The sequence below is a fragment of the Ptychodera flava genome, chromosome 8 (assembly GCF_041260155.1).
Source record: "Ptychodera flava strain L36383 chromosome 8, AS_Pfla_20210202, whole genome shotgun sequence".
Classification (NCBI taxonomy): domain Eukaryota; kingdom Metazoa; phylum Hemichordata; class Enteropneusta; family Ptychoderidae; genus Ptychodera; species Ptychodera flava.
The window spans coordinates 30,678,999-30,809,017 of record NC_091935.1 but is presented as its reverse complement, the minus strand read 5'-3'; the positions used below and the strand labels follow the sequence as shown (position 1 = coordinate 30,809,017).

At 38.2% G+C, this 130,019-nt stretch overlaps 6 protein-coding genes across 9 annotated transcripts; 3 read left to right on the top strand and 3 right to left on the bottom strand.

The window, feature by feature from the left end:
* Nucleotides 1–999: 999 nt before the first annotated feature.
* LOC139139052 (dapdiamide synthesis protein DdaC-like) lies at nt 1,000–8,726 on the bottom strand. The gene is made up of 4 exons (XM_070707757.1): nt 8,047–8,726; nt 5,482–5,664; nt 4,778–4,910; nt 1,000–3,894 (listed from the first exon to the last, which is right to left on the bottom strand). The coding sequence occupies exons 1-4, from the start codon at nt 8,584–8,586 to the stop codon at nt 3,593–3,595; spliced, it is 1,158 nt and encodes a 385-aa protein (XP_070563858.1). The 5' UTR covers nt 8,587–8,726; the 3' UTR covers nt 1,000–3,592.
* A 2,999-nt stretch (nt 8,727–11,725) lies between these two features.
* On the bottom strand, nt 11,726–20,783 carry LOC139139051 (SERPINE1 mRNA-binding protein 1-like). 2 transcript variants are annotated; one of them, XM_070707755.1, is made up of 5 exons: nt 20,446–20,783; nt 16,557–16,875; nt 15,707–15,883; nt 14,068–14,275; nt 11,726–13,184 (listed from the first exon to the last, which is right to left on the bottom strand). In XM_070707755.1, exons 1-5 carry the CDS (start codon nt 20,666–20,668, stop codon nt 12,876–12,878), a joined length of 1,236 nt encoding a protein of 411 aa, XP_070563856.1. In that variant the 5' UTR covers nt 20,669–20,783; the 3' UTR covers nt 11,726–12,875. The 2 variants fall into 2 exon arrangements, with proteins under 2 accessions (XP_070563856.1, XP_070563857.1); XM_070707756.1 differs by having other exon boundaries at nt 15,707–15,871.
* Nucleotides 20,784–24,910: 4,127 nt separating this feature from the next.
* LOC139139049 (zinc finger protein 367-like) lies at nt 24,911–32,630 on the top strand. Its single transcript, XM_070707753.1, has 4 exons — nt 24,911–26,117; nt 27,257–27,376; nt 29,323–29,470; nt 30,327–32,630. The coding sequence occupies exons 1-4, from the start codon at nt 25,748–25,750 to the stop codon at nt 30,526–30,528; spliced, it is 840 nt and encodes a 279-aa protein (XP_070563854.1). The 5' UTR covers nt 24,911–25,747; the 3' UTR covers nt 30,529–32,630.
* A 2,500-nt stretch (nt 32,631–35,130) lies between these two features.
* Nucleotides 35,131–56,071, top strand: LOC139139048 (galactosylceramide sulfotransferase-like). Of its 2 annotated transcripts, none has more exons than XM_070707752.1 (5): nt 35,131–35,209; nt 49,145–49,257; nt 52,914–54,136; nt 54,904–55,133; nt 55,839–56,071. In XM_070707752.1, the coding sequence occupies exons 1-5, from the start codon at nt 35,171–35,173 to the stop codon at nt 55,914–55,916; spliced, it is 1,683 nt and encodes a 560-aa protein (XP_070563853.1). In that variant the 5' UTR covers nt 35,131–35,170; the 3' UTR covers nt 55,917–56,071. The 2 variants fall into 2 exon arrangements, with proteins under 2 accessions (XP_070563853.1, XP_070563852.1); XM_070707751.1 differs by lacking the exon at nt 35,131–35,209 and adding an exon at nt 47,880–48,032.
* A 1,144-nt stretch (nt 56,072–57,215) lies between these two features.
* On the bottom strand, nt 57,216–86,190 carry LOC139139047 (solute carrier family 4 member 11-like). 2 transcript variants are annotated; one of them, XM_070707749.1, is made up of 17 exons: nt 85,724–86,190; nt 79,849–79,892; nt 76,233–76,440; nt 75,147–75,225; nt 74,495–74,712; nt 73,648–73,760; nt 72,839–73,040; nt 71,557–71,670; nt 71,095–71,227; nt 70,649–70,722; nt 69,744–69,936; nt 65,891–65,997; nt 63,543–63,708; nt 62,755–62,928; nt 61,709–61,904; nt 60,509–60,678; nt 57,216–59,425 (listed from the first exon to the last, which is right to left on the bottom strand). In XM_070707749.1, exons 1-17 carry the CDS (start codon nt 85,833–85,835, stop codon nt 59,362–59,364), a joined length of 2,367 nt encoding a protein of 788 aa, XP_070563850.1. In that variant the 5' UTR covers nt 85,836–86,190; the 3' UTR covers nt 57,216–59,361. The 2 variants fall into 2 exon arrangements, with proteins under 2 accessions (XP_070563850.1, XP_070563851.1); XM_070707750.1 differs by having other exon boundaries at nt 79,849–79,889; nt 85,724–86,007.
* Nucleotides 86,191–91,964: 5,774 nt separating this feature from the next.
* LOC139137946 (uncharacterized) lies at nt 91,965–112,564 on the top strand. The gene is made up of 17 exons (XM_070706187.1): nt 91,965–92,049; nt 96,913–97,096; nt 97,755–97,874; nt 98,726–98,839; nt 99,058–99,174; nt 99,681–99,770; nt 101,293–101,523; nt 103,737–103,946; nt 104,743–104,781; nt 105,832–106,058; nt 107,720–107,921; nt 108,480–108,581; nt 108,993–109,211; nt 109,940–110,149; nt 110,677–110,841; nt 111,382–111,514; nt 111,649–112,564. The coding sequence occupies exons 1-17, from the start codon at nt 92,011–92,013 to the stop codon at nt 111,722–111,724; spliced, it is 2,478 nt and encodes an 825-aa protein (XP_070562288.1). The 5' UTR covers nt 91,965–92,010; the 3' UTR covers nt 111,725–112,564.
* The last annotated feature ends 17,455 nt before the right edge of the window (nt 112,565–130,019 follow it).

Here is a 130,019-nt window from a genome sequence, read left to right as displayed (position 1 = left end):
AGGGAGCAGCTGTCTTTGTAAAATATGATACAGTAATATTTTATATTGAAACATTTATATGACCACAGCCTGAACTGTTTCAGTGTATATCTATAGCTACCACCTTCACTATCTGTGTGCATTTTTGCAAAGAAAATTCTGTACTTGTCAATTCCTACACTAATCTCCACAAATAATTGCTTCTGATTGATAACATGGCAGCTTAGTGCCCTAATTAAGCAAATTTTAACAGGTCATAAGGTAAAATGAGGGCAGTCTTTCACCTTAATGATCTGATCTGAAGCAACAACTCATGGAGGAGATTATGGTGGGCAATAACAGATACGGACTATCTACATTGAAAAGCCATACAGAAATACTGATGGTGAGTAGCTATAGGCACACACTGACACTGTTCCGGCCTGTTATACAAAATATTTTTACACCATATGTATTTAAAGGGACAAAGTCGGCCATTTTCATGAATTTTGTTTGATACGAGATACTGCTCATATTGTTTGACATGTTGAAAGATACTGAATGAATGGGTGACCATGCATATATTCGACCCCGGTTTTAGACACTATACGTGAAACCATCGCGAAAATGAATTAATGGTCATGACCCATTCATTCATTTTTGCGATGGTTTCATTTAATTTGTCTAAAACCAGGATCGAATATATGTATGGTCACCCATTCATTCACTATCTTTCAACATGTCAAACAATATGAGTAGTATCTCGTATAAAACAAAATTCATATAAAATGGCTGACTTTGTGCTTGCGTGACCCTATGATTATTTGGTCCAAAGCTGTCAATGTTGCCTGCCAATCATTATCAAACTCTCTCAGAGTGTGGACCTTAAACATTGTATTAAATAAACACACTTCCAGAACATCAATGTGAATGTGACAATGAACCCTGGCTGAAGGCACAGATATTGGTGATAAAGATGAAATATGTTGCAATTGCAAAATATTGGCCAGTAAAGCAAACAACACATTATTAGAGACCAACTGAATTTTTATGTAAACCATGATTTATTTTTTATCCCAACTAAAAAATAAACAAGGATTTTAAGCTGCAGATCTCACCCAAAAATACAAATTCTGTAATTGTTATCGAATCAAGTATAATTGAGTAGTTGTAAGTTGCATTTGCTGCAATATCACAAGAAAAGCAAAGTGTAATGGACAATCAAGTATGACTTATCTAAGTTTCTATATATGCTTGCCAGAAATCCCTATCCTTTCGTTCCTAAATACATTCCTTCCGAATATTCAATTCTGAGGTTGCTAATTCCAGGATTACTACCTGGAATACATAATGGATAATTTTTTTTTTGCAGTTCCCATGATTATGTCAAATACCACATCATTGTAGTTAAGTCTAGCTAATCATATCTCAGGATAATAGTTTTCAAACCACGATACTTATCGGGTTGTGGAGAAAGCAATGTTCAAGAACACACCTTGGTGGGACCACTACCTCTGGATAAGTAGAACAGATATGTTGCAGACACACTGGTCCACTCAGAGAGTTTTCACTCTGAATTCATGAACCCTATCAGTCCCGTTTCTCATGTCATCGGCCGGTTTAATGTGAACTAATTGGTTCAGCCCTGCTGTCTCTAACACTGCTTTTGGACCATCGGATTAATGATATAGAGATAATGGGTTCACAAGTTTTTGAACAGTATCATAAAAGTCCTGCCTGAGCTAAAGTGAACCAAGAAGAATCTGAAATTCTCTTTACATTTTTCAAAGAAAGATATATTCACATATCTTGATTGCTTCTGGCTAATTAGAAGTAATGGTTACTGAAGAAAAAATACTGTATCTGCAGCTGGCAGTATTTCTTTCCCAACTACTTGTGTTTTTTCAAACTGCTTACATAGTAGCAAATGTTATTACTCATCGTCCCTCCACAACAATGAGACTGCAGCAACTGTCAGGACACGGGCATTATTAGGGTAGGTAAACAGCCGTAGTTAAAAGTAACTAGTTTTCCATAAATCATGGTATCTGAGAAATTACCCTTGATCTTGTACTAAACTTGAACAATGTGTAATATTGTACAGAGGTCTAGAAATTTGTAAAATGTTCACTTTTGTGACAAATTTTTGTCGCCATCACCAATCCTAATCGTCAATGCATAAAACGACCAATGAAGAGGTTTTAAAGTAATTGTCATAAAAACTAGAAACGGCTCTTTCTATCTTTTTTTGGTGATAATTAGTTTTCAATAATTATGTACCTAGTCAGACACTTTTATCATGCTTTGATAAAACGGCAAGCACTGAATTTTTAGAGTTTGAGAATGCTATAGATTCCATAAAGCACAGCAAAGTCTTAAATTCTGCATAGCTCGTTTTACGAGTTTACAAAATATAGTTCACTGGGTAACTGCACTTTGTTCTCAGCGTTGTATATCGGAATACTTGAGAATTATGCAAATAAGCTTTATCAAGTTCTAATCTTGGTGATTTAAGGTAAAAACTAATGTCACTGCTAAAATATTCATTTGGAAGTGGTACTTGATCATCTAAGGTAATACACACATCAGAACAGAAAATTTTAAAGTTATTCTCGAACACTCCGTAATGAAACTTAACATTTTCATTGCCAAGGATGAAAATCACAAGTCATCTTGCAAGTTCTGGACAACAGAAGCAATCTACCTACAGTTTACAGATATTTGAAATTTTAAAATGGCTGTTGTACACTGCATTAGCTTTATGAAAAAAATGTTGAGTTTTTGAATTTCATGAATTTTGAATGACGGTGAAAACCTCATTTACTCTACAGGATTCAACCCTTTCACTACAGTGGTATGAACCAGTCTCATTGTGTGCTATGGCAAAGTTGGACCTCTAGAGAAGGATACATGGGTGTGAGGGTTACATTGGGTTCACACGGGTAGCAGACAAGAAAACTGTTCCTGAGGCACATTGTACCTTTAAGAGTTTGGTACTTTTTAAAGCGCCAGCATTCTGCATCAACTGCAAAAGTTACTTGTGTTGTTGAGATGCGGCAAGTTTGCTGTTTGGAGAGTCGGATCTTGTCAGTGATGGATAGGTGATGTTGCAATGAATTGATGACTTCACCTAAAACCAAATGACCCACAGCTTTAGCTTATTGAAATTGATGACATCTGCCACAGCTTTGCATATTTTATCTTTGACGTGAAAATGCACGAGTGAAGTGTGCGTCTGAACAACTTCTCCTACATGAGTGTTAAAAATGACTTTCAATGGCAATTAATGCGTGTTCTTCCAAATTAATATTGTTAATTTTCAGGGCCAGCACACATTTCCACAATGAATTACATTGATTTTGATATAAGCAACTACCATTAGTATCAGAATCAGAAACAACGCACAAATTTTTGTTTTTCCTAATTTGCACCCTTACACTATCATCAACAGATCAAACGGTGGAGGAACTGCCTGAGATGAAGTGCTTACCCAGTGAACTATGATAATTACGTAACTGCTATCTTTGCGTTACTTGGATGGTACCATAATTTATCTCTACCACCACCTGTAATCTTTTGAGTCTGTGAATGCACAATCTTTGTAACGCACATTCTGTGTGACTCAGCTGCGGATTCAATCACTGGTCATTGCTGCCAGCAGTTTTCGCTTCCCGGTGAAGCCAAGACGCGAGTGCTGAACGAGCATATTGTCGTACACGAGTAGGTCTCTCTCTTGCATCTGAAAACCCACTGACACCTGCCAAATGACATCCCGGATGTGTTGAATGACTTCTGGTTCGATCTCGGTGCCGTCGCCATACGTAGTGTGGTAAGGGTAGCGCTTGTAAGGACGATGTTTATCGCCGGCGTACTTCGGATGCTCTGACAAGTTTGTGGCGTGGTGGCGTGTCACATGGGTGAACCACAGTTCTTCTCCTGAAGGATACATAAAATGGAATCCATTGCATATGAAGTAATAATGAACAGTTTCAATGTCAGTCATGTTGGTGACAGCTTTCAAATCATTTCATACTATTACATGTAAATATCACATAACATCAAGTCAGATGTATGTTGTGTACGTTAAAGAGTTCAATTTTTTACAGAAATAGAGAATCATTTTGTGCACATTTCGCTAGTTAATTGAGCCCTGTTCTGTGCACTGCTTCACTTGAAAAGTAAACCTGACATACATTGTAAAAGTCCATAATCTTTACATGTAACCCTAATCCTGCCAGACAATATCACTTCCCCGTCTGCTCAGTCAGTAAAAAGCGGTATTGAACCAAAACCGTATGTATTTTCACCCAGTTTGCTCTGCTGCTGTGCAGCATGCTCAGGTGGTTTTATCTGATTGGTCGATTGTCACTATTCACAGCAACTTAAGGAGTCTATTTATATTATTCAATTATAACTGTAAGATTCAGCCAACCAATTGGATAACAGTTTCCCAGATATGCTGCACATTAGCCCACTTTGCTTGGTCTACTGTGGCAGCTTTAGTCTGTAAGAGTCATGTTTATGGTATCTTTATTTTCAGGGGCCTTAAAATGTTCAACATGTTGTCAAAATGCACCACATGGAACAGGTTGTGCTTCATTAGTTTTAACCAACTTGAACTGATAGTGAAATGTGAACTCGACAGGATAAGGGTTTTAGTGCCATTTGCCAACTTTTTGCAGAGTCCATTGTTTTCACTGTTCATCCAATAAACCAATGACCACTTTCTATTGTGCATTTGAAAGACAAATGCCATTCATTCTACAGTGGTACAAACGTTGAAGGGGTCCATTCTCCTAGATAGGGGCGCATGACTCACCTGTTGTATGGTGCTTGTGAAAGACGGGCAGTGTGTGCGCGTATGAGATGGCCCCATCATCTTGCCACTCAAATTCATAATTCATTCTAGCCATGTGTTTCTCCACTTCACCTCTGTCCTCTGTGAAGAATGTCTGATGGGAGAACACAGTGGTTTGACAAATGGTTTACAATCTGAATGATACAAAGTATTAAATACTATAAAGGTATCTATCAAGAAAATAAACTTTGTGAAAAAAATTGGAAAATTGCAGAGTGATTTTTAAGTTGCCCATCAATTTTCACCTTTTTTTGGTTATAACTTTCAGTAGTTTTTGATGTTTTCAAACCAAACATGAAGCTGTTGCAAAACTACATTATTGTCAGTTTGGCAATAATTTGCAGAAACAAGAATAAGAGTACCCTTGGGACTCTGCGGGAGTTACCGTGGGGGAGTGATAAGGTTACTATCAGAGGATGGTGAGTTTGAGTCCCGTTTAGTCCAGAGTATTGGACTCACTGTTGGAGGATGGTGAGTTTGTGACTAGTACAATGTTGTGCCCTTGAGCAAGGCACTTTACTTCTCGCTGCTTCAATGGGCAGTGGGTAACGGGTACCTCATCCTGTAATTGGGCAATACGCCTGTTGGATGATGGATCAAACAAAAAAACCCATCAACCAATACTCGTTTATTTCAGAACAGAATTTGTAACATTGGTCACCCACCTCTTGCCAACTTTTATACTGACTCTTCTCTTGGGATGGGAGGTAATTGTTATATTTCACTCCCAATTTTCTGAACTTATCAACAACCTTGGGGTCAAGCTTTGGAAGAATATCTTTCACCCTGGTGAGTCCTGTTTCTCCACCACACCCAGGTGCCGGTGCAATTTGACAGTAGAAAAACAACTGAAAAGTCAAAAAGAAAAAAAGAAGCATTAGTGTTTTGGATTTTACTCTTACTTGAGATATATATGTATCTCTCTCTCAGTACTTGTCCTTGAAGTAATTTTTGTTATTGTTATTTATATATATATATATATATATATATATATATATATATATATATATATATATATATATATATATATATATAAGTATACAGATGTCCTTGGGGGAAATTACAGTGCTCAATGCTAAAGCAGAGCGTTATAATGATAATAATAATAATCCCTGCACACACAACAAAGACTGGCATCACAAATAAGAAATTAGAGTGGTTGCACTTCCAACAGTCATCTGCAGGTGCTCAGTGACTGTCAATGACCTTGGGTAGGAAGTGACAGGGTTGTGACCCCAAATCACACTGAAGGTCAAAAAACAGCAATCTTCCAGAGTTCAATGTCCGTAACAGGTGACAAAGATTACAATGACAATGGTCTGAGAGTTACTGTGTATGATAGTGTTGACTCTTGCAAAGATGTTCCAAATGTGACAATCCATTGACATTAGACTAGCTGTGAAGTAACACAGCATTTGTGTGGCATGCATGTTCAGGTCTATTATCTCATATTGCAAAGGAGCCTTCATTAGTTACAGGGAGGGGGCTGTGGAATTTATGAAACATAAGAAATGTAAAAGGTGGCCCACTTTCAAAGTAGTCATTCTAAAATATGACACCCCTCAATGCATCAATTGTAAATTGTGACCCATGTCGTGCACTGTCAGCCAGATCTCGCCACTTAAAATGTTTCTTTTTCAATGTCACTGTCATCATTTTTACAAACTATACTATCACTGTTTGATATTCCGATAGATTGTAAACTGCTAAATCATGACGAGGATGTGTGATCAGGCTAAGGTTGGACAAACTTAGCTGTTATCTCATTATGATTTCAAACTTACTTGATTTATGCAGCCTGTAGGCTATTTACCCTTATTGTTCAGGCCAAAAGTGTCATATTTACACAAGAAGCCATATTTATTATCCCTATTAAGCTAAAAGCCAGGATTTGTGCAGATTGTTGTTTGTATACCATTACAACAGCAATGTTGCTGATAAAATCCTATTCATAATGTCCCAAGACTTCATATATGATAAACCATATTCTATTAAATTTGTTTTTGAATTTTGGGTTTTATTCTGGTTATGTCAAAGTTCCATAGGAATCTTTCGTAAAATTAACCCCTCTCCCCCACCCACACCAATCGTTGTTTTAAAATTTTACCTCCTCCACGACTGTTTTGTAAAACTTATCCCCCGTGTAAATAATGAAGGCTTCCTAAGGTGAGAGTAAATTTGCAAATACAATCATTGTTTCAGCTTTAAAAATCCTTTGTGCGTGCATCGTGCGCTCACGTGTAGAGGTTGCAAGGTAACGCGACCTTTGACCTGTTCTCCGCCGCCAATGATATTTTCTGCCAAACAAATGAGCTCCACACACGTTGATCATGAAGTGACCATGTTCTCCTATCGTTGATAATGTCAAATTGACAATACAACTATAAATCAATATATTTTATAATACAGGCTTTTTATTGTCGAATTTAAATGTCAGGGCAACCTCAACCCTCCGATTATCAGCCCCATCACAGTGGAAACATGCCTTGGAATATTTATGGCGTCACGCCAAGGTTACAACATGGTAGGCGCGAGCCGGCCTAAACTGGATCTCATCCGCTTTCAGTTTTTTGTTTTGAATGTACATCAATACATGTGCCATGATGTGACCAGTATGCCTAGTCATGGCGGAGGAACTGTGGTCTAGCGATGGATACACGGGTACTATCGCAACATCTACTGATGTTGGGCAAAATGGGATTCAGTGAACTGTGAAGGGTGTTCTTGCCTGCAAACAAGAAGATGTGGGATGAGCCCTCACTCAGCCTCCCTGGTGAGACAAATAATAAGTCGCCCATATTTGCCACGTACACAAGATGTGGAGGGAGGGACTGTGCTCTCATACGATGCAAGTCAACGCAACAACTGTAGTTTCACGGCGAAGGCCCTCTTCTGGGTTTTAAATTACAGTAATTACACTGGCCTTCGCAGTATACATTGCGCCGTTCATAGCTATACGTACGTACGCTTTCATGTTTCAGTTACGAAAAAAAAAACTTTCATGCACAGCAGGTATACTACAGTTGTTTACGTGGCTAAATAGCAGGCTACAGGATATCTCTTGATCCAAACTACATAAATAAACATAGAAATGATACTTGAGTAGCTATATGTACAAATGAAAACGTCAAAAAAACAAAGGTTAGCGAGTTCATGAGCCATGCATATCTCGCGCGCCACACTGTGCAGAGAGTGCTGTTTGGTATCTTTCGCCGTGAATACGTGTTTACCTTGTGAGGATAATCTTTGGAATACGCCATTTCGTTGTGGGGTTGGATCGTAACTTCCGGTAGATCATCACTGGCCGTTAACACACCAGCTGCCACTTTTTGACGAACAGCAAGCCCACCCTCGTACCCCATGGGCGAGTAACCGGTGCTCAGCAAAAATTCTGAAAACCCCTCCCCTCCGTACACGGGCATACCCCTGAACATGATGACTCCATACTCCACCAGCTTGCTTTCGATAATTTCACGTGCAGCCTTGGCCCATTCGGCCGCAGACCCGATGTCTCCATTCTCGGCTTCGTACAGAGCAGGGAAGTTCGGTTTTGGCGGTGCTATGAATTCAGGATACTTGTTGTCTGGATTCAGGCCTCCCGGTACCCACTCACGATCCGCAAGTCGAGCAGCCCAGTCCGGAGGGACATCCAACTTTTCACGCTGAATGAAAGACGGATTCGCTATGGCACTTGCGACCTGTGAATACTGCCTAACATTGCACCGGCAAACAACAACCGATCGGGGCAAAACTCGAATAACTGCGAACATTTCCCCCGTTTTTTTAACTGCACGACGTATGTGTGACGCAGTATGACCGCTAGGATCGATCTTGGACTGTCATGTGAATCGACAACGGCGCAAGTAATGCTACTTGTGCTACTGATAAACAAGATCGAGTCAGAACCAGTTTTCACAGAACCTGATAGGCGGCGCTATAGCTGTTGTTGCATCGAAATCAAAACAATCGGCATTTTGCCAGTTCTGTCACACATGTAAAGGCGGAAGCAATAGTTGAGTCAAGGTCGATGATGACAAATAGCTCGGGTTGTTTGTAAAGAATCAGAATAAAAACACAAACAGAGTGAGAGAGGTCTGCACAAACAAGAGACGGTCATTTCCCGCTGTTGTTTTAAAAAAGGCATTAACACAACCAGTTCTGAATACGCTATTATGCATCCTTACAACTTGGCAAAGGCTTGTTTTTATTGTTTACTGTTTTTTGACTCTTCTACTTCAATCAATGCAAGACCTCTGAAACATTTGCGTGAAAGTCTTGCTCTGAAACAGCGTGAAACTCCTGGCTACTTTGAATTTGCCATGTCGCAATACTGCTATAGTAATATCATGGTAATATATATGTTATCAAGTCCTCCTTTATGTTGAAGCGCAAATCGTCGATTATCAGTCAATCAAAACAATTTAAATAGGGCTAAACTACAACAGATGTACGAACGTACTTCTTCCCTCCAAAAAAGTTAAAACCGAAACACTCCAATGGTGTGATTTAAGGGAATGGGCACAATTAATGGCCGGGGGGGGGGGGCTTGGAACTTCCAGAGTAACCTAAGGGGTGCTCGAACTTGTAACTCAATACAGTCACTCAGATATACCACTATGGTCAGTGGAATGGGACAGAAAACAGTTCTTTCATTAACTTACAGATTTTGTCAGGTTATCCAATCAAATGTCTCTATTTCAATGATTGCCGATCATAATTATGCAATAATTATTACTGCAATCTCCACATAGGTCACAATTATCATTGGGCAAAGTTTGTGCTTGTGAGTACTACACTGACTGTCAAAGTGTAGGCATGAGAAATTACTCTAAAAACAGATGAAAATTGTGGGGATGTGAAAAAAAGACATTCAGACAAATAATCTATCACATATATCTAGTTTTGTATTGATGATAAAATCATAGTTTGCCCTGCGTCTCCAAATTGCATAGCAAATTGATATGTTTTGGTGAAATTCCAGTATCATGTTTGTTGTCAACATATGCACTTCTGATCGGATTATTCTAGTGTAGTGTATTTACCAGTATATCGACTGGAAAACATATCGAAATGCACAGATCTAGATAGTTTGGCATGGAACATTTTTTTCATAGTTTGCCCAATACACACACATCAATGTTTGCATCTTGGAGACCAGGGATATGGTCCAATATTTTGCAGTGCTCATGAACATCAGTCAGGCAAGAAACCTACTGTAAAAGTTATTGGGAATAGCTAAAGCCTACAAAATTTAAATTTTCATCGGACATGTCTTGTTTAAATTTATCACGTTTGTATTGTTGTGATTTTCTGCAGAAACAACACAATTGAATGACTGTAAGAACAGTACAGTGTGCTCAGTGTTGACAAACAGACTGGTCTGTTCATGCTGGAAAAAGTTTCAGTTCATGACAAGAAAACCACAGCAAGTTTTAAGGATATGCCTGCAAGACGATCTGATGGGAACCTGTACCGGAGCGTCTCAGATTGTTGCATGTTCAAAGAGTGAAATTCGTATGTTTACAGGGGAAGGGGGTCTGACCCCCATTCAATTAGTGAACTTCATTTCGCAATTTTATTTTGTGATCACAAGTCCTCTGTACGTTGTGTAAAAATAAACAAAAACTGCACACTAGTACCAAGAAATTTTACAGTAACTGTTTCCAACTCATTCATGTCATGATTTTGTGTGTATTCCCAAACACAATTACCAACAGTAATGTTGTATGCTAAACTTTTCATTCATTCAATTACAAGAATAAAAAGTATCATTTTTGAAATTTGCAAAGTGTCTGCAGACATCAGCATTTGGCACTTTTGAACTTTCTTTTATCGGAAGGGGTTGGGGGGAGGGGTTGTGATCTAAATGAAGGAATTTTGTTTCGTCAACTTATGCGACAATCTGAGACAGTCCCTATACAGACCCTGAGAAATAGCCTCTGCCTGAAAACTTGGGACAGATTTCTGAGTTGTATCAACAGAATTGAATGGGTCCTGATAGTACAGAACTGTATCCAGTGCTGCAGCTGTGAATTCCTGACTGAAGAAGCATGGATGTGTGCACCATAGTTGCTTGTGGTTCAATACACAGCAAGGGTGCCTGTAAGCATTGGAACGAGAGGAAGTTTAGAAATATAAAATGGCTATGAATATGATACACACATTGCAGATTTCAAATCCAGATGTTCCTTACAAAAAAGGCAGAGTTTATTCAATAGACTGGCATCGATATCCTCTTCATCTCTCAAATCATATCATCTGTGTCAAAATTGATCTTCTGTGCATTGTGGGGTAAGATTTCTGAGGTACCCTTTCTAACTACAGCTGCCATACACTCATTAGCTCAATCAGCATACTCAAAGCAATCTCCGATTAACAGTAGATAGCCAATCACAGCACCGCCACTCTGTACAAATGTACCTCAGCTGTTGTAGGAAATGAAAATTCAGTTTCCGAACCTCCTCTTTTTCTAATGCTTGCAGGGGCCCTTCCCCTCATCCCCCGTCCTATATCTAACCACAAGAGACTGGTGTGTAGAGAGGTGACCAGTAGTCTCGTCAGAGCTTAAGTTCCCAAATTTCAGAGTTAAATATACTTGCCGGAATAACATCGAACATTCTGGTAAAACTCTGTTAACTGTTGTACAATGCAAATTACAGATGAAGGTACTGATACAGGCAGAAATTTCAGACCCTGTCACATCTTTGTGATCACAGTAGTGTGTGCAGTAATGCCCTTGAGCCACTGGATACAGATCTGTACATCAGCCCGTGGCAGCCATGTGACTTCTTTGCTGACACAGACCTGTGCGCACAGGGGTGGACATTTTATTTTGCCGCGTATGGTATCCTGCACTCTACCAATCCCACCTTCTTACAGACCACTGAGAAATCAAGCACACAACACATCTTGGTTTTCCAAGAGCTCAAAGGTTTATTTGTAACGGTTGTTCTAGGAATAAACTGAGTTCATGTATCGTCAGTGTTTATTCATATTTATAGGCGTCAGAAACCTGCCAAGTCCTGGAAGGAAGGGAGGGAGCCAACCTCCCTCCTTCAAATCACCCTCATGTGAATAAAGATGTTTAGCATTTTTTTTAAGTTCAACACATTTACTAGCAAAAATACTTGGTCAAAACTATGCCAAAAGACTGCCTCACGACCTGTTCCAAATTGGTATCTGCCTAAAGCTTATACTCCTGTGTTCAAATACAAAATAGTTGCATTACGCATTCCAAATGTTGTATTTTTTTTTAAAGGTATTTTTCTTTAAATATTTGTTCCCTCTGATAATAAACTGGTGTGATTTTGAAGGTTTTAAGTTAAATTGCGTACCACACTTATTTTATCCTACTATGTACGAAGCAAACGAAACAACCTTGCTTTCTTCTCTGGCTTCCAAGCCATGTAGACGGTATTTGTACAGATCTCCATGAAAAAAAAAATTATTCCAATCACTATATGGACAACTGCGAAGATTTAAAGTCCAACAATACAAATAAAATCAAAATTAATTTTACATCTACCATCATCAGACATGCATGGTTGTATATATATATATACTCTTTCACTGGAGGGATTTTTCCGCATGTAGGGTTTCTGGGTTCACAGTGAAATGTACAACATTCCATATAACTTACAGGAATGCAGCAATGAACAAATATTGTATTGTCCCCTTTAAATACACATTTATTGGCAGCCATAATGTAGTCTAAACTGTGGAAATAGTGTCCTACCATGGAAAGAGAACTAGAAATATGCGTAACAACATGTATAATACATAGGAAATAGCAAAGGGAAATTGTAAAAAAAAAAACAAAGAAAACTTGTGTTCTCTTCTCAATAATAAAAAGGAAAAAATATTCTTAGCTGTTTTTCTACTTTTTGTGTTTAAACTCTCAAATTTTCAAGACATTGTTCCAGCATAATTTTCCGTAGTGTCTTTTGACCACAAATGGCAGATACCATATAATTAATGAGGTCCATGTCATGAGTGATTTTCTGGCAGACATTTTGTCCGGTTTATACATTTTTCGCCGAGTGCACAGGTAGCAAAAGTTTTACTTTCCCAACGATGGGAAGTCATTCTCATCATCCATTTTCGGAGCAGATCCTCCTACTGGAGTCTTGCGCGGGTTTCCTCCAAAACCGCCGCCGCTGCCTCTGCCGGAATTTGAGCCGAAGCCGCCACCACGGCCGCCTCCAGCACCACCAGCTCCACCGCCACTTGGGCCTCCACGTCCTCTGCGGCCGCGTCTTCCGCCCCCGCGTCCAGCTGCGCCGCCACGGCTGGGATTATCGGCAAACTTAATTTCGATGTCAACAGTGTGTTTGGCACTACGCTCGCGGATGTAGCGCTCTTCAGAGACCTGTCAAGATGAAAGAGAGCAGAGTGATAACAATGCATTAGTCTTGGGACTGCATAGCTTGTAGCTGTAGGATATGGACAGGGATGAGGGTGGGTAGGCTAGGATTAGAAATATTAAGTCATTGGTGAGTAGATGGCTGGATTCACAGAGCTCATATAAGCATTATTCTATGACAAATTTTAACTTTCAAAATTGAGAGCTAATTAAGACTGAAGCACTGTTGTTTTCTTTCAATGCAGATTTCTTAAACATTCCTTTACACAAATGACTTTCAGATGCAGGCAGAAACCTGTGGGTTGCTGACCAAGCAACTAAGATACACAATGCAATATTCATCAACAGCACAAAGGAAACTGCCAAGTATGAAATGTCTTATGGTTTGTTGGCCAAGCCCACAAGCTTTGTATTTATTGAGGATATCGTTATTTTTGTTCTATCTGTTCTGCCTGTTGGTAGAGGGCTGCAGGCAGTGTTTGACAAGTTTTATCATAATGTTTGAGAATGTTGAACAATCATAGACTTCTCAAACAATACATCTGATATTTTAAGGCACTCAGTCTTTTAAACCCACTGATAGTAAAACTGGATGTAAGTAAATGTGGAACCATATGGCTTTTGGGCCCTCTTTTCTGATTTTGTTGGAAGTCTGTGAGATAAGAATGTCATATACACAGAATAAAGCTTAAAACTCCATTTGTGATAACAGGAGTCACCACTGAAAGTTCTGAAGACACTATTGTACAAAGTTACATATAAATACATATGGACACACAAGAATACGTGCAGTTTTACCAGAACGTTTCTGCATGCAGTTTTTGTTTGTACAGTACTATGGTTTATCCCAATGCCGTGTTTAGTTAACCAAACGACACAGACTACGCACCCTGGCTTCTTCATTTTCGCGGTCCTTCTTCAAAACGTAGGTCTTCTTCCATTGTCCTTGGTCTTCACCTTCGCCAGCTTTGCGTACATTGAACTGGGCTCCACACTTCTCACGTTCCTTTGACATTAAGGCCTTGTACTCATCCAGCGTCATTTCCTTCACTTCTTCGACGGGTTCCGGTTCTTCAACTTCGGCATTTTCAGCACCCCTGCAAGACAAGCGTACAGGACAAGGCTGATAAATATCATAGGTCCATGCGTGGCAAAGCATTTTGAAAGACAATCAATGGCATGGTTTAAATATCATTATCACCATTGAAAACTAATCATTTTTTTATCTATGCCCAATACCTTAAATAACTTTTGCCTTGTGCCAGGGGGGCAAACTACATATTGAAATGCATTATGGGTAAAAATGTGACTTCTCGTCACAGCAAGAGTTTGAGACAGTAATCTCATAAATACTTTTAACAAAAATGTCATGGCAAAAAGTTTTGTTTGCGAAACAAGCCAAGCTCGTTTATCATTTCATCTTTTTTGGCGTATCTTGCATGAAATTCCTGTATAGCCTAAAACTTTGCTTTTGCTAATGTAATCTTATGTTTTACCTGTAGAAATTGGCCATATTTTCTCGGCTGACTCGCAGCGTGTTTGCAAGGTTATATCTGATTGGTCGATTGTCACTATTCACAGCAACTTAGGGAGTTTATTTGTATTATTTCATTATAACGGTAAGATTCTGCCAACCAATTGGATAACAGCTTCGAAATTGCTGCGAGTCGGCCCTATTTTCTGCCTGAGACTTTTATTACTCACTTAGGTGGCAAAACTGTATTTGTGGAAGCAAGAATTGCAGACTACAATATATTGACATACACGGACCTGACTGATGCTACACAATTTGAGCGTGTTTTACGATAATCAATGCCTGCGAACATTTACGTTTTGAATATGCATGAAATTGGTGAAGATATTACACTGAAGGTGCAAGTTTAGACAAGAGGACACCAATGAAGCAAGCAGTACACCTTGGTACATTCTCAGTCTAGGACTCGCATTTGGGGTTTGATATTTCTCATCTAGAGTTGGATGGGTTCAAGTTTGATTTATAGACAGATTTTACAGTTGCACAGTCCTTGTGTTGTACAGTGTGCACATAAAATTCTATAAATTGGTTCAATAACCTGCCTATGCAGATAAAACACACAGGTCACTGTAAACTTTTCCAATAAAGTGTTGTAATGTTCTGAGAAAATTTGCTTAATGAATTTTTTTGGGGGGTAACAATGTATCAGAGAGTAATCTATGTTTTCAAGCATTATGAGAACCCCTACTAAATTACAGTCCTACAGCTGGCGGACTTTGAATGGCTGCAGCTTGGACCTGCAATGTTTAACCCTCTTTCTCCCAAGTTGTATTTATTTCTGTGGTTTGTCTATGGAGCCTGGTAGAAAGAGGATTAAATCTCATCTACACGCTTGAACTGAAATGTGTAACTGTCTGATAAAATGTACGACTTGTAGTACAAGCAGAGCCGCCACAGGCAAATGGCGGGTATATTATACTTTTTACTTGGTGGAATAATGAAACAGTTTATAGCATAATTTTTGAGTAACAGCTCAGGCCGCAAATAAACTCACTTTGTGTCCTTGCCTTCAATATCTTCGTTCTGGGCGGACCATTCAGCGTCTTCGCTTACGTTTGAGGTATTCATATCCATGCTCGTCACGTCCTTCATTTCGTCTTTCACGTTGCCCCAGTTGTGGGGGCCGGAGCCCTCACGCTTGTCCTGCGGTTTCACTGAGCTAGAAGAAGAACTTTATATCCTCAATCAGAATATCCAGTTTAGTGATTGCGGTGGCAGAGAAGTCAAGTGACAGACATGGTACGAGGAACACACATACACATGGAGGGGGAAAAAAGAGAGAGTCAATGATAAGTAGCATGATTAATACAGTGCAAGGGGGTGATGGGCTAAAGACACTATGTTTTGGTCTACAAATGTGTTTCTATAACTGGATTTGTTACAGATTTACAGCTTGACGAACACATGGCGACAGGACACAAACACAGACAGTGTGACGTAGTTTGTATGGCTCTATTACTAGAACTGAAAATGGCAATACTTCGCACGACCAATTAGCATAATACTATGAGAACTGAAAACGACGATAATTACTACTACTGCGCTAATTATTAGTATAACACTAGAGTTTATCTGCAAATTCTACATACGGTGTTTGACTGTTAAAACTGAAAACGACAAAAATTAGTACTACAGTACTTATTATTAATATAAAATTAGAGTTTATCTGTGAACTATACATGGTGTATATAGTGCGGTTGAATGTATGCATGATGCCATACCCAGTAAAATTAATGTGTACTTTCACATTTTTAACCATTTCATTTGATGCCACACAACAGACGTGCAGTTTCTTTTTATCAGTTTACTTGGTGAAATGCCACATTCTTATTTCAAGTACCTACCTCTTATCGCTGCCACTGTGTCGTTCGTATTCACGTTTCCCTCGGTTGTCGCGGCCACCGTAGAAGCCACCTCTGCCGCGCCCTCTTCCACGGAATCCACGCCCTCGCTCCGGTCTATCTCGTGTATCGCGTTCATTCTTGAAATCCTGTGGGGATGCTACTTGGGGTTCGGCGTCGTCGCGGGGTGGTCTTCGTTCTCGGTTGCGTCTTGAATCGGGCCTCCTGTTCTCGTCAGTGTTATTGACAACATTGCGATTACCTTGTCGCCTGTCCTCACGTTGCTGACGGGGCGGCTTGCTTGACTGCTCTCTTACACTTTCTGCAAAAGAAAAACATTTTGAAATGTTTATAAGTGCAGTTTAAACTGGCTTGTTCTATGTTGTTGTGATGATAAGGGTCATATACCCATGAAGTTCTCTCTGCCGGGAATTTGCAAATGTTGTCAACAGCTATTCCTTTGCATTTTTACTACTTTCTGAAATAGCATCCTTGGTTTGAGGAGTGAAACACGTAGAAATTGATGAAAACTGGCCAGCAGCTATGATTCAGTTCCTTGCTCTCATATTTTGTAACTGGCAGGCTAACATTTTCTTTGAAGCAACAGACACCTTATCACACATACAGAATGTTGAAAAATTGTTGGGAATCCATCCATGCACAGTGGTCCCATGCGCTGGCTTAGTATTTGTGTATTTTCCTATATTTGCTGATTAAAATCCAATTGGAAGAAAACTTCAATTTTGACAGAGGACGCCCTACCAGTTACCTGGACAGACAAGAATAGTGTTTGAAAATCCATTTTTATGCGTGGTCAGAAATCAATATAGGTCATGGATGCATTATTCATGAAGTACTGCATTCATTGTGCATTGAAAAGAAACGTGTGTTGGGCTTTTTTCAACAGTAAAGCTCTCATCTGAAATTGATATGCCAGCATAATTTTGTATCTGTAGTTAAAATCTGCGCAGTTCTCAATGGTGTACACATCTGGAAAATACATAGGAGCATCAGGTTGTTAATGACTAGAACAATTATACAAATTGAAAGGGAAATGCAGCAATAACTGAACTATACTGACACAATCACGTGAAGCATGAGGCCATAAGGTTTTGCTGATCTTTATATTGTTATGACAGCCTGAAAATACCATTTTTAATTAAATCCACACAGATTTCATCATTACACGGCTAATTCATATTCTCTATGTCGAACCTTGCATTGGGAAACCATGTGATTGTGCCGACCCAGATGATGAATGGGTTAAAGTAGCCAATATTGGTACCTGGCAGCTGGCTCAGGTTGCAAGGGCAGTGTCAATGTCAAATGTACACTTTGACCTGAAAGTAAACAATACAACTGCACTCTGGTTACATAACATGCTAATCAGGAAAAGTAGATGTGTTTGTGCAACTGTGAACAGTTATGGCAATCAGGTGTCACTGAGGTTATGATGACATCCTGCAGTTTCAAACAAGACTCAATTATCTCACACAAATCTACCACTGCTACTACACAAATGTCTATTGAAATACACAGAACTACCATTTGTGGGTTCACAATGAACCAATTCAAGTAACACTTGACTGAAAGTAGCATTCTTCTCAAATGCCAAGTTCTAACACGGAACAGAAGGTCCCCGGTGAGGACATGACAGGTTCTTGAACAGAACATGTGCATTTGTGATGTACATAACTGTACTTGATGTACTGTTCGTACTCTTTTGGCTAGATGCCCTGAAATATCTCCACACATAGGTACCACCGTCAGTCTTTCCTAGAATATGTTATGACCACTGTGACTGTGACAGGGCAAATCTGAGAATAAAAGGTGCCCTTGTTGCTAATACAGCACACAAGATAGACATTCCAGATCAGGTGAATGCAACAGCTGCAGCTTTGATAAATAATAGATTTGAGTAACAGTATAGAAATGTATTTCCCATTTTATGTACCTGTACAACGATTTAGTAATTTAACACAATTCAAATGTCACAGGTTCAGAAAGAATGTATCCTGTACTATAGGGTACCTTTCACTTTAAACACGTAATTAAACTAAATAATATGCAATCTATTGTTCTTATGACACTGACGCAGATAAACCATTGGCAACAGGTCAAAATCGGCCACTAAACTGTGTCTGTGAATGGCAAAAATATTTCAAATGAGTACCAAAGCTACTTTGCCCACTTCTGGTATTTTGACGTCTCTTGCAAAGGATTATCTAGGCCCCAATAAAGGACTGATGTTTCTCTGTTCCTGGATCATTTGTAATACAGATTAGAGCGCTTGTATGGCTTCTCACATTATCAATATGAACTTTACGGAAATTCTGAGCGCTGTACGCTTTTGTGTAAACTAAGTAGGATACAAATTTCTGCACAGCAGGTGTAAGAACGATTGCTGTCTCATGAAAGCAATGGAAAGACATCGATCTAAGGTCAGACCAGGCATTTTCAAATTTACTTGTGCGGGAGTAGAAGTGTGTGCACTCAACTGTGACTTCTCTCTGTGTATTCACACCTTGGCTGGCACAAAACCCCTCCAAAGAATGGAAGTGAGCACGTCTTTTATCTGTTGGCCTAAGGAAACTTTACTGGCTTTACTACAAGCTAAAACACCATGATTTAGGTTCATGCAACCCACAGAATCCATGAATTTTCACAGCAAATGAACAGATATGATCACAACATGGCTACAACAGTTTGCGGTAGATGATTACAAATGTTTTGAGAATTACTGTGACATTCCTTATGTTCACAAACATGACTGCTTCATACACCAGGGGGTGGAAATTAATATGACTGTGAGTTAAAAATTACTGGTTATTAATCGCAAGAAAAGTCCTGGCATGAGTTGGACATACTTTCAATAATAAGATTCTTGGCTCTGTTTGTGTAATATGATTTTTGTGCTTATTTAGGTAAAGTGACTGGGAATATGAGAGGACAGGCTGCTACATCACCATATGTAAACTGCTTACATGTGCCCTAAGCTTTCTGGATTGTTACAACGCAGCATCACTGTGATTTCCTAGAATGAAAAAGCTGCCAAGAGTAAGTGGTGTATGATATCCTTGCTCTTTTATTGGCACCTGTCTAGGGTACTAGCTGTGAATACGCCGGCGTATTCACAGCTATCTGGGGTACATACTCTCTCGTTAGTTTAAATTATTTTAAACCTACAACAAGCCATTTCACTTCCCAATAAAGGGCTAATGTCACCAAAGAGACAATATTTAGATATGCAATCTCAAAAACAGTGCCAATGTCATTGATGCACCTAAGTATTCATCAAGGTTAAGCAAACGACAATTTTCCTCCTAAATTTCGGGCAAACTCCAAGGTCAGGAGACCGGACATCTCAACTATCTGGACAAGACTCATATTCCAAAGTTTTTTTTCCGGAATGCTAAACTGCAGTTATTGTTGGTGGATGCATTTAAAAACCAGACCCCTACGAGATGGATCATTTTAAAAAAGCGGTGCAACTGGTTAGGTTCAACTCCACTTTGAATCGATCGAAAAGAATGTGAAGGCGTGCTTTGGGTCATCGCCAATGGAAAACGTGTGTAGTTAATGAATGAACGTAGATGACCTAGGACGGGTGACGGCGGGTATCATTCGCCATCAGCCTCGCCAACACAAGTGCTAGCAACATATAAAAATGTTTCAAGTTGGACAATGTGTGTGTTGCCTGGTTATTGATATATTTCTAAACCACTGAATTCACAACAAATGCGATGTACAATGTCACGAAAAATGACAGGCCACACTGACTACGTCATGACGAGGGACCACATGCTTCTCGGCAGTGTGTGCATGTTATGATGGCCTTTGCAGGATTTCAAAGGTTTGAAAAGTTGAAATTAAACGCTAATGCATAAATTACCATCTTTCTTGGCGTTTGCAGTCTGCAGAGGCTCCTTTTTGTTGATCATTTGTTGTTGATTCTGTTTCTGTTTCGCATCACCCTTCGCTTTCTTATCTTGCTTCTTTGATGGTTTCTCGTCTTTTTTCTGCTCCTCTAAATTGAGGATATCATCGGGATCTCCATCCTCATCAAGAAACACTTGATACCTGTTCGTCACTCCTATTCCATAGGAGACTTCCATTCTGTTGCAATCCTTCTATGAGCGAAGGATGGTTCGGATTTAAACACGATGCGCGTTGAAGTCAGTGCTACCTGGAATCCAATATGGCTGGTTTGACGATGGAATGTAATTTGCAATGGAGGTTACCGTGTGAGGGCGCTGTCTGATACAACAGATGGCTTCGTTGTTATACATTGCGCACTAATTAATTTTGTAGCAATTTTTAATAGAAGTGCCCAGTTTTGATATTAAAACGTTAAAATTTATTATCTTATAGGCAAGCTCATAAAAAGCATTCAGTGAAAGTGACAAGAATTAAAAAAAAACATCAAAGTAATCAACAACAAAAAACTTGATGGTCACCGGAAAATGTGAAAGAGAAATTGCGAATATTGTACATACGGGTTAGTATAATCCTGAATTAAAATTAAATTGAATTGAAAGTAATGTACAGCAAATTGAAGGTGAAACTTATAGTGGGCCTATTACTAGTCACACCATACCGCCACTGTTTGGAAATTGAATTGGAATGCATGTCATTTCAAAACAGTGACTGTATGATGTGACTATTAATAGGCCTACCAATGTACAAGCCTCACCTTTAATACGTCATAAATTAATGTCATTTGAATTCACAGAAGCAGGGATTTGTGTCTTACTGTTATGTTGTTGTTTTTGTGGTTTTTTATTTGCTAGTCAACTTTGTTTCTCGCCATTGTTCAGTTAAGTTTTTTGTTTTGTTTATTAATTAAGTTTCAATTATATTATCCATTTTTCTTCTGAAAGCGAAACCACTCAGCTGATAAAAGCAATTTCCATGGCGAGGCTGATCCAGCCTCCGCTTTCTTGGCTCCTTGGCTTGGTGAGCATCTCGAGATTGAATTATTGGCCAGAATTTGGTAATCAACTTAAATCAAAACTGTTGGCATAAAATTCGAAGCCCAAACTAAAAAAGAACTATTATAATGTATCGACAAAAATATTTCCAATTAAAGGTACATGTACGATCGGATACGTTACACGATGGATCGTCAAATAATTCATCAGTGTGTACACTACTCAGATTTGAATAAATCTTTCCGCGGCGCGTATACGTCCGTACCTTACCATGGTCGTACACACGTACATATATCTGTTCGCACTCACAATACATACATACATACATACATACATACATACATACATACATACATACATACATACATACATACATACATACATACATACATACATGAACATTAACAAACATGAACCGACCATTTATATTTGAGCGTTTGAAACATATCCGAGGTTTTATATAAATTGAGCAGTTCCACAATACCCAGGATATCGCTTACATTACGTGCCTTTTATCTAATAGATTTTGATTGATTATTCTACACGTACAAGTCTGTGCGTACATCGGATATGTATGTATGTATGTATGTATGTATGTATGTATGTATGTATGTATGTATGTATGTATGTATGTATGTATGTATGTATGTGTGTGTGTGTGTGTGTGTGTGTGTGTGTGTATGTATGTATGTATGTATGTATGTATGTATGTATGTATGTATGTATGTATGTATGTATGTTGTGTGTGTGTGTGTTGTGTGTGTGTGTATGTATGTATGTATGTATGTATGTATGTATGTATGTATGTATGTATGTATGTATGTATGTATGTATGTATGTATGTATGTATGTATGTATGTATGTATGTATGTATGTATGTATGTATGTATGTATAGTGAGCCATTGTGCGTGCGAACGAATCATCGAGGTTAACGAAAGTTCCTTCGTAATTACATTTTTTCAGTTCAACTTGGAAAATTCGGGCGCTTTTCGCCAGTTTTGTAGGCTAATAGAAATAATAACGGTGATGATGATGCGACGACAATGATGATAATCATTGTCATCGTCATCATCATCATCATCATCATCATCATTACTATAATCTGTCATTAACTTTACAGATTAAACGAATCCACAGGCGCGAGCATTGCCGAAAAAAAATTTCATACATATAATGCAAGATAAATTTTTAACTGGAAATAAGACTATACAACCCTAACGAACGTCAATGGCGCAATCGTAACGGCTATACCAAGAAATATTAGTCCTGCCTTCGAGGATGCATAGCGCCTCACGAAGGTAGGAGATATAGGTGACAGGATTGTGTTTGCTCTGTTTCCTGTAAATATCTGGCATGGCATGTAACAGTGACTGAATGGTGTGTACAATCGTTTCGCCTTTCATTTTCTTGCTACATGTTGTGTTGTGTTAGCCTAACGTGGCAAAAACCCATTAGGCCTAATGCAAATACGAAATGCGCAAAATCCCAGTCCCCCATGGGCTTCCCTTTGTCGCAGACAAGAATTTTCGAGTTCTTGAATGAAAATCAGGGCCAGAGTTTACGCATGCCTAAGCTTACGTCCCGATTGAAGTTATCCAACACAAACGTTTAATTTCTATCCATGTGTGATGATAAAACCTATGATTGTTAACAAAGTAACATATTAATAAAACAATTGACCATTGTTGCAAGGAAGTTTATGACAATTACCATTCAGAAACACCGTGTATAACATTGGCGAAACGATTGTTAGAAAGATATAGTTGTGAGTACGAGGGCTCTTCTGATATATAAAGTCCAACCCAACGATAAAATGTCGAGGCCGCAGGCCGAGACATTTTATCGTAGGGTTGGACTTTATATACCAGAAGAGCCCGAGTACGAGGGTTTTATCCAACTTAAAAACTATCGCCCCTAACTGATATATTTTCGTTTTCAATGTGTTTACGTCAACTGTCCCCTTTGTCAATGTAACATGTTTAGGATATGAATTAAAACTTTTATTTGTGAAATAGCCTTCCAATGTAATGGAACATCCTATAAATGCCCTAGGGCACTTTATATAAATGCCCTGGGGCACAGCAGATTTTGTGTTGCAGCTGGTTTCCGCTGTGTTACCAAATTTGAATATTAAAACGTACCAGATGTCTACAGAATATGACATGTTCACTTTTGATTGGACAGAACTTTACTACGGCGCTGTCATTCTTTTCTCGAATTTGGTGACCAAGGCTTTACGAGTAAATAAAACACCCTGAATTGAGCACTCTGATTGGTCAATCAACAGTAGATAGTTTTTAAGACCAAGTAAAAAAATCATGTTTCCAGTAACATGCCTCCGAATATTAGAGTAGATAGTCTAAGAGAATTATCTTTTATTTTTGATTGTCAGAGACCCATAAAATACGGTAAAATTTAGCGAATTTGCTCGAATTTTTTTGAAAATGTTCTCCCAAAATGTCAAGGGTCGGCCGGGTTACGGAAACACACATTTTTCATTTTGCCTGAGCTCACAGAATTAATAATCAAACAACGGCTATTTTGGTAATCATCGACATGAGCGAGCTTCAAGTTGAAAAAACTTGAATTCTCTCCTCCCCTCCCTCCCCCTCTCTCTCGGCTCTCTCTCTCTCCCTCCCTCCCTCCCCACCCCCCTCTCTCTCTCTCTGTTTGTTCCTCTCTTGTCCCCTTCCACAATGCAACCCAACCACTATCCAACGTCATGAAGGGCCATACGCCATTTTCTGTTTTATTTGCTTTATAATTGACCCTACTATTTCTCAGATAAGTAATTTTGAAGCAGCAAATTCGCTCGCGAAAAATAAGCTTTACGATGTTAATATGCTACATTATTTTTCTCTAATAGTAAGCATTCAGAAATCATGATCACTGTAAAGACGCATTTGAAATCAAATTATTGAAGTTTCCATGAAACAAAAGACGCCCAAAATCTGAATACGTACAAGTAAGTCAGTTTGTAAATTGTACGCCAATACTATAAATTGTCTGGTAATTAGTACTCGGGATGGTCCCCTTAGCCTATTTTGCTGGTACAGGTAGATTTATTGGGCCTGAACACGTTTGATCTTCGAAGATCAAAATTTTTCATCTTGATAACAATTGATTTATTTTGGACAAAATGTCCCTGATATTTTATCCTCCACTTCACTTTACCAATGATACAGCAAAGTGTGGGAATTCGTCGCAGTGTTCACGGTGGAAAGCCTATGTGACCAAGTTTTTCCCCGTGGTTTTGTGGTGATGGAAAATTTGGAAGGACCGATTTCCTTCCTTTGTTGTTACATGTGCAAATTGGTTTGTCTTCAATTTAGGCGCGCTTTTTCAGGCTTTTGTTTATTATAGCGGCGGGTGATGTCGCGCGCGTGCGTGCCTCTGTCGTCAGTGCGCTTCACATAAATTAACAGTATTGATATTCAAATACGCTCAAGTGGGAATCTGTCATCATCATGCATAGCGGAGATTTGCGCACTGATTTCCCGTGGTACGGTATATTCAGGGCAGTAACATTCCAAATAAGGTAATGGCGCGCTCCTGCGAGCCGTCAGAAACGTGACTGGACATGCATTTTGTAAGTGCATTTTCGAATTTGCCCGTTCGACGTCGAGTCAAACCACCGTGGAGGGACCGTGGTCAAACAAAACCTTGAATCTGCTGCAACTGGAGTGTCGACTCGTTTTGCACATAGGTTTGTAGTGTATCTGGCGACCTCTCGTGCAACTTAATACTACGAACATGGATCCATTTTTAGCTCCATGCTGCGAACTAGCTGCAGAGTAAACAAACAATGGACTGCGCTGTTAATGTTGCAATGTCGGACAGTGCACTCGTTTTTCCTGGCTAGTAACGCAACGTGACCTGAGACTACACGACCCCACAGCAGGGACATCTCTCACCAGATCTGTGGTACCGGGGTGCACGGGTGTACGTACCACCGCTGGAAAAAGACTGTGTACAGCTTATGTTCCTGTAGAGACTGACAAACTCGATTACTAGTAAAATATATCTGCTGTGACGAAAGGATAAATGAAAACTACGCAACATTTTTAAAGGGTTGAATAGCACGCACTCATGGAGTAAATCACCTGCATGTAATGCGTCTTTTATGATGTAAATTAAGTTAAAAATTACCATAGTTTAGCATAATTTATGCAATTTTTGGTTCCATGATGCATTGCGAATTAGGCGGGAAATAAAAATTCGTTTCTTTGGCGGGTAGATTGCACTCTCCACCTATCAACAACATGGCTAACAACATAGACATCACGGCAACGATGATTTCTCCACAAAAGAGTATCCCAGACATGTCAAAAAGAACTCCAATCAAGTCAGTGAAGTTCGAAGGACTCGCGACGAGCCCGGGATTGAGTGATTTCGCCATATATCCCTGGCGATGGGCAGAAAGTGCACAACAAATTCAGCTGAGTCCATCTTCGACATGTAGTTCGCCGGGGTTGGACAAAGACGGCTTACGACGCGGACGGCCCCGAGCCGATGTTCTCGCCAACTTAATGCAGGAAGGAGCATCGTCTTGTAGTTCGATCCGGTGCAACATCTGTCATCGGGTATTCCCTCGTGAAAAATCCTTGCAAGCCCACATGAGGACGCATACAGGTAAATGTTACGTGATTTATCTAGCCGAATCCAGAGTTAAAAGGCCAACTTTAGTCGCCAAACCTTCCAATGAACAACTGCTTGAGCAACCGCTTCTCTGACGTTTTGTCACCACAGCGAGCAGTTATGATTGGTGTAAGGGCAAAGATGTATGTGCTCTTCATCATATAAGATACTGTTCATGGAAATTCATTGAATTTAAATTTTGTCATTTCCGGTATTAAACTGACCTTCATCATAGTTTTACCGATACTTGTTTTATCGCCACGCTGAAGCTAGACTGCTAGGCCTGCCTATTTTGTAGCAATCTTTGACCAGTGCATTTTCATTGCGTATTGACGCACTGAAATGGAAAAGAAGAATCGAAAAGCTTCTTGTATTATCTGTTCTCCAAGAATCGCATGAATATTTTTCCCATATGCCCCGATAAGTGATCCAAGAATGTTGTGTATGCACCTCTCTCAGCTCGCAGTCGATCAGCAGCTGCATTCTCTGACGTGACCTGTTCTGTCACCGCGACCTGGCAGCTCATAGTAAATACTTAAAAAGATTCAAGAATATGAAATTTCCCCCCAATTTCACAGCGATTCCTTGAACGAAAACGCATGCGATTTGAAATTTTTGTCGATTTGTCATGTTTTTAAAGGTCTACGAGTATTGTTGTCGTTTTCAGCTTTAAAAGGCGGGAAGACATAGTTGACGTTATTACGTACGGACGCTGTGTGAGTGACAATAGGCAGCACAAAGAAACATTCACACCTGGACAGTCATAGCCATGTTTATATTCTGACTCAACCTGCCGCTGATTCATACTGCCCGCGTTCTCTTCTTGCATCTTAAAATTCTCGTATGACCTTGTTGAACAGGTGGATATATTAGGGCCCTGTCTATTTCACTCGAAATTTTTGTCTGTGGGACTCACAAAAAAACCCTACTGGCTTAAGGTTAATTACATCATCACATGACACATGATAAACAGTGATTTGTTTTCAAATTTTTTGATGAAAAATGTAAAATATGTTCTGATGGCATTGGACTGATAGCAAAACTACAATTTTTATTTAATTTGAAAATTCAAATGTTTTGAAATGTATTTTTAAGTTTAATGTGTATTGATTGAAACTTATGTTCATCTACAGGTGAACGACCATATGTATGTGATTATCCCAACTGTGGCAAGGCGTTTGTTCAAAGCGGTCAGCTGAAAACGCATCAGAGACTTCACACAGGAGAGAAGCCTTTCGTTTGCTCTATTCAAGGTAAATATAAGACGTTTTGCATCCAGTCCATTTTATTTCAACAATATTAGAAATCACTGGGAAAATAATCATGCTTTCATAAATTATATTGAATATGGCTTAGTTGACTGACATAGATTGTGCAATTCCTAGATTTTCTAGAACCTGTTTGAATAGGCTGGCTTGCGTTGCAAAGAGCGTATGATTCATACCAATGGGGGAATAGTGACTTATGTTGAGCATGTGGACTGGCTATGCTGTCTCACAGAGCGCTGTCAGGGGACCACGTGCAGAAAGCTGAAATAATTGCACTGGAAATCACCCCAGTCATTTAAATAAATGTATTGTGTCAGACATTGTTGGTGAGCAGATTTGTGTTTCATGGCAGTTTCGACTGTTAACTGTCTGAGTCAGAGTTTGAACTATTGTATCTGACTCATAATATACTCCTGTACACAACCTGGCCAAGATGACTCTCAAAATCGCCACCTTGAATTGTGATTCAGTCATTCACTTAGCATGTCTGAACAGGTACTCTGCCCTTGTGTGTTTTACGGTGGCTTTTAAAAAATTGTGGTTTTGGGGTCAAAGGCATGTTTACCACTCTATTGTTGTCTACCTATCTTGATTTTTGAAATCCCCTCCCCAGCATTGTTTAGACTTGTTTTGACAGTTGCTATGATACACAAATAATTTTGATAGTTGCTCAAAAAAATCAAGCAAAATACAAAGTCTGTTATCAATCCACCCCAACTCTGCCACTTTGAAATAGTGGCGACCATGATACCCCTGTGAATAATTTACCAAAGGGATAACAGCCGCCAACAAAGGGCCTTTTGTTGGTTTTTCACCATGGAGGGAAATTCAAATAAAGGTAGTAGCATTGAAGCTCATTGAAAAGGGCCCCTGACATGCATGGACCCATGACTCATACTATTGTTCTGCACAAAGGTACAAATCACAGACATTCACACTGATCCAGGCTGTGTTTAGCTTGCTCAACCCACTCTGCTTGCTCTGGCAAACGTGTTCAGACTTGTGCGCGCAAGCTATCTAGTCTTGTCATAAAATTGGTGTTTTCCTTTTGTAAGATGGGAAATTCAAACTACAAGTGCAGACAACTGCTGCTGTAAAATATTTTTTGTTGTAAAAGCAATGTTTTGCTCGCCAAGGAAACACATGCCGCTTGGTTGGTATGCAGCACAAACGTTCACTGTGTTCAACAGTAATCCACCATACCACTGTACGACGCAAACAATAACATCTCTGTGACAATTGAAATTAGTGTCTATGGTTCAATGTACATTGGAATCACTCGGCAAACCTTGCTCCAGGGTCTGTGTCACAATGCTGTTTCAATGCTATTACTCTGTTACATAATGATTCAAGCAAAAGCAACATATTCAATAATATTACAGTGGCACTAAAGATAAAGAACCTTGTGTTTTCCTTGCAGTGTGTTGAATTATTTGCCTGCACAAGCCATTTCTCATTAGGTCAACACTAAATGACAACTTTTACTGATTTGCCTTTTTTTTAAACAGACCACCAGCACCCAATCTCTTTAACCTCTTGCATGCCAAATTCAACTTTTGTTGCCTTTATGACATAGCCAGCAACTTTTTTTCAGCTCTACACAAGTTTCTTTCTGATTTTTCCCAAAATTTTGGTCAAAAATTGCAGCCATTGAAATGCTATGTCCATGTGGTCCAAAATTATCAAAAAATTACAAAAAAATTCATAAAAGTTGGTAAAATGTTACACTGAAATTTTGGGGGGAAAAAAATTACAGCTCTCAAAGGGTTAATTACTACTAGCCTATTCACAATTCCAAAAGATGAAGTCACTATTTGGAATCAGCTCGTCTGAAAGTAATTTACTAATTCATAATGAGGCATCCATATGAACATCTCTCCATCATGTTTCACCCAATGACTCACTCTGTGCTTCTCATCCCATCCCTTCAGGTTGTGAAAGCAGATTCACACACGCCAACAGACACTGCCCAGATCACCCGTTTGCAAGACTCAAGAGAGAGTTCACCGAACCGAGTGTGTCGTCCAGTTTTGGCAAGAATGAAAATGAAAATAAAGACGTTAATGAGTGGCTTATGAGGTAGGTAGATGAGTACAGATCACATGAATCATGGGTCCTGATCAGTCAATCCACTGAGTAAATTGAAAATTTACTTTATCCTAATATATTTATTGTTGTCTTTTAGAGTGTCTCCTCCTTGCATTATCTTCTCAATGGCTACATACTGTTAACTTCAAAAGATTCCATCAAAAGCTGATTTCCTTTCAAAAAATAATTTTGTTGGAATTTTGAAACATTTTTTTTTTCAATCTGAACCAATGCAACTGTATGACAGAATATTTGTTCCTTGGTTCAATGCATCAGATTCTGTTGATTAAGAGGGGAAATTAAGTACAAGAGGGGGAATTCGAAATTTTGATAACTCCGTTTTGCCTTTACTGTTTCTAATGATATTCATTACTTAGAAGTAGAAAATGAGGATTTGGTTGTACCAACTTGTTGTATACATTGTGTGAAATTCTTGTTGACAAATGGGCCTTCCACAAAAAGTAATTCAGCATACTGGTTACAGCAGGTCAAAAAAGATGCAAGGTCAAAAAAGATGCAAAAATTTTACACATTGGCGCGCTGCATTGAACAAATCTAATGTTGTCCACTTTTGTGTAATGTGACTTTATTGCGTACAGTCACAAGCCTTTCATGAGAATGACTATCATGCATGCCCTTTGACCAGGTAAGATCTGAAATTGGAAACTACTTTATTGAACTCTCTTTATCATTTCATTTCAGTGTAAATTTAAAAATTGAGAAAAGTTAAGCAGCTTACAGCTTTATTATCATTTGTCAAAGGTATACTAAGAATACTTCATGACTAGAGTGAACATAACTATCAATATTTTTCGAGATGAATCAACTTCTGTTGTTTCTGCTTCAGGTACACGGAAGCCCAGAAGGAGAGAGCACCGGCGGTGCAGAAACAAAAACAGATCAAGAGAAAACTGGAAAAGGAAGAACAGCAGGAGAGTTTGACAGAACGAAAGAAGGCTCGTCAGGCAGCCAAGCGACGACTACACGAGCAGCGAGAGAAATGGTATGGCGCCCTCGCGCTCATTCAACTGTCAACAGCAAGCCCTTAGCCTATTTATAAGCATTTCTATCCACTTTTTGTTTTAATTTTGTTTTGCTTTTGTACATATTTTTCCCCCTTTGGCTCTCTAAATTATGCAATTTAAAATTATGAAGAATGGCATTGAAAATGTGCTTAATTTAAATAAGAAAAAACAGAAAAGTGTACTTTTTATACTTAAAAATTTTTATGAGTTTCTGAGGAAGCGCAGAAACTTTACAATCTTAATAAAACATGGTTGACTAAAGCTGTATTTTACTTATATTTGCAGCTTTTAATATATATTTATGCTGTTTTAAGAAAGAATTATATCCACACTGCCTACACTGCGATTTTCCTATTCAATATGGCATTTGCAGGGTTTTTGAACTGTTTGATGTTCTTGAGAATTCTTATCCCTATTGAAATGTCCACAGTTAGATTATTTTACATTTTGCTTTTTGAAAAAATTGTAAATCCATTACAAAATTTGTGAAAGTGTATTTTTGTTGAGTTGTTACTTGTGTTCAAAACATTTACCCATTGTCTTGTTTTTTTTCTGCATTTGTCAAAGTTTTGATTCTAAACTTAGTGTCATTTGTTGCCTTGCTGCTTAAGAGTTTAATGCCGCTAATGGTGTGAGCTTTAAAATTCCATTTTTTCAAAACTAATGCTTGTCACTCAAAAGTTGCCCCACAAAAAGTTTGTGTATTTAGGGTTTTTTGTCTTTATTTTGTAAACTGTTAGAAGTAGAAAGTCTTGATATAACTTGTATAGAACCGAAGCTTACAGAAGAAAACTATTTTCAACTTACTAAATGTAGATGTCCTCTACATAAACGTACCAATCATTCATATCCAGGTTTGATCCTTTTAAAAATGATTTTCACAAGTGTACAAGTGTTGTCCCGATTTTCACCTTGAACCAATTCTCAGATAAGTTTACAAGCTTGATTGGTGGAAATATCATTTTACAAGCATCTTTTTTCCCCATAAACAAATAGAGACACAGGGTTAAAATGTGTTTCTTTTGATTCTTCATTTTTGGCACTTTTCATGAACCTGGTATTATTCAGTATAATGTAATGTACCACTTGCCTAGGTAAGGGATTTTCATCACCCCTTCCCCCCCTAAAAATAGAAATCAGCCACAGGGCTGTTTGATAAATCAATCCTTGTCCAGTATTGGACATCTAACATGGATTTACACCAGCAGAAGCATGGAGTTTGCATTTTTTTGGGAGCTTGATTGTCACTGCCAAGGCAATTTTACATAGAACAAATTTCAGTAAATGGACAGTTATAACAGTTCATTTGAAGAAGGTGAACATGCTTCTGTTATTGAGACAGGGTTTCTTGATTTATTGTCGTTAACAAGTACAAAGTTTAAAGTCAAACCTTTCTGTCTCATGACGGCATGGATGTGCAAACTTTTCAGATTCACATCTGACCATTCTGTTTTATTCATATCATGCTAACCAACACTGCCTTGCAAACTCCATTGCCAGTTTGAATTTGGAAAAAAATATATTATATATTAATATACATATACATCTATTTTGACGTTACTCAGCCATAAATTATACAGAACTTTGTTTTTACTGAGTTATTGCACTCTCGTGATCTCTCAGAAGAAAAAAGTTTTTCTTGATAAAACTCATCTTGTGTTTCACTCCAGGCACTTGTTATAACTAGAGCTTTATGACTAGTGTCTTAATTATTTTGGATGTCACTTTCACCCTCGTATCGTAGCATACTAGCTTAGTCGATGGTTGTAAATATTATACATGTAGTCACTTTTATAAAGAATTATGCCTTTTTTTGTTTTGTCCCAAGGACATGATATATGCACTACTTATTTCACTGTCGTGTGTCTAGTCATTAGGACTATATACCACATATTCACTACAAGATATAGGGGTGGGCCAGGGTAGAATGTAGATCTGAGTATGTAATACTTGACAGGACTGTAGCCATGATCAGAGGTCAGCATTTTTTATATGAGCATCAGCACATTTGCAAGTTGCTTCTTTGGAAGGAGTTGCACTTAGATATTGAACTTGAACTGCCAGCGCACTGAAAATGGAATGTGTTTTTGGTGTGAGAAATAAAACATGAAAGAACAGCAGAAATATGTTGAGGTCCTGGTTATCATTTGTGTAATGCAGTAATGGAGTGTTTTTTAGTATGTTTGTTGCTAGCGGTTATGTTTTTGTGAGTTACTGATGAAGGAAGGGAAAGGGGGACAAATTTGTTCAAATTTAGCTTTGCAGTTTTGGATGAAGAGTTCATTGCTCCTTGGATTGGAAAGTGATATAGTGCAAACCTGAAATGATATGTAGAATCACAGTCCCTCAACTTGGAGGGACTGATAGACTTTTTACATTATTTTGCAGTAGCAAAATAATCGCCAACCCCGTCATCTATAATCTTGATTGTATTTTCTTTGTACAAGCTAGCAGTTCAAGCTTTACATAGGAATGCCATGTCACAATTAACTTAGTACGTTGGAGTATGACAGCGCCCCCACGCGGTAACTGTAAACTTCAGGGTCAAATATGATAGAAAGTAACGCAGATCAAGTGCGGGTTGTTTGCAAGTATTAAAGCTGCACTCACATAGCTCACGGCTTTCCTCAATAGATGTCAGTGAAATACGGAAAGGCACCAGTACAATGGCTTTCCCTGTCATTTTAAAGGGCCGCAGCTGTCACTTTAACATTTTGGTTTGTATGTAAACTAAGTTTTTGTTCTACTCAAAATGTGTTTGAACAACAACTATTCAGCTTGTCAACACAGCATCAATATATTTCAAATGCACTGCTATTGTTGGCACTTCAATTCTTGTCAAGAATTCGCTTGTCAACAACAACAATGAAGTTTACACATGTACTGGCTGGGTACAGTGTACAGTGGCTTGGTTCACAAGCTCAACACTGTGTATCTGAACATTCATTGGTTGGAAGAGCAAGAAGTTTTGGTCCCATCAATAAAAGTAAATAGTTGTGCTTCCCTCTGGTTGTGTGGGACCGATGAGCCTGAATTTTGTTTGAACAAAGGTGTATCATTCAATTATGTTGAGGGCGTGCTTTCGCCAGATGAAATTCCTAACACAGCTCTGAAAATGACCTATGCGGGGCACAAACTCTACAATTTACGTTAAATCGGGGAACAAAATTCTGCACATTTTCCCAAAAATGCTGACATGCAAATTTTGAATTAGAGAAACAAATTACCGGACATTAACCGACATTTGAAATTCCAAATGGCCGCCATCAATCCACTTTCAAAAGACCGCTACGATGAAAACTTTACTTACGATTGGGTTCAACAAGTAGGGAAAAAATTAGAGTCCGAATATCTGTCCCCGAGGCGCACTCTACTTTCAATCACTATAGAGAAAAATGTTTTTTTTTCTAACTGAACAACTGTAGGCAGATCACTTCCAAGATGACAATTCCAACCGTACGACGTACAGTCTGTTCGGACGTTAGAGGCCGAGAGTCAGTCCTCTCTCTCTCTCTCTCTCTCTCCTCTCTCTCTCTCTCTCTCTCTCTTCTCTCCTCTCTCTCTCTCTCTCTCTCTCTCTGACATGACATCAAATAATACAGCAGATCAATCAATCTATCAATCAATCAACAAACAAAGGGAAGACTGGACGGGAAGACTTTTCCTATCACAGGGTACCATGTTTACAAAAGCGTGCTATTTCCAATTTGAAAGCCGCAAGTAGGCAACAAGGGAATAATATTGTACATGAAAATTTGCAAACTGGTCTTTTTATGTTGCGTAATTATAGAAAGTTAAATGAGGCCATTAAAGGTATACAGTCACCTGTAATCGAAATATGCCAATATATGTCAAATGGGCGTTCCTTGGTATTCAAAAAGCCCATGTGAGGGCGCTTTTTAAAAAGCGGCCACCCGCTTAAAATCTTTGATTGTTAGATTTTTCTCTTTCCATGGTAACTGTGGCAAAATTTGAACAGGTGACAGTATACCTTTAATTGTCAACATTCATGTGCAAAGGATTCTAATTTTCTTTACTGCTTTGGACAATTCATTTCAAGGACAATTACAATGGCAAATACATATTTATTATGATCAAGGATCTGTGCTAAAGCCTTGTTTACACAGTAGATCTGAAAGTAGGGCCTGAATAAGGAAGACCAGAGGCTTCCTTGTATTTTTACATCAAAATGGAATAATCTTTGGAGGCGAGGGGAACAGGATTACCTGTTTGTCCTGTAGCCCTGTTTGTCGTATACTCTGTGCTGGATGCCTTAGGCTGTCATTATTATACAACTTATTGTTGAGATTCGTACACACTTATGGTTGAAACTAATTACTTAATTGAAAACAAAAATTGAAAGTCGTAGTAACCAATTGTTGTAACTCGTATTGTAAACTATACCAAACATAAACTTTACAACTTTTCGTAAATTCTGGAGACTACATTTCGGTCCACACACTGGCGTCAAAAGTCTACATTTTCTACAAAATGCAAAATCTCGAAATGATAGGTTAAAGACATGCTGGAAGCAAAAACATTTTTCTGTCGATAGGGGGCGAAAAGAGGGCTCCATACTGCGGTACAAAGTGTACACCCTTCCCGCAGAGGTGCCCCCGTTGGATTTCTTCAATGCGTCACTACATCACTGCTTTGATGCTAAATTATGGAAGCGCACGCCGGAATGGATAATCGCAACTCAGCGGTATGTTTTAGCATTTCATTATCGAACTGTAGAATGGTTTAAAATGGCCATTACACTGTCTCGTCATGTCAATATGTTGTAAATGCATCCTAGAATTGATTTAAGCATTTCCGTAATTTACTTTGAATCTATATTGTGTCATATTGATACTGCAGTTTCTCATAAGGCGACTTTTATTCTCATGGAAAGCCGCTGGGGACCCCTCAGCGAAATCTCTTTCCCCAGTGAAAATGCATAGGTAGAAAACAAAACAGTTTCCGTCGAAATACCATCCGGCTACAACATAACTTTTAGCGGCGCCGTCAATTTCAAACGCGACAACAACGACTCAAAGCACATTTTTATGCGGCCACAAAATATCAGTCAGCGTCAACATCGCTAACACTATGCAATTTGACCTCGGATTAAAACCGGTCGCAGAGGTAACAATCTATGAAGCACTTAGATGTGTAACTATAACGTAATCTACGTGTCTTGATGTTAATCCGCACTAGAGCGGAGAGACTAATATGACACTGCGATCCTTTGGCGCTACGTTTCGGAAACAGAATTTTCTTCATCAGTCGCTTAAAATTCATTTTTGATTGGTGAGACGTGTTGAATGGTTGATTGATTTTTATGTGTTAGTATGTTGTTCCACTTACGTTTGTTGTTCAAGTAGGAAAGCTAGAATGTCTACGGTTTGGTCTTGTTGTGTTTGTGTAGGCTCATGTGAATCTGAGTTCGAGCTATTGTAGCTTTTGTGAAGTCCGGCGTTTATAAGAGTACCGTCTATATTTCTGTTCCTTCTGTATGCGATTATTGGTTGTTTTTGGAACCTTTTTTTTAGTGTTTCGTCTTTTTCAAGTTCACTCCAGTTTCCTGTTAGGGCTTACTTGATTTTTGTCGTTTCGATGTATAGGCTATATGTTGTTATGAAGACTGCAGTATTGTTGGTGATGTTATTTTTTTCTTTTTGTTCAAATTGTCTTTTTCCACTTTTATTTTCTGTTTCTCTGATAATGCGTTCTATTCCATTTTTTTGTATTGTCGGTCTTTTAATTTTTCACTATATTGTGTGACTTTCTGTTTGAAATCGGCTTCGTTGTTGCATGTTCAAATGTACCGTAACGTTTCGCATTTGACCAGGCCCTTGCTGCGGGGTGGCATGAGTTTATCTGTAAAAACTGGAATGTATCTGTTGGTTTTGTGTGTGTCTTCAATGTCGAGAATGTTCTCTTTGTTGTAAAGATGACCTTTGTAGATAATTAGGTCTGAATATATGATTTCTTGAGAAGAGCTTTCAAACGAAAATTTGAAAGTAGGATGCATTTTGTTGATGTTTGATATGAATTCATTAAGTTCGTGTTGTGTTCCAATGAAAATCAGAAATACATCGTCCCTGAACCTCAGTCAGAGCGATATTTGTTCTTTGCGTTTCTGTATTATTCTCATTTCTGTCTCGTAAATGTAATATCAGCTATTTCCGGTGAAGCTGGAGATCCCATACTGCACCTCGGTACTAAACCCACATATTTGACGGTAAAACTCATTGTCGGATTCAAACGTGTTGTTTTTTAAAATTATTTCTAGCAGCTATCGTATATTTCGTTGGTGGTTGTTTGATTATGTAATCGTTTGATGATCTTAGTTTCCTGATTTAATACCCTGCCGACTGATTCCATTGCCTCATTATGTGTTGTATTCCTGTACATTGACACTACGTCTAGTGTTACTAATGTCATATTGGCCGGAACTTTGATTGTCTCGATTTTTCGTATAAAGTCTGTTGTGTCTTTGATGCATGATGGTTGTTTCTTCCGATTTGTTTGAGAAAGTGGTCAATGAATTCTGACATGTGAAATGTAGGACTGGAGCATCCACTTATAATTGGGCGTCCTATGAAGTTAGTTTCTGGTGGTGGCGTTTTGCGTATTTTCGGTAGGAGGTACCAAAGTGGTGTTCGTATTTTGCTGTTGACTGGATACAGATATTCGTAGGTTTGATAGTCAATATGGTTTTCATTGTACAGTTCTGTTGTGAGATTGTGTATGTCTTCCATTGTTTTGTTTGTGTGTGTGTGTGTGTGTGTCATGTGTTGTCAATTTTTAGTAGTATCGTTGATCGCTGAGTTGACGTTGACATTCTCTTATGTAGTCATCAGTGTTTAGAACTACCGTTCCCCTCCCTTTATCAAACGGCTTGATTGTGATCCTCTTGTTTTTATAGTGTTTTCAACGCTATGTGTTCTGTGCGTTTCTGAGCTCGAGAGTGGGGGTTACTCAAATTTATCATCGTTGGCGGGGGAGGGGTTACTCGATAATAATGACTGCTCCCTAACGGTGTTTCGGAACAATGATGTGGTTCCTTCATCAGTCGCTCGATTTGCTTTGTTTTCCCACATGCTAGTTAGATGGGAGATTTTAAATTTATGTACAAGTATTGTGTTCCAACTGATCATCTAATGTGCAACATTTTACTCCGCACACAGTAGAGGACTGTACATTTGTTGTTGGGAAAAAATATCCAAATGAGGAGTGCGAGAAAAAAATGTTACCAGTAATCAGAGAGTGGAAAAAAAATTGAACGGTGGATCAGGTATGAAAAGAAATGCAACCTCTTAAATCTTCCGACCCCCCTACCAGGATATCAAATGGTTCTCCCCTTATTGATGTTGGTGAGACGGCTTGCTGTTTACATTGCCTATCGCCTTCTTCTTAGCCGATTTGATAGTCGAATAAGAAGTTGAAGTGCATTCTCTCTCTCAATCTTGCTACGAATGGACGCAACTCCCCGACGAAGACTTCTGATGAAGGCTTCTGTTCTGAGTTTTTGTTTATCGAGATTCACTGGAAGGTAGTTGTGGAGAAGAATGACGAATTGCTTACCTCTGTGTCGTTCTAATTGTTGCCACTTTTGGATAAAATCGTTGTTTGGCTTGGTTCCTGCGATAAACGCTTTCAGACGGACTTGGAGGCTGCGAGGTATTGTGGATGTCTTGAGGAACCGTTTGAGTGTGGCCTGCTGTTTGCTTATTTTTCCTCCGTCTCGTATAATGCCGTCAGCTCGTGTTTCGCCTTGTTGATTCTCTCAGTGATATTGTGGTCTTCCTTTCTTTTAGAAGTTGCGTGTATTCTTACTTTGAGAGTCAGATCTGGAGTGCTGCTGCGTTGTGGCTGGCTTGGCGGTATGTGAAGATCTATGTCGGAGAGAGCGAAACTGTCTTCTGTCTTCCCGGCAGATAGTTGTTCTTTGTCTTGATGACTTGGATCTTGTGTACCACTGCGTATAGGTTGAGCCGATGGTAGGCTCTGATCGTTTTCAGAGAGACTATGAAGCTCACGTCTTGTACCTCAACATGAGTGACACCGATAGCAACACTAATTTCTCCACACAAGACGTGAGCTTCATTAGTCTCTCTGAGAACGATCAGAGCCTACCATCAGCTCAACCTATACGCAGTGGTACACAAGATCCAAGTCATCAAGACAAAGAACAACTATCTGCCGGGAAGACAGACGACAGCTTCGCTCTCTCCGACTTAGATCTTCACATACCGCCGAGCCAGCCACAACACAGTAGCACTCCCGATCTGACATTCAAAGTAAGAAAACACGCAACTTCGAAAAGAAAGGAAGACCACAATATCACCAAAAGAATCAACAAGACGAAACACGAGCTGACGACATTATACGAGACGATGGAAAAAATAAGCAAACAGCAGGACACACTCAAACGGTTCCTCAAGACATCCACAATACCTCGCAGCCTCCAAGTCCGTCTGAAAGCGTTTATCGCAGGAACCAAGCCAAACAACGATTTCATCCAAAAGTGGCAACAACTAGAACGACACAGAGGTAAGCAATTCGTCATTCTTCTCCACAACTACCTTCCGGTGAATCTCGATAAACAAAAACTCAGAACAGAAGCCTTCATCAGAAGTCTTCGTCGGGAAGTTGCGTCCATTCGTACCAAGATTGAGAGAGAGAATGCACTTCAACTTCTTATTCGACTATCAAATCGGCTAGGAAGAAGGCGATAGGCAATGTAAACAGCAAGCCGTTTCACCAACATCAATGACGGCTTTCGCCTAACACAACTAAACCACAAACGGCCTTTTTCAAGGCCAACACATATAAAAAGAGAACTACCGTTACAAATAGTGGAAAACCCAGAACACATATGACACAAATACAAACACAATAGAAATTAAAAAAAACCCAACAAAGCTTAAAAACAAGAAAACACAGAAACAAGAATCATAGCATTACCAAAATAACAAAAGATCGCAATAGAACAAAATCGAGCACTGTTACTTACGACAATCTCAGTCTCAGATTCCTTAAAAACCTACCGACACACAAACTCACCAACATCGAAATCAACGTACGTAGCAAAGGCTTAATTAAAATTCATTCCGACACCGAACCGTCCCAACAGAATCCACCTGTTAAATGACACAAAAAATATAACCGGAAAATGAGATTTCGATACATCATGAGACACAAACAAACCGTACAACACCAATTCAAAATGAACTCAAAATGGCTTCCACACACAACGGGGAATACGGAACTAGAAAATTATTTGGAAGCTACAAAATTGGCTCTTCTTACATTCCTATTCGGAACACACAGAACCACCATGGCATGCGCAGAACGGGGTTGCTAAACTTTGAAATCAGCCAAACGACCTCGAAACTATCTAAAACCCATGTAAACTAGCATAAACCATCCATTTCAAGAAGCAAACCACCTGAAACAGGGACAAAATCTAGTTCCAACCTCACACGGAAACCAGCAGAACTTGAACCACCTAGCAACTTGAGATAGAACAGGGCAAAAATTGTGTACATGGCATCAACAAGTTAAGACGCCCCACTTATCTCATTCAAATACGGGATGCTGTTCATTGGGGACTGGTCAGTTTCTTCAGCATGGGGGGGGGGGGGGTTCACCCTGTTTCTAACTTAGCTGATAGGGGTGTCACCATGTTTTTGAAATGCTCAATAGGAGGATCAGTGTGTTTTTGAATTACAACACGGACTCATAGTTGCCAAAAAATACCATACCAGCCACAAATTGCATCATTTAGTGGCAGTTTCCGGCACCCTTCGGGCTCATATTCATAACTTTAACATATCAGAGATATATATCAGAGATCTCTTGAAAGTGTTTTGTTGAGTCTACTTATCAAATCTGCATTTCATATGAAGAGCATGGCAAACTCCCGACCTTGTTATGTTTTCTCTTTGGGAATTCAGTACAAGAAAGCAACATGCACTAATATTTCACAATGCATTTGATACAGTGACATATTTTACATAGAGAAAAATGCAAGATATTTTTCGTTCTCATTGATGCAACTATTTTCTATCATGTTTCAGAGGTTTCAAGTAAACAGAGTTTTTTCATGAGTAGAATTATAGTTAACAAAAGGTAGTTTTTGTCACTATTAGCTGTGCTTTTATGGTTTCAATAAAAGAAAATTCCTCTCATACACTGCGCACGTTACATTGGGCTACACCTAATTAGCTCTCTATGGCTTCTCAGGAGATGTAATTGGATGACTGGCAACAGTCTCATTACCAACTGAAATTTTTGATAACTGCTGTTCTCTCTTGATATTAATGGTTGACATCCATGATTTATGTAGAACAGTTCTGGACAGCTGATTATGCATAGAAATTGTGAAATACATTCACAACTCATTCAAAATACTGTATTCGAACTTTAAAATTGAAACTTTCAAATTACTGTCTCACACCTGACATGTCAACAATGTAACAAAAGGACAGAATAACTGAATGTTTAAAATATACCCCAAAAATATATATTGAATCTATATTTCATTTTACCTTTGTCGTTGGGGTGGGTGGTGGTAGGGCGATAGGTGGCTCACCCTGTTTTCGAAAGTTGGAATGGGGTCACCCTGTTTTCGAAAGTTGGAATAGGATGCTAGCCACTTTTGACGTCCGCAAAAAAGCCACTCCCCTCAGGCCGAAGAAACTGACCAGTCCCTTATTGAATCTGCTTCTGCAACCGCAGAATGACATATCAGCGGATAATCTCTTTGAGTTCAAGGGGGTGGGGGGATGTGAATCATGCTGCCAAGCAACACAAAGCATGTTGACTTAATAGATGATTCTTAGACTGATAAAATGTTGGCTGACTATCATGATGAAGTCTGCATACGTTGCATAACATTTCCTTGCAAAGTTTGTCTTTATAGACGATCAAAGTACAACTCAGAATAACTCACTTATACAGTCTCATTTCATGTTTCCAGTATTATCTGATAACTATTGATGATTTTCAAGTCATCAGCAGTCATCGTAAGGGCTTGATTACTAAGTTCGTAATTCTGTTAGAAATTCTAAAAATCTATACCACAAGTCATTTTGCATTAAGTCATTCAGGGGTCAACAACAAACTGGCCAAGTTGATCAGTCGTGAATATACTTAAAAGTTTCTGGTGAATTTACTTGGCATCCAACATTCTGCGCTCCTTAAATAATGTTGTCTCTGACATTTGCCAAAAAGAAGCAAAATGTAAGATACTATTTTTTTCAATTATGTAAGTCCGCTGAGCAGTTGTTGAAAATTAGTATTCAATCACTGACAAGCGGGTTAGGGAGCCGTCATTACTTACGGCCTGGGGGGAGGGGGTCCAGAGGAATTTCATCGGATTTCATTCAGTATTTTACTTAATCCATTATTGTTCGGTTGCAACTTTGAGATTTTACAGCCAGAGAAATTATCTCACCAGCCGTGCACTTTCTTCAGCTGCCAGGCTCTAATGAAAATCCTGATAATACGGTATAGTTAAATGTCTAAATGATTATTAGATTTAAGTGATTTACAATATATGTTTCTGTAATACTAAGGGATGAATTCACAACAGTCAGTTTTGTCTGTGCACTAAAAATGATATCTACTGAGAGCTTTCCTCTATGACCTCCTCTTTATATTTAACGTTTGTAAGAGTAAAATATACTTTATCAGATAATCATTTGTACGCATAGAATCCATTTTATGCATTTTATTCATATACTCGCGCAGTAAAAAAACTTTGTTTCTGCAATATTGGGCTTATCAAGAGATTGCCAATAAACCTGTGTCAAAGAGGACAGTAAAAAAGACACAAGACAAAGAAAACAAAAACTACATGTAAAGATTAAATTTACATTTGGTAGAAAGATACAAGAAATCTCTATTGCTCAGGTATTTTAGACTATGACAAATTATTTTCTTGCAATAAAATTAGGTTTGTTATCGACGCAGCCCGATGTTTTGTATGCTTTGTAGAATTAACTTTCTACACACATTTTCCTTTAATATCCAGTGCCCTATAGAATGGAGAGTAGATGTTTTTCATGCTTGATTAGGCAAGTATACCATTTTTATCAGGAAATAATCAAATTATAGTAAGTTTTTGTAAAATTGTACCACTTTATAATGTTTTTCATTCTTTTCTTCTATTTGTGTATCATTTCATAATTGCATTATAATACTTCAGTACATATCCCAATAATTGAGTAGCCTCTCCCCTTCTCCCTCTCCACATTTTGAGCAACTCCCTTGTAGCTTTCATTTTTTGAGTGCCCCCTCAGATTCCTCTGACCCCCAGGCCGTAGATAATGACGTCTCCTTCACAGCTGATGTGTCTCGCCATGGCTAATTAGTTCCGTGTACAAAACAGCAAAACATTAATTACACTTGTAAAATACACAACATACACTATATACGTAAACAACTAAGATATGAACGATGTGTGGAGTAGCTATTCCCTTTATTCCATTCGGATGAATTTTTGCAGTCAGAGGAAGACAGGTTGCATGAATTTTTGTTTATGATAACAGGTCTATATGCCACACAATCAGATGCTATATTTACAGAACAAATATCAGCAAAATGCCCTCACAAGACAACTTTATTCTATCATTTTTTCAGACATTGACACCGTTCCAGCTTTATGAAAATTGAACACTAGTAGATTTGCCAAGTTTCTGACATGTGCCCTCTTTCATCTGCCTAGGATATTGTAATACAACATTAATTTGATCAAAAATGTACTAGAAGAATGTGCATAACATAACCGACAAGTGCTAAATACCTGTATGTCCTGCTAATCACAGTTAGACAGATTAATGATTTGACAATGATTACATCGTGACCAGGGACTTCGACAGTGCCAAGAGACCTCTAGGAACTCAAAGATTAAGTAGAATTAGGCCCTTCAACTTAATACTGAATAGTACAGAGAATATGTCTACCGGCCTTGGGTGGAATGTTGCTGGTTGGTTTCTGAGTGCGTTTCTGTGGAGTTTGGAATTAGATTTTGCCTCTAGCTACGTAATGTGCTCATTTTAGGTAGTTTACTTCTGGAAATGGGTGGTTTATGCTGGTTTATGCTGGTTAAGCTGGTTTCCAGATGGTTAATGACTGGTAATACCCCTTGCAGAACACATAGCGTTGAAAACACTATAAAAAAACTAGAAGATAATAGTCAAACCATTTGATAAAGGGAGGGAACGGCAGTTCTAAAGACTGATGATTACATAAGAGAATGCCAACGTCAACTCAGCGATCAACGATACTACACAAAATTGACAACACATGACACACACACACAAACAAAAAACAATGGAAGACATACACAACCTCACAACAGAAATGTACAAAGAAAAACACATTGATTGCCACATCTACGAATATCTTAATCCAGTCAACAGCAAAATACGAACACCACTTTGGTACCACCCACGTGACAAAACGCCAGTACCAGAAACTAAGTCACTTAGGACGCACAATTATAAGTGGATGCTCCAGTCCAACATTTCACATATCAGACTTCATTGACCACTTTCTCAAACAAATCGTGAAGAAACAACCAACATACATTAAAGACACAACAGACAATCAAAGTTCCGGCCAATACGACATTAGTATTTAATTCTAGATGTGTTATCAATGTACACGACACCACATGATGAGGCAATGGAATCAGTCGGCAGGGTATTAAGTCAGGAAAGATCATCAAACGATTACATAATCAAACAACCACCGACGAAATACACGATAGCTATGCGAGAAATAATCTTAAAAATCAATACGTTTGAATTCAACAATTAATTTTACCGTCAATAATCTCCAGCTTCACCGGAAATAGCCGATATTACATTTCACGAGACAGAAATGAGAATAATACAGAAACATAGAGAACAAATATCGCCTTGGCTGAGGTTCAGAGACGATGTTTTGCTAATTTTTATTGGAACACAACACGAACTTAATTAATTCATATCAAATATCAACAAAATACGTCCTACTTTTAAATTTCCGTTTGAAAGCTCTTCTCAAGAAATCACATACTTAGACCTAATTATCTACAAAGGTCATCGGTACAACAAAGAGAACATTCTCGACATCAAGACGCATAAGCTTACAAAACCAACAGATACATTCCGGTTTTTACAGAAAAACGCATGCCACCCCGCAGCAACATTCAAAGGCCTGGTCAAAGGCGAAACATTACGGTACATTAGAGCATGCAAAAACGAAGTCGATTTCACACAGAAAGTAACACAATTTAGTAAACAATTACAAGACCGACAATACACATATCAGATTTAACGAAATTAGAAATGTCAGCCCACTGGAAGAAGAACTGTTGCATATAGATGCGAGTAAGTGGCGAGAGGGTCACAATATTGCGCATTTTGTTAGATAAATTCGCAGTCGACAGTGAGCAATATGAAATGAAACACATATCTAAACAGTCGACGTTCATATCATTTTGAAAGAACATATCTTCTTTCTGGATGGATACACTTAGGAAGGACGCACGTTTTGGCGGGTGGGACCCAACTGCAAGTCTCCCGGTTCAAATGAGGACGAAAAAGTCCTAATCGTGACCACCTCTGACCAAATGATAATACTCTATCATTTAAAGCATCTGCGTAGAGAACTGTTAATAATCATAAAGCCTTGAATGACAAAAAATATTGTTAGTCGCAATGTGAAGGTCAAACTTTTATGAGTTAAGAAAGAAGACTGATCACAGTCCCTCCGCCGAAGAGAAATGTGAAAAGTAAACGTAGGTCGTGTCAGGCAGTTAAAATGAAATCAGAGTTTATGTATTCCAATTGTTGTGTCATTTTTCTGTTCTGTTGTATATTGCTATTATATTTCGATTAACTGTAATAATCGGATTTGGCACCTCGAAAATCTAGATGGAGCCCCGCATTTAAATGATGCCACTGCGCTTGGGGAACTGACGCACAGACAAACAAACAAACAAACAAACAAACAAACAAACAAAAAACTCACTGTGATTTTGTTTTTAAGAGAGATGGACAGGCCGTCACATTTATCAACGAGTAAGCAATTTTGACGATCTCATGCAAGACCATACTTCCTTTTGTCTTCATTTCCTTTTTGAGAAGTGTATTGCACGTGACCAGATGAGAAAGCATTGCCTATGATAAGTATAATTTCAAATCACGTGATTGCTGGATATTCCTCTCACCATGCCGTATGTATCTAGTGACCATGTGTGTGTTTGTACAAAGTAAAATGGACACACAGTTTTTAATTTAGTATATATTTCTCATATATTCATAAAAATAAATTGATATACTCAACATATATTTTAACTTTTAATAAACAACAGAGGCTCTGTAAATGACATTACAACATGTCTCATATAAACTTTACATAACAGAAGACATATTAGGTAAAGTTTTTCTCATAAGTGTTGTAATGACATTTACAGGAGCCTCTGCCATTAAATATTTTATTGTTGTTTGTTCAAACTTTAAATATTTTTTTAGTTTATCCATTTGTTTTTATGACTGTACATACAATATATGAGAAGTATATACTAAATTATTACATTTTTTATAAACTGTGTGTCCATTTTACTTTGTACAAACACACACATGGTCACTAGATACATACGGCATAGTGAGAGGAATATCCAATCACGTGATTTGAAATTATACGTATCATAGGCAATGCTTTCTCACCTGGTCACATGCTGTACACTTCTTAAAAAGAATGAAGACAAAAGGTAGTATGGTCTTGCAGGGATCGTCAAAAGTGCTTACTCTGACGTCATTTTTCTAAGTGGATCGTAAGTGATGTAATTGTGTATAGAATGATTTTGCCGGGTTTCGATATTTTTGGTAGCACCGTGAACAAAGCGAATTTTCCACAACACCACTACTGCTAATTTGCATTTCCACAAATATTGTGTAGAAACATTACCTATTGAAATCTGTCGAAGTCTATCTGAAAAAAAAATTGTTAAGTGACTGTGGAATACTTTTAGCCCCAAATGCTAGATAAAATACTTTTGATATCCCGTCCATTACATTGTAATTTGCAACGATAATGTGTATGCATTGGAGACCTTCTAAATTTTACCATGGTGGTGGCAAAATTATACCATGGTGGTGGCAAAATTTTACCATAGTGGTGGCATAATTTTACCATGGGTATATCATTATAATTTTACCATGGCGATGGCATAATTTTACCATGGTGGTGGCATAATTTTACCATGGCGATGGCATAATTTTACCATGGTGGTGGCATAATTGTACCATGGCGATGGCATAATTTTACTATGGCGATATCATAATTTTACCATGGCGGTGGCATAATTTTACCATGGTGGTGGCATAATTTTACCATGGTGGTGGCATAATTTTACCATGGTGGTGGCATAATTTTACCATGGTGGTGGCATAATTTTACCATGGCGATGGCATAATTTTACCATGGCGATATCATAATTTTACTATGGCGATGGCATAATTTTTACTATGGCGATATCATAATTTTACCATAGTGATGGCTTAATTTACCATGGCGATGGCATAATTTTTACTATGGCGATATCATACTTTTACCATGGCGTTAGCATAATTTTTACCATGGTGGTGGCATAATATTACCATAGTGATGGCGTAATTGTGCCATTGTGGTGGCATAATTTTATTATGGCGGAATCAGAATTTTACCATGGCGAAGGTATAATTTTTACCATGATGGTGGCATAACATTTACCATGGTGGTGGCACAATTTTTAATATGGTGATGGCATATACTTTTAGCATTGCGACGGCGTAATTTTACCAAGGCAACGGCGTCATTTTACCATGGCAATGGTATAATTAAAGATCCGAAGAAAGATCGAAACAGGCTGTTATTCAACAATGTCAATTACATAAGTGACGCACAGTGCAAACGGTTCAATATTGGATAGAAAACTTCAATGATATGAATAATTTTTACTAATGAATTGACCTCTGCCCAAAACATTTTTAATGAAGTAAACAGTTATGAAGTAAAACACTAATTAACAGCGCATTAATTTGTCAATACATCTTTAACTACATATACTCATGGCTGCAAAAATTAACTATCTATTATTTGTGTATATTGAACAGTTTACTATTGAATATTTAGCTGCATTTTTCAACCTTTTGCATTCTGTTCTATCAGTTTACCCCTCCCCCGTGTACCTAATTTAAAAACGCACTCTGTGTATTGTAAACCATCCAAGCACAAGTGCCAAATGTCTTTTAATGCTGTGTGTGAACCATTGCGTTGTGCCCCCTTGCCTAGAACAATATAGAGCAAGGATCTGTGATATCAATATTCATGAACTTGATAAACAATCAATGTGTTTCCCCTATTGTTCACGTCTTTAATACGGTTCGGTTGCGATGCTGGCTTATCTCATTGAATCTCCTCACACGGTCACCCATGTTAACATGACTTCCAGTCGCCTTAATCTGTCGGAAAATCACTGCAATACATTGTACTTCCCTAAGGTGAGTTTGAACTTCCTCCATGTTGCTCATGTCACGTTATAAATGCACTTTCTGCATGCAGGATAGAGGGATTACTCGCCCCAGGGTCTCACTGGGCGGACCGTGCTTGCCTGTATACAGAACTGAGTCTACACTACGGGCTTGTTTAAATCATGGTTAGCAATCTTTTCGCCCATGGCCAAGAAACGCGATATAAAACAGAGATACAAATTCTTTATAATCAACACACCTACAAGGAATGTTAGCACATTTGCTCCTGGAGTTCGATGGACACAATTCCGCTTGGCGCTAGTCCAAAGATAGCCTTCTTTGAGCGTTTTACATCAAATTAACGACTGTCGGGGTACTAAATTGGAATCCAAAGTATTCTGAAGTAGCACGTATTTGAGACTTCGGAGTAACCTCACACCAATATCAAACTCCGATGAACTCTGTTCTCATCTTAGTTCTCGTGTTTCAGCCCTGTTTTTGTACTTGACAGAGCAGCGGGTGCTGGGGTGGGTATGTGGGGGTAAACTCTCTGTACCCAGAAGTCAGTCTGTGTCAATACTGCGTGTTACATGCACAATGGTCACAACCGTACTTACGTTGGTCTATCGATCATTTTGCTGGCAAGCACCATAACGCCACTGATAACCTGAGAGCTACTGGTTGTCCCAGACCATGTCTGCGATGATGATACACTTGTCGTTGATTTTGTTTTTTGATCAAAAGCGTTTCAGTTGGATATCATCCTATTAAACAAAACACTTCAATATATGACTGAAACTCTGAGCAGGTCATCCATCAGATGTATGTTGCGTCCAAGAGTTTCGAAGTCAACAGTCTTTACGTGAAAATTGCTGACGAGCGTACAGGAAAAAAACACACCAAAATTTAAATATAAAAATGTGAATAAAACATGTTTGAACAATGTAGGTATGAATAGCCGTACACAACTTCATCTTTACACATACAACTTCTTTACCTCTCCGAACGTTTGTCGGTCGACTGTCTGTCCGTCTCCAACTCTCCTTGGCACCATGGGCAGCCCGTAACAAATAATTCGATCGCATTCGCGAATAACTGATGTTGTTTTTTGTAAATGCATCATTTTATTGTCTTTTTAACAGTCCAGGTTCATTTTCGCCGTCCTGGTTGTGACTGTGTGCATGGCGACCATCTATTACCTAACATGGAGCAGTCACGATCTCGGTACAATTGCCGTGCCGGCACACATGGACAGGTAGGCAGCAATTTTATAGCTCTTGTTCAAGATAAATAGATTCAGCAACAGTCTACGTTAACACATGGAGACTTTCAGCCTGGACCTTGTCAACATGGTTAGCATACATGGGCTTTGGATTGTTTAGTGTACAGTAACTCATTTGTCTGTATAGTAGATTGAACATGCTATGCGCCCTTGGGCTCGGACGATCGATAACAACGACAAGAGAAAGTTGGCCTCCAAAGTAAATGTGAACAAACTATCGCGATCGCGGAGAGTATGACGTAATACGGTTGAACGTGAAGGCCGGCATTGTCTTTGCATGACAGTGAACGGATGCTTCTTGCTTCAATAGATTCTTTTTGTTCAATTACAATGTCACTTTCAATAACTCCGGTGCACCCCACAGGTGTCCGGAGTTGCCGGTGTATGTATACTACACGGCAACTCCACAGACCTGTATTGCACCCTAAGGTAGAATGCGCCCCTTGGACAGTAAGATATTCAAACTCGCAAGCTTTTACAATACAATTTTGGCCCATGGAGCCATGGAGTAAATAAAGTTTTCAACGGCTTAGTTTTGTGAATATCGGGAATTTTGTCAGTCTCCCTCAATGAAGGGGGTTGACGTAACTGTGCTCAAAGGTCATATGGGACCCATACGACCAATGTTAAAATTGTATCCTATGTACTTGGCGATAGATGACAGTTAAAACATGTTTATCATAATGTACATTGTACAACTTAAATTTCGCAGCTATATTTATGTGACGCATCTAGATATCATGAATGAAATACAGTGTAAAAAAAGAAAGTCGCACATGCGCAGTTCCGACGACCCCTCCCTCTAATAATTGTCTGCATGTTTATGTAAAACGGTTCCACGAGTATAGCTCACTTTGCGATGAAACAGTGACCCATGCAGCACTGGACCCAGGTTCCTTCGATAAAAGTTCATGTGTTCTGTCGACTGAGATGAGGAGTTCAAGTCCAGTGTATCGCCCTCTATAATTAACACGATTGGAACTATTTTGGGATAATTGATTCTTATATTTTTCTTATTTCTCAAAAATCTTAGGTGCCCTATAGCTGAATGTCTCAATATTACAAATTACTCACAAAATAAGTGTGAAATGTAAAAAGAAAAGCAGATTGGCTTACATTAGCAGATTTTAAAGACATTACTTCACCATCCAATTATCCCAAATTAGTTCCAATCGTGTTAATTATATTACCGCATATTTAATCAATATGTAGCATGGACTTTGTGTATAGGTGTAATGTTGTGTAGTATACGCATGTGATGTGCAAGCAAGTGTGTGCGTGTGTGAATGAATGAATGTATGTACGCATACATGTATAAGCATACCTAAGTATATGTATATGTGTACAGACAAGTATCGTATGCTTGAAAATATCATTTAACGGTGTGCATATTTCAAAATTACCTATATATGGTGCGTGTTTGTGTGTGTGTGTGTGGGGGGAACTTGTTTACACACACGGCGCAATATAGCAATATATACATATATACGTATATATATATATATATATATATATATATATATATATATATATATATATATATATATTTAACACAAATTACTTCAAGTACAAAGTAATAATATCTGTCATTTAAGTTTCATGCATCCTGCAATCTTCAGACAGAAGTGAAACGATTTTAAGCTCTACACTCTCATTTATATGTTTGGGACCTACAATTCTGTTTGTGGGTGGCGTTAAAATTTGATAAACAATGTTTGTTTTTGTTGTGACATTTTCAAACCAACTCAGAGCGTTTGTTTAACAGCGTAGGTTTGTCATTATTGTGTATTTCTTCTTATATACAAAGGTTACATCGCTTGCTTATGTTAGAATAACTCGATACTTTGTCAATAATTGATCACAATATGTCAAAGACCTCCTTGTCTTTTAAAGCTCATACAAACGTTGAAAGCTCTGTGCATTGCTGATATTTTTCGTTACGGAACGATTGCATGTGATTAGCGAAGCGCGTCTTGGAGGTGTTATCAGTGAGGCCGATGTAGACCTTCTCCGTGTTGTCCCCGTAAATACCTGACGATCGCGTCAATGCATGAAATTGGTGAAATGGGTAGACACACATGATGTGAGTTCATTTTTATTGTAATATGCATTGAGCACCTTACCTCACTGAGAAGATACAAGCAAGTGTATATATATATATATATTATATATATACATATATACGTATATATATATATATATATATATATATATATATATGACATTCATCTATCGCTTACAAGCATTTAGAGATGAATATCTCAAGTAAGGTTATTACTCGCTTTGCTTAAATATCAGATGAAATATCCCAAGTAAACTGATGTCTCCGTCTGTCTGTCTGTCTGTCTGTCTGTCTGTCTGTCTGTCTGTCTCTCTCTCTCTCTCTCTCTCTCTCTCTCTCTCTCTCTCTCTCTCTCTCTCTCTCTCTCTCTCCTCTCTCTCTCTCTCCTCTCTCTCTCTCTCTCTCTCTCTCTCTCTCTCTCTCTCTCTCTCTCTCGTGTGCATAACCAAACAGATGCGTTTGAGTATGTCCGCGTTTGTAACCTAAATAAATGCAATAATCTCTGTAGATATAATATTAACCACAATTTATTGTCATAAAATCAACCATAGAGGGAATAAAAGAGTCAACAACCATAATGTACCGAACCGGAACCACAAATGTAACACACAAATTAACCATAAATGTAATAAAATTCAACTATAAATGTAATGGCCTTTAACTTGTTTGTGATCATGTTGATATCAATACCCTGAGAAAATAATACGCTTTGATAAGACTAGTGTATTATGTTATTGCATACTTTCCAGAAACTAGGTTTCTTTCCACGGTACACAGAATACATTTGGAACTATCAAAAAAACGGCGAGATACCAATCAAACCGTTAGATAAAGGAAGTAGCACAGCAATCCTAGAGACACTAATGTTAATAAAGGAGCGTCAAAATATCTCGTTAATCATGTGATACCACACAAAGTTTACAACAGACGACTCAGCACAAAAAACAAAGAAAAACACAACCTTATAACAGAAACGTACGATACAAAACATGTTGCCGAGATATTTCAATCTGGTAAACGCAATACGAACACTACCTTGAACGCTGATGGAAAAAGTATAGCAAATTTGCGAAATATAGCGTTAAAGGATCGTAGTTTTATACCCAGTCTCCCTGCACTGACGTGCAGATTATAATAAACAGCTGTGTCTTGTGTTCTATACACAAAATAGCGAAACATAAAATACACTCTATAAAATACACTAAACGCAAACAACCAACGATGTGTTGAGCTGCTCTCAGCTCCCTTTATTGCATGGATAAACATTTAATGGCCAATTCTTCAATTACGATGACAATATAGATTTATTACATTATGGTTGATAAGTATTACATTTATTGTTTTTAATCACATTTATGGTTATCAATTATTACAATTATGATCGGTGGTTTTATTACATTTATGGTTGATTTTTGTTATGTTTATTGGCGCATTTTATCCCAATTATTGAGAATGTTACATTTATTGAGAATATTACATTTCTGGATGTTACAGCATTCATATTATAAGTGAGTACCCTTTCCAGTGCATTATTACCAAAGAATGTCACTTTTTTTTCTGAAAACAGCCTCACTCTGAAGAAAAGACTCCACACAAATCATTCATCCTCAGAATATTCGGACCAAGCCTCGCCAGAGAGTGTCTCCGCCGAACAACCAACCCCTTCAGCCACCAGGGAAGACGTTCTTGACGAGCTCGATTCAGAGCAGACCAATTTCTCTAGCTTTGCCGAACATTGCAGAAAAGTAAATGACATCGCTTATTTATTTAATCGCAAAACAGGGAGCACGACCCTTGTGACAGTGCTTCATCGATTCGCGAAGAGGAACCACTTCTCACTCCAAAAGGAATTCATCCACCGCAAAAGTATCAGGCACAGTGGGTCGATGATGCTCTATCACGTTCAGGGAGGGGATGGAAAAGCTTCAGGTGCCAATCTCGCAGTGAAACGGGAACGTAGAACAGTTCTCGAGAGAAACGGTGGATCCCTGAACATCGCCGAAATTAGTGAGGACAAGGTACAGTTCAAAGTTGAGTCACCCGCTACAGTCGTATTATCCATTGTACGGGAGCCTTCAACACACTTCGAATCCGTGTTTAAATTTTTCAGCTTAGATAGAGGCATCAAAGGGAGAACCTTAGAGACTAAAATGAACACATATTTAGACAAGCCTGATTTTTACCGTGACCAAATACGACGAAGCGGCGAGAGAAAATGGTTTTACGCACGGAACAGTCAGGCTTGGCACCTTGGGTTAGATCACAGGTACCACCATCGCCCAGATATTGTTGAAAAATATTTTGAAACGCTGGAAAAGGAACTTGATCTTGTCTTTGTCACTGAGTATTACGACCACTCTCTTCTCTTGCTGAGGAGGATCACATGTTGGGATATCGAAAATATCCTTTTTATCGCTCGTCGAGTTCGGAGTAATCGTTCAAGTCTGGATGACGCATTACGACAGAAAATATATCGATGGAACTATGTTGACGTCAGGGTGTACAGGATATTCAATGAATCGCTGTGGCGGAAAATCGAGCAGTACGGTCCCGATTTCGACAGGGACCTCCAAGATTTTCGTATACTCAAGGACGCCGTCACTCAAGATTGTGATTCCAAAGGGAGGCTGTCTGACAACAGCTTACGTTTGCTGGCACATTTCGGCTCCAATGTTACCGAATCTCGGAGACACTTTTGTGAGAGACTGGAGGAATGGTTTACTTTAGCAAGTGACTTGGCAGTTTCGTTATGGGATCATGGGCCTTGGGCACTCTCGATGAGCGTCAGAGGTAAGTAGTGAATAGTCTATTTGATATCCTTGATATACCTTGGAAGATGTATTTTGTACAGCGTCTCAAAGGAATCGACATGTGCATGTTACAGGAATCGTTGCGCTTCATCTGGCAACTGAGGGCGTGCTACTGATCGCAGTTATGCAGGCGCCACAGTCCAGTACGTGACAGGAAAGAAGACTAAAAATTTAGAAAAAAACCCCCAACAACACCCATATCATGCCAACGTTCTGTGATCAACAAACAAGGACAAGAGTCACGCAGAACCCGATTATAATCGAATCTTTCAGTTTTATGTCGTCGGAAAATTTCATACAAAACAAAATTTTGTGACGATAATTTCTGAAAGTCCGTGTTACCTGGGAACGTACATTTTGAAGTGGCACTTACAAAGTTCGCTCAGAGGAAGGTTTGAACCGAAGTGTCAAAAAATTAACTCTCGTAAAAGTGCTTATAAACTAAATTCGAAGCCATTATAGAATGTCTTCTTTTCTTTACCGTATACGGTAATTCATGATGTGAATTTTCTCTTATGTCCCCGTAACCAGCGCTTTCGAGGCAAGAAGTGAAAAATTACCGAACATAGAGGGCGTTTAGCAATTGAAAATCACTGGAATTTTGGCAGGGGACAGTAACTCCACCCACGGAGGTACTGTGGTCAGGGTTAGCGTTAGCACAGCTAGGACCCCCCCCCCCACAACATTTCTTGTTCGTACTCACATATTTTAAACATGTTTATTTGTTCATCTACTTCGTTTTTGTAGGAAAACGAGATCCACTGGGGGAATTTTACCCAGAAAAAGGTGACGCCAGCCGGCGTTGCATGAAGATAAATTACCACAGGAGACGGTCAGAGACAGACGGTAGAACGATGAATATCTACATGTCAGCAAATGATTCTCTGCTCCACCCCGAGGTGAATGTACTGAAGAATGGTAAAGATAACGACTCCTTCGTTGCAGAGTGTGACCTCGGCGTAGCAGAGGACTTTCAGGCAAGTAGGCTAAATTGGCTGAAAGTGACTGCCTCTACAACCCAGGTTTACCCGTTGCCGCCCGTGGAGAGGCGGGCTGATCGAGTACGGGATCAACAGATCGAGCAAAAAATCGATCGATTAAGCAGACAACCCAGCCCACGGGCGCCTGTGGATTTACCTCAGTCCCGGTGGTGGCACTTTCAGGGGAAATCACGTAAACACGAAAAAAACGGTTACCTTTTGCAAAAGCTGATCCTTGAAAGAATTAGAATACCCCTTTGATATCTAGTGAATAAATATTCTTAGATGTAGTAATGCATGCTTTAATACTTTATGACACGGGGGCCAGGGGACTCTTGTAGGAGGACCGACTGATCTGATTTTTTTTTCAGATCAGGCTATAGCATGTTGTTTTACTTGAGTGATCCATAATGTCAGTTCAGTTTTTATTTATGCACGATTTTCTCGAAAAGCAGGAATGATACAAAATTTATTTTTAACAATATTATACTGCAGGTTTCATTCCATTTTGACCATCGGATCCCTTCCTCAGACCTAACGGTTCGGGTGAATCTTGGTTGGTGATTTTAAGGTTTCCCCTTGCTCAAAATATTAATTATCTACTTAGTTCACTTCGCTTAACCCAGTTCAAGTTACAGGCATGACACATCGCCTCGTCTAATTTTTGCTTTACCATTTTCCTTCATTTGGCAACGTCAACAGGTAACAGTAGAAGGAAAGCATACAGCGGATGATTATCTCATCGACTCGTTTAGCGTAATCAGCGGTACATGTACCTGATATCAGTGATATGCAACTCAACATAGGCTGTGCAGAAACTGGTGACCACCTGGACCACGGCTGAAGCAGCTTCATGTAAACGAAGGGACGCAACCTAAACTTTATTTGGCAAAGTTTTGCTGTGATTAGAAAGCTACAAAAGCGGTGAACTATGAACGTGCATCAAATGCCGAATTTGTTTCGCATTTCTTGGAGAAGCAAGGTCTGTCTATAAGATGGTTGCGCAGCCGCAGATGGGATGACCCCTTCCCTTTAAGAACTTGAAATCGTGACAATTGATTGGACTGTTGGACATTACTATCTAACTAATACTCCGTATGAGGTATATTGCCCTTCTCCCTTCAATTGCAAAATTCTGGACTTTCAAGACTTCTCACATGTACCAATTGCATAATTTGATTTCAAGTTTTCCAACTGCATCATGTCTGGGCAGACAGCGAGAAAATAATGCTATGCAACCTTGTGAGGCATGGTGGGTGAAAAGCTGAGCACATTTCAAGGGAAGATTTTTCTGGTGAGGAAATTCAGATATTTGGACATTCAAACTTTTACAATACCTTGTGTCGACTGTTTGTCAGGGGTTCTCTTTTGAAGCTTATTGAGAAAATAAGTTTCAATCAGCTTCTTCTATGAAACATTTTTTTATTTTCCCCCCATAGAGTTAACACATCGAGTTGGCGCCATTTTGAATTCAAGTGTAATTAAATTTTGAGTAATTTGTTTCTACAAAAGTTTGCATGATAACAATCATAATAATTTATTCTCTTGTCAACTGAATACAAATTGTGACTCCTGATTTGTATTCTTTAGTATAAACGGAAATGGCAAGTTAGAGTAAAGTTTACAGTGAACTTCAAAATAGCTTGAAATTCCTCTGTCTGGGTGATAAAATGTATCAGGCGATAAAAATAACTACATTGAAGCATTTTTCTTATCAACCAAGCACAGTGAAATTCCGACCTTGTTTGAAATTCAGTGTATAATTTTTTGTACTACCTTAAAGACACAGCTCTTTAACTAGATGGCTACATTTCATATTACCGATAAGAGTGATAAAAATCAGTCAATGTGGTTTGAACCCTTTCACCACCATGGTTTAGCCCTGACCAATTGTTATCAATGGTGAGTGTGGACAAATTCACTGGGAATCGGGGGTGTACAGATCAGGCTGTGATCCAAACTGAACCTGTACACCCCCTGCCTCCTAGAATGTCTTTACATTTTAACTCTAGAATTCACTTCAAAATTGAATAAAAAATAAGATAAATATCTCTGTAAAAAACAACAAGCAAACAGATCCAATTTGTATTTGTTCCTTTAATGTGTCTTTGAGAAAACATTGGGAACCTAGCATGAATCTTGGCCAACAAAGCTTTCGTCATTACGAAGAGATGCGTGAACAATCAAAGCAGCTTTTATTTATACACTACATAACACTTTGAAATAGAAACTGCTAGTCATTCAGAACATGATGTAAGAAAACAAGCTTTGGTGTTTTGGTCAAATATGTCTAACTAAATGAAAAGCAAAATAAGTCTGGGATGAATTTTGGTATTCTATGGAATGGTCTAGTCTGGGAAAGAAGCTACATTGAAATTCGAGTCTTTTCAAAACGAAACTTTAGGGTTAAGGAATAAACAAAAGCTATAAACTATAAATCATTCTTTTGTAAAGATACTTTTGTTTTCAATAGACAAATCTATGGGTGGATTAATAACTTATCAAAGAAGCGGCAAAAACAGAATGTGAATGCACTGCCCTTTTTCTGAAATATTGCACCAGCTAAATCAAACTATTTATCCAATAAGAATAGCTACCACACTTGGCCAAGCACAGTTGTGGCTATGGCATAGCTGGTAACATTCAACCTCGGCTAATTGGGTAAACAGAATTTGACATAAAGGCTAGATACCCTGGTAACTCACATGATGATCAACCTAATTTCATCTACAGACTAAAGACAAAAGAAAAAGAGTCACTGAACTTGTGGAGGAGTCTTTGAAAGCTAGAGAACTGGTTATAGAGTTTTTTAAAGCTACAGAACTGGTCATAGAGTTTTTTAAAGCTACAGAACTGGCCGTGTTCAATGCAACCTCAGTTCTGTTTCAAATTACCTTGCAATAGAAAATGTGAAAATTTAAAAAAACATCTATTACAAGAACGCAGACCAACCAACAGTCCCAGAAGGCGGCTTTTGGAACTATATCAAGCAGAAAACTCCAAGCACTATTGTAAATTAGTTCATTTTTTTCTTGACCAACTGAACACTCCTAGTTTAATTCACTTTGAGTTGTCATGACTGGCAACTTTCTACACATAAGTATATTATGCCTCTGTAGTTTATCCATTATCTAAATGTGCACGCACACACTCACAAATTTAAAGACAGATTCACAATTTTTGTTTCACCACTGGGGGCGCTGTTCTATCAACATCATGCCATGCCAGCTTCATTGCATTGCACATATTGAAATTCCTAAATCATCAATGACTCAAATGGAATTTTCTAGAGATCTATGAGAGACCATTTACCAATTTGTGGGTGAATTTTTGTGACAAAATACATACTATTTGAACTATAACAAATGTTTTTTCAGGAACAAGTGCACCTGCACAGAGATACACATACGTAGACGGGGAAATACAAACCCTGACAACAGCACTGGAACCCAAGGGTGTTTGATAAACAGCAACCTGGGATGCAAATTGGCGCACAATACTCTCGCCTACAAGGTTTGACTGTTTCAATGGAGACCAGAGTGGTACATTTCCAGACAGGACTGTCACAAATATGCACAAAATTATCATACTCTTGTGCACAAACATACCACCTCTTTAAAGTTGTCAGCAGGTAATCTGTGCAAACGAAAAAACATAAACAAACTGACAAGAAAAGGGGCAAACAAATACAAAGTTGATATTCTTCACATTAAAAAAAATGACAATAAAATCAGTGGACGCGTTATTTCCCAAACCTTGCGAAATCTAGCTCAGCAATGAAATTGTTAAAATTCCATTGAAGCTTGATCATGGAAATCAGCTTGTTATACGATCACAAAAAGTTTACTTTGTAAATTGCAAAACCAAATATGTGCTCTGAGTAACATGATGCCTGTAGTTTGATAACATTTGGAATGTATATTAAAGTATATGTGTAAATCTTTGACTAGTAGACAAATAACTTGGCAGAGAAATTAAAATGAATGAAGTACTGTGAAATATAGCATTCCTTAGCATCACCTCCCTATGGTTAAACTATCGTACATCTACTTCCCTGTCCAATGACCCTGCTTTGGAGTTAGAGTGAAACATTTTGGCTCGACATCAAATTTTTATAATTGATTTCCACATCACAATCTTGACTAGATTCGGCCGCTGCAATTATGACGTTACGTTGAGAAAGTAAAAACATTTTGCTTGGACACTTTGCAGCTGGCCGTCGTCTCTAATGAGCTCTGTCCAAGGATGCTAGGTATTTCATGGGAATGACCTTTGGAACCATTTTATGCCTGGAAACGAGAAGACCAAAACACATTTAGTTGATCAGATTTTGAATTTCTGCACATGATCATCACACACTTACTAAAATGTAAATCATCCCCGCATTCTTTGGAACATCTCAATAGGTGTGAGATTTTTCCCCAGAGAATGGCTGTATGAAAACATACTTTGTCCCGATATCTTGTATGTGGAGTGAGATTTCATTCCATGCATTTGAATTGCAAAGTCATCATACCGGTACTTTCATCAAACTAGTCAGAAAGGTTGGTATGATTGATAGGGAACCCTCATGTGGTTTCCTCATGTAACATCTTGTACAAAAGTTGTTCAGATGACTAACTCCATGCCTACCCACGTGAATGAATTTTAGGGTGCTTCACCCCATCCAATGAAAGTGCATCAGAGCTAGCACAGAACACTGGCAGATTTTGATTGACTCTTGATCGTGCGGAAAACATGAAACACAAGCATCTGGTGAAACTGCTTCTATGTAGTGATCCATTTGAAGTACATGTGAACTGAAATTGCTCCCGAGTATCAGACAATTGGTACATGTGAACTGAAATTGCTCCTGAGTATCAGACAATTGGTGTTCTGAAAATCAACATGTGCCAATTTTTTTATCACTTTAAAAATCTCTAAACTAAATTATTCATAGAAAACAACTGTTCTTTTCAAAGCTAACATATAAATGGTTCCAAAGAAATTGATTTTGTCCCAAAACAACAATACTGGCCCCCCTGAACTTACATATCCACATTTTGCCATCAGTTGTACATGCGAGTAAAAAAAAGTATCCCTTCACACAAATACACTAAATTTGAAAGTTATCAGACTAGTGGCTACAGGAGAAATGAAATTTTGTCAAATAATGAGAAAATTGGAAAAATTGGCCATTAAAATTTATATATGCAAATTTTATCCATCATTTGAACAATTCTGATTTATGTTGTCTTCAGCCACCTTTCACTTAAATTTGAAAGTTTTTGGAAGATTTGTTTCAGAAGGATGTTTAGATGCAATACAAGTAAATTCCCTCCAAAAAATATAGAATACATTTATTATGACAATGGGTGTGACAAATTCCTCACCTGATTGGCATCAGGAAGAGCAGCAGTATTGGGAACACCATCTTGAGATATGCCAGGGGAGCAAAACCGAATGCACAGAGCACGGCCAACTGAATCAGCTGAATCGATGTAAATGTGTGAATCTTGCGTTGTGGAACGTGTCTGACATAGTGGTTGGGTGGATACGCGGTCTATCAACATGAGAAAGAATTGCAGAAGAACAGGATGTAATAGGTTCGCAAACAAAAACTGACGAGGGGAGTTACTTATTTACTTCATGTCAGTAACACATCAAGCTTAAAATGTGTAACTGATACAAACTCACATGTATGTATAGACATACAAGGTTTTGAGATATAAGAGGAAGTTTGTCAATTATTCTAAGATTTGCAGTGCTGCATGCTCAGAGCGTTGATTTGTTTGCCTTCCTTTTGGTCATATGATATGACCTTGCAGTCGCTCAAAAGAACAGTAATGCACAAGCAAGGAAACAACCAACAAACAAACAATAAAGATGTGATTTCACCACAGCTGAGGTAAAAAATGAGTTTGTTTTCAATAGCTATTGAAGTTTTGTAAAGGTCAGAGAGTTGATAAAGGCATACCAAATGAACATATCTCTGTTTACTTCCCCCAAAAGTACCTGGTTTATTTGAAGGTATATGAAGAGGCTGTTTATGGCTGCACTTTACATATAGTCGTGTAGCACTCTTAGAGACAGTAACACAATGGTTTTATCATTGGCCTGTGACACGGCACGTACTACAGCTGCCAAATCTGTCTGCTAGAAAAGGGCATTTACCTTGGGCGAGGCAAATCAATTGATTTTACTTTTCACAAATACCTATTATTTCTTTGCCCACTTTGTTGAAGAAAATTCCTGACGAAACCGGTGAGGACATCGTGGCCAGACTTGAAAATGACCCGTTCTCTGATGTTATAGCTTGCAAGTCTGAGAAATTTCATGAATTTTCCAGTTAGGCCTGCAGAAGTGCAGTGCTTAACTGTAGATAATGAGATCATAATCTGCCCACACAGATGCAATTTTCTAACATTTTGCAAATTTTAAAGTATGACTGCATGATGCATGTGGAATTTGCAGAGAGTACTTTTGCAAGTTTGCCAGCCAAGCTGTGACTTAAAACTGTCCCGCTCAAAACATGGAAGTTGAGGATGGCCGATGACTACACATGCAGACAGTGATGCCATTGGCAAACTCACCTGCTCTGTGAACAGCAAGAGAATCCTGTCAAACAGTTGGTTGCCGTCTACCGAGGTGAAGGCCACATACACAAAGAGGCCGTAGAGAACAGCCTGTGGAATGTACTGCAATGGTATTGGTAACATCAGCAGTGACAAACCAATCAATACGTGTGAAACAATGCCAGTCACCCTTGTCTCCCGAACACTCACGATTCTGTCAACAAAACAGAAGTACACACAATATTGTTAAGCTTGCCACTCCCTGGACTAAACTCTTAACGATCACGACGACAGATTACCCAGCATTAAATAATCTCAAGCATCACATACCCTTATAGTTTGAAACAATCTTAGAAGCTACAATGTGATAGATAAGATGTTACCAATATATGGCTAAGTTAACGATTATAGCGTACTACTGATATAAAATTCGGATACATGAAATGTTTAAATGTTTTGTTCAGGGTGAAGAGTTGTTTGTTAACTGGTCAGTAAGTCAGTCCATCTGACATGGGGCATAGCATAAAATAATGCATGGTGACATGGGATTCAGATGACATTCAAAACGTCTCTGCATCAAGCTACCTTCAATAGTTAGTATTCTATATAGCTGATCAACAGTAACCACAAACTAAATACACACACAAGTTGTACCTTTAATTGAGGCATGTAAGCGGCAAGCTGAATGAAAAATTTCCGTAATTTTTTTTTCAAGTGAGCCAAAAGACTAACACAATTTGAATTCATGCATGCTGTGTGACATATTGTCAGGTTGGACACTGGTTTTATGAGGGACATCAGCAAATTCCTGAAAATCGGGTCATTAAAAATCTCATATTAATGTTGTTTGGTTGTTATGGATAAAGACAAAAACTCCATCGGCTGTACAGAAATAAATACATTAATACCAATTTTACATTTCAACAAAGTTATACTTGAATATTGATGTGGGAGTTGTACAACCATTGCTACTGAAGTCAAAAATTCTGTGGACCATGTGGCATTATTTGTGAATGCTGATGACACTGTGTTACAAGGTCATCTGTTTTTGCAAACACACTCACATGTTCTGCACATGGCCTCCATCGACTCGTTCTTCCACGTCTGCCAGTGCCCTGACATGCAGCGGTGAGTGGGGCAACGCAGCGTGCACCCAGGGTAGTCCAAAGATAGACAGGAACAGGTTGAGAAGTGCCACTACAAACAAATCCAGGTGATACGCTGGACCTTTCTTCAACCTGAACACAGAAATTACCGTCAGTGTTAACACACAGTATGCTGAAATGAACACAAAAACTTAAAACTTGAAAACTGACACCAAAAAAGTTTAGTAAAACCCTAAATATCTACGATAGTGCAAAGTTGGATCATTCCACTGCGAAACAGGGGTGATAAGGTTAATCATACACCAAGAATAAGTTCTAAACTATGTACTAACTTTCTACAAGCTTGCAGATCAAAATCTAAAATTCTATATACTACATTAGTTCAAGATATAAAACTATCCTGATGATCAAACATGGTTAATAACAATAAGTAAAGTTAAGGTGATGGTTATTGTCAAATCATTGTGCAAATGTGACGATTGTCATTTTCAAAAATCGCTCTGTCAAATATTGTGCTAATCCATCATCTCACTGTACAATTTTTTGTAAATTTGATGTATCTATGAACACGTCCATCAACTATTACTTTTGATGAAATTTCCAGTATTTTTTGTTCTGTCAGCAAAGTACAACTTCTTCTGCAAACAAAATCATGTGTGTGAGGTTTGGAGGTGATTATGTTAATCTCTAAGTATCAGATCTGCTGCCTCGGTGGCTAGCTACAATGACATAATAGAGCGACTTACTTGTTGAGGGGAGCATTGACCAATGCACTTGAGATGTTCTGATCCATGAAGAACAGCAGAGACAGTGGAAATCCAAGAACAGCACACCCTGCTATCGCTGCTGGCGACAACCTGCCGATTGGTGCAAGCACCAGGAGGTGTCCATCTGAATAGTCAAATTTCTCCACTGTAATTATAGAACATGAGAGAATCTGCTGATTGGCCTTTATTTCCGAGCATAAAACTGTTCCTTTTTTGACAGGGGCATAACAGTTAAAAACTGCAGGATTAATGTCAAGGACATTGTGCCTAATTTTCAACGTACCTGCACACATGCCATTGAAAACTATCTTCACAAGTACCATTTGATTTTACAAATCTTCCAGTCAATGGACACCAAGTTGTTTGGGGACACTTACCAGTATTTTTGAAATACCAAAATTACACTTTTCTTTAGATACAATGAAGGTACCTGATCAAAGTGAGAAGTTTCTAGAAACTAAGAAATTTTGTCCATCATAAAAATCTTACATACAACCCATGCTTCACAGAGTAATTACAGTCTATGGTTTTTAGCTTTGTTTTTTTCAGTACAACTGTAGTTGTTTCCAGTAACAGAATTGATCTCTGTAGCGGGAAAATCCATCATCAGGAAAGCTGGAAGGACCATAATTAGGCCACACTAATTAAAGGGACATAAGCTGTAACTTATGGCGAGTTTTTCAGTATTCTGCTTTTGTATACCAACTACCGTGTCTGACCCTAATCCTTTTGTCATGCTGAAATTTTGAGTATTCTTTTTGTCAACACAGCTTGTATGTGTGTAGTGATCATTGTTTATTGTTTACAAATGAATTCTAGTCCGGACTTGAATACAATTCTCAACAATAACAATGTAGATTATACTCATATAGGTTGTGTTGATATGTTAAATACTTGGCATTAAATTACAGTTTAGGGATTCAATGCAGAAAGTGTAGGGAAACCACAAAACAAAAGTTCTGAAAAATAGCCAAAAGATACAGCTTATGGAGCTTTAACTTCCTTGTTTTGTGTCCCAACACGTGTAGGTATCTTTGGGTTTTCATGAAATAAAACATGCTGTATTAGGAAATGACTTTACTGTGTATCTCTTCTGTTGGCAAATCTTTGTTTTGAAATTTTCTAAAATATACTTAAAACTCCTGCATGCTTGAAGAATGTCACATTGTAGCACAAATTATGGAGGTGAAAAAGACGTTTCTGGCTTGATTCTTGGATGGGTATTCATATAACATGAAAACAAGAGGAGATATAACTTCCATGTTTAAAATTTTCTGTGTGTGTATTATGAACTGCTTACCATTCAAGATTTTACAAAACCATGCGTGGGATAAATAACAAAGACTTTAATCACTGTGGCCTATAAACTCAAAGATATACAGACCACAAGTAACAGAAGGCGATGAGGAAAAAATGATCAATAGCGTGATCTGGGGAAACTTCATTTTTGTATACAAAAATTACACTTCTTTTACCGTTCAGTGAGATGTCAAAGACATGACACAGACATTCGACAATATTCAACGTAGTGAAAGAATGGATCAAGTTTTCACTGTTTGACCAATATAAAGTGACCTACATTCCCACGCTCTATGAAGTACACACTGGAGCACACATTTTATTTTGAACTGACCTAATTTAAAAGCCGGCCCTATAATTGACCTTGTATTGACAATAAACACTTGTCATAGGGGGTCAGAAGTCCAATATAATGAGACATACAGACTGTTTGTCCGGAGAGCTCATATCTATGTGAGTCCGATAACACAAACAGATACACTCTGATTTATGTTCAATAGTGGATTATCACAAAAGCAGAATACTTCAGCAGTAAATCAGCCTTAAAAATTTTTTCACATTTCTGCTTCTTCTTAGAGAACCTTTTTGAATAAGTAGAATTATAAACTACTTTGGTTTCCATATAAACTTCACTTTCAAACTTTCATGGATAGTCTTTGTTCTGCTATTATAACTCTGGTGCATGGTTTAAAGTAACAGTTACTAGCAAAGCACAGATGACAGAGTTTTGATCACATTTTTTTTTGGGGGGGGGGGGGGGGGGGTGTGGGGTGTGTGGAAGGAAGGGGGTTCTAAAGATTTCTAGCTGAGAGGAACCAAAATCAAAACAAGTGATTCTGGTTTCTCTTTGAAAAACAAACAATTAGGTCTCCAACTTATGACACCACTTGCTCTTTTTTGTGAAATTGAAAAAACCTGAAGTTTTCAAGTGATCTGTTGTTCATTTCAGATGAGTGAAAATAGGGCTCACTGGAAAAGTAGGTCCGAAAAGTAGGACAGTTACTTGTCAACGTAAATAGGTGACTCACATTTGACATCTCGGAAGATGAATGATCCGACGAAGGACATGGTGATGACAGCCACAGGTAGTGCGTAATCTGCTAACATCTCACGGATATTAGCTTCTAGCAATGGACTGAAAGACAGAAGAAATATATTTCCTGTACATCAAAGTTCAAAGGAGCGAAATATTTTTTTGTCACATCTGTACTACCATTTGTAAGATAACTTTCCTGTTATACATGAAATAAGAAATTGTTAATTTTGTAATAAAAGCTAGAATATCGTCGGCTTTTCTATTTATAAATAATAGTGTCGCTGACATTGTGCTCCAATCTGACCAAAATTGACAAACACACAAAAAATTACTATGTTTTCATATCAAGGTCACAGATGATGCATACCTCGTTCAACAAAGTGCAGAGTCTGCATACTTCACAAATACTTTCAATTGAAAAAAGTAGATAACGCATCCACCAACATTTTTGGAATAAAGTTTTGTGTCTTATTGACCAGGAACATCCCCTCAGTACACACTGGTCTAATACCCACGTCCAGTTTGCCAAGTATTAGATACAATCATGGTCTGAAAGATGGCTGAATGTGAACAAAAACTTGAAACGAAACAAGGCTTTCCACAAAATTTGTCAAATAGAAGCAATAACGTCACCAGTGTTCCCGCTAAGGCTTATTTGAGCGCTAGTTGTGCAGTGTCTCCGACTGCTCTCGCAGTGAAATTTCATGTTTTGCGCAACTTTAGTCTCAGTCATTTCGATCGGTATTAGTTTTGGAAACAATAACTCAGGGCGAAATGTGCGATCTCAGTGCGGATTTTACTTGCATGTTTTGAGTTTAGCGCCCATTGGTGGCGCAATTGCCACCAACGTTCATTGTACGTTGTGACTACATACCTCAATGAATTAGCATATAGATATGAACGGACATGGCTGCCCCTTTAAGGCAATCAGGCATATCTCATGAGGCCTTCAAGTGACCAAGATGAAGTTCAAAGTGTCGCGACAGATAATAAAGTGATCCCAAACCCATTGGTATTAAAACAAAGAGCTGGCATAGAAGGGGACGTTTTTGACTTCATGGCAGACGACAGTTGGAACATTTCACTTACGACGAAGTCAGCAACACATTAAACCTGCGAGTGAGTATCGATATATTCACTGAATTTTCAAAACATTTGTGAAATATGTCATTCATTATTTTTGCCAAATTTCCACGTTTGAGATTGTTTCGTAGCATATAGTGGCACATCATCTGCTAGAATTCAGTCAAGCAGTTTGTAGTAGTATCGGAAATACCTACATAGTGACATTACTATTAGTTAGGCATAATCCACCAGCTGGAAGCAACCAGCTTGTGATGAACAAGTACTTGTCAAACTAAATTTATGTCGCACACAGAATATCAGTTTTTGTACCCAAAGATTTTGTTTCGTTATTGCATGGAGTAACTAGGGTTTGAGTGGCTGTTTAACTGTTTGTGTTATTTCTTAATCACTCCATCATTTTGTGCCAATGTTATTTCTGATCGATCTGTTTAATTGTGGAACCGGTAGAAGATCTAATGCCAAAGATGATTTTGCAGTTGGAAAAAATGTCAAACCGAAAGGATGGAAGGAGTACTTCCAGTGATATAGTGGGAAAGATACACATGTTGCTGCTACTGTTTTGTTTGTCTGCATCCATAGCATTTTGAAATTGAAAATAAAATGATATTAAAGGGACAGTAGCTGTAACTTCTGATAATACTTTAATCGTTTTTCATCTATGTATCAACCACAGTTTCTTCTCAAGCATGTTCAAACACTCAATATTCAGCTTGAATATGAGTCAAGTCACTCTCAAGAGCATTGTTAATATTGTTGTACACAACAAAATTTAAGTCTAGTCTTAAACTTGGTTTGGCTGTGTTGGATTAGTAATAAACAGAAGGTTGTGAAGTGTCTAAACAGGGTTTAAATCAAAGCATACACGAATGTAGTTGTGTGCTTTGATTTAAACACTGTTTAGTTGCTTTTAGAGACACACACAAATGTAGTTTTCGCTTCCAGCCTTTGGCTGGACCATCCCTCTCGCAGCTGCCAGGGTGGCCACCATGCCCTTCAGGCAACAAGCTGCTCATCCGTTCAAAACCTTAGAGGGAACACTGAACATCACAGAGCCTTTTTTTTAATTCATCAGAATTATCCCCCCTAATATTTTTCTCAAACACAACACACAGCTGAAGTGCACTGTATAATTACAGACCAATTGCATTTTTTGTGCTTTAAAACAGTTCAAAGTCATGTTCATGAACATTTGTACAAATAGTTGACATGACAAATTGCTTTATTTAGCTCTATCCGATTTCTGTTGTTTTAATTCTTGTGAAACAGCTTGAAACAGACTTGTTGACCTTTGGAAAGCGCACGCTCGATGGAAGCGCGTACTTTGTCATAATTGACTGCGACCATTATGTAAACTTCATAGATAAATACAGACACGATAATACTGCTACTGGTTGGTTTAGAGCATATTTATCACCATCTTTCATGGTGAACAATATCACATGTGGTGTCCCTCAAGGGTGCACTCCTCGGAAGCACTCCTATTCAATTAACTAAAACTTGGCCTTTCATTAACTAATATTGTACATTAATATGTTCTGATGATATTACCATCAGTGAAAGATGTGACACTGAACTCTTTGCAATCGGAGAAAATATTCAAATAATATTGTCACGAAATAGAGTAAGATATGGAATAAATAAGAAAATAAATAAGAAAGCAGTTGTAAATAAAAGGTATGAAAAAAATTTTGCAAAAACTTTTGTTTTTAATGTCAACTGCAGTTTCGTTCTCAATTCCCCTTTGCATGTTGAGATACACAGTATTCAGCTTGTCTGCTCGGTCTGTACAAATACTACATGTGTAGACTGCATTGTTATTGAATTCTAGTCCAACTAGAATTCAACTGTAAACAATGACAGTACATTTTACACCATTTACACATAGAGATGCTGAGTTGACACGCTGAATGATGGGTGTTTTAACATACTTTAGAAAGTAGAACAAGAATTTGCAGTTGATAATGAAACAAAAATAGTGAAAAAAACAATCAAAAGTTAAAGCTACTGGCCGTTTAAATGACTCGGCATACACATCTGTTCAATTAATTTCTCGGTATCATTTATAATTCATCGACATCTGATGTACACAGACCACTGAAACGGCTAGGCTTGGAGACAGCATCAGTATTGATACCACATTTCACACAATTTTATTTTCTGCACACTATCATGTGTACATCTACTTCTGTTCTGTAAGCCTTCTCTGATGTTTAACCTTGTTTTGACAATTGCACATATTCCAGGCTCTTTCGACTGATACTGTAAATCTTCAACAAACCAACCCTTTCAGCAATGTATAAGATAATGTCTATTGCATCCTCTTTGAAATCATGCTTATAATACAAACGGCCAAGTCCAATAAAGAAGAAACTGTTTCATTTAAGGACTTTCATGGACTTTCAAGGACTCAATCTCATTTTCCATGACTTTCCGTCAGCTTTAAATTTCAAGGACTTTCCAGGAGTGTATGGGACCCAGGACATCAGGACATCCTCATATACCGGGATTCTACCGGAATGCAATCTGTAAAAATCCTCATGGCCACTAGCTTTCATACAAACTAACCCTCGTCTAACAAGTTGGATTACCATATGTCAAATTTTTTTCTGATCCAGTAACGCCTTCCAAAATCTTGTGACACTTGTCACATAGATAAGAACCAAAAGACTGGAAAAACAAAAATCTTATTCAAAATACATGCAGTGCCCTGGTGCTTTGCGTGAGTTCAAGTAGCAATTGAGCTTTGCGCTGGACTTTACCTCTTGGTGAAATTGAAGAGTGTCCAACCAAGCCACACTGTGCCGCACAACAATAGCAAGTAGAGCAGGCTGTTTTCTCGCAGACACCGGTCTCCCACATTTTCAGTGGTGTTCAGGGCCTCCAGGGTGAGATTCTCAATGCATGGTGGGAAGTCACAGCTGCATGCAGGAGAATAATAATTCACATGGAAATCTGAAGAAAGAAAATGAATGGAAAATATAGAAATAGACAAAAATAATTCATGTGCAAAATAGCAAAAAGATCTCTTTTGTTTTCATGCGCACAGTGGGATATTCACAACATTTTGAAGAAGAATTACACACAAGGCAGACTTTAGTCAACTGGTTTGCAATTTTTTGCTCTGGGAAGCAATGTTAAACTTTCTTGAAGCAAAAATAGTTGGCGATACAATGACAAAGTATTCATGGCAACATATCCCAAACTACACCAACTCGCATTCACTGTAACTGTGGAAAATTTCAGCTTCACTTACTCTTGATGCATGTATGTGAAAAGTGATTGCTCTGAGCTGCAGTTGTCAGATGAATGCAGATGTTACAAGCTCCTTTAAAAGAACTCTTTTGTTATCTAATGACACTTTCCACCCAATCGACAATCTCGTAAAGAAATGGGACTATCAGACTTAGCCATTTCTGGATTACACACACAAACTTTGTGCATCTTCTTACATATTTTGTAGGTACACAGGTCAATTTTGATGCAGGAAACATTTTGTGTCGAAAAATCAAGCTGAAACAAACCACGGATTGCCACCTCTCTCGCTCTCTCTCTCTCTCTCTCTCTCTCTCTCTCTCTCTCTCTCTCTCTCTCTCTTTCTCTCTCATATGTGTTTTACAAACTCTTATTGATGGACAAAATTTCTGAGTTTCTTGAAACTTCTTACCATGAGCAAGTGCTTTCACTGCATCTAAAGAAAATGCGATGGCAATGAACAGAGCAAAAATCTCTTCTGTAGACCTACAAAAACAGGACAAAAACAGCACTGGTTGATTAAAACAAAGCTAGTAAACTGAATATACCGTACCCATCACGATGAAAATCTCAATTGCCTGTAAAAAGGTCCACAATCACAATTTATAACAACAGGTTAGATCATGCCTCAGGTAATCATAGGGTAACAAGCCCTACATGTAAAAAATATTGAAAATATTATAATTTAAAATGTCAAAGGAAAGTTAACCATGGAATTGGCAGGTCACCATACCAGGATCTACCCCCTGCCACTCTCTGTTGCAAGTTTCAGTGAAATTTATAACATGCAGATAATTAATTGATTGATAATGAATGAAACAATATTATACTACACTTGCTGACTAAACACAAACGGACCTTGTTGACCATTTCATGAGTCTGCTTGCTCCACTCAGTGAGAACAAGATGAGAAAGAATGAGTTCCAGATTCCAACGCAGGCATACACTGAATAGAACTCCAAACCAAAATCTTCTGCCACACTGTAGATGACTGTACAAGAAAAAGAAGCAGGGAAAACAAAGGGTCAAGTGTGGACCAGATTGTCTGATAAACTACAACACGAGTCACAATTCATAATGTGTACACATGCATTTATGCAATTGCTATCTCCTGAAGGTCACTGTAGTATGCGGCTGTTCTGTTGGCAAACATTGACATTCAGTATAATTTATAATTTAACTTTGTCTTACATCAGCATTATCTGTACAAGTTCATGGTTGACTTCAAACAGGTCGACTCAGTATCAATTGGATGCTAAAAAATGAAAAAAAAAAACCAGTGAATTTATCCCGTTTAGAACAAGGATATTTTTCTAATACCTTTGATGTAGAGTGCCAGGGGAGCTGTCGTCAGCAGCACAATCAGAGGCTGCCCACCAAAAATTGCGAAACACAATCCACCCACTGCCTGAGCAAAAATCACTTTCTTTACATCTGTTGGTGAAGAGAGACAATGAGGAATTTAATTAATCAACATGTGTGCACTGCAAGAAAAAATGTTGAAGGTAACTGAATACCAATAATACATTGGAAGCGCATAAATCATGTCAATTTGGCTGCCTAGTATTGGCAAACAGCTGTACATACACAGCAGTTGGAGTCACTCAACAGGATAATCCCTCGATTCATTGGTTTGCATTGCACATACTGTTCAATATACATGCTCCACATGACTCATGTTACTGCCTGCAAAATGAGATGTGACATTATGTCCATCACACTTTCTTCAGGAGTTGTCATGTTCTGCCGAAAGAATGACATCCTGACATTTGCTGGTCTCTCTTTGTTACTTGACTCACGTGCAGCCACTGTGAGACGTACGCCACTCACAGAGACGTGTTACTGCAGCGGCTGTACATACAGCAAGTGCTACATGTAGCTCCAGTCTTATCAATACAGATCATGAGATGAGCTTATATGTCATCATCACCTGAAAGGCAGGGTGCAATTATGATGTGAGCCTTTAGCATGTGTCACTGATGACATCATAGCGGCATCATTTATGGACCTACGTGATGAAATAAAGAATAGATATAGTACTTATTGCACTTCTTGACAACACAGGAAACAGACTCTATTGTGCTATGGCCAGTATCTTCAAAACCACCCTGATTTTACTGATTATCAAGCAATAATACTTATTCTGTCAATTTTTTCAAGGAAAACTGTACCCGTAAAATAAGTTGACATTGACTTTGGCAGCACAGAATATCGTGCATGGTCTTCCAATACAATACAAGAATTCTTGTCACTAATGTAAACTATGAACAATTCTTTGACTCAGCTAAGTCAAAACAGTATGTCTTATAAAAAATGCTCCTGTTTTGTCGTACAGAAATTTTCCCCACCTCATTATTACACCAATCACCTATGATACCATTATATATTAACAAATGATAACATATGGGTAGATAGGCACATGATGAGGGCCAATGATCACATGATATGGACCAGCAGTCACGTTATATGAACCCCTCGTAGCAGTTATGCTAAAAGTAACAATTGTCAAAGCTAGATTCACACTGCAATTTGCCATGAACATTACAAGAGCGTTTCAACTAGACGGGATGGAGAACCCACTGCGTCAATGGCTTGATCTTACCTATTGCACCGTGGGTGTTTTTATCGTTCAGCACACCAAAGGCAATGGCTGGCAGTATACAAGCAAAATACAAGAAGAAGATGGTCGCCAGTGTTTTCTGGGGTGTCTTGTGACCAATTACGCCATCTTTGAAATCGCTGATATAGTGGGGGAGGCGACGCTTGACGTCATCGCAGAGTCCTCTTGCAAATCCACACCGATTCTGCAAAGGTTGGAATGAAACATGACAATTATACACAGTGTTTGTCTCATCATTTTTGGAGTTCCTCTTTCTGATCTGACAGGCTACTGTTTGTATTGAATTGACGATAATCCTTTTTTGTCAACCAATCTGTAACATTTGAGACTTGATGGTCTCTTAGATGCTGACAAAGGAATTCATTTTTTCAAATGAGCAAAACTTTCCTAACGAAAATGAATTAATTTTTCTTTTGTAACAATTGTACTTTACATTTCAAAACCAAAGCAATCTCTCATTTTTCCCTTTCATTGAAAGACTGAAAAAATTTCAAAAATCAAATGGCCAACACACAACATTAACAATACACAATACTGAATCGTAAAATTAACAGACTAGAGATACTTTCTGTTTATTTCATTAAAATGCCAAGAAGGATTTTGCATTCAACCAGAAAAAAATACACTTGTCATATACATTGCAAGACGCTTGAAATCTGGTTTTGAAAAAGAAAAGACAATGAAAAGGAGAAAATCGCACCATTGCTCAAGTTTAGCTGAATTTCATGAGCAAGAAAAAATTGACTCCAGCTGGTACAGTAATGTACTGAAATAGAGGTTTTTTTCATTACCGAGCTTTTCTCTTCCTCATCATGAAGTCCACTCTTCTTGATTGATGAGTGTGAAGTCTGCATCTCTGCCAGTTCCTTGGCGTGGGTATTCAACACTCGCTTGAATTCCTCTACTGCATGGTGAGGAAGAAAACAAATTGAAGTGGCAGGAGAAATCCTTGTCTTAATCTATTTATGAACCCTTTTTTATCACTTATCCTGCATAAATTTACAATTAACAATCTACAATTGCCTGGTTTGAATCAATCGAAGTTATACATTTCATTTTGTTGTTTGCTTCAAACCAAACTGAATTCAGTGTAGGGCTTTTTCAGTTCGTATACCTTTTACTTTTTTGGATTTTGCTCTCGTGGTCCTTGCCTCTCTAGAGAGTCAGAGAGAATAGCATTTATTATTATCTTATCAGCAATGCATTTTTGATCTGGGAACCAGTGTAATTCTTTTGAAACTGGATAAGTATTCATAATACACCTACACATATAAATCTGACATTTACATTGTGATGGTTTGATTAACCTTTTGAGTGTCAAAGTCAATTTTTGTTGTCTTTATAAAAAATAAAGCAGTCAATTTTTTCCAGATTTCCGCCAAAATTTTGATCAGACACCATAGCCAATAAAAAGTTATGTCTTTTTGGTCAAAAAATATCAAAAGAATTGCAGAAAATTCATAAAAATTGGAAAACTGATGCACAAAAATTTTGGTGAGAAAAATTACAGCTCTCAAAGGGTTAATACCTGTGCTTACCAAATTTAGAACACATCAAACTATTCTAGGTAAGCATGTCAGACACGCATACATACTCTGCAAAATTCAGAAACACCAAGACAGGGAAGAAGTTCCTTACCTGTTCTAGCCTCCATTAGATTGTGTCTGAAATCCAGATCTGCGAATATGGTGGCAAATGTTCTTCCGGTTTCCAAGGCATTCTTTGTTCCTTTCTCTCGGGTCGGCGACAGCACAAGGATCACAAAATGCACCTCCTGACTCGTCCGTCCAAAGTTGGTCGGGTGTTTGAGTCTCGCAATGGCGACATGGCGCCTTGTCAGGGAAGGGCAATCACACCTATAGAAGAACCAAGTCACAAAGAAATGTTTTTGTTTGGAGTATTCATACAGATAATTGGAAACTGCAGCCTTTGAACTGTCAACTGAGGGTCAAATTTACTTCCACGTCTGGTCTATGAATTCATATGAGCAAGGTTTGTGTCATCATCATGATGTCATACAAACTACACACAAGTACTTGTCCTAGATATTTGTGGAGACTTTAATATATTTCCATGGCTGAACACCGGACAACCATTTTAATCATTATTGAAAATCTTCCCCCAGTAAACATTTGAATAACAAGTTCTGATTTTGCATATTTCCTCTTCTGTTATGAACAAAAACCTTGACAACTGGGATTATCTGCTTAGTTTAGAGGGAACATCGGTAAATTTTGAAAGACCTCCTTGATGAAGATGCTTATAGATTGTGAGAAGTCTTGATACTTACAGTGCACAGATCCATGACTGGTCATAATCAAATCCTTGGCCGGTGCTGACACCTTGAATGGTTTTGGCAAGGTTGTGAACTATTAGAAAGAAACAATGAAAGAAATTTTAAGAGTTGTTGTAACCATCTCACAAGGTTGAATGCTGGACATGGGAAGCATTGAAGAGTGGCGTACCCGAACACAGTCGGCATCTGAATTTCCAATGGTAAATAGGTTGGTCACTTTGAACTTGGAGATAGACTTGAAATCCATTATGAATCTTTGTTGAGATCTAGGCTTACCAATTGCTTTAGCTTGGCTTGCACTGATCTGACAAACTAGCCAACAGTTGATGCATTAATTATGTATGCAAGACAAGCAAACTTAGCCTACAGGACTGGTGAGTTTGACTACTTCAGGTACTACCAAATACTGAGTGAATTTGCACACTTCAGCAACCGCATGAAACTTTATAGTTTCTGAGAACAACCACTGGCGAAGAGATGTACTCCAGTTTGTTAATGGCCCTGTCACACCTTGAGGATTTAGCCAGTGTATGCCAACGTATGAAAAATTTGGTGACTACACTGGGCGTACGTCAAATATGTTATGGGGAACTTTTGTATAAGTTAAGAGCATGCAAGTATACTTCGTAGTACGGCAAGGTCGTTGAAAACTTTTGTGCATGCACAAGACTTTTCAAAGTATGCCAACGTATGGCTCATACGCCCCGCACACGCGGGCCATAAGCTGTAGGTAGATTATGCGCTCGTTGACACCCGTTCACACACGTTACTCATAAGTCAAAATGCATCGAGATAATTGTCTAGCTTATGCAAAACATATTTTTAACCTATTTTTAACCTATGAGTATGTTATGAATACACTATGTATACTCCAAAAGTTGAAAAAATACATCGTTAGTTCAGCAAGCCAGCATTTTAGAGAAATTTTGATACGTAAGCATACGCTGGCTAAATCGCCAAGGCGTAACAGGGCCCTAAAAGGATCCAGGATGAGTCATACAATAAAAGCCTAACAGAATATGTGTGTGATGTGATTCAGAACGTCAAAAAACCACCATTTTAACAAGTTTTTTCATTCACCTGAATCATGAGTGAAGAGGGCGCTCTTTGCTTCCTCCATGACAGTCTCAGGTTCATCTAAGTACTTTAGCGTGTCCTTCAAGAGGAGATCTATCACTTCAACATAGAGCTGTTCAGATATGTCAAGTAACAGTACTGCCTGGTTCAGGAACTGTTCGATGTCCAGCGTAGCTCTCACCTCCGCATGGAAATCTTTCAAAGGCACTCTCTGTTGATATGGAATATTTTTTATCAGAAATGGGAATATTCTAGTATTCCTGGTTCACCAAATATTTGTTTCTTTGTCAGTTATTTTCTTATTCATATCAAATGTCTGATAACATGGTTCTGGTCTCTTCTACAAACTAACATATGCACAGTTGTGAAATGTGTATATGGTACCAGTACATCTTCTTACGAATGACATTTTTGAATTCTTCGACTCAATTTAGGAAATTCTGAAATTTCTCCAAGTTGGCGCTATATACTTGTTTACTTATCAAAACTTTCTCAATTTAACTCTTTTTGAGTCAGAGATCACCATAGGGGCAGACTTTATCACCAAGATTTACGACAGTATCTGCAACGGACTATTTCAGACAACTCTGTTTGTACAAATTGCACAATTCCCTTCATCCCAGTTTATGGTTTATCCTGACATGATACCGATGTGCCAGGGTTGACAGGAGGATGCCAGCCGAACAGAAACTTTGGCATGTTTGAACATAAAAATAATCACTGCCTCACACCATAACCTGTATATATGAAAAATTCAGTAAAATTAGTGTGATAACACTTTATGGGTACAGTACAGCTTTAATTTTTGATGATATTTTAATGATTTTTCTTCTAGATAACAAATTTATATTCTTTTTCTTCTCAATGAAGGTACTGGTATGTTGACTTGGAAATATAAAGTATCAGCTCTTGCAATATACCAGATTGTGTAGAATGTATGATGCAATTGTTGACAAGTTTCCAGTGCAGATGATTGAAAAATTCACATGTCAACAATAATATTAGGCAGAAACACATCCTGGCCATGGACTTGTCTGGCAGCACAAATACACATGTACAAACAAGTTATAACTGATGGACCTTTGAGTCATCTTTGGTGATGAGAATGTAAACAAATATGTGATTGTTTATATTTATCTGTGACTAGTCTGTGAATTACATAAACTTCACATATCTACCTTCACAGTATCTGTACCATACCAACCTTATGCACTTTGATCTAAGGGAGTGTCTTATCAGAGTGCAAATCCCTAGTTTAAGATTAATGCATGTCCTTGAACACTGTAAAATACTGGACAAACACGTTGTTTACAGAAGTAAGACAAGAAGCTTTTATTTACCAGGGTAGCTTGATGCTTTAAAGGTCTGGTGAAATGGTCCCAATCATGTGACTGAATATCTTCCAGGGGGTCAATACTATTACACTCGCAACATAATTGCAACCTAAAAGTACGCGCAAGTGTTAATTTTTTTGATATTTCTATGCGCGGCTTTCATGGGGTCATTTTGCGACACTCAGGTCACGCCCGCAGCGGGGATCATGGTTGGCCGTCTGTGACGTCACAGGTGTGTTCATTTACATCGAATAGCAGTCCAACGCCGCCTTATCTCTGCCCGGTATCCGCTAACAAAGCAGCCTCAGTGTTCGTACCGGTGCTGCCCATTCGCCACGTTCGTTCGCCAATGCGAATCGAAATCCGAAGTGGCGAAAACAATCGATCCTAATTTGCCACAGTGGCGAAACTGATTTTTGTTTAAAAAATATGGTAAAATAAAGAAAAAACGTGGGTTTTTTAGTCTTTTGTTTAATCTGCGCTTCTCTCTCGGCGATTCACAAAAACTGTGTCTACTTCCGTATTATTGCGTTCATTCCATCGTACATATTTGCAATCGAGCCAAGTCTCGCGAGAGATTTGACGTCATTTAGTCTAGTGTACAACATGCAGAAATGGCTCTCGCGAGAATTGAAACTTGACACACGCAATCGAGCCCTCGCGATAAATTTGACGTAATTTTGTCTAGTGTACAGCTAGCCCTGCGTACGATGCTGTGTGTTCCGCTACAGCTAATCGCCCCGCTCACAGGTGTCCGGAGTTGCCGGTGTACATGCACAGAGAGAGATTGGCCAATCTCTCTCTATGCATGTACACCGGCAACTCCGGACACCTGTGGCCCCGCTCACCACATTTAGCTGTAGCGGAACACACAGCATCGTACGCAGGGCTAGCGTACAGCAGGCATAGGAACGCTCGCTCTCGAGAATTGAAACTTTTGATATACATAGCAGACATACGCATTTTAATCGAGGCAACAAGGTTCGGTGTTGCAGTTGATTTACATTGCGGTCTAGATGTTCTGTGTTGTGCATTTTAATTCCATGTTGAGGGTCGATTTGCATCGCGGTCCAGTCCTCGTGATCCGGTATTCCCCGTTGTTCTTCAATTTAATCGCCGTCCCAACGACGCGTTCCGTGTTGCTGTCCATTTGTATCAGGGAGGACTCTACCTCCATGATTTGTATCGCGATCTCTACGTTCCGCGTTGTTGTTTGTTTTAATGCTAGTCTCAACGTTCAGTGTTGCTGTTCATGCAGCTGATTTGCATCGTGGTCCCATTTAATTTAATCACTGTCCCATTTACGTTTTAAGTTACCGTCGATTTGCTTTGCGGTCCCGACGTTCAGACTACTGCATTTTATAAGTGGCAGTCACAACGTTCAGTGTTGGTGTTCATGCAGTTGATTTGCATTACGGTCCCAACCTTCTGTGTAGCGAGTAGCGAGGCAGGCTCAGCCGAGGGACCGTGGCCGATCGTACGAACCAGAAGAGACAAGCACATTATGGTTCAAACACTCAACACTGAAAAAGTTTACAGTTGAGCCGTTCATGCTCTTGCCGCTGTCACAGCCACCAAAAGAACAACGTCTTCCCATAGTGAAGGAGGACACTGTCCTGATCATGTAAGCGGAAACCCTAGAAGTTACCCCCCGTGGGGAGCTTACGGAGGTGTGAAACACTTACTTCCCGTTATGAGATACGGAGTCGGGCAAACTTCGGAAAGCCGAAAAAAGTCGACTGGAGAGGCTCGGGGGACACGCCCACATTGCATTTTTCTTTTGCCATATTTCATAATCACGCGCGCTAAACGAAAAAAGAAATGAATGTAACTGTTTTATAGACCATCAACTGTATTTCTGTGATTTTGCAACAGGGGCATTTCACCAGACCTTTAAAGGGTTACTAGCTGGTAATTTGCATAATTTTTCACTATTTTGTTTTCTCAGTCAATCACAAGTTCTTGTTCTTCCAAAAGGCATGTTGATTCACCCACTATTTAACCTGTCAATACAGGATACCTATAAAATGCACTGTTATTGTTTACATTTGAATTCTAGCCTGGATCCGAATTCACCTGACAGCAATAACAATGAAGTCTACACACATGCAGGCTGAGATGACGACCTGAATACTGTGTTTCTCAACAAGCTTTGTGTAGTAAACCAGAAACTGTAGCTGACATCAAAAACAAAAATAGTGAAAAAATTATCAAAAGTAACAGCTTCTGTCCCTTTAATTGACACAACATATTGAAGATAAATGAAAGATTCTATAGTACTGTACCTCATGTTTGGCGTACATCAGCGTCACTTCACTCTCGTCATCTTCTAACATAAAACAAAACATAAACAACTTTAGCACACTTGTACATGATAGCATCAACACTGCTCATTTGTAGGCATGCTTTTTTGTTTCGATGGATATATATTATAATAATCTTTATTTTAGGTAAAATCATGGTGACAAAAAAAAATCATGGGTGAATTAAGGATGAAAGACTTTTTTTTATTCAAGGTTTTGGTACATCAGTAATTCTAGTAGTAATTGCATTTATGTAATAAGTGGAACCCTGATACAGTGACAGAGTAACTAAAACAAATTTACCGATGACATGTTCGTATATTTTGTTCCCACTTGAAACTGACTCCCAGTACACATATTTGCTTAACCAGGAAACAGGGACAAATAAGCTATCAAACTTTAAACTTTTAAAGCATCTTTAAATTGTATTGTATTGGAATCAGTACTGAAAATTGGTTAAGTTTTAACATTATTTTGTGATATTATTATTTGTAGTCTGATGTGACAGTTCACTTCAGAACACTGATAATCTCTTTACCAAAGGGCAGTTTAATTCCCATTTGTCCCATATCGGTATGATGAATGACAACTAATGATAAGACATTTCTGGAACTTCTTTGATTGGCTACTTGCATGTCCCCAACATGACCTTACATCCTGGTACTTTGGTCGCTTCGAGTAATGTCAGTTTGATTTAACTGAGTGTAAGTCAGAGACCTATTGTAGCATATACATTTATAGATAACAATTTTCTTCTTTCCTTTTGGCCAAAAGAACTAAAATAAAGACTGGGGCAAGTACAGAAGTAAGAATCCAAGGTCATGGGTTGTGGTTTATTAAGTAAACACCAGCCAGTACAGAACCAAAATGTACATTGATGTGCCTCACACATACAGCTATACAAACACACTCAGATACATGTACAGGATAACTGAAATAGTGCTGTTTTAGGTTACTGGTTTGTTATGAAATATACATGTAGCTGCATACAAACGACAATGGACACTGCATGCTGCAGAATTGCACAAATTTTGCCAGAGTTGCATGTGTGGTTGTTGTTGCAGCATTATAAGTCTGGGGTGTAAATTAGTAAATATGTCTTTTAAAGCGGAAGTTTACCAAGGCTGATTTTTACGTATGTGCTAGCTTCTGGGTCATTTATTCCAGTTTTCGCCACTTATAACTTGCGTGATTTTTTTACAAAAACAGATAAATTTTAGGGCTTCATCAACTCACTGTATTTTGAATCATGAAAAAAAAAACCGCTAAGGTTGGTGCTTTCATCAAGTGATATGATATGGCAGGGTCCATCTTCAAGACTTACATGTTAAATTTAGTTGTTAACCTTGACATCAAACATGCTGGAGTACATGATTTTAGCACAAGAAGAACAAACTATTTCACAAACAGAGCAAAAAGTGACGGCTAAGTGGAACTTCAGACGTGTACATCCCATTTTTGGAAGTTCTTGTGTTATTGGGGTAACGACAAGGACACCCTATTGCACTATTTCGCTCTCTGTAATGGCACTCATAAAGATTCAGTGATGTTACTAATATTGTGCTAAAACAATTTCAAAATTGACCCTGAAGGTTATAGATGGCAGAAAATTAAAATGGTACATGAGTGCTCGAATTTTATGACAATTTCCAAAATGTACATATCTTCTTAGACTTGGTTCAAGTCTGTGATTTGTGAATGTTTGAGTAGAGTGAACGCAATGATTTGTATTCTGCTTTCATGTGAAACGCGCGTGTGAGTGGACGCCATGAGTAGGGTGAACGCGATGAGTGGAGTGAACGCTATACAGCGGAGTTTCACCCGGAATCACAGACTTGGCTTTCTTGCACGATCTGCGTTGCTATAAATTATTCATGAGATGACGTTTTCTTTACTCATATATTATTCATAAGATGACATCACTAAATTTTACACATTGGGAGGAGTTACCAATTGACCCAAACGAGACGTGCATAAAACTCACATGGTGTTGTTGACAAAATGTCGAGTGCGATCACTCCCACAAAAGTCAGCACGACCTCTGTTGTATCACCGAAAACGCGTGAAAATATGTGTTGTTTGTGGGGACCATGTTTCAAAATGCGAAAATTGTCGCCGGTTATTCAAGGATGGAAAAAGACACCGTCCTTACAGTTGTAGCCTGTTCTCTCAAAACAATGTGGGGCGACTTCGTATGTCAGTGATTTTCCGATGCCGGTCCGGGTGCGCAGACGAACACATCTTTTCCCTCAGTGTAACTCTCAACAAGCTTTCTTTGGTAATCTCGCATGATTAGCGATGGTCGACCGATCAGTTGTAAAACGCGGTTGATGTACGAACTTGATGCCATTATTCGCCCAGATATAAAACGTACTCGATGTCTAGCTTTGCACGGAGATGACAACAAACTTTTTAATGCATGCAGAGGTTTATTAGCATGCGTTCTTGATTGGCCAGAATAACGGCGGGGGCTGTCAATCATTTTGTATTTGCTCTACGTCACTGTGTACACAGTCCGTCTCACCGCCTGTACTTTGCAAGAAGTCCAAGTCGGTGAATCCGGCAGAAACTAACTCACTACTGCGCAGACTCAAACGTGATGCATTGACAATCGCTGGGAAAACCTGGCGTGAGCTGCCAAATTCCGGATAGGTTTGTACGAAATAGGAGAGACACAAGAGAAACTATTATAAATGATTTTATTTTTTTTAAATTCACCGACTTGAACCAAGTCTAATATCTTCTTGATCAGCAAAATAAAGGCCGCATCATGAAATTTCTACTGCTGTGCAGCTGGCTTGGAAGGTTATATCTGATTGGTTGATTGTCACTATTCACAGCAACTTAGGGAGTCTATATGTGTATAATTCCATGATAATGGTAAGATTCAGCCAACCAAATGGATAACAGCTTGGCTAATATCTGAACAAAATATTTATCTTTGTCTAACTTGTGATTATATTAACACACATTGAGCTTTGGAAGGAGAGCAGTTGAAACACCGCTAAGGGTGAACGTCCTATTCAAAACCTGGCGTCATGCATGTAATCCTAGAAAGGTTAATTCCTGGTACGGCAACAGTATGCAGTAATTAAGGGCCTGAGACTGCGTTTTGCTTTGGCAGGTACGACGACATCAGGTTGTGACCGTACCACTTCTTGAATGTTGGTCCCCTTTGAAAGTCCCCTGTTGCTGACACAATAGTCAACCATACCCGATTCCCATTATGTATAATCGGTAAAATAGTACTGGTGGCTGTATATCATATATTGGGTAAACTCACAACCGATGAGAACTCGTATTACATATATGTGTGTGTGTATGTATATGTGTGTATATCTATCTATCTATCTATCTATATATATATATATATATATATATATATATATATATATATATATATATATATATATATATATATATAATACATACACAATTTGTGTATTTAGCTCTACTCTAGTATTGAACACTCTACTCCAGCTGATCTTGAACTAAACAAGTATATATATATATATATAGAGAGAGAGAGAGAGAGAGAGAGAGAGAGAGAGAGAGAGAGAGAGAGAGAGAGATAGATAGATAGATACATACACACACTGAAACCCTAGGACTGAAACAGTCCAGGGTTCAATCAAGGTACCAGGTGTTTAGTTGCCAAAAAAGTTTAATGATCCACTTTTGAAAGATGTAGGTTATGATGTCAGAGTAAGTGACATACAAAAATCAGACATGTCAACCAAGGGGCCACAGCATGACAGGGCGAATTGAGACTGGCATACATAGTGACATATCACGCTATCTTGTTTGTCTGCTTGGAAATGAATCACAGAAACCTGCCATTCTTTATCAAAAGACTGACATAAACAAGGCTTTTTCAACAAGCCATGCTAGCACTAAGATTGGGGGCTTCAACTTGTTTTTGTTTATCAAATTCCTGTTTGTTTTACGTGAGAAACTTTTGGGTACTTACTCGCCCACAACTGTGCAGTGTACTTTGCAAAGGTCGACATGACCTTTCGTGCACAACATTAACGGTGTTTGTACTATGGCACGACTGAGACTATTTGCCCCACTACGGTATAATTTCTTTTGCATTCATATCTGATCCCACCAGTTAAAATTCTGTAAACTTTCCATACATTCCATGTACAACATTGACGGTGTTTGTACTATGACGTGACAGTGGATTATATTTGCCCCACTACGGAACAATTTCTTTTGCATTCATATTCATATCCAGTTAAAATTCTGAAAACTTTGATATCTGCAAATCCATACATTCCACCTCCACCGATCACTGGTCTGAAAGCACGGCCAGTTGCTTTGTGGCAGAGTTTATTGGTCTGCGTTGGTGCAAAATTGTCTCCTCAGAAAATTTACTTACTGAATTACAATTTCAATGGAAAACAAAAGGCTGTCACACCTCCATAATCCTCTTACATACTACAACAAAGGCAATCCCAGGGATCGCCCAAAGTACCTTTAAAAGAAATGGGTGTAGACAACGATGTTGTGCATGCATTAATTTACAACTTATCATTTTGAGCGGTTGAATTACAATATTTTCAGATTTTTCATGCTGTTGATATAAATAACAGTAAATGTCAAAGGTGAAGGGGGATGAGGTCAAAGATGCATAAATTAGCTGCAATGGGGTGCATTAGCTGCCACCCAGTAAAAGTCAAGTATGCATAAATTTTTCTGACCAATAAATTGCTGTTGTTTGTTTGTTTCAAACATCTCACCATCCAAATATTGCCGGGTAAAGTTATGGGCCACACAACTGTGGCAGTGGCCCGTTTACACCCATCTGAGCCTTTTTACGAGTTATTAACTGATTGAAAAGGTTTTCAAAACATCTTATTATTGAACAAGTTATATATACTAGTAGGCAGCACACATATGTGCTTACTGTATGGAACTCAGTTCTTTTGTTTTATCTTTTACTAGCCTGTATCGTATGCTACTGCCATGGTCATACCAGTTGTGGAATCCGTGTTAGGGAACTATTGAATCACAGTCCCTCCCTATGTGGGGGGACTGTGGTTGAAAAATATAGATTTGTCCACAACCTCTTAGTAATTTTGGTACAGTATTTGGGTACCAACCAAAACTAAGGAGAGCTTCTTGACAAAGTACAGAACAAAGAAACCCAAGTTTTCTACTGGTATGTGCATATTCGATTCTTTATTTCTAAAAAAATAAAACTTTGCTTTTAAAAAATCAAAACTTTGTATTTATTTCATTTATTTATTAATTTTGTTGCAAACTTTTTAAAGCAGGGGCTCACTAAAAACATTAGGAGCGGCAAATTTCACAGGGCACTGGAAATGCAAATAAAAAGTTACAGAAGAGCTAGCTGAAAAAATCTAACAAAGAAAACAAGTCATTGTTATCAACAAAACCATACTGTTAGAGACTAAAGCTGGCAAGGAAATGTTAGTTAATTAAAAATTTCTTCCTGTATATAGGTAACACTGCCTAAATCATATAAAGTTCGTTTGTTCCGTCATGGTCGCGGTAAAATTACACAACTGGCTCCAAATACTGACGGGGATTTCATTTTGGGGGCATTTTACAAAGAGTTAACTGTTTATATGGTAGTTTTCTTGGTTTATATCACGGCAACTGGATAGTCGATACTCCGTGGGATACAAAGACGTCTTGAGTGTACAGCGGCGCGGCGAACACGTTCGCAACGCTGCCAACAATAGCCAACATCTCCATGCTTTGACTTTGCCGATGTCCTCGGTGACAGAAGTTATATTTTTCGGCCAAGTTTAAGCCAATAATACGTTTTGAGCAGGGAATATACTTAAAAATACGACAGAAAACCAAGAAGTAATTGATCCCTTACCTTCCATAATTGATACTCTATGACCGCCCTTTTCTCCTCCGTTGAACGACATCAATTTTATGTGTGTCTCTGGAACAGCACTGGAAGAAGGGAATTCCACCTTCTCTTCCATACTTGACCGTGGTGTTGTTGCAGGTCTTCCGTCAGCTCGAAACAGAAATGTGGAGACTCGTAGATATGATTTGACGGAGGGGATACTAGACGGTCAAGCTCCTGGTGACGCCTACTCCTATCCCTGTGATAAATTGTTGGACAAACGACACGCTTTGATAAAGTGAACTGTTACGAAATATCACGGAACATATGCTAATAGGAACAACATTGATCATGGCATGACCAACAGTATTTTAGTAGCACGAATGACTACACTGCGGTCTGGCTTTGTAGTTGGGCGGTTATCACTTGCTGCTTCCTCTGTATAATGAGGGATTTGACCTCTAGTCCCTCTCAAGGCAACAGCTGTAGGTCCCACGTGGAGACGATCGATCGGTCCTGACTGAAGAAATGCTTTCGACGCATGCTCACTTTATCCATAGACCCTATCTGTACGTCCAGACGTCACTTTGTCATTTCCCATTGTCTTGTTCATGTTTATTTGCCCAAGGTGGGCGATTACGAAGCTCACCGCACGTCATAAGGGCATTAAAAAAAATTAGTGGCGGATATGACGAAGCAGCGAAAGTGTATGGCCGAACTGAGTATTAAAAATCCTGGCTCCCTCTAGCTCTCTGACTCTCTTTCCCTCAACTCAAAGCACTTTCCCTTGATCACGTACAAACCTACAATGAAAGATTTGCAAACCTGCCTACAAAGAAGCACGTATATTTGTTTCCTCTATAAAAGCTCAGACCCAGACCCAACGTACAACTATTAGGCTACTGTTTATGAGGAGAATCAAACCGGTAATTTTTACCGATCGTTATTGACGTCATAGGTCCTACATTAATTCTGTAAATCGATAAACTATTGGTAGTCGGCCAATATGAAAAAAAATCCCTCTTTTGTATGAAATGTCTGGCTGGTGCGACCTTTTGAAACCTCTTCAAGCTAAGAGTCAACACGGATTGCATAAGGGAGTCGTCATTATTTACGGCCTTGGGGGTTGGAGGAATGGGGAGGGTCACTCAAAAAATCGAAAGCTACATGGGGATTGCTCAAAATGTGGAGAGAAAGAAGGGGGTACTCAATTTTCGGTGCAAAATGAATTTAAACACCTCTTAGATTGCATCATTTCACACATCAATTTCTCCAAGTTTTCGATGCGAGAGGGGGTGTCCCCCTCTCGCGCCCTCACCCTTGGGGTGTTCTAACAGTTTTACTTAGTAAAAATACAAATTGAAAACTTTTATATTGCACCAGACTGTCCCATTGCACACATCAATTTCTCAAATGTTTCCACGCAAGAGAGGGTACAAGCTCCTCTGACACTTTCCCCTCAGCTTCCCGCGTGTTCTCCCGCCTCCCAGTACTTTCAAATTCTGCCCTGTCACATATCTTAGTGAAAACCCTGTCATGATACCCATCCAACCGTCCAAAGTAAATAATACTACAGTGAAATCTGTCTAAACCAAACCCTCTCTAAACTGGAAACCTCAGCCTAACCTGAAACCTTTTCCAAGTCCCCATTTCAAAAGAGCTCTATGTTAAAGGGACCTCCAAACTGAACAATTTTCTCAGTCCCTGAATGGTTCAGTTTAGACAGGTTTTACTATAGATAGTTGGATACTGGTTATAGGGTGAGCTTTTATATCTACATTTTGTTGGGACTTTGAGTTTCATTTTATTTGGTCTCACCTTTTTCAAAGGTCATGAGATAACCTGTGATAATCTAGCAGGGTACACCAGGATATGAAAGGTCTTAATTATTGCTGTATTTTTGTAAATTTTACAAATACATGTCTTGATATTTAACTTTTCTAATTGAGGAGGTAAGTCAAAATGTATGTGTCAGCGAGGGGGTTACTCAAATTCATCAGGGTTGACGGGGGGTATACTCGAAATTTCAAAGTTTCCGATGAAATTCCTCCGATCCCCAAAGTCGTAAATAATAACGGCTTCCTAACAGTCGCATAGCTACGTTGCCAAATGCACTCGCACATGATGATTGAATATTGTCTATATCTTGTCTATATCGACTTGATATCATACGCAGCTCGTTTGATCTTGCTCTGCCTCATTTTCTGGCAGCTCGACCCCGGGAAGCCAGGAAAACAAACATGCAAACAAATGAATTACAACTATCAATATACAAACAAACAGACGAATATCTTATATGTAATAGAAAACATTGAATAAATAGATGAACATACGATTAAACAATAAATAAATAACAAATGAATATATATATATATATATATATATATATATATATATATATATATATATGTATATACACACATATATATATATATATTTGTGCGGGTTTTTTTATCTGTATTCCTATTTAGTTTTTGATTTGTTTATTATTTATTTTTGTTTGTATGTATGTATACTTTATATTTGTGTGTGTTTGTTTGTTTATTTATAAATTAATTAAAATGACACTGATAAATGTCTTTTTCACTGTTAAAGCAATGTGAGCTTAACATCTGTACCAAGTTTCATGAAATTTTATGCAGTATTTCTTGACATATCAGCCTTATTACGAAACTTCAGTAATTGACATGATACTGCTACATGCCGTGAAACAAATTGACGTGCATATGTATGAAATAGGTCAATGTCCTTGTACCAACTTTGAATGATACTGGTGGAAATATGTCTGAGTTATGGCTCTGTACATGAAAAAATCGTAACAAAATCGCCGCCACGCAGCCATATTTGTTGATCTTACTGTTTTAAAAAATCGACATGCATATGTATGACATAAGTCAATGTCCATGTACCAACTTTGAATAAAATCGGTAGAGACTTGCAAGAGTCATGGCTCTCGACATGAAAAAAACCATAACAAAATGGTCACCATGCAGCCATATTCAATGTTATCGTAAAGCAAATCAATGTGCATATGCATGACATAGATCAATGTCTTTGTACCAACTTTGAATAAAATCGGTCGGGATATGCCTGAGTTATGGCTCCGTACATGAAAAAATCGTAACAAAATGGCGGCACGGCAGCCATATTGGATCGTATCACAAAACAAATTGACATGCACATGTATGACATAATTGAATGTCCTTGTACCAATTTTGAATAAAATCGGTTGAAACATGTCTGAGTTATGTATGGCTCTTTACATGAAAAAAAAAGAAATAAAATGGCCGCTTCGCGGCCACATTGGATCGCATCACAGAACAAGTTAATGTACATATGTATAACATATGAAGTAATCCTTGTACGAAGTTTTAATGAAATCGCTCCAGGCATCTCTGAGATATCTGTGTGAACGGACGGACGGATGGACGGACGCACACACCACCGATGGACGCACGGACATGACCAAACCTATAAGTCCCCCCGGACGGTGTCCGTGGGGACTAAAAAAACACCCGTGTCATAGACGCTGCAGGTCGAGGTTAACTTGGGAAATAATTAGAGCAGTGAGATCGTAAAATACTGGTTACCAAATCCTAAAAATTAACCACAACAGATATGCAGATCATGCACACCTGGTGAAATGCCAAATGGCACAACGCGATACAAAACATGCTTGGCAACAAGTTTTAAGGTTCAACCAGGGTTACGAATGGAATTCGGGATTTGTTTTTGTCAGAATTCAAACAAAACTGTCGTGATATAGACCCTCAAAACTTTGCACAATCATCAATATTGTTTTGTAAATAAACCGCCTCTCGTTATTCGGGGCGTTTCAACAAGCAAATCTGAATAATTTAATATTACGAAAACAAATTCTCAAAGATTGTTATTGACAGGTTAAAAGCTGTACGCCTGACATGTGATATAACGTCAGTTATGTCATAGTGTTTTGTTGATCAAATCCTGTCCAATATCCGAGGCGGAGAGTAACACAGAGAGAAATGGCGAATATGACCTACAATGTTTTCCATATTGGTCAAAACTTCTCGTAATGGAAGAAAATAGGTATGCAAAGACATGATATTTGATGCTGAAAAAATTAAACGACGCAGGAAGAATTACGTGGACAAGTTCTGTTTAAAAATTTAAAAAAATACTTTTCAGATTATGGCCTTGGTATAGTATGGCTTGAACAACAATTAGGTGACCCAAGAGTTTTTCTGTTGAATTTTACACAAAGAATTAAGGATTGTTGTGGACTGGAGTCCGAGTGGCGATATGATTTGAGCACTTCCCCTAGACTAGGGGTATACTGTACTTTAAAATCATTATTCGAACCCGAAAATATTTGGACAGTACATGCGAAAGTTTTAGCAGATTTTCGTTGTTCCGCACATAAATTAAATGTTGAATTAGGACGTCATTGTAAAGTTCCATGTCGTGAAAGAGTCTCTATATACAGTAAAACTGTCAGAAATTTTTCAGTTTATTGAAAATGAATTTTATTTTGCACTGATTTGTCCGTTTTACGAGGATAGGGTTACTTACATTCCCATATCATTTAGAGGAAATCCGAGTGAAACGAGTTTTGTAAAACCTCTTTCGTCACAAAAAGAACACGTAATTTTTCAATAACTGTTGTCTTTGTATTTGTTAAACGCATTTAAAAGACGCGAAGAGTTACCGCCTTTTACATGGAGCTAGCATTATATATATATATATATATATATATATATATATATATATATATATATATATATATATATATATATATATATATATATATAGCATCTCTATGTGCAAGATTGGATATTCCGAGTGTACATATATTTGTAAATGTTTATTAACATGGACCATCTTATTATTGAATGTTCTCTGTAAAAATGTGCGATGGGCCGAGGCCTTGCATTGAATGAAGGTACACAATGTTTTACAGTTAAAGACTGAGCTCACCATTGAGATGAACGCCATAGAGGGCTCACTCAGGTCTAAATTGCCTTTGAAAAAGTGTTGAGTAATCCTGCAGCTATGGCTACATGTATATGCAGGCATTTTTTGAGATGATGGTATTTCCCGATACAAGGTAGATAGACGTGCACGGTTAAATGACTTACACGTTAGTTATGGGTAATTCACTTTTGAGGATAACTTACCCTATGAAAAATATAGCTCCTGAATTACAGCTCAGTTTTTCCGACGTAGAGAAAACTAGCCCATTCTATATGAGATGAGCTTACGTCAATCTTCGTTTCCGGCAACGGAAAACGAAAAGACACTGCGGAAATTTTTGTTTACATCCAAGTACTGTCAATCAATCAACAAAGTATATATATATAGCGTCAAAATCCAAAAACAGTCGTTGCTTTGTGACGCCGTATAGACCATACCTTCCTCTTGGGTCTATGGTGACGCTCAATGGCTAAACCACAATGTATGCTATGGAGAACATGTGCGTTGTCAATTTCCGTTTGGAAGTTTCCAAAGTTTTCTGTTGTTGGAGAACAAATAACTATTTTGTTTTTGTACTAGACCTCCCGCCTAAATGTATCTGTCTGTAGCTTATATCGTGTTCGTTGCAAGCTCTTGTCATGGCGCATGATCGATTATTACAGTTCTTCGGTCGAGTTCGCTATATTAAGCCTCTTTGGTTCAGTGCAAATGTACGATTCCCGTTGCTCCTTTGTAAAATGAGACTTAAGGAACCGTGAGCTTAAAATCCCATATCAAGTGACGCCATCTATAAGTCACCCAAAAGGTGAGTTAAATGTTCGGCTAATGCTCAAGTCATACGATACTATTGCTCTTACATATAGTATTTCTTGCTCTGACTTCAAGGTAGTATGCTCTTAGTGGAAGACTTAAACCTTTGCTCGATGAATCTTTAAGTCATTGTCTTACCAATCTGACCGCCGGGCCTGGCCAAAATTAATAAGGTGAAATTCTTTTCTCACTCAGAGAGCTTTAAAATGAGCTCCCATGCACAACTGGTAAATAAGGGGGAAAAAGTTGAGAGTCCAAATATGGTCCCCGAGGCGCTTTCAATGGTCGTGAGAATTGACCGAGGAAAATCTTGATCTTTAAAGCTTGAAAATCTTGACCGAGAAAGACATTCATCTGTGGCTTCAGAGAATGTTTTTTAACATCCGACGGCAGATCAACGCGAAGAGAAAAATCCGCTGACATATCTGGCGGCAATACAGTGACGAATTACGTCATCGGCAGATTGGTTGATCGCCAGTGCAGCACTGAGCTAGTCGCAGTGGTGGCTCTTGTTCTCCACCGACCGTTTCGTGAGAAAGCTTTTCACCATGAACTCCACTGTCCATCCCGAATCGGATGAAGACACGGTATGTATTGCAGTTTTTTTCAGAAAACTGGCCTTCTCGATTACGTGGAAAGGTCTTTTATTTAGTGATTTAAGGCCATCAGCCCAATACACTCTAACATTACGTGAAGGAAAGTACAGGTACATAGTACAAAAAACGTGCTCAACAATCTCAGTACTGTTCAGTAGTCTCTTTTCTTAATCATAGCATGGAATGTAAATGCTGCTGGACGCTGAATTATATTTGGATCAAGTGATTTCATCAGAGAGATGAATTTTCTCTCTGTCGGAGGACTAAAATAATAACGGGGAATATATTTCACCCTTAAACTATCAAAAAAGTTACATAGTAAAACAAGGTGGTACACGTTTTCAACCTCGTTCCTATCGCATAACAAGCATATTCGTTCATGTACATCATTTTTTAGTTTTCTATCTGTTTAAATTCGTAAGTGATGAGAAGAGCATCTTAGACGAGCTAGCATAACCATGTGTTTCTTAATTTCACAGTGGAAAGATTCCGGTATAAGAGAACTCTTTAATTCCGATAGCATGAAAGTTTGTCAAGAGTACATATTTCACTGTACCAGTTATTATACAAATAACTTTTAAAATTCTCGGCAAAAGTACTCATAAAATGCTCTCATCAAGAACTTCCTGGTTATCACATACATCATGTAGATTACACAGATAAAGTAGATTTTTCAAATGATGTACCTTGTGGATTTTAACCTCATACCAGACTTGTCAATATGATGAAGCATCTGGTAACATTTCTTTGGATAGCGATCGTTTGGCATCCTGCACCAACATTTTTTCGCTATATGCAGATAAGTAGGATATCTGCTACACTCACCTAAAATGGCAACATTGGTGTGTTAGACTCCCAAAAATAGTTTACATGCTAGATATTGGATTCTTTCTAGGTTATCGTATTGTGCGTATCCCCATACTTCTGAGCCGTATGTAATACGGCTAGTTTTCAATCGGTTCGAACCCACAACATACCAGTCGCCTAGCGGAGAGGCAGCAGACAGAACCGCACGGCTAAATCCCCACTCTCAAAAGAGTGGTTCAATAGCTGGCTAGTTTGTTACATTTTCTGACTGCGACCGCTTCACACGTTGAGAGTTCGTGAATCAATCATGAAGGATTGGTAAGATCATAGCAAAAATCTTGAAATATACATCATACGAGAAAGAGCCTGTCTTTTTACGATTAATTACATTTCGTGATCACTGAACACTAACACTTCGTCAACAAGTCAAGCAATCTCACTCTGTCACGGGCAATGTCCAGGGCATCTCGTGAGAGACAAAAAAATGCTGCGATCGTTTCAATTTTCACCGATTTCAATTTCATCGACATTTTCAGCAAAAGTTCAAACCAGTTTCGTTTCTTTCCCATTTTAAAAAAATGTTTTCTTCTCTGTCGCTGATTTATTGATTTCCATCAAAACCTAGGTGTGAATAAGAAACAATGATAATTATTATTATCATTGTTGAAGACGCGATAGAGACAGGAGTTAGTGTTAATAACATTTTCAGCACATTGTTTCGATGAACGGGACGTGCCGTAGACTACTATGCTAGGTATAATTCATATACGTTCAGTGACTTCATCAAGTATTGCTGGGCATAGGGAAAGTTCAATCCTGATGTAATACCAAAACGTTTTTATTCATGATATATACTTCATAGTATTTTATAACAATGATATCAATATCATATTCTCAGACTATTCACTCCAAAGGGCCCCTTGGCCTACACAGTGTTCTCATTGTGTTAGTTGCACTACGTTTCACTTCGAAAACATGGTGGACGAAAACAGTGATTCTTTAAAGAGCATGATCAGTTGTAAATATTCTTCAATTCATTATATTTTGAGGAGAGCAGGGCTAGGACGCGAATTTCATCCTTTCCATCGCGTTAAACACATAATAGCAAAACACCAAAATTCTTTAGTTTTGAAGCGCAGTCAAAAACACATTGGTGCGTCATCGCTACAACTATTCAGTTCACCGTTGAAGGAACACCGTACCAGACTATTCAGTTCACCATTTCGTTAAAAAACGGCTCTCCTGATCAAAAATGTTATTATATCAATCCTGTTGAGGGTTGAAAAGCTGTGGCATTACAATAGCTTCTTTTCAATTGGACTTACTGCATTGTCATTTGTACTCGCAACGATATCTTTTTCATATTTTAAGCTTTCGGAAGTCTTTGAATCCATCCATTATGATAACATAGTCAGGCATACATACTACAATGCAGAACAAGAAAACAGGATTAAAGAGACTGCAAATCGTGGGAAGGGTCAACAAATATAGAATAAAAGGTGCTAACAAACCGTCACCTCAAGAAACTGATAGTGGTACAAGTAACATGTCTTATCGATGGTTATGTTTATATTGCTCTCAAGGTCGGCTTTTCGGTGTCTATAATTTGAGTGACCGCAACTTCAAGCTGTAATCGATTATTCCTTGGACAACAGTGACTGCAGGTTTTAAAAAAGTCTATAGGCTTACACTAATGGCCGAGATTCTTGTATTCATTTTTAGTTATATCCATGTAGCAATGCACTCTAATTCCGTCAGAGTGGAATTTGGCTCAATTTTTGTGCTTCCGGGGAGATGTAGAAAATTCCGACGGGAAAAACAATGCAAAGACTTGTAAGCGTTAAGAGTTAGGCAAAAAAGGCCTCAAGATTGTGCTTAAGACGCCCTAATATGACGGGTCTTATCGGTTAGAATCAGAAAAGAGAAATGTAAATTTCAGATATATAGTCGTTATTTGCAAAGTTTGACCTTCAAATTTAGACAAAACTGAAGAGGAAATATTGGAAAAATAGCAGTATTTACGTTTTAACAGACAAGCGCAAGGCGGCAAGCTTTGTGTGTTTTTTTAGTGGGAAGGACTTCAGATTCGAGCGAGGGCAATACCGAACATGAAGCCTATTTTAGATTAGACGCCCTCAGCTTTCTACGGTCAAACATGCAACAGCACACTTTCGATGAAAGTTAACTGCACGAGTGCGATTCGTCCGAGAACGATTCTAACTTCTCGTACGTCATAAAGTATACCCATGATGGAAAAAAGCATCAATCCAAGCTTACGTATATAATCACAACCGACTTGCAATTTTCAGTTTTGGTCAGTTTTCGAGACACGTTTTGCAATGCTTTTCTAGTATGACACTCATCGTCTTGTACTGTCGAATAATCTATACTTTCTCACTGAGTTAACTAAAGGAATAGCAGGTATTCTGAATTTCAATACATTTTTGCCAGCTTTGTTTTCTAATCCAAAACGTTGCAAGATGACCCTAGATTTTATTCTTGATCGTTAAAAAGAACATGGTTGGTTTCCTTGAGGAAAGTTCGAGAAAAGTTTAAGGTTATAATTTGAGGTGCGCATGCGCCAGTGTCTCAACAAACATGGAGGGTAATGTAAGCTTCTATTGCATTCGAGTTTTTGCAGACGGACATTGGCAGTATTTTGAATACAGTCCCTTCATTGTTATATACACCTACACGAAAAGGAGTTAAGTTTTAAACATGGTTCCGAAATAAGGCGACGTAATGCATTAGAAAATTTTGCACGTACACTTTAATTTCAAACGTTTTCCAACTCAGAGGTAGAATGCGCCTCGGGGACAGATATTCGGACTCTCAAATTTCTACAATTCTTTCCGATCTAGTACTTGTCGAGGCTCTTAATACAATTGGAACTAATTTGGGATAATTGGATCTTCAAAATTTTCAAATTTCTCAAAAGTGTTAAGTGCTCTACAGCTGAATGTAGTAATATTACAAATTACTCATAAAAACAAGTGTGTAACTTAAAAAGAAAGGCAGATGAGCGTACATTTGCAGATTTTAATGACATTACTTCACCATCCAATTATCCCAAATTAGTTCCAATCGTGTTTCTTTTTAAATTTGGAGAAAGAAAATTTCCACCCTCTTAGTTTTTCGAAAATCCAAAATCTATTTCTCCCATAGAGTTACAACAGGAATGGCGGCCATTTTGAATGTTAAATATCGCAAAATGTTTGGTAATTTGTTTCGCTAGTTCCAAACTTTGCAGCTGTGGCCCCCGACTTTTATTGTAGATTTGGTAAGAGAATGGTTAAAAGTTTCATTGAGGAACGTTTGAGCAAACGTTGAAGTCTTTCACTTTCGAGGCGCATACTACAGCTGCAAAGACCTTTCGAAAGTGCATGCAGTGATCATGGTCTATTTGTTAAAAACACTTTGAGACATTTTGGTTTCCAATTGCTTATAGAATCTGTGCAAATTGGTTTACTTTGTCATGTATCACCATGAATATTTTCCCAACGCATTGACATGCCCATACCGGATCTGTACACTATCCCCTAACACATGTTGTTAAGCTATTCGTTCTTCTTCCTCTCAAACAAATCGAAACAGCTAAACGATTTTGCGATAAATGTAAGATATTCGTCATTTAACTTGTTGATAAAATTGCAATATATTGTCGTATATTGTAGTTGAAATGCATTAGTTTTGCTACACAACCGATAATATATTACATAATAGTTATTTGGAATGCCCATACGCTGCATCAGATACATCTTGACTAATGTTATTTTCAAGGACAGGCAAGAGTTTTACTTTACAAAATACCCCTTCTTGAATTTCATTCAACGTTACTTTTACAGGTCTGAATGCAGGTAGAATGCTTCAAATATCCCAAAATTAACATTTCTGCCGCACGCGTACGGCCATACGTTTTCCGCTATGAACACAAAACACGTCAGATAACGTATACAGCCCATGTTAATGGTTTCCAATCGTGAGTCAGCAGGCAATGAGAGTCCCCTGTAAGGCTAATATGTGACTATGTTCCCTTTTCTCTTTCAGACGCATGCAGAGGACAAGAAGCGAAAGAGGATAATCGGGGTCATCCTTGGCACCTTGGGTGTAATTAGCGGAATCGCCATCGTCGTGCTGACTACTTCAGTGACAGACGATCCCGGAAGCCCAGCCGTACAGGAGCTTGGCCAACTGAAGTCTTCCACACACGATCCTGGTGAAATTAGTACAGGTTTTCATGATTATTTCTTGTCTTATTTCTACTTTTACCACTCCTGTGATACTGTTTTCAAAGGAAAGTAATTGCGAATACGAGCCTGATAGTGTGTGTTTCATGCAATTGTTAGAATTTGAGAGAGATAGACAGACAGACAGACAGGCAGACAGACAGACGGACAGACAGGGGGGACTAGCATTTTTTCTGTCGAAAGATAATAATGAAGACGTCAAAGGCTACAGTTTGACTCTTTGGAACTGACAGAAGATTTAGAGTAAGATTAGGAGGATCGTCTATTGAAAAATATAGATCAAGCTATATAACTGTTTTGATCGCATACGAATAATCAAATGGTGTTGTGACAGTTGCAATACCTTTTTTGATTGTTATTTCCTTCCTTGTTACAATGCCTACTGTAAATTTTTCAGCAAAGATGAAATATTGCGAAAAAGAAGAAAAGAGAGATATAAAGCCAGAAATGTAAGAAAACAGAATGCAACAGAAAAAAAAGTTTTAATGCATAATCTTTCTGTCATAGCAGCGAGAAGAAATCTTGTTTAACTTGAAGACAATTTCAAGTATGTTGTAAGAGGTGTTCTTGACACTTTGCGAGTCTTCTAGGTCATTGTTCAGTTCAAATTATGATTCAAGATCAAACTTTTTCATTGAACAGTCGCCGAAACTGACGAATGCAAATCCAATCCATGCCTGAACGGTGGTACTTGTGAAGAAACCGGTATTGCTTATACCTGCCATTGTACCATACCCTATGAGGGTCCTCACTGTGAAATAGGTAAGAATAGCCTAGTCGACGAGAGTTACTTTCGCCTTTCTTTATATTTCCATTTTCCAAATGGAAAATTCGACTGGCATTCGACTTTTCCGCCCTGTCAGTTGTTCAACTGAGTTTGACGATTTCCCCTCTAAAACCGTAGAAATTTACGAATGTTAGTCTGATCAGTGTTTAAATGGTGGGACTTGCGAAGATTTGATCTTTGGTATGTCTGCAGGTACAGAGTACAATATGAAGGGTAGCACTGTGAAATTGGTTGTCTCGATGAAGGGGATGGTCTGTCTTTAGCTCTTATTCTCAAATATGACAATAAATCTCAGCATATCTCGCACGCGCTCTTCGTACAAATTACTGGCACTGCCACCGACTTCTGAGATCCACCCAACCTGACCTAAGAATGCATATTTTACAGTGAATTTCAAAGTAGTTTGGAATTGCGCCGTGTTTTGGTGATGAGAAAAACGTTTCAGGCGATAAAAATAACGCCAACCGCACTCATTACAAACCCTGTCCTTTGTACATAAACACGAATGAACAACGTCATTTATGGCAACGAATCTTCTACGTAACTGAAATGTCATGTTTCAATGAGTTTTACTGATAAAATTCGAAGGAATTTCATGAACTTCTGATTACCGTACACACATACCTTTTATTTGGACACTTCCTTCCCATAGTGCAAGAGGCGAGGTACGATTAGTAAACATTTATGCAAATTACATTAACGAGCATTAATTTGGTATTAAAATCTTACATTTATGATCATTATCAATTATCATCCTGCACTGTATGGCTTGCTAACAACGGAGGGACCTATCTCCGCGTACTAAACAGTTGTTTTCCCAATATAGATGTGGACGAGTGCCAGTCTGAGCCTTGCTTCAATGGCGGAACCTGTGAAGATCTGCTTGGTGGTTATACCTGTGACTGTAGCGCGCCGTATGAGGGCGTACACTGTCAAATCGGTAGTAATATAACTTTCCTTGTTTACTGTTTTTAATTATTTATTACATTAAATAGCTTGGAATCCCGAAAAGCATGAACCAGGCAGTTTGTACCTAAATCGGAAAGCAAACCTGGAGACGATACGATTGAACCAGAACATGATAATTCATTGTCGTTGGCAAACGGAGTACCGAAATCTCGGCCTGCGGTCATTACCATGTTTTTCTTTCACCTTTAGAAAACACATGCCTACCAAATCCCTGTCTGAATGATGGTACATGCAGTTTCAACGCCGCTCATGAAAATCACACCTGCAGCTGTATAGCCGGATTTACCGGTACAGTGTGTGAAACCAGTAAGTTTCGGCGTAATAATACGAAGCTGTCACTCACTGTCATAGCAACTTTGCAATTTTGATCGAGATTGTTAGAGCTCCGATGTCTTCAAAACAACTTCTTATGAAGGCTTGACCACAAAACCTTGTTTCACATAGCTGAACAGTAGATGTACACAATGCATAAAGGTATTGTTCTTCCCCGACATGTATGCACAGTTGAACACTGAATCCAAGGAGGTTATGGTCAAAATGTAAACAAATAGATCGAAGCATCTTTCCTCTTTTCTAAAAGTACCCTGGGAATTTGAGGAAAATTACACTTTCTTAAAATTCCCATGGTATTTCTAGAGCAACATCATGCATTATGAGTATAATCCAAAAACAAAACAAAATAAAACAAAATTTGTACGTCCGAATGCTGACCTTCTCCAATGACTTAACGGTCATACCTTCACACTAAATGTCCTATGGTTGGTTTTATGGAAATAAATCACTCTTGTTGTTTTCATTTTTAAAATTTGTAGATATCGACGACTGTTTGCCTGGTGCGTGCTACGGCGGCAAATGTATCGACGGGATTAACCAATACCATTGCGACTGCAGCGACACCAACGGTGGGTAATGAGATGAAAAATTCCGTGTGATTGTGAAAATGTAGTTCGCTCCAGTTAACCATTTATTTATTTTTGAAGTTGAATTCGTAAGTCCTGGCTGGCAGGATTTAAACGATTACAAAGGACAAGGAGGAGAGGGTGGTGACTAACGCAATCCTGATCCCTAGTTTTGACCAAGAGAAGTAGTAGATTAGATAAATCCCACCAGTATTTGGTGCCATTGTACTCCGCAGCAACTAATCCCAAGAGGTAGGGGCAGTACTCCGTCTTAAGGAGTCCAGTCACACGAGCGTATCTGATCCCCAGGCTCTGATACAAGACCCCGAAAATGTATGACATGCAATTTTACACATGCCAGTGTCGATTATCACCACATCGACACGGTTCAAGTTTTGAAAAAAAACTTGTATACCCTGCAGAGGAGCTTACGCCTGGTATTTTGATATCCTTGGCACCCTCTTAGGGTTTCGGAGTTTACCCTCCAAAGAACAATACAGTCTACGAATGTTTTTCAGTGTACACCGTCAAAGTCTCAAGAGCGACCGTTATTCTGCTCAATACGTTATTCATAATCCCATCCAGGTTCACCTAAAGCGTGGAGATTTAACAACACGTGGTTAGCTAAGCTTGAACGTATTTTGTTTGATGAGAATTAACCGTTTCATGATCACTGATTTACCAGTCCACTTATCGTTGTCTTGCAGGCAACTCAACAGTTTAAATATCCGTAAATAAATGCTTTTGGATGGCAAAGCCTTTTCTGCGGATGCAAAATACTTCAAAAAATTATGTTTTCATGAAAACACACTGCAGAACTGCTTATTTACACGACTGTTTTAAGCCGTGTCGTGAAAAGAAATAAAAGACTACAGAAGCATCACTACGAAAATCGAAATATAAAGGTTAAAAATTGCTACCATAGGCATAAAATGGGACTTAAACAAGATAAAGCTGAAAAGAACTTGTTCTCAACTGTTGTATATGTTCATTTTTAAATGCCTAACATTGTCACGTCTGCACATGTGCAATTTTCTCCTTCTTAGACAATGTGTTTTCTCCCATAATGATTTGATATTAAAGCTCGCCTAACTAGCAACAAATGGTTAAATGTGAAATTCCATTCTCTCGATTGAAAATTTGTACCGCGTTTCTTTGTCCTACGAGAAACCATCAGTACGAGTCCACAGCAGGCGTGTCTTGTTTTAGCTTTCTTGATTCAGAGTTATTTTGCTTTCTAACTTTGTTTTTTTTTATTCAGTGGAGACTGTTGCCAGGTCTATTCGTAAGGATACAGAATAGGTCGTAGGAGAAAATTAGATAAGACTAAAATCAAACTCACTTGGTGTGTAACACTGCATCTTATACCCCATCATTGACAACTTTTATGCCAGTGACATGATGTTAAGAGGGGTAAGACAGCAAAAGTGCAAACGATATAAAACAAAAAAATAAATAAATGTATAAATGTCAAAGACGTTGCTCCTTTTTAATAGTTTACATAGCAGTGATTTTTCATCAACAGACATTGACTTCGTAAATATCGCCTGGAACAAATGGGCGATCCAGTCCAGCACTCACGACGACAACTATGCAAGCCGAGCAGTCGATGACGTCATCAACCCAGATGCACTGGAGGGCCTTTCCTGTGCGGTCACCAGCAATGTTATTGGCGAAGAGAGTTGGTGGAAGGTTGACCTGGGTCAAGTTTCGTGTGTCGCTAGAGTTATCATCTCAAACAGACACGACTGTTGTGGTAAGAAATCTTGTTAGCGGAGAGAGTATTTTAAATTGCAGAACGATGCTAAATACATGGAGGGAGGGAGAGAGAGAGAGAGAGAGAGAGAGAGAGAGAGAGAGAGAGAGAGAGAGAGAGAGAGAGAGAGAGAGAGAGAGAGAGAGAGAGGAACGATTGTTTGAAGGCGGGAACTATCGATATATCAAGTTTGATATTGTCAGATTCTATAGTATAAATGTAAAATCAAATGCAAATCACTTGGCTGTATTTCTTAAGAGTACAGTAACTGTTTGAAATTATAGGTGGTTGCAACCATGGCATTTTTCAAAGTTGGCGCGTTTGACTGATAAAAATGGAACCGGGACGCTGTCTGGTACAGCCAGAATTGGTTCTGTCAGTGATTGGCACTGCTTTCATACATTGTGCTAACTTGTCTTATTAAATGCCGTATGGAAACGTGATATTCCGAAAAGAGTTGGCAACAGTTAAAGATTCTGTTCATCAAATTGATTGAGGGTGGAGGTGGGAGTGGGATAGGCGTTCAAATCTCCTCGATTCAGCGACCGTTGGTGACGATTAATGAAAGCAGACGTTTGTGTGCGTCCCTATCCCTTGGTTAATCTTGAACTTTGTAATTCGTCTGCAAGCGGTAACAAGATGCACACTTCTACGATGCAAGATATGAAATGCTGATGTTCTTGGCCGGTGTCTTGCAGCAACTTTAATATGCAAGTTAACAAGCAGGAACAGTGTAGAGACAAGGACTATGGTTGAAAATCATGAGGGCATAAATGATATCCAACTTACACTCGGAAAGAATCTTTATGTCGGAAATGAAATGTTCACGACTGCAAGATTGTCAACACATACTCTTTGTATAAACCCATGTTTAAAGGAATGGTTCAGAATAGCTATAGGGATCAATCTGGTGGAAGATCTCATTAAATTGCTTGAAATTTAGCCACACTACGTTTTTTGGTGTGTGGAAAGGAAATTTGTGCAGAACTTGAGATCAACTATGGCTACCGACAATTACATTTTCCCGCGAGGGACTGTGCATGTTCCAACCGCTGAACACAAATTTATTTAAACTCAAATGATCAGATGACGTAAAATAGCATTAAATCTTGTGTAACAACCAGTCACTGAGACAAAATTATTTAATTCATTTTTATTTAAAAACATTAAAATCCAGCATTTAAAAAAATTTCACGTGCATTTTAAAATATTATATATATCAAAGACGATTTTCTTTAAACAAGTCATTGACAATGACATAGTCCCCACTTGTAATAGGAGTATTAGTCTTGATGGGGCAGGGAAATGTGGTCATTAAGAAGTATCACTGGAGTGTATATGTTCAGATCTATGGGCACATAGGTCTATGTCGTTGTTCCCAATTTGAAACATGAGGCATGTCTAAGTTATGGTTCTAAATCGGGAAAAAAGATCAGACCTCTAGCTGTATTAGCCAGCCAAGAAATACATATGCGCATAATAAATGAGGTACAAGATGTGACATCTTAAGGTCTAATATCCTATCAAAATTGAAGCGTATAGAACTTGTGGTTACTGAGTTATGCATATATATGTATAATCAAGGTCAAAGGTCATCAAGGTCACGTGACATTTTGGAAAAAAAATGTATTGCTAATTAATCCCTATATGCCAAAAATCAGACCTCTAGCTCTATTCGCTTGCCCAGAATTAGATATGTGCATAATTAATGAGGTAAAGCGTGTGTTGTCATATGGTCTCCCATCCTACTAAATATAAAGGACATAGCACTTGTGGTTATCTATTTATTGACATAAACGTATATTTTAGGTAAAAGGTTATCGAGGTCACATGACATTTTGTCAAAAAATTTCTATCCTATAGTTATCCCTATATACCAAAAATCAGACATCCAGCTCTATTGGCTTGCTCAGAATTAGATATGTGCATAATTAATGAGGTACAATATGTGGCGTCATAAGGTGTCCCACCAGGGCATGTCTGAGATATCTGCGTGAACGGACGCCCGCCCGCACGCACGCACGCACGCACGCACGCACGGACATGACCAAACCTATAAGTCCCCCCGGACGGTGTCCGTGGGGACTAATAAAGCATGTCTTGTACTGGAAGCCATGCCTTAACATACCTGAGAAACAGACTGCAAAATTCACAAGGATGTTTGTTATCCTCCTATTTTTCGTATCATTGTGATCTACATTTCCGTATGACAGCTGAAATCATCTCCGGTGCAGAAATATGGGTTTCCAGTCACTATGACATGGCTGAGCCTCGTTCATGCGGTACGGTTCAGGAATCGATGGCTACAAATAAGTTGATCGACTTGGAATGTGATCTAAGTACGATTGGAAGGTACCTGGAAATACGTCTTCCCCGAGAGGCAGAAAAGCTGGCCCTGTGTGAAGTTAAAGTCATAGCACCCGGTAAGTAAATTGAATTTTTCGCTTCACATGTAAAACGCAGAGAATGACCGGCATTGCACTATCGAAACCAGCCTCCTACAAATACATAATTCTCTAATATCTGTGGACCAATTCTTTCTTTTTCTTACATTCCTTCCACCTGTAACGTTGTTTTTCAAACTCTCGAAAAGAAAATTCTGGTCACGCGTCTGAGCCTTAATTAAAAAGTTGTGCCTTTTAATACTTAGCGTATTTAGTTTTCGCCTGCCAGTTATTGAAGACAACTTATTAGTTTATAAATACCACAACACTCTGATACAGCTTGTGCAGTGGCCGAGAAGTAAAACAAAGACGACGTTATGTAAAATTCAATACGTTCATAGTTTTTTTAACTCGAATTGGTGCCGCCAGAAAGAACGTCATACGGTAAGATATTAACGGAACAATTGTACGGGAACTTTGACAGTATTTTTAGTTATTTGTTTCTGTGGAATAATTACATTCTTCGCCTCAGAGTAAAATTAAATACAAATTATTAACCTAGCCAACTCAATACATTCTATTGACCATGCAGTGTTATTGTCGACTAATGAATTTTAGTCCGAACTTAAACTCATTGAAATAATTGGACAGAACACTCATACAGACAATGATGACGAGTCGAGCACAATATATTGCGACATGATTTGTGGAGTAGAATGAGAAACTTTGTTTACACTCAGAACAGAAATGCTTACTTTTGAGTATTTTATGGTTTGGCAATTTTCTGTATCCACAGTCAATAATTTCTGTCTCTCGTATTACTTGCATTTAACAGATCTAACGCCATCTCCCGCACCAGCTGTTAAGTATACTGGTAAGAAATGCATTGAACAATCTGTAAATGTGAAGAGATTTCAAGTACGACATGAATACCTAAGATATATTTGATGTGTTCATGTTTCACAAAACAACCGCATCATACAGTTTGCGTTGACTTGACGAACTGATGCTAGAGGGCGCTCCTTGTACCCCTGCTCCCTTCCCAACGACCAAGTGCACATCAAATGACCTTATCCTAGGATAAGCCAGTTATACTTCCCTTGAAATCCCCTACAGTCCCTCTATCCCGAGACTGAATATGGACCTTGTTTCTACCATGTTAAGATTTATATCGTATATAGTGTTTAATTTCAGTCACAGAATCCTTTCAAAACTTGCTATAGCCACGGTACTTTTGCTTCATGCTATTGCTGTTTTCTTTATGTGACGTCACTATTTCGATAGTCTTCAATCACCAGTCTAATTTGCTGAGTTTGCAAACAAATATTCAAATGACTGTCGGTCGGTCGAAAAAAGATTGAATTCCAAAAGAAAACGTATGCATGTGCGAGCAAAACTAGAGCAACGGTTTGTCAAATTTTGGAACATAGAAAAAAAATCTATGTCAAAATTCTGAGCATCCTCATTGAAAATCTGTAGTTGTCGATCCTTTAAAACAAGTAACATTAAAGAGCGTATAGGTCGTCACTGGCATGCATTTGCTGGTTTGGCGTCCCTCGATATCATGTGAATGATACTGCGGCGTCGATTGAAACATTTCAATAAAAAGTTCACATCGGGTACGAGGTATTTAAAATATTTTTTCTTACACTTTGTTATGCAAATGAGTAACCTCACTGTCTGATCAGGCTGACAAAATGAAAATAACTTGACAAAACAAACAGGAATCAGACCGATGGGACAGTTATACACGGACACGCATCTTGTTCCTGTTTTCTGACATGTCACTCATTTGCGGTTGCAAGAACTGCCTGTCTTACAGCCTGCTGTCCTACGTCTTCATCAAATTGCAAAAGAAATCCTGGGTCAAGGTACCTTTTCAAAAAATCAGTTATTTTTTTATCAACTTGTCCGTTCAACACAGCTGCATGCCCTTCCGGCTGGAAGCATTTCAGTGATAAATGCTATTATTTTGGTACAAATCGAATAAAATGGATTGATGCAGACGTTTACTGCCAAAGTCAAGGTGGCCAACTTGTGAAGGATACACGAGATGTTCATGGTTTTTTGTCTTCAGAGGTTGCCACGCTTAACAAGGCAGGTTGTTCACCTTTGTTCAGTTGCAACCCGTACATTGGTATGACATACAGGGTAAGTATCTCTGTATCTATAGCTCTGGTGGAGAAAATGCGTATGCTCTGTAAACATTATGTGTAAAGACGGAATTCGTGTTTTTAGGTACCTGTTGTCAGTACAAGTTTCTTTTGACGTATTCTCCATCGGAGCTTATGGGATGATGATCTAATTTCTTGATGAAAAAAACATGTCAACTGCTGAGTTAAGGTGGCGTTGCACGTAACACAGCATATTTTGCTCAAAATCTCTTTTTGCAGAGATTCATTCAATTTTGGTAAGGCTCGCCTTTAGGCATGACAAACAATCATGTGTAGTCGGATGTGTGTAAACGTATGCAAATTTATGTAAATCCCTCAATTTCCTGGCTTCCCATTTCCCAACGTTTCAAGAAAATTTAACTCCTCTTGCCAGGTCAAATTTTGTGAACTTTTCACATGTTCATTAAACAATTTATAAAACACGATGGGAACTAATTTGGGATAATTGGATTTTCATGTTTTGCAAATTTCTCAAAAGTGTTAGGTGCCATATAGCTTAATATTGCAATATCGCAAATTGCTCATTAAAACAAGCGTGTAATATAAAACGAAAAGCAGATGAGATTACATTTTTAGATATAATCGACATTACGTCAACATCCAATTATCCCAAATTAGTTCTAATCGTGTTATTATAAAAACAGTTTGTTACTAAATGAAGTTCGTCAATTTGGAATAAGAGCGTTTACAATTTTACTTATCGTGATTGTAATTGTAATCGCTTTTTTGAATATCAATTTTTCAATCCCTGCCATTTAAGAAACACGAATTGACGTTTTTTACCCCACACATGTACCGCTTCATCCTTTGAGTAAACTATCGCTACCATACTAAACTTAAGATTCTCTGCTTTTTGAATATATATGGTATTAGGAGGTGTTAATAACTTTGATAAAAATTATTGCCTCGAAAAATGTTGGTTTTGTGCGACGCCACTTTAAGCTTTGCATACGTTATCGGCCACCACGTAGCGAAAGTGCAGTATTTTTCATACTACCGAAGTTATGAGAAGTAAGCCAGTTACAGAAAATTTACTTTAAAAATTGTTGAAAGTCTACTTGAAATTGCACCAATTATCATTGACTTATATTGTCCCAAAACTGGTCTTGTCGTCCTCTTCACAACATTTCTTCAAAGCACTCGCAATTCGGAATAAACGTATCAGATCAAATGCATATACAAAAAGTAAACTATAATTATTGTATAGTATGTGAACTATGTTGTATATTTTTTTTCATGACAACTGCCACTTAGCTGTGACTTGACAAATTTAAAAGTTATTATTGGGCATTTGAAAAGCAAGTTAATTTTGGTAGAAATGTAGTTTAATAACATGTATTGTTGAAAGGCAATTCGTGATCAGACCAGAATGTCAATTTTATTTTTAAAATATCAGACCGCTAGAATCACCGATGGGGACTGTGTCATTGGCAATGACTTGTTCTTGTATTGATATAGCGGATTTACAGCGATGTTGCTGACTTTGGTGTTCTATGGTTGTTTAGAACAATAGTCAAATTAAAATAGCACGTACAACTGACCTGGACTTAATTGCATGACATTCTTAAAGACAATAGTAAAACTTTCACTTTTCACTTTTACTTAGTGAGCTTAATACCTCCCCTTTTCACGTAACAGCCTTATGAAGGTTATAAATGGTCAGACGGGACAAATGTTGATCAAAGTTTCATGCCGTGGCAGTATGGGGAACCTAACGATGGCAATGTTGCCAAGATCGTTGAAATCGAATTGAGAAGCTCTGACTGGTCCCGTTTCAGATGGAATGACAAATCGTTTTCAGCTTCTTTCCCGGAGTCATGGTTCATCTGTGAAAAGACAGGTCGGTACTTGTTCCCCTTCAGCCACATATAAATAAACACTACGATTGTTGTTAGACAAATGCTGATTCGTAAAACTTTCGATCTGTTCGTGGGATTGAACATTTCACAAATATCTGACCAGATTTCAGTAAAATTGGTCACAGGGAATTCCATTTGTAATTGCTTGACAGTGTAGGATCGATTCTCGTTTGCTAGGCTTACACATTTTGATTCATTTTGATGTCGTTGCCATTAAAAAGAAAACACGTCAACTTGTTATAAGCTCTTTAGATTGTGTCTGTCTATCTATTCCAGTGTGTATATATTATATATATATATATATATATATATATAATATATATATATATATATATGTGTGTGTGTATATATATGTATATATATATATGTATATATATATTATGTATGTATGTATGTGTGTGTGTGTGTATGCGTGTGTGTATATATCCATCTATTCTGATTATCTTGTTCTCTATCTTTGTTTTTCTTTCTTTCTGCTGCACTTACTATACCCGTCTGCCCAGTTATAACAAATTATTCTCATGTATTTAAAAAATCAGCAAAAACAAGCGACAGTACTGGTTGTGAAGACCTGGCACAATGCTTTGGAGAATCCTGTGGGGCATCTGTGGACTCAGAGTATCTTTGTGATTGTGATCGGGGTGAGTGTGTAGCTTCGTGAATGACGTAACACTTGCTTTTCGCCATTATTTTTCGCGGATCACAAGTTGGCGAGATTCCGGGAACTGAAGGATTGACCAGTTGTGCCACCTACGGGAATATGTGACAAAATCCTGACGTCGATCAACAATTTAAACACAAACAAATACGATAGTGTTCTCTCGAATACGTGAACTTGAATTTTACAATTAGTGTTAGGACAATATATGGACAGGGATCTTATTAATCCAACTAAATACACTTTATGTATGGATAAGCAGTTGAGGACAGCTATCTTTCCGGACATAGTGATTGGATTTCAGAGACACAATACACGCTTAGAACGCAAACTCTCACTCTCACTCTCTCTCTCTCTCTCTCTCTCTCTCTCTCTCTCTCTCTCTCTCAAATAGCGACAGTGAATGTGGCTTTCGGAAGATTAACATGGCAATCAAGTTCGCATCCTAATGGTCCAGCCGACAAGGCAGTGGATGGCTACACTATCGGTTATTTTCCCAGCGGGAAATGTTCTCTCACCGGTGAGGGTGTTAGTAATCCATGGTGGAGAGTTGACCTTGCTGAACAACATTGCGTCAAGAAAGTAGTCATTTTCACAAGATCGGATTGTTGCCGTATGTACAATATCAGATCTGTAGCTGACGAGATTCGCTATTGGGGCGCTGTAGACATCATGAGTCCCTCAGGCTTGTCCGTAGGTTTGCTAAAAATTGTAACTTAAGAAAGAGAAGTCGTAAATCTGTCACCATATTTTGTGTGTTACCTTATGCACTGTGTCCATGCAACCTTACTCAACATTTCATGGTAAAATTCGAACACATTAACCACTTAAATTGCATGCGGAATATCTAACAGCGAAATACCCAAAATTACAGTTTTGTCTTTGTCCACTGCGCCCTCCACGACAGTCCAAAAGAAGCATCGAAATCAACCTGACAGCTTCATGACTTTTCCGAGAACGTGTTGCCTATAGGAAGACATCGGTTTATTTTGTATGTGCTCAAGGAAGAATGATTACCACCGAACGTTGCTGAAGTGAGGGAATCAACGAACTCTTCCTGTTCAAATCACGAAATCCACTTCAGCAGACTTATTCATGGTGATTTTAGAAAACACTTTTTTGTTTACACCCAAATTTGATGCCGCTTCGCAGCAGAAACTATGCCCCCCTGTAAACCTGACGCGCGGACACAGAGCATAGAATATAATACGTTGCCCGAATAAATAAGACAGGTTGTACCTCACATTTTCAGTGTTTGGTCCGGGAAAATTTCTTATTTCACCCGAATTGCAAACATATTGATTACTATTTTTGTCGACGTATCTTTAAAATCTCTTCCAGAGGAGCGTCTGGTTGGTGGTAAGGTCTTTGTCAGTAAAAACGCAGCCTTGACAGATGCCACGCAGTGTGGGCCAACGGTCTCGTACTCGATGTCACAACAGAACAACATCGATTTCAACTGTGATCAAGGATCAGTGGGTCGTTTTGTTCATTTCGAGCAAAGAGATCAGGAATTAATAGCCTTGTGCGAAGTCAGGGTGTACGCTCCTGGTAGGTAGGAAAGCAAAGATGAAGAGCCAGACACTTTACACATTTGTACACAGCGGACACATACATACATACATACATACATACATACATACATACATACATACATACATACATACATACATACATACATACATACATACATACATACATACATACATACATACATACATACATACATACATACATACATTCAATGCTAATGTGTGCCTTTGTCTGCGATGTTTTTTGTGCGTGACTCGAAAGGTAAGGGTGACTCAATACAGTAGAATTGTTCACAGTGCCAATACCTTTCTGCTAGGTACCAACCATCGCGTCAAAATACTTAGTTCTGAAACAAATGATGGTTAATATTTAGGACAAGATAAAAAAAAATCGCGCGTTTTCTTGATAATTAAATGTCTTAATGTTATCTATCAATATATACTCCCCATGTAGTAATATTTGATGTAAAAGTACGAACAGAAATTGTCTAAATAATGAGCTTTTCAATATGCTTGGCAACTGCTAAGTCCACTGTTTATTTGCAGCCAGGGGAAGATACCAACCGGTAATGATGTGGAGAACTCACGCTGATGCCCAGGCGCACTGCGCGGCACAATCTGTTGGGGGACATTTAGCCAGACTTACAAGCCTTGACCAACATGACTACGTGGTCGGACTTATCAGGCAGTCTGGAAGAGAAGGAGAAACAGGTACTGACACATATAAATACTTAAGTGAGAATAACCAGTTCTGTCTGGCATGGATCCTTGTGTGATACGGTGGTCACTTTAAATACTGAATTGAAGACCCATCAGTTTATCTATAATTTTCCATTTAATATTTTTACCTCACTGTACTTGGCGCTCTACAAGTGCTTCATATATATCTTTTTTACTATTTTAAGCCTTGGTTCTAATGTCTCAGCAACAAGAATAGGACTGTACAATAGTCAGAACGTGCCACAGTTGCAAGAGGTGTAGGCGCCTTGCTCGAAATTTCTGGTTACATACGTACAAGCAAGATGGCGCCGCTCTCGAAAGGTTGAAGCTTGAAAAGTGGTATGCACTGCAAGCGAAAGTTTAAGAAAGCAGGTAGTCCTATAGCCTGTACGCTATTTTTGCAAATTACTGAAATTACGAAGAGGAGAGACAGGGGCAGAGTTTTAGTCTATGACTTTCATTATTTAACGTTTGCCTGTCCATCTTCTCTTTGTATTGCCATTGATGCAACTTGTCCTTTCACACTGTCAGATTATTGGTGGGTTGATGGCAGCTATCAAGCACACCAAGGTTGGAATTTCTCCGACAACTCAATCTTCCGGTTCACAGCATGGCACGCTGATGGTACAAGTGTCTTGGACGAAACTCGGTGTCTAAGACTGTCGTGAGTAACTTTCTTACAGTGTTCCACAATTATTGTTTTATTTCTGCTCGGCATCACTCTCAACATCACATCACATCATCTGAATTTATTGCATTCGACTTTTTTAAATATCCTATCTCGTTCTTACTTTATAGGAAACATCTGGGTTATCTGTGGGATGCTGCTCAGTGTACAGATGTTGGCTATTTTATTTGTCGTCGATATGATTGATTGATCGATAGATGGAAAGTATACATCGCATACGACCTACCGACTCCGACTTATAATGTCAGCGAGTGTATACACAGAAAGAGATACACACAGATACATATACAAATATAATGTTTATGAACATACATACATACATACATACATACATACATACATACATACATACATACATACATACATGCATGCATGCATGCATGCATGCATGCATGCACGCACGCACGCACGCACGCACGCACGCACGCACACGCACACACACACACACACACACACACACATACATACATACATACATACATACATACATACATACATACATACATACATACATACATACATATTACGAATATGTACTGTATTGTCATTTTTTTGCTAAGCAGTTTGACTCAATACCAGTAGCATTGATGATTAGAAAACGCGTTGTCGGTACATTTGTAGCTTCATATTCGTCGTAAGAAAAATATTTTCAAATTGTCTTTTTGCTTTGAAAAAGCTGTATTTAAAATTCTTGTTCCTTCCTATTCTGTTTTGCCGAGGTGGTGTCTAGTGCCTTCTATTCAATCTTTTGTATTTATATTTTTGTAATGGTTTCTAGTTTCAAAGTATCGATGTTACAAAATCATCAACTGTTACATGAAACTAATATTTGCATTTATTTTTCGTACTTCAATATATTTGAGTTACATAGGTGTCCCAGTTTAGCTACTTTGAAATTGATTTTCGCTTTTCTGATGGTATGAAGGCCTGATGTAAAACATACGGTAATATTTTGCTCCAAGAGACCGAAAACATCCATAATGTGCGGGCAAGTTAGTTCTGGCAGTGACGGTGAATAAATACCTTGCAGAAATTGACCAGAGTGTGTACATTCATATGTGAACGGAGAGCGTTCTCTATTGTAAGTTTGGCGCATCAATTTCTTTTGTGACACATCCTACCAAAATTTGTGTCATGATTCGTCCATTCATGGTCACATGATATAGCGTCATTTTGGCGTGGATACGCGCAAAAGGGCTTGTGACTGGTTAACAGCTGTGGAAACTGTTAACCATCCCTTCGCAGTCCGGACAACTGCCTTACGGATGTGTCGTATGGGTGGAATTAAAACTAAATTGTTGAACATGAAAAAGACTACAACTATAACCGCGTTGGTTTCATACTCGCCTCAGCATGGTTCATAATAGCAGATGGTGATCTTTCGGTTGGCGTTCGCCGTAGCTCCGACTCCGTCCGCCCGCTCGGGATGATGTATCACCCCTGTTTGTGACAATCGACACTATTGGTAACACTAGCCCAATTTGTAACAAAAGTTAACCCTATTTGTAACGAAACCTAATTTCCAAAAAAAGTTGGCCGTATTTGTTTAAATTTTGATGAAATGTGCATATCTGTATATTGGGGCGATTTTCTTTTTCTTTCCTTGTCGAAACGCATTTGTTCGGAAACTGCTCGTCAGATTAAATTTCGTTGTGCAGGTTCCTAGGGATAATTGGCTTAATCGTAAGAGATAATCAAGTTGTGCAGATATATGCAAAAAGTTTATTTTGGGGCAACTTTTACCAATTTCTGTCAAAAATGTGAAAAATCTTGTTTTCTGACAGAAGTCATACTAACCCTATTTGTAACAAAAGTTAACCCTATTTGTAACACTAAACCAATTTGTAACAAATGTTAACCCAATCAACCTAACCTAATTTTCAAAAAACCTTGGCCGTATTTGTTTGAATTTTGATGAAATATGCATATTTGTGTTCATTTTGATGAAATATGGTCAAGTTTTTACATAAGTTAGGTTGTTGTTACAAATGGGGTTAGGTTTTGTTACAAATTGGGTTAGTGTTACAAATAGGGTTTAAGTTTATTACAAAGTGGGTAAGTGTTACAAATAAGGTTGATTGTTACAAATAGGGTGATACATGTGTAGGGACATGTGTGCTTCTTGGGAAAGGTGGCCTTGCCACTTTAAATTCGCTTGGGAGGGGGAATGTTGGTCGACATCACAAGCCAAGCCTAGCCCTTTTATCCTTGTAACTTGCACTCAGTTTCAAATAAATATGATTTGAATAGATCCGATTAGGTGGAAGCACAGAACTTTCTCTCTGGCGAAAGTTTATTGAAGTAAGCAGGTGTCTTATCAGCTTTGTCTCTGAACAAATTGACGTACGCAGGCGTCTTAAGCCGCTATCTCAATTCCTGGTTCTTGCCTTAGCTGTTGTATACATTGAATATCTCCATGGTGTTTTTTTATTTATACAAAGATGTATCAAGTTATCAATTTACTCAGAGACAAAGCTGATAACTTGGATGGCGTTGCACATAACACAACGTATGTTGCTCAAAATAACTTCATTCAATTTTAATTTATTTGTTAACCCCACGATTAAAATATTGGTCGGGTTCACCTTTTAGTATGACAATCAGTCGTGAGTTGGGTGATAAAGAAGTGTCAATTTATTCAAATTTATGTAAATTGACCGATTTTCTGGTTCCTCTTTTCTCCCGTTTCCACATTTCAAAAAACAGCTTTGCAATTCCTGCCATTGAAAGGCTATCACACCTCCATAATCCTCCTACAGACTAGTGCAGAGGCGATCCCAGGGCTTAGCGTTGATAAATATGAGAATAGACAATGCTAAACAATTTGCCTTTTTTTCTACATATACCCTAGTTCTAAATGAGATGTTACGTTTGGGTTAGATTGATTTTCATCATTAATACTAAAATTGAGGTTTTCTACCCCAAATATTTACACCTTTGTCCTTCGAGTAAACTATTGCTAAAAAACGATATTTTCTGCTTTTTGAAAATATATAGTATGAGTGGTTTTTCATTTCTTTGATAAGCCATATTGCTTTGAAAAAAAGCGTGTTGGTTATGTGCAAAGCAACCCTAAGCCAACCTTAAGAGCCCCCGTAAATTGTGCCCTTGTCAAACCCAGTGGTTTTCACATTAATAGATGTGAGAAATGCTCTTTGTCGCTTTGACAATCTACTTCTGTCAATTGGAATTGTTATCAACTAAATGAATTTCCTGTTTGTTGTTGTCTATTTATAAAATGAGGCATTTAAGGTAAAAGGTCGAAATACATTATGAATGTACTTTTCAACAAGAGAAAAGTATGGAAGTCGGTGCTGTCATAGCGATAAAATGCAGAAAAAATATTTATGTTATTGATACTCTAATGTGCATACAACCGTGGAATAGAAAACCTGGTCCTGATTTTCAAAAAAATAACAACTCTAGCTTTCATATTGGTATACAATCGGCATTGTAGTCGGGTAGAGGGTAGTGCTTGTACAATGATCGTTTTCACAGGGCAGGGACCAACTATGCATATATGGGATGAGTTCGAGACATCTCATTCAAATCTTGAAAATGGACGTCGGTAATTTAACTTCGCTGTATATAAATAAGTGAAAACCACTATCGAAAGAAGAGCCTTTAATCATGAGATCCGATAGTAGTCCACGATGTACAGTGACTGTCAACCCGTAGATATGAGTAATGTACGCATAATGACGAATAAATCACCGGTGGCTACAACATGACCTGATAATTTATGTTGAACATTGGGTTGATGCTCCATGGGTTTCCATGTGGTTTGTGTCAAAAGATACGACGAAAATCCACATCATTCAGTTGTTTTACTGATAAGGCCAAGTAAGGTCCGAAAGTCTTTGTTCCAAAATTCTGAAAGGTTTGAGTAAGTGAAATACATTTGGATGTGTCAGATATATTTGACAGACGTCAAAATACTGGTATTTTCATCAACCATACACACCTCTATAAATATAATTATATGCTTCTATAGGGCGTCGCTGTACGTCACCACAACGGTTCGATGGCTGTACTTTAAAAAGTCATGGCTTGGTTTTTCAGCAGAATATCGCTAACAATGGAAATTACTGCTGAAATGTTTGCTTTTTTCCGAAAACTATGGAAAGCTACTGTGCGGACGCAATAAAACAATCTACTCATTCCCCGGGGAGGGGGTAAATTCACATCTGATGTAGGTACAGGTGTACCTGGACAGCTCGAAGTACAAAGCACAGATTCTAGAATTTTTCTGCAAATAGGGGACGGATGAATATTCAACATTTTGGCCAAATGACAGGCGTCAAAAGTCTACATTTTCTCCACATGCTTAGTCGAAGCGTGCTAGAGGCAAACACGTCCGTCAAGTCTACATTTATTGCAATTCTCCGGACAAAAGTCTACATGGAGGCGAAAGAGAAGTTAAAACGGCGATACATACATGTACACCTTGTTTCGTCTAAGTTTTCAGTAATAAATTTTATCAATGATATGCATAATTCAGGCACTTTTCTTCTAGTTCAAACTTTATTTGTAATAATACATGTAGCACACATTGATGGCTAACAAACCAACACTACATTGAAAAACAAAACGTATAACATTCAAGATGTAAGCAGTATTTACATTTGTAAATACTTTGTACAACAAAATGAAAAATGTAAACAACCGACTGCTAGATTCAAACTTGTGAATATACATATCATTACATTTTAACAGTGACGTGCTGGGATCATTGAATATGACAAACCGAGGCTTATTTATCAAAAACGTACATTTATTTTTCAGTAATGAGAAAACTGTCGGCAAAAAAACAGAAGATTCTTCACCATATTTAATGTTTCAGAATAATTAATCTCAATTGCAATTGCGGTAGAGGAAAACCGAATAGGAAATCCCCATCAAACGCAGTGTGTGATCCCCTTGAGCTGCAGGGATTTGGCCAAGAGACTCCATAGGCTACAAGTAACATGATTTTTGTCAGACAACCCGTTTATACTCCCTTACATACATTTGCTTTCATAATCACTTTCGAATATTAAAAAAAGAAGGTAAGGCGAAGAAAAGGATTGTTTCTGGTCACCGTGCGCGTCATTTCAGAACCTGCGCATCATGTCTGTTTTAGGTGACATACTCATCAGTACAGCTATCCTTGATATCCCTGTTTGCATGTCCAAAAATGCAAAAAAAGAAAACGGAAGTATTATGCAGCCAGTAATAAAAGACAATAACTGTTGCATCAATTGTGCCAAACCGGCATTGTTAGGAATGAAAAAAGAAAGGGAAAAAAGAAAAAGAAAAGAAAACTGCGTGGCCGCATAACATTTGTTGAATGTTGAAACCAGAAACATTTTTTGGCCTAAATAGAGCATAAGGACTTTCAAAGAAATAGACTGTCCAATTAGACTGCTATTGATGACTCTATCAGTGTACTATAAGATACGTTGTATTTTAATGACAGTGAGATAAATACTCTTCAACCAACAGAAACCAGGGTCATACCAATGTCAGACTACAAGATGTGCGATCTGCAAGTGCATGAAAACAACGTCTACTCTCCTAGGACCAGACAAAGCAACCTTCAGAATCACAGGACATGCAAGTCAACGAATGTAATTTACTGCGAACAGTGCGAACACATATGTACGTTGGTGAAACGGGTGGTATACTTTACACACGTATGCAAAATCACATGTCAGCAGTACGCGGAAAAATCAACGACGCAGTACCAAACCATTTCAACTCGCCCAATCACGCAAAACATGATTTCAAAATAATCGGGTTTGAAGAATTACAGCACGGTAAGGTTATTATAACGCGTGAAACATTCTGGATAAATAAACTCGACACCTGGGGGAAGAATGGTATCGACCGAAAACAGTAGAACAATACCAATTGGAATACATGACAGGACAGGATTGCTATGGAATTGAGAGAGCCTATTGAGGCAGCCCAGCTCAGACTGGACGAAAGGTCTAAGCTAGGAACATTTTCCGATTATATATATATATATATATATATATATATATATATATATATATATATATATATATATATATATATATATATATATATATATATATATATATATATATATATATATAAGATGTACAAACTTCAATAGAAAACAATACAGATCGCTAGTTAACAAAATTACTGATTCAAAAGAACACATACACATACATATACAAGAAATCTTAAATATTTGCCAAGTGGGCAACTCTAGCAATCTCTTCCCTGCGTTTTGTCGCGAAAAAAATGTATCTGCTCAACTTCCTTAGTGTAACGGTATTCTGAGATGAAAGGAGGTTTTTGAATTTATACATAACAGGAGGGTTAAAGTAATAGTAAGGTAAATATTTCGCTCTCAAGTCCATATATGTTGGACAAACAAGTAAAAAGTGAAATTCGTCTTCAACGATACTTAGATTACAAAAGCTACAAACTCTGTCGGGTCTGGGAATATTATTCCACCTGCCCGTTTCTATTTTTAGTAAATGGGAAGATGTTCTAAATTTACAAAGGGCAAGTCTGAAAGCAGGTTTCTCTATACATGTCAAATATGGTTCCAAAGTGAGCTCTTTCTTAAATGCACGATAAGTGTTTAGCCTCTCAGAGTTATTCAAGTCGCTCATCCAAAGTTGGATATCAATGTCTATACATCTTTGCTTAAACAATCTTAAAAATACAGTCTCGTCGCCTACACCTTGGTGTTCCCAAACTTCTCCGAAACCATAACTTTGAAGTAAAGCTCTTACACTTTTTGCCCAAAAATCATAACATTGTACATCTATTTTACATTTTTGAAACTCGTAACATTTATATACCATTCTGTTTTTGTCCATTTTCAATATTTTAACCAATATTTAATAATTTTACAATACATATGAATCTCCAAAGTTGGTCTGCCTAGCTCGCCCCTCATAGCAATGATCGAAGTGTTGTTGTACAGTTTTAAAATACGACGCAGCATTTTGTTGTGATTTTTTCAATATCTGGCGCTGGATGAAATCCCAGATCTCAGCAGCGTAGAGTAGAATTTGCAGTATTTTGCAATCAAATATTTTGAGAGCAGTTGAAACATGTAATGTACCAAATTTACAAAGGCAGGTAGTGAGACTGAATAAGGCTCTTTTAGCTTGGTCACTTAACGCTTTTTGTGCTTGATACCAATGACCAGTCCAAGAAAGAACAACACCAAGATAGCCATAGAAAGAGGTTACCGCCACCTGCTGGCCATTGTAAAACCACTTCTCGTATCTTTTTAGACCCCCACCTCTCCTAAAGACAATAATTCTAGTTGTGCCGACATTAACTGTGAGTTTCCATTTGCAGCAATATTCATACAGTTGGTCAAACAAACGCTGTAGTCCTATTCTTGAAGAACTAACAAGTGTGAGATCGTCAGCGAACAATAAATACATTATTTTCAACAGACCAATTTAGACACCAGAATAACAGTAAGTGTTGGCTAGAGTGGTTCCAATATCATTGACAAAAATCGTAAATAAAAGAGGGGACAGTACTGAGCCCTGCTGGACACCAAAATTACAATCGAAAAAATCAGTCATACCTTGTGATGTCCGGACACACGACTGTACATTTCTATACATTGATAAGATAACTCTGAAAATTTTACATGACAACCCACATTTAAGCAATTTATAAAATAAACAATAATGATCAATGCGATCGAACGCTTTTTCAAAGTCAACAAATGCTATGTATAATCTACTCTTTTTATGAGCCAAGTATTTTGAAATAATAGTGTGTAAAATGAAGATATTATCTGATGTACAGTAATTCTTTCTAAACCCCGCCTGTTCATCTACAATTGGATAGTTCTTTTCAAGCCACACACGAAGTCGATTGTCTAAAATGCTACAAAAGACTTTACCCATTATAGGAAGCAAAGTTATCCCCCTGTAATTACCGGCACAATTCTTATCACCTTTTTATGAATTGGTGCAATGACACCTTGTGCCCAAGCAGTTGGAAAATTTCCAGACTCAAGGACAGCATTGAACAATTTGCACATCATCTCTTTGACAGGATATGGACATACTTTAAAAATATCAGGTGACACACCATCAATACCTGGAGCTTTACCACACTTGAGTTTGTTGACACAACATTCCACTTAAAGCTTCCTCAATTACAATAGGAGAATTCAAAAATTCTAGGTCAACATCTGTACTTTCTTCACTATTTTCAACGTTGTCGACAAAGTTCTTAATCTCATCATAAAATTGAGTAAAGTAATCGTTTTCAAAACCTGAAGTGTTCAGTAAAGTTGAAAAATAATTAAACCACTCATTGTTCGATATGCTGCGAGATGGAGGGGCTGATTTACCTTTAATAAGTGACCAAAATTCTTTTGAATCTACTCTTCCAGCTGCAATTTCCAACTTTTCCAAATTACTACTGTTAAAATCTTTTGTCTTTTGGTTAATCAGCTCCCTGCAGTCTCGTTTGCATTTTTCAACAAGTCAAGGTTGTACATGGATCTATTATTTCTAAAATCATTCAATTTCGAATTGACTATACGTTTAAATCTCTTACAATCTCGATCATACCATGAATTTTCAGAACATATATATTATATTATATATATATATATATATATATATATATATATATATATATATATATATATATATATATATATATATATATATATAAATAACACCGAAGTTTTAGTTGAACTTGACATTTACGCTTCAACCATATCGGCAAACAAAGTATGCAAACTCTGAACACAGAGCAGCATCCCATTGATAATCCTGTTGTTTTCTGTAAAACAAAGAGAAATAGGATTGGAACTTCACACGTTGGAGCAAACAGTAATCTCTGATGCAGAACTTTGTTACCATTGAATATAAAATATTATATACACACGTATACATACGTATATATGAATATATGTATGTATGTATGTATGTATGTATGTATGTATGTATGTATGTATGTATGTATGTACGTACGTACGTACTTACGTACGTACGTATGTATGTATGTATGTATGTATGTATGTATGTATGTATGTATGTATGTGTCATGACAGAAATGCACTGATGCATAGGACATGCACATGATGAACAATAGATATAAACATGTCTTTACATATGTTGTTCAGAATCTATCATGCCAAATACTTATATATACGTAAATATTCACACATGGACCGCTGGCATGCATTATATATATCACATATCATAGCATATAAGGAAAGCAATACAGTGTGCTCAAATATTTACATAAAGACATGTGCAAGATACTCACGACAGTCTTAGACAGCGAGTTTCGTCCAAGACACTTGTACCATTAGCGTGCCATGCTGTGAACAGGAAGGTTGAGTTGTCGGAGAAATTCCAACCTTGATCTACTTGATAGCTGCCATCAACCCACCAATAATCTGACAGTGTGAAAGGACAAGTTGCATCAATGGCAATACAAAGAGAGTGGTACACAGTTGTAATGATAAGCCAGCAGAAAAGAAGAATTGTAGCGAGATTCAGCCAGCGTCTTTTGCTCCACTCAGGTGAGACTGTTGGATGTCAATGACTAAAAAATGTTGTAATCTGACCCTACTGACTGTAAAACCATCTTGCTTCTTTCTTATTAAAAGGGTGGGGTCGTCGGAACTGCGCTTGCGCGACTTTCTTGTTTACAAACAATGTATGCATGGTATCTAGATGGGTCAAGTCAACATAGCTGCAACATTTAAATTTTACAATATTTATTATCAACAAACATGTTTTAACTTTCATCAATCGCTAATGTACCGTAGATACAGTGTTTACATCGGTCGTAGGGGTCCTTGGCAACCTTTGAGCAGAGTTCCGACTAGACTGGAAGATCCGTCGCTCGAGGGCGCTCTCCACGCTCCCCCCTCTTACACGCTTTATTTCTAGCCAGGGGAAGATACCAACCTGTAATGATGTCGAAAACTCACACTGATGCCAAGGCGTACTGAGGGGAGCGAAGGGAGCATCATCGAGCGACGGATCTTTCAGTCTTAGTTCCGACGACCCCCTCCCTTTAACTTTCCTCTCTGCGCGTCGACCTTTCCCTCGCTGCGTAGACACGTGATCGAAGGATATGGTCATAGTGATATCTAGTAATTGTGCCTCTTAGAAGAATGGTATATTCGGATCGCTCCGAAGAGTTATGTTTTTTTTCCTTTTTAGACCTTGTTTCAAATACTTTCAGTCTAAAAACCCCGAGACATTCAGTTTATTTTGACTTAATTTTCATGTATTCCCATGACCTATAGATATAGTCTTAACAAAACGTATATTGCACTGTTCATTAAGGAAGAATGCGCCACGGGGACATATATTTCAAAGCTCTTTGTGTAAGAAAACTTCAGCTCACAAGCTTAGTTTCTTGAAATTGGAAAATTTTGTTTTTCTCTATAGAGTTTATAGGGGGATGGCGGCCATTTTGAATTTTAAATATCGGTAACTGGGTTATTTGTTTCTAAAGCGCGGTGACCCCCGATTTTTATTCTTGAATGGTTGAAAGATTCCTTGAGGAAATTTTGAGCAAAAGTGATAGTATTTCACTTTCGAGGCGCATACTACCTTAATCCATAATATACCAATTATATTGACGACAGGGCAGGAACATTACAGTGAAATGGTGACTGAAATCAATATGTAGACATATTGTTTGTCCATGCCAGACAGACTTTGTTATTCTAATTTAAATAATTGTATGTATCAGTACCTGCTTCATCTTCAAGTTCTCTTTCAGACTGTCTGATTAGTCCGACCACGTAGTCATGTTGATCAAGGCTTGTAAGTCTGGCTAAATGTCCTCCAACAGATTGTGCCGCGCAGTGCGCCTGGGCATCAGCGTGAGTTTTCGACATCATTACAGGTTGGTATCTTCCCCTGGCTGCAAATAAACCGTGGAATACAACGTGGACTTAACAATTGCCAAGCATATTGAAAAGCCAATTTGATTTTGTACTATTACATCAAATATTACAGCATGGGAAGAATAAATTGACAGATAATATGAGTAACTTGAACATCAATGTTGTTGAATTTGCTTGGTAAAATAGTTGTCACCCTGAGAAATATGCCGAAGTGCATCGATCGCGTACTAAACTTCTGCTGTTTTGGATCTCTCTCTCTCTCTCTCTCTCTCTCTCTCTCTCTCTCTCTCTCTCTCTCTCTCTCTCTCTCTGTTATATATATATATATATATATATATATATATATATATATATATATATATATATATATATATATATATATATATATTTATTATTTATTTATTTATCTATTTCAAGGAAGACCAACGGGAACAAGTCCCATTTACAGGCTCCAAAAAACATAAAGTTTAAAAATACAGAAATTTAAAAATACAAATATACAACCCACAGTACAGAACATTATAAAAGTAAGCGAAATGAAAAACAAACAAAAAAGTCTACAAATTTAAACATGACAGTTTTACCAAGCGTCTAAAACTTCCGTAAAATGAAAAAATGTCAATAGCGGGGTTTGAAGTGCACAGTTCATTTAAAGTGCTCATACATCTTTGTAAAGCGGAGTACTTAAAAACATTGAGTTTGCTAACTGGAAGTCTAAAGACTGTGCGAGTTCTAGTAGTTTTCTGGGGGACATTATAAGTAATACGAGAAACAATAAGGGGACAGTCATACATATTATTTACACATTTATATAAAAATATTGTATCTAAAAATCGTCTCCGATGATATAGAGGTGAAAGGTTAAAATGCTGACACAACTCTTCATAATTATTACTGTTGTAAGGGTGATTAGTTTTGAAGCAAAGAAACTTAATGAATTTCATTTGTACTCGTTCTATATTATCCTGTTGTTGTTTTTGCCAAGGAGACCACACTACAGACGCATATTCCAAAATGCTTCTTATATAAACTATGTACAGTGAATTGAGGGAGTTGATATTGGAAAAAGTATTACAACTCCGCTTAATGAAGCCAAGCATGCGAAAAGCTTTACTGATAATTGTGGAAACATGCATGGAAAAACTCAAATCACTAGCAAATATTACCCCAAGATCCTTAATTTTATCAACTCTTTCTAGTTGGATATTATTTAATGAATAGTGAAAAATAAAAGGAACCTTCTTTCTAGTAAAAGAAATCACTGAGCATTTAGAGTTATTTAAAGTTATTTTCCAGGTTAAACACCACTCGTTAAGTCGCTTAATATCCTCTTGTAACAGCACACAGTCATCTCTTGAATTAATAATATTGTAAATTTTAGCATCATCAGCGTACATAGAACATAACGAGTGTCTACACACTGTACCCATATCATTAATAAAAATTATAAAAAGTAAAGGGCCCAGTAGTGACCCCTGTGGGACACCAGAAGTTACGGGGCTCCATGAAGACGAACATCCGTCGACGATATATATATATATATATATATATATATATATATATATATATATATATATATATATATTATATATATATATATATATATATATATATATATATATATATATATATATATATATATGTATATATATATATATTTAAGTTCAAATTCCAATGTATTTGTACCTGTTACGTGAGATTCAAGCACCTTGCATTTGTCACACATAAATATATTTTTGGACGTTCACTGCGATAGAGAAGACTGACCGAGTTAAGACCCTTGAGATCCTCTGTTCCTGTATGGAGTTTGTATTCACCATCAAAACTTCAATAAATTTATCAACTTTTGTAAACGGGTGAACATATAGGAAATCAGAAGTTGTTTTCTGTTTACGGAGTGTACCGCAAAAGCTTACCTGGAGCAAAGACCCTGACCTCACACAACGATATAATTTCCTGATTAGTTTGCTTGAAGTGAACAAAACGGCCGACGCTTCCTGGGTTGCAATTGAAATCGATGCTGTTCTGTTGTGACATGGAGTATGAGATTGTTGGACCGCACTGTGTAGTATCAGTCAAGGCTGCATTTTTACTGACAAACACCTTACCACCAGCAAGACGCTCGTCTGTAAGAGAAAAGTTGAGGCTCTATAACGACTCCTCGCTCTAGTAAGCATGGTGGTGCAGGAAATGTACAAGCTGCTCTCATCGCGGTCAGCGTCCAATTCCCGCCAAGGAAATATCAAAGCAACACTTGCGCAAAATCATTCACGGCGGACGAGTGGAAGCTTGACTATGCCATGAATCTATGAATGGTCACGGTGATTTGTTACATTTTGGTGAGAAAGAACAATACAGGTCGATGATTTAGAGCGCGGGACAGTTGTACGTGTATCTAAAGTCATGGACTAATGCACTGAAATGTATTTTTAATTTGACATATATAATTGTTGAACTATAAACTTTGGGCCTATTTCTTCTCATAAAAGAATACCTATTGTAAATTAAGTTTGGGTGGTGAGTTCGTACAAGGCAAGATGAGAAAACACCCATCCAGTAATGCTCACAGCGCCCTCCGCAGTCAACATTTTCAACAGAATAATGATGACGTACCACAACAGTCAGATCTTGTGAAAATCACGACCTTCTCGACGCAATGAGGTTCAGCTAGATCAACTTTCCACCACGGATGGGCATCACCGTAAGCGCTGTGAGTACATTTACCGACAAAGTATAAACCGTTGGTATCCCCATCAACAGCCTTCTCAGCTCGACCAGGACCATGCGTACTCGATTGCCATGTCAACCTCCCGATAGCCACATTTTCTGTCACTGTTTGAAATGAGAAATAGCAAGGGTGCTTTAATGTCTGGTAGATTGAATGTTTTGCCCAAATGATGGATTATTACATCTTGGTAGTCCCCCCGAACATCTGCCACTCGTACATTTTCCACATTTGGAATAGGGCTAGGTCACGTAGCTTGTAGGTGAACATCCAGGATTGTTTACTGGTCCAGAAGCTCACATACTGAAGGATAATGGTGATATCATTCGCCACGAGCATTCCATCGCTTTTAAACTTCACACAGACTCCATTAGTTTGTTCGTTGTTTATGCTTTCCTGATAGTTTTTCAAGACACAGTAAAATTTTCGCGCATCGCCTTGTCAGTTTACATTTTCAACCGTTCGATTTTAATGAATTTGAATGAAACCAGGACCCAAGAGATCGATCAGCTTGATATTGTAAGGATTCAAAGACATAAGACTTGACATGATACAGATGCAGCCAACCAACCAACTTCGAGAAATTGTAAACGAAAATCGTTAAGTATGATTTTAAACAAAAGGAAATTTGAGAGAATTTGAGGGAGAAGCGAGACGTGTTCGCAAATGCCTCCCTGTTATAAGTTGAAAATTCACGCTCCCACCAGGAAGATTCCCCACTGGTCCTCTTTTTATTACAAAAGTTACCAGATCCCCCTCCTATCACTTAACTTTGTTGTAACTATCGACAGATCTCTGGAAACAACCGAATCTTGTCCGCCCACCTCAAATTTTCCGAATTGTCAGCAACGTAAAATTATAAATACTAAACATAAAACAAGAAAACTTTACAAGTACTCAGAAAACGTGAAAAATAAACAAACAAACAGAAAAAACCCCCAGAAAAACAGCAGAAAATCAGTAAATGGTAATTTTTGATCTTTGACACCTTCAAAATATGACGGATATTATTATAACGTTATTCAAATTGAAACTCTTTCCATATTTTCCACTCTACAATGAGGTGATCGCAAAAAAAGAACAAAGAAAAACTGAAACAAAAAAAACTTTAATTCTGATCATGATCAATACTTTCATCGCGAGAAAGACTTGAAAGTGTCTTCACGCGATTGCAGGCTTTGTTTGATGACAAATACATTAAAATTAATTTTTAAAGGTCATAACTTAGATGGATACGTACCCTGGTTGCAATCGCATGTGTATTGCGAGTCGACAGAGGCGTCACATGATCCTCCAAAACAAGGTGTCTCGTCTTCACAAACACCGTTCATTTCTGACGTAATTACACCGTTACGCATTAATATATTAATACATCATTAATGTTAGATCACAAATCGAAATAAGCTCTTTGTTGACTCGAGTGATAGTTATGCAAATGCTTCTATGGTGTGAATAGTTAAAAGTTTTTTTAAAATTACCTATATTACCTATTTTGTGCATTTCGTTTTATTTGTCACGCAAGTGAAGAAAATTTCAGGATTGAGAAGATGAAAAGGTTATTAGATATAATAATCAATTGTCTCGTATCTCTTTAATTCTTTTCAGGGACATTCTGTATTTCAAACAAAACGTTATTTTACCCCGAACTGACTTTACTCACCTGGTACCATGACCTTGACCTCACACAAAGCTAACCTTTCCTCATCACGGGGTAAACGAACCTCAAGGTATCTACCGACGGCGCCAAGAGCGCATTCCAGGCTGATCATCCCATCATTGGCCATCGGTTCATGTATGGTACCACAGATATTTGGATCTGACATGTCGCAGTGACTTGAAGCCCGCAATTCCGCTCCAACGATACTATCATCTGCCGAATAAAAATAAACACACTGACAGTGTAACTCAAAATCGAAACACTGCTGTCTGCTGTTTTAAAGTTAAACAGCCTGGCTGAATTTATCAGTTACTGTTATTACATTTTCATTTATGGTTTAAGGTTGCAAATAACAATCGATCTGAAAGTTTCGACGAGGTCACTTGACGAGGCCATTCTAAAGTCTTGGTTGCCTCTGAGATCCTAGGAAGTAACAAATTGGATCTCAATGGCTACCAAAATGGATCGGGGTGTCCCTTTGGCTTCCCAAAAATCTCCTCGACCTCTTTATTCGAAGATAATTTCTCCCAATTTAAGTTTAACATGTGTGTCTCGTGTCTTTGTACCGTGCTGCAGTGTTGCATCAACTGCAAAACTAATCCTAACACTACAATACCCCTTCTTGGCAAGTACATTTATATTGTGTATTTTTCGTAATGATAATGGTATTTCCTTGTTCTTGCATTTGTTTGTTTGTCTACACCCTCAATGTCACACCAACATTTTAAAAGTTCAATCGATACGATCGGTGCTTGGTGAATTCGACAATCAACTCAGCCTTAAACACATCATGTTTGCAACGTATCTCTCTGACAGTATATGGGGACAAAATGTTCTAGGATTTCGATGGCATTTAGTTCAGACAGCAATGAATTTCCATAGATACAACAAACAATGTAATTTTGGCAAAAGCTTTACAAGTGTCAAAAATCAAGTTTTATTTCAGCGAGATTACGATATATTTCAGCACTCCAAATCATCTTTGATAAGTCTGGTGACATGATCACCCATCAACCAGCATTTCTGCCTATATAATGTGATCGACTGTATAATCGCTTGCAAGTACTTCGCTGTACAGTGTACTCTTCACATTGACAGTCTGTCTGTCTGTCTGTCTGTCTGACTGTCTGTCTGTCTGTCTATCTGTCTGTCTGTCTGTCTCTCTCTCTCTCTCTCTCTCTCTCTCTCTCTCTCTCTCTCTCTCTCTCTCTCCATGTATTTAGCATCGTTCTGCAATTTAAAATACTCTCTCCGCTAACAATGGTTTCTTACCACAGCAATCTTGTCGGTTTGAGATGATAACTCTCGCGACACACGAAACTTGACCCAAGTCCAATTTCCACCAACTCTCTTCGCCTGTAACATTGCTGGTGACCGCACAGGAAAGGCCCTCCAGTGCATCTGGGTTGATGACGTCATCGACTGCTCGGCTTGCATAGTTGTCCTCGTGAGTGCTGGACTGGATCGCCCATTTGTTCCAGGCGATATTTATTAACTCAGTGCCTGTTGATGAAAAGCTGCTGACACGTAAGCAAATCGAGTAGTACTTGAGATATTCATCATATTCATCACTACATGTTTGTACGCGGTAGATGAGTGATATATATATATATATATATATATATATATATCCTTGTGAACTAATGTGCAGTTCTTGTCATTATTTAGTTGTCAATGGGATAAGCGTTCTTTGGGTTAAAGGTAGAGGATTTGACGACCGTTATTCCATATCAGAAGCAGACTTGGAATCTTGACTTATTGAAAATGCCACTCAGGCAAGAAAATCAGAAAAGGCCAAAAAATGGGGTTGTTCACTAAGCGGCCGAGAAATGTGCACTTGGTGGAGAGACGAGTGTACCTTGGGCAAGGTCGGTACACTGCAGATAAAAAGCGCGGTGGGGATTTATTTTTATGAAAGCAAAATTAAAATTATCCCGGAGACACATGGTGGATACTGATCATGAACAATACCTTGTAACTTCGTGTTCTAAGTTTCAAAAAAACAGCATTCTTTGGAATTAAAAATAAGCTGATAGCCATAAGCCTCAATACTACTTATTATACTGGAGTTTTAGTCTGAAATCACTGATCGAGGGCCTCTTGGGCTTTGGAGATGAACAATAGAATCAACTTAAGGCCGTTGACATGTACATGTCTTCGGGAAATAGGTTAGGGCGCCCGGGAATTGCGTTTCATAATTGTTCGTGGCTTTTAAAATTAGTTAACGGAATGTGGTCCATAAAAAGCAAAATCTGGCAAAATTATGCATGTATTTTGGGAAAAAGGAGAAAATGGATTAGGGTCATAGAATTTATAATGAAAGGTCGGTCGGTTTACCGGAACAAGCATATTTATTTATTTGGCCTGAGGTCACAACGTTAGGTTTTCTTCTCTTTACTCACCGTTCACTGCACTGCAGTTGCAATGGTATGCATTGATGCCATCAATGCAAACACCACCATAGCATGCTCCAGGAAAACAGTCGTCGATGTCTGCAAATTAGAAAAACGGGTATATCCTTCTGTCGTTGTCATGACAATCGGTCTCCATCCATTGTTCCCATCTCTTTGTTATCAAATGTATGTATTCGGGAATGGCATATTTGTTTTTTTCTTCTCAAAAGAGCATAAGACCAAACGGGGTGCCAATCGTTGACTGCATACACAGAAATCGAAAGAAATATACGAGGTATCCACTCTGTTATTGTGGATAGGATACGAGTCCTGACATAAATTTACGTTAATGTCGTGTTGAAACATACATGTTTGAAGTTTAAACATGCTGCAATGCACACTGTTTGTTAGGCAGAGACAGCACTGCTACAACAATCTCACTAAAATAGCATGAAAGGTTGGTTATTATTGTTACTAAAATACAACACAATTGGAACTATTTTGTGATTATAAGATGAACAGTAAAAGTCACAGAATATGCTTTCTAAGAGAGGGTTTACTCAAAGCATTTAGTAATTATCAATTTCCTAGTGAAAATATCAAAACTGTAATTATTGAATTAAATGTTAAAGCAGTATAAAAAATTGTAGTATTTAAAGCCATCTGCTTTTCAAAAATTGTAAATTTATTCTTTTTGACAATTTTTGAAGGATAATTGATCTCATTGATACACATTCTTGAAAATGCCAAGATTAAAGGTCAAAACTTGATAATTGCTGTATTGTTTAGATGATCTAGATGCTTTTGAAGGTTTCGGGATCATA

Excerpts from the sequence above, each read along its gene's own strand:
- LOC139139052 (XM_070707757.1), bottom strand. The coding sequence starts at position 8,586 with ATGTTCGCAGTTATTCGAGTTTTGCCCCGATCGGTTGTTGTTTGCCGG. Across the intron at positions 5,665-8,046 it reads CCAAAGATTATCCTCACAAG|TTGTTTTTCTACTGTCAAAT; the intron begins GTAAACACGTAT and ends TTGACTTTTCAG. Across the intron at positions 4,911-5,481 it reads AGTATAAAAGTTGGCAAGAG|ACATTCTTCACAGAGGACAG; the intron begins GTGGGTGACCAA and ends TTCTCCCATCAG.
- LOC139137946 (XM_070706187.1), top strand. The coding sequence starts at position 92,011 with ATGAACTCCACTGTCCATCCCGAATCGGATGAAGACACG. Across the intron at positions 92,050-96,912 it reads CCGAATCGGATGAAGACACG|ACGCATGCAGAGGACAAGAA; the intron begins GTATGTATTGCA and ends TTTCTCTTTCAG. Across the intron at positions 99,771-101,292 it reads CGACTGCAGCGACACCAACG|ACATTGACTTCGTAAATATC; the intron begins GTGGGTAATGAG and ends TTTCATCAACAG.
- LOC139139048 (XM_070707751.1), top strand. The coding sequence starts at position 47,925 with ATGCTGGCTTATCTCATTGAATCTCCTCACACGGTCACCCATGTTAAC. Across the intron at positions 48,033-49,144 it reads ATACATTGTACTTCCCTAAG|TCCAGGTTCATTTTCGCCGT; the intron begins GTGAGTTTGAAC and ends TCTTTTTAACAG. Across the intron at positions 55,134-55,838 it reads GCGTAGCAGAGGACTTTCAG|GTAACAGTAGAAGGAAAGCA; the intron begins GCAAGTAGGCTA and ends CAACGTCAACAG.
- LOC139139047 (XM_070707749.1), bottom strand. The coding sequence starts at position 85,835 with ATGGAAGAGAAGGTGGAATTCCCTTCTTCCAGTGCTGTTCCAGAGACA. Across the intron at positions 69,937-70,648 it reads AGTGAAAGCACTTGCTCATG|ATTTCCATGTGAATTATTAT; the intron begins GTAAGAAGTTTC and ends TTCTTTCTTCAG. Across the intron at positions 60,679-61,708 it reads TCTTGCTGTTCACAGAGCAG|ACCGCGTATCCACCCAACCA; the intron begins GTGAGTTTGCCA and ends TCATGTTGATAG.
- LOC139139051 (XM_070707755.1), bottom strand. The coding sequence starts at position 20,668 with ATGGAAGTCTCCTATGGAATAGGAGTGACGAACAGGTATCAAGTGTTT. Across the intron at positions 16,876-20,445 it reads TGCAAACGCCAAGAAAGATG|AAAGTGTAAGAGAGCAGTCA; the intron begins GTAATTTATGCA and ends TTTCTTTTGCAG. Across the intron at positions 14,276-15,706 it reads ATTGAAGGCAAGGACACAAA|GGGTGCTGAAAATGCCGAAG; the intron begins GTGAGTTTATTT and ends CTTGTCTTGCAG.
- LOC139139049 (XM_070707753.1), top strand. The coding sequence starts at position 25,748 with ATGGCTAACAACATAGACATCACGGCAACGATGATTTCTCCACAAAAG. Across the intron at positions 26,118-27,256 it reads CCACATGAGGACGCATACAG|GTGAACGACCATATGTATGT; the intron begins GTAAATGTTACG and ends GTTCATCTACAG. Across the intron at positions 29,471-30,326 it reads GTTAATGAGTGGCTTATGAG|GTACACGGAAGCCCAGAAGG; the intron begins GTAGGTAGATGA and ends TTTCTGCTTCAG.